This window comes from Engraulis encrasicolus, chromosome 14 (assembly GCF_034702125.1).
Source record: "Engraulis encrasicolus isolate BLACKSEA-1 chromosome 14, IST_EnEncr_1.0, whole genome shotgun sequence".
Classification (NCBI taxonomy): Eukaryota; Metazoa; Chordata; class Actinopteri; order Clupeiformes; family Engraulidae; genus Engraulis; species Engraulis encrasicolus.
Window position 1 is genome coordinate 20575046 of NC_085870.1, and position 132590 is coordinate 20707635.

The following is a 132590-nucleotide window of genomic DNA, read 5'->3' on the forward strand; positions in this document are numbered from 1 at the left end:
CACTGGCCCACGGCAGTTTGGCCTAAACCTGACAGTTGTTCTCAGAGTTAGAATGCCAGAGGAGTTACAACTCGAAATTAATTCAGTTTGCAAAAAAAAAAAAAAAATCAAGCGCGACAACCGCGAGGTTTATTACCGTCTGACATGAGAATATCTCACTGAGTCGCAAATGCGCGAATGCAACACAAACATTCAGCGAGAGTAGATATTGGCAGTTTCAGTTTGACAATCTTCAAAATGCATATCGCACGGAATATTTTGCAATTATGGCACAGGCAAGATTTCTGGAAGTTGTTTATGTGTTCCATGCAATGCGAGAGGAAATGTAGGCTATGTCGGGCTGGTAGGCTACTCACACACAATAATGTCTCTATGCTTCACCTCAAACAATAACATCTCTTTAGTCTACCACTTATGAAAAAGCACTCAAACAACACCTACCACGGCAGAGGGATTACTGTTTTCAGCATGCAAACACTGTTCATATTTAGTAGGTCTGCTGAAGCAACAGGTGGAGAGGAGAAAGCCACTGGAGCGCAGTCTGAAAGCGTCTGTCAATGGAACGCTAGTGATGTGCATACCAAAACCCATATTTTGAGAATAGATTAACGTGCGATATTTTCTTTATCGCGCGACAAGAGTCTCACATTATCGCAGCACGTTAACGCCGATAACGGCCCACCACTAATTACAATGTAATGGCACTACAATATACTTGTAGCATTGTAGGTGAACTGTCATGATGCGTTTCATTTGTAGGAAAGTCTTCACAATCAGGTGAGGCTCCACACCCCAGTGAATTATGGTTTAACATGGGCTGACATAACATCGTACATGACATGTGTCATTTTATAGCCTAATAGTATGTTCCTCCTGATTCTTTTACCTGATGTTTTTTCTTTTCTTTTACATTTGTCATGATCAGGGCTGCTGACAGCTTTGACTGGTTTCAGGAACAAAGTAATCTGAAAGGCCCCCCTCTCAATACATAAAATGTAATGAGGACCCAATTCTGCAAGTATTCTGGGCCCCCTTTCTTCCTGGGCCAGAGACAGCAGACCCCTTTGCCCCCTCTGTCAGCTTCCCTGATCGTGGCTATGTATGCAATGTTTGGTCAGTCAGGGAGAAACAAAAATACGATTGCACAGTTTTAATGCACTTCAGTTGCCTCACAACGGACATGACTGTGCTTGGTAGGCTATCTCATCATTTACAGCAAAGAGAAACTTACATTTCGCCTTGCACACCTTTACTTTCATTTTCTGAGTATTCTATTTTGCCTGACTGTTATCAGCTCAGCTCAGCTAGTCTGAGGTTGACGTTGGCTGTTCCTCTTTTTTGATGTGTTAGCTTGCACCATTTAATGGCTTCAAAACAGAATGCTTCAAACTTTGTTTCAGTCAAAGTCTTAACATTGTTTTCATTAATCACTGTCTTGAGGATAAATGGGGGTGGCGTATACAGACTGAATTTATCATTGCTGATCATATTTTGATTTTCATCACAGATAAATTTACATTACTGAAAATATACAGAGGACATGACTTGTGTCCTCAATGGTAGTTACGGCCATGGCCACACAGTATCTAACCCAATGGTGTAGCAACACTCCTGGAAGGAAACACAAGACATAACCCACAAAACCAGTCATGACAGGCCTACGTGTACAACTGATAACTCATAATGAAACCAACACAAATTACATTTGTAATAATTGCCAAATGTTTGAGACACATATGTATGGTCTTTAAAAGAGGATGTTAGGTAGACTGGGGTGGGCCACAGAGTCATATGCTCTGGCATAAGATTTTAGTTGTAGCCTTCATTCTAACATATAGGTCAACATTAATTGATGTTTATATGGGCACCTTTGCCAGAATGATCTGTAGGCCTATATTTCAATATGCTAGCCTACTTTTGTTCATTGTAATTCTATTGTAGGCTATATTAATTTCCTACCTACCCTCTCATTTTATTTTAGGCCTATGCCCCAAATGGAACAAGATTAAAGAACAACTGTAACATTACCATCTGTTTGTACTTGAAATAATGTCTAATAATAGAAACAGCAATAATATGTTAAGAAAAACTGCAATCTAGTCATATAGGACCTAATGTCATAAACACTATTATTCATAGACAGTTAATCTTGAGGGCTAGGCGTTCACCTTTTGTAGATGCGTTATAGAGATGAGTCACAATTTCGAAACTGTTCATATTCAAAACAATTGCCTGTGCCAATTGCCAAAACAATAAACCTAATTGCAGTTGCGTCCACGCGCTTGGTGAAACCGAGGTTGTTTTCCAACGTCACTCTATATTACCTTATGATAGGGAGCCTAGCCGGGGCTACACTCAGCCGACGGAGATAAGTTTCGTTTTCGCCCTAAACAGAAACATAGGACAGGCGAGGCATCGTTACCAAGGAAGTCATCTGATCAGAGCCCTTTAAATTCTTGTCAAACGTGTGTTGACGACCACAATGCACAGTAGGCTAATTCGAGACCCAGCGACATCAACTCATTTTCATCTGAGGTTAACGCGTTTTCCCAAAGGGGTGAGTAATAACATTCTATGCTTGCGTTGGATCCTATTAATTGGCATTCAGACTAGGTTGCACGCTGCGCATAGGCTGTAGGGTGAACATTATGATTAACATTAAATCACTGTACCTAGTGTCATTGCAGTCTTTATAGCCTACAATTAAATTCGCAAATTAGGCCCTACTGAAGTTATTCACGCAAAATCGCCATTATGGATGTTGCCATATAGTTCTACAGCATCGCCTATTTAGGCACTTCTCGTAAGCATCCTTCAGCCAACAGGTGTAATGTTTCCGTAGTATGCCTAGGCTAGCTCATCTAACAACTTTACTTTAGAAAGTAAAGCAACAAAGTAGGGTATTAGACTGGCCTATAGCCTAAAGAAGTTTAATCTGGTTTTTGTTTGTTTTGTTTCGATTTGTTGTTCTTCTTTAATTGAAGACCTAATCTAGCCCTTGAATAATGCTCAAAAGCCTGCAGAGGATGAGAAAACTGGTGGGTTACTACAGATATAATAGACTCCCATCATTATTATCAACAACGCCATCTTGTGTCCCATAACTGTAATTTCCACAAGATGTTCAAGTGTAGCTCCACAGTGCCACCGTGTGTCACGTTTTTATTATAACACAAGTAGGCCAAGCCCAGTCAATCTAACGTTTGACACGGGACAAATTGCTGTCGGCCTAGTAATCTTTTTTTGTTGTTGTAAACGCTAGGTGAATTTTAGTGACATGTTAAAAATCAGACTTTTTTCAAGGTCAAATTTAGAGATTCCCCGTTCATTTTCCCAAAGGGAGACAAGGGTACTATGTAGGGAGATATCAAACGTTCACAGTTGTTTACTAAGACAAAGATATTTTGTATGGCAAGTTGGCCTATGGTTGTTGTAAATTGTTGTGTTTAGGGAAGAGGGCAGCAATGTGTTCAAAAAGAGGGCCTGCACCTTTCAAGGTGGCTTTAGTTGTGTGGTGGCTTTGGCTTGGAATATAGAGCTTAATACCATATCAGAAAGTCTGGAGGTCGCACTCAAAGGAAGGAAGAGAGCAGCAAACTGTCACAGTAGCTACATGCACAGCAAACACACTTTTTTTAATTGATGCCCTGATGAAGGCCAATATGGCCGCAACGCGTAGGCCCATGTGTTTTTAAACAGAATTGCCATGTTAAATTAAAGGCTTTTTAATATTTTTCTCAAATCTCAGAGTGCCTCTGCTTTTTCCTTTCTTTTTTGGACTTACACTTCACCCGGTACAGATGAGCACCTGAGTAATATTGTTTGCGAAGTCTCCTGAGCGCTTCAAGCCCTTTAGTGTCTTCTCAACACTTTTTTTTTTTTTTAAATGACATGGTTCAACAGTGCCTTTGCCACAGCTCTTCCACTTTTCAACGTGTTTCATGTGCTCTCTAATTTTTACCAACTTTAGTAGTTGACAAGATTGCAATTACACAGGAGGACATTAAGTAAGCAATCAACCAACTAACAATTTGTTTTTGTTCTGCGCACCGTAGGACCCAATGCTGTAACACAATGGCAGCACCAGGAGGGCCATCCAGGCCCGTTGACCTGTCGTCCCTTCTCAGAACTCATGAACTGCATGTGGCCTGTAAGTCGTGCTGCTGGCAAAAAGCAGAGATCACGTTCTGTCTTGCTGCAAACCCACACCAGTGCCGGAGAAACATCTTGCTGGTGAGGACAATAGGTCAAGACAGATGGAGGCCGGTTAACCCACTGCCTGGCTTCTTTCCAAGGCCAGTGAAATATGAACAGTGCTGGCATTTCGTGGAAGGATCTGGTTGCAGGTCCCATGGTAGACACTGTTCGTTTGCACGGAGCTCTGAGGAAGCGGCGGTGTGGAACTTCTTAAAATACTGGACAATAGAGCTCAGTGAGCTCATCAAAAGGCTAGATGGGGTGCCAAAGCATTTGCCCAAGCCTAAGGATTGCGCTGGAGGCACAGACACAATCTTGAGGCAGTATCCTGGTTGTTTCTTGGAACTGTGCGAGACCTGCTTCCATAACTCACCTCAAAGAATATCTGAGTGTCAATATGGCAATTCATCCAAGCGAACGCCATGTTGCACCTCTGAGCATCCCTGGAAACCCATCTTGGTGTTCTCTCAGAGGAGTCAGGAAAAGAATGTGGAATTCCACGAGATCAGGCCGCGGCCCAACAAACCCTACTCACAGTGGCACTACTGCAAGTACGTGATGGGGGGGCAAACCTGCTGGCACGGGCGCCGCCGCTGCTGGTTCGCTCACAGCGCTGTGGAAATGGCCGTCTGGACAGAGGAAAGCAAGGGCCCTTTCGATCGCTCCAGACTTCTGACAAGAAAAGATACACAGGCGTCGCAGCGACCACGGGCGAACTTCATGCCACCGGGGTCAGAGAAGTCAGGGAAGCATGAGGTACACTACTGCAAGGTGTGTCGCCACAAGTTTCGTTCCGAGGAAAACTACATGAACCACTGCTTCACCAGTGAACACAGGAGACACATCTTTGAGGACGAGTTAATGGAGCCGAAATACAGAGAGCCACCCCAGACATACCATTCCTTCCAAATGTGTCCAAGGTACGTAGAAGCATGCTACACCAACACAGTTAAAAGTCAAAGTCAAAACTTCTCATCAAATTGCATGTTAATAGCAGTTTAAGTAATTTTAGATTGCCATTGCTAAAACATAGAATAATGAAAGACTCAATATCAATGAAACATAAAATCTGAATTGCTCACATGATATAAAAAAACTGATCGAAAAGGATCACTGTAACCAAAAATATAACTGTGCCGAAAATAAAAAATAACAATGTTTCCTGCTATGATGACATATGTATACAGGCTGACATAAAATTGGCTTAAAAAAAAAAAAAAAAAGATAGTTGATTGGACTGTTGCTCCACAGAGCTGGCACGTGCGAGCACGGAGACCGCTGCATGCAGGCCCATTCGGCAGAGGAGCTGCAGGAGTGGCGGAGGAGAGCCAAGGCGTCCAGGAGGAAGGCCAAGGTGGCCGAGGAGCAGGAGCTACTGTCCTACCAGGACCGCCTGCTGGAGGAGTACAGGAGCAGCTCCCAACCCCATCACATCGTGAGTGGGTTTTTTTCGACTTTATTTGACAGGACAGTGTGAGAGGTGGACAGGAAGCGAATGGGGAGAGAGACGGGGAGGGGTCGGCAAAGGACCCGGGTCAGCCACATGGCAGGTGAGTGCCCTACCGGTTGGCCATGGCAGGGCCCCCACATTGTGAGTGTTATGTTATCACAGTATGTACGGTGCGGTGTATGTAAGTAAGGCTGCTAGAGGAGAACAGGAGTAGCGCCCAACTCCACCACATAGAGAGTGTTACGTTATGCATTACCATACTTATTACAGTATGTACGTACGGTGTGGTATGAGGAGTACAGGAGTAGCGCCCAACTCCACCACATAGAGAGTGTTATGCATTATTATCATACTTATTACAGTATTAATAGAGAGATAATAGTAGAGATTAAAATCAACTTCTGTATATTTATTCCATCTTCCATCTTCTTCTTTTAGTCACACTGCTTTTTGTATGGCTATTGATATGTACAGTATGTGTGGGCTGTTTAGGTTGAGGTAAGGGGGTTTTCTTTCTGAAAACAAACCATGTAGCTGAGATTTATTGTACTACTGTATATCACTACAGTATTACCAGAGATTCTTTAAGTATAGAGATATGCCAACATAATAGGTTTCTGTGGGCACCTAACATGACCAGGTTCCGGTCTGCCTAAAGGGGCGTGTCATAATGCTCCTAGCATTGAATAGAACAGTCCTCAGGTCTGCCTAGGTCTGCCTAAAGGGGGATTTCCCCCCCAGTAATAGAACCAGGAAACAATGGGTCAATGGAACCTCTCTCTCTACTCTCTCTGGTATTACAGATGTGACTCAACACTGTCTGCAGGAGGTGCAGGGGTCCATTGTCAAATTAATGTAACACTTAGTTTGTTGAGTTATGTCCTACAGGAGCTTCTTAACCCCTTAGCATAGCACTACTGCCCTACAATTTCAGAACGCAGTATAATTCAAAATGGCAAACTGAGAAAAAAGGCTTTAAAGTTTCCTTTCTGGCCATGCAACTGTGTTGGAGGTTAAGTGGTGATGACACTTCCATTTAATACTTTTTTATGGTGGAAATTTATGCACACAAGAAAAAAACAAAAAAAACCAACATTCTCATTACTTTTTAGCTGAAAAATCATTATACTGCGTTCTGTTGTGGTATTACTGTCTACACCAAAACCACGGTGTCAATGGAGAAGTGCAGTATAATGCGCATTATACTGCGTTCTTGGCTAGTACGACGTAACCTCCTAAAACCAAAAAGCGCAGTATAATCAGTTTTTATCATTTTTTTCTGAAACGGGACCAAGTTGGACCAAAAAAATGTAAAGGTATTTTAAAGCCAATTTCCGGTCTAAACCCATTTTCGACCATTTTCAGGATACTGCGTTCTGATATTGTAGGGCAGTATGGCTATCTGTAATGTCATAGCAATGTTGTTATGATGTAGTTAAGCATTCTCAGCAAGTGAAAAGTGTCACCGGCGACCCCAGCTGCAGTAAGAGGCTGGCCATTTACATAAGTGTATAGTGTAATGTAATGTAGTGTAAAGTTGCTAATTATGATGATCTGTATGAGCTGAATATTCAGTAATATTACAGTGCTACCCTGCAGACCTATGATAAAACCCAGAGACTTTGTTGTCTAAAGGGGACCGCTGTCATTTCCCTTTCTGCAGAGAGGAGCCTTAACTTTATGCTGCATCTGCGTGAGCATGTACATATGTGAAGCTATGTTTGGCAGGGGTGGGGAACCTTGAGGCAGTTTTATCCGGAACCGATATAATTTCAATGTTAAGCTTTGCATGAAATGTGACAAATTTTGTAAAGGAATCTTAGAAATTACATTTGCAATACAATTAAACTATATTCAGGGGACCTAGAGAAGGTGGGGCCTGTTTTAAAGGTGATTGCCTTCAATACAGGCCTAAAGTGCAGGGGGAAATCCAGGATAATGTTCATAGTACGGCCCTCGGAGGACTTTTACGGCCCTTGGAGGAATTTGAAGAGGTGTTGAAGCAGCTGGCGGGTAAGAGGGAGCATGAGAAGCAGGTGCTCGTCAAGGCCCAGCAGGGCAACAACAGCTTCAGCCGCAAGACGGAGGAGAAGCTCAACACCAAGATGGAGCAGATCAAGGAGAACCGCAACGCGCACCTCAACGCACTCAAACAACGCCTACGCCAGAAGGTAACACACACGCACGCGCGCACACGCTGCACACACACACGCGCGCAACACACTCAAACAACGCCTACGCCAGAAGGTAACACACACGCGCGTGCGCACGCACACACGCGCACGTGCACGCACACACACACACACGCACGCCCACGCACACACACACGCATGCACACAGACACACACACACACACACACACACTCACACTGTCTGACTCTGGGCCTACGGTTTGAGTGCTACTGCGCACAGACTCAGGTGCACACACGTATGCGATGCCGTGGGCAGGGGGATAGGGAATGTAGGGAGGGAAAGCTGGGCGTTTCCCACTGGGCCCTCCGAGTCCGAACACACACACACACACATGCACTGCAATCACACGCACACGCACACACACACCTGACTGATCACAACAACAATCTGCATCAATCAGTGTCCCTCTACATCAATCATGCTGTGACGTTGCCAATGACCAGCAAAGACCAATCCCTCTTTTTTCAGATGAAATTGTGATCCAAAAAGAAGAAAAATTGTTTTCAACCTGATCAATCGCCAGCCAATTAACATTTCCATTGTGTGTGTGTTTGTGTGTGTTTTTAATGATGAACAGAAGCAGCCCTTGTAGCATGTAGGCTACTGCAATTCAGAGGAAATGATAGAATGAATCAGGCATCAGAGCATGACTGGGCAAGTCACATTATAGGAGTGGAAGGTTTTGAAACTATGCCTGATCCACATCACATCATTGCTTTGTACAGAATACCTATCTTGGCGCTGCCATGATCTCAGCTTTCTATATAATCAATATGTTAGACTACTCTTGGCACTAATCCACTCCACAGCAGCAATGGTGTACATGCAGAGAGTAAGGCCTTGGCAGAGCCAGGCTGCCATGCTACAAGATACAAGATATGTATTGGCATGTACTCATGAATTCAAGAAATCATAAGCAATGGAAAGTTTTGTGCTTAACAAAAAGGAATGTAGATAATGTAGAAAAAGACTCTGCAGTTAAAAAAAAAGCAGGTTGAAAAAAAAAAACGACGAAAAGAGAGGGAGGAGTTCTTGTGTGGTTCTTGTCAGTTAAGCATCCTGATGGCTTGAGGGGAGAAGCTGATCTAACCAGCACTAAAATAATAATATAAATAAATAAATCAATAGTAAATAATTGCCATGATTTCCCTTTTCTTACTTTACTTTACGTTTCTTTTCTTTCCTCTACTCATAGGAGCTTCATGCCGCCGAGGTCCGCAAGAACAAGGAGCAGAACTCAGACCTGTCTGGTTAAACAGCCACTCTGGAGTCCACCCGTCTCTCATCTGTCCAATTTTTTTGTTTTTGTTTTTCTTTGTTCTGTTTGAGGATATGCTGCTTCGAAAGCCACTCTGTCTTAAAAAGGTCATCCGCGATTCCAACTCAGCTGTAGTTATTCTGCACATCATCATCACACAATAACATCATATCAGAAATCACTGACATGACATGTCCTTCACACACACACACACAAGTCTGTAGCCCACACGCGCGCGCCAGCTTCTTCTGCACCAGTTCAATACAGTACAAGGAAGGAAGATGAAAATGAACACAGTTGTGTAACAGTATTCACACTCAGATCTCATCAACCCACCAAGTAAATTACACAGTGTTTGGAAACGATCCTGTTGACTGAAATCTTACAATAAACCACAACAGTATGACATGCAGGTATATTGCACACTCACACAAAAACACCGTACACCACAGTAATGCACAGCAGCGTGCTGTCAACTATACAACTATAGTAATAAGATTCATTTGGTATGTATTGCTTTAAGATTGTGTTAGCTTGTTTTGTTTGATTTGTATTGCAATTCCTTTACGTCACAGACAAGATTACAAGCACCCGATGTGTTATCTGTGTGACAAGTGCCAGACCTGTTTATATCAAGGAATCACACAGGCATTTATTCCAAAAAAATGAAAACATGGTGCATTTTCTTTGGAAAAGAAGATTGATTTTAACATTCTGACTTCCAAGAGATGTGCCAATCAACAGTCATATCCGATATTTTAAAAATATAATGTTGGTGCTTTTAACATATACTTGTTACTGAGGGCTGGCTATTCTCCTTGAAAAAAAAGACCATATGTCCAAGTAACACACCTGTCCTGTGCCAATACATAACAATAACAATGCCAACCTGCAGACTGTTGCTGGGCAAGCAATCAGAATGTAACTAACACGAGACACGTGTGTCAGAACACGCATTTTACAAATTGTCACTTTGAACACAGTGTTCTTGTCAATGTCCACCGGCTGCTTTTCTGAAATTGAGGTTGATGTATGATAATGATAATAATAATAATAAAAAATGGTTGTAATGTATATACCTACAATGTCTACTGTGTGGTGAAATCTTCTGTTGATATTTAGTATTATTGTAGTGTAATATGAAGTGTAGGAATATAGAAATAGATATAGGTAATAGGTAATAGGCGCAATGCGCTAAGCCCCCCACATTTGGGCTTGCATGCCCATGGGCACCCCGGTTCAAGTCCGGCCAGGGTTTCATTTCCCAATCCTCCCCCATCTCTCTCTCCCACTCTCTTCCTGTCAGCATCTCATACTGTCCTGTCAATAAAGGTATAAAAAAGCCCCCAAAAATATAATTTAAAAAAAGAAAGAAATTGGTATAGTTGTTATCCACGAGACACTGTGCAGCAGGAGGAAGTCTTTAGGCCTTTTTAATCCCTCTGTGCCATCATAAATATGTATTACATCTAGGGGTGGGCATAGATTAATTTTTTTAATCTAGATTAATCTCACTGTAATTTTAAAATTAATCTAGATTAATCTAGATTAATCTATATCAAAATGGCTCATTCAGAAATGGCGCGCTAGCGAAATAATGCCGAAAAAACCCTTGGAGTTTCTTAAGACAGATGGCGCATTAGAACAGAGCTCATCTTTTTTTCCAAAATGCATCTCATCTTCAAAAAATGGTCATGTTGATACTTGGTGATGAAAAAAAACGCACTGCAATATGTCATAAGTGTGTCCAATAGGAAGCATTTACAGTTATAAGATACTGAGATTTCAAAATGAACGGCGCTTTAAGTTGTAGAGGCAAATACAGATAAATCTATCAAACATTTAGGCTATTTAAACAAAATGACCTCAACAATTCAGCATTTCTAATGGAGAGAGAGAGAGAGAGAGAGAGAGAGAGCGAGCGAGAGAGAGAGAGAGAGAGAGAGAGAGAGAGAGAGAGAGAGAGAGAGAGAGAGAGAGAGAGAGAATCTGCCACTGACTGTTAAAAAGAGCAGCGGCTCCTTTAAGAGAGGGAGGAGCTCTGCGCACAGTAAACCAAAGAGGCTTGAGACAAGAGGGCTTAAAGGATTTATCCGGAGTTGGAACAAATTTGCCTGTTTTTTTGCATGTTTGGGATGAAATACAGTCACTCTAGAGCAAAATCAAGGCAAAAGGATGCGTTTTGAGAAAGTTTGATAATATCACGTTAGCCTCGTTAGCCATATCAGTTATGCAATATGAAAGATGCGGGCATCGTTTTTCGGCGGTTACACACATTTCAAAAACACAACATTTTAAAGTCTTGCACAGCTCAAAACAATGTCACACTTACCTCGTAATATGTTGAGGGTATCCACACATAAACCGAAGTGTCCAAAGTCCTTCATGTATTCTTGAAAGGTCTGCAGAATGTGTTTTGTGAAGCTACTACCTTGAGAATATCTAAATTACGGTCAAGACAACTATTTGACACTAAAGCCCACCAAGTAGATTGCCGAGTGCGTCGCACCATCAGCTATGATTATTTCCATAGCGAGTAACCACAGCTGATGGTGCGACACACTCGGCAATCTACTTGGTGGGCTTTAGTGTCAAATAGTTGTCTTGACCGTAATTTAGATATTCTCAAGGTAGTAGCTTCACAAAACACATTCTGCAGACCTTTCAAGAATACATGAAGGACTTTGGACACTTCGGTTTATGTGTGGATACCCTCAACATATTACGAGGTAAGTGTGACATTGTTTTGAGCTGTGCAAGACTTTAAAATGTTGTGTTTTTGAAATGTGTGTAACCGCCGAAAAACGATGCCCGCATCTTTCATATTGCATAGCTGATATGGCTAACGAGGCTAACGTGATATTATCAAACTTTCTCAAAACGCATCCTTTTGCCTTGATTTTGCTCTAGAGTGACTGTATTTCATCCCAAACATGCAAAAAACAGGCAAATTTGTTCCAACTCCGGATAAATCCTTTAAGGGCCGTACACACACGTCGCTGCTATTTACTCGCTACTTGCTCACTCGCCTACTTGCCACTCGCTCTGGGTGATTTTGTTTACTGGTTGTCATGGTTCCCGCTGTCCGCGCCAATAACGTCCGTACGAAACAAAATGTAGGCCTACGCTGTTTAACGTTGATCGTGTGCTGTGCACAACCATGCATATGAGCCTTTGATGGTGTACACTGTATGTATTTTCCTCAACACTTTTAACCAAAGTGTGATGGCGTGCAGAAGTTGGGTGGTCAGAACACCACAGGGGCAATGTCACCTGTCAATAATCTGTATTCTGCATTCCAATTGGTTACTCGCTTAACTCGCGTCGCTCGAAGATAAAATAAGTTTATCTCGGAACCCGCCCACATCGCATCGCTTGTACTGTCCTCGCCTACTCGCCAGCGAGACTCGGTGGAACACGTAGACATTCTATTGACTTCATCCGCTGAGCGAGTAACTAGCAGCGACGTGTCTGTACTAGGGGTGGTACGGTTCACAAAAGTCACGATTCGGTCCATATCACGGTTTCAAGGTCACGGTTTTCGGTTTTGTACGGTTCTGTTTTTTTTTTATTTCTTTTTTTATTATTATTTTTTTAATAAAATGTATTATGCACCGTAAATGTCTAAAATAGAAATTAGAATGAAAATGTAAGCTTATCATGGGTATGTTGACTTAATTTAACCTAACAAGGTGAAGTTACTGAAAGAGAAAATATATCTTATCAATGATTTTAACATGCTTCCATTTATTTCACAAAAAGGGAGAACTAAGTCCTAACTTTTAAGTTGACAAATATTCAAATATTACATACTATAACACATTTGACGTGTAAAAATAAAACAGCTACACTCCTGTAGGCAATGAGACCATTAGGTCAGTGCAGTATGACTATTTTGGTTAATGACACACTGAGAACGAATTGGACTTTTATTTTGATACCGCTTTCTGTGAGATTTGCGCTTAGGAATGTTGCTTCCTATCAAGAAACTGCCGGCCGTGAGAAGCATAGAAGTAAAATCAGAAGTCAAATTCAATTTCAAGTGAACAAGTGATAGGGTTAAGTTATGTTAAAATGTGAAAGTTAAGGTAACAAATAATTTAAAAAGATCGTTTTTTTTAGAAGTGTATTCACAAGAATGTTTCACAAAACTCCTGTGAATCTGAGCCTGTTAAAACAGTCATTTTATTTTGGTTATAGCGTTAAACATCCATGTTAACTAGGCAACATTACAAAGTCCCCCTCATTCCATCAGAGTTTAACTGGCTACATGTAATTAGGCCTACAGTTGATTGCAGTTAAGGACAGCGCAGTGAATCTGATGGATATGTTCATATCTCGCATTATGCCGTCCGGAATCCCCATCCAATGCCACGTGGATATAACCTACACTAGGCTACTGTAACGTAAGTCTACTTTGTTCTGCTAATCTGTCATTTTTTGTAAATTCATGTTCATTTAATTTAAATTGGTCAGAATAAAGGCTGGGGGCAGTCACTTGCGCTAACGTGGAGAGAGAGGGGGGAGAGGGAGGCGCTCCTGTCCTGACCGACCTGCGCTTGCTTGTAGGCTACTGTAGCCTACTCAGCTGGTGCATGCTGTTACATTATGCCTTTCATTTGGCTGATATAAATCAGTCTTTCCACACTCAATATCCTACGTAGTCTTTGTGTTTTATGCTTGTAAAAGTAGTAGGATTTTAATTGCCTCGTCCGCCTGTGGTCACTCTCTCTCTTTTTTGGGGGGGGGAAACCGTGGGCACCGTGCGGTTGCGCACTACCCCGTTCCGTGACATGCACACCGTACGGTTTCGGTTTGCGACACAAACCGTACCATGCCTAGTGTGTACGGCCCTAGACTCACGTCATAACAGCGTAGTACGAAATTATGGCGAGGGGAGTACGGAAATGTTATTCACTGTGGAACAGGTCATAGGACTGCGTGAATGTCTGTCAGCTGTCCTTAATTACCCCCAGCAATTACTGCTGACCAACAGCTGCCGTTACTTGGCCACAAATTATCCATCATGGTGTCGCCCCCACTGACCATGTGCAAGGGAGTACGAAAATGGTATCCATCGCACCCACTGACCAATGACCATGCGCAAGGGAGTTCATTTTCCATCCACTCGTGTCCTCAGGCAACGCCCCCGTACTATACCGTGGCCAATGCATTCCCCGCCAAGAGATTGTTCTTTCTCTTGAGTTTCTTTGGTAAACTCAGCAGCTCTCAGCAGAGGCAGGCTACTGGATATGTAGAACCAACAGCACTGGCCCACGGCAGTTTGGCCTAAACCTGACAGTTGTTCTCAGAGTTAGAATGCCAGAGGAGTTACAACTCGAAATTAATTCAGTTTGCAAAAAAAAAAAAAAAAATCAAGCGCGACAACCGCGAGGTTTATTACCGTCTGACATGAGAATATCTCACTGAGTCGCAAATGCGCGAATGCAACACAAACATTCAGCGAGAGTAGATATTGGCAGTTTCAGTTTGACAATCTTCAAAATGCATATCGCACGGAATATTTTGCAATTATGGCACAGGCAAGATTTCTGGAAGTTGTTTATGTGTTCCATGCAATGCGAGAGGAAATGTAGGCTATGTCGGGCTGGTAGGCTACTCACACACAATAATGTCTCTATGCTTCACCTCAAACAATAACATCTCTTTAGTCTACCACTTATGAAAAAGCACTCAAACAACACCTACCACGGCAGAGGGATTACTGTTTTCAGCATGCAAACACTGTTCATATTTAGTAGGTCTGCTGAAGCAACAGGTGGAGAGGAGAAAGCCACTGGAGCGCAGTCTGAAAGCGTCTGTCAATGGAACGCTAGTGATGTGCATACCAAAACCCATATTTTGAGAATAGATTAACGTGCGATATTTTCTTTATCGCGCGACAAGAGTCTCACATTATCGCAGCACGTTAACGCCGATAACGGCCCACCACTAATTACAATGTAATGGCACTACAATATACTTGTAGCATTGTAGGTGAACTGTCATGATGCGTTTCATTTGTAGGAAAGTCTTCACAATCAGGTGAGGCTCCACACCCCAGTGAATTATGGTTTAACATGGGCTGACATAACATCGTACATGACATGTGTCATTTTATAGCCTAATAGTATGTTCCTCCTGATTCTTTTACCTGATGTTTTTTCTTTTCTTTTGCATTTGTCATGATCAGGGCTGCTGACAGCTTTGACTGGTTTCAGGAACAAAGTAATCTGAAAGGCCCCCCTCTCAATACATAAAATGTAATGAGGACCCAATTCTGCAAGTATTCTGGGCCCCCTTTCTTCCTGGGCCAGACAGCAGACCCCTTTGCCCCCTCTGTCAGCTTCCCTGATCGTGGCTATGTATGCAATGTTTGGTCAGTCAGGGAGAAACAAAAATACGATTGCACAGTTTTAATGCACTTCAGTTGCCTCACAACGGACATGACTGTGCTTGGTAGGCTATCTCATCATTTACAGCAAAGAGAAACTTACATTTCGCCTTGCACACCTTTACTTTCATTTTCTGAGTATTCTATTTTGCCTGACTGTTATCAGCTCAGCTCAGCTAGTCTGAGGTTGACGTTGGCTGTTCCTCTTTTTTGATGTGTTAGCTTGCACCATTTAATGGCTTCAAAACAGAATGCTTCAAACTTTGTTTCAGTCAAAGTCTTAACATTGTTTTCATTAATCACTGTCTTGAGGATAAATGGGGGTGGCGTATACAGACTGAATTTATCATTGCTGATCATATTTTGATTTTCATCACAGATAAATTTACATTACTGAAAATATACAGAGGACATGACTTGTGTCCTCAATGGTAGTTACGGCCATGGCCACACAGTATCTAACCCAATGGTGTAGCAACACTCCTGGAAGGAAACACAAGACATAACCCACAAAACCAGTCATGACAGGCCTACGTGTACAACTGATAACTCATAATGAAACCAACACAAATTACATTTGTAATAATTGCCAAATGTTTGAGACACATATGTATGGTCTTTAAAAGAGGATGTTAGGTAGACTGGGGTGGGCCACAGAGTCATATGCTCTGGCATAAGATTTTAGTTGTAGCCTTCATTCTAACATATAGGTCAACATTAATTGATGTTTATATGGGCACCTTTGCCAGAATGATCTGTAGGCCTATATTTCAATATGCTAGCCTACTTTTGTTCATTGTAATTCTATTGTAGGCTATATTAATTTCCTACCTACCCTCTCATTTTATTTTAGGCCTATGCCCCAAATGGAACAAGATTAAAGAACAACTGTAACATTACCATCTGTTTGTACTTGAAATAATGTCTAATAATAGAAACAGCAATAATATGTTAAGAAAAACTGCAATCTAGTCATATAGGACCTAATGTCATAAACACTATTATTCATAGACAGTTAATCTTGAGGGCTAGGCGTTCACCTTTTGTAGATGCGTTATAGAGATGAGTCACAATTTCGAAACTGTTCATATTCAAAACAATTGCCTGTGCCAATTGCCAAAACAATAAACCTAATTGCAGTTGCGTCCACGCGCTTGGTGAAACCGAGGTTGTTTTCCAACGTCACTCTATATTACCTTATGATAGGGAGCCTAGCCGGGGCTACACTCAGCCGACGGAGATAAGTTTCGTTTTCGCCCTAAACAGAAACATAGGACAGGCGAGGCATCGTTACCAAGGAAGTCATCTGATCAGAGCCCTTTAAATTCTTGTCAAACGTGTGTTGACGACCACAATGCACAGTAGGCTAATTCGAGACCCAGCGACATCAACTCATTTTCATCTGAGGTTAACGCGTTTTCCCAAAGGGGTGAGTAATAACATTCTATGCTTGCGTTGGATCCTATTAATTGGCATTCAGACTAGGTTGCACGCTGCGCATAGGCTGCATTAGGGTGAACATTATGATTAACATTAAATCACTGTACCTAGTGTCATTGCAGTCTTTATAGCCTACAATTAAATTCGCAAATTAGGCCCTACTGAAGTTATTCACGCAAAATCGCCATTATGGATGTTGCCATATAGTTCTACAGCATCGCCTATTTAGGCACTTCTCGTAAGCATCCTTCAGCCAACAGGTGTAATGTTTCCGTAGTATGCCTAGGCTAGCTCATCTAACAACTTTACTTTAGAAAGTAAAGCAACAAAGTAGGGTATTAGACTGGCCTATAGCCTAAAGAAGTTTAATCTGGTTTTTGTTTGTTTTGTTTCGATTTGTTGTTCTTCTTTAATTGAAGACCTAATCTAGCCCTTGAATAATGCTCAAAAGCCTGCAGAGGATGAGAAAACTGGTGGGTTACTACAGATATAATAGACTCCCATCATTATTATCAACAACGCCATCTTGTGTCCCATAACTGTAATTTCCACAAGATGTTCAAGTGTAGCTCCACAGTGCCACCGTGTGTCACGTTTTTATTATAACACAAGTAGGCCAAGCCCAGTCAATCTAACGTTTGACACGGGACAAATTGCTGTCGGCCTAGTAATCTTTTTTTGTTGTTGTAAACGCTAGGTGAATTTTAGTGACATGTTAAAAATCAGACTTTTTTCAAGGTCAAATTTAGAGATTCCCCGTTCATTTTCCCAAAGGGAGACAAGGGTACTATGTAGGGAGATATCAAACGTTCACAGTTGTTTACTAAGACAAAGATATTTTGTATGGCAAGTTGGCCTATGGTTGTTGTAAATTGTTGTGTTTAGGGAAGAGGGCAGCAATGTGTTCAAAAAGAGGGCCTGCACCTTTCAAGGTGGCTTTAGTTGTGTGGTGGCTTTGGCTTGGAATATAGAGCTTAATACCATATCAGAAAGTCTGGAGGTCGCACTCAAAGGAAGGAAGAGAGCAGCAAACTGTCACAGTAGCTACATGTACAGCAAACACACTTTTTTATTGATGACCTGATGAAGGCCAGTATGGCCGCAACGCGTAGGCCCATGTGTTTTTACACAGAATTGCCATGTTAAATTAAAGGCTTTTAATATTTTTCTCAAATCTCAGAGTGCCTCTGCTTTTTCCTTTCTTTTTTGGACTTACACTTCACCCGGTACATATGAGCACCTGAGTAATATTGTTTGCAAAGTCTCCTGAGCGCTTCAAGCCCTTTAGTGTCTTCTCAACACTTTTTTTTTTTTTTAAATGACATGGTTCAACAGTGCCTTTGCCACAGCTCTTCCACTTTTCAACGCGTTTCATGTGCTCTCTAATTTTTGCCAACTTTAGTAGTTGACAGGATTGCAATTACACAGGAGGACATTAAGTAAGCAATCAACCAACTAACAATTTGTTTTTGTTCTGCGCACCGTAGGACCCAATGCTGTAACAGAATGGCAGCACCAGGAGGGCCATCCAGGCCCGTTGACCTGTCGTCCCTTCTCAGAACTCACGAACTGCATGTGGCCTGTAAGTCGTGCTGCCGGCAAAAAGCCGAGATCACGTTCTGTCTTGCTGCAAACCCACACCAGTGCCGGAGAAACATCTTGCTGGTGAGGACAATAGGTCAAGACAGATGGAGGCCGGTTAACCCACTGCCTGGCTTCCTTCCAAGGCCAGTGAAATATGTGCAGTGCTGGAATTTCGTGGAAGGATCTGGTTGCAGGTCCCATGGTAGACACTGTTCGTTTGCAAGGAGCTCTGAGGAAGCGGCGGTGTGGAACTTCTTAAAATACTGGACAATAGAGCTCAGTGAGCTCATCAAAAGGCTAGATGGGGTGCCAAAGCATTCGCCCAAGCCTGAAGATTGCGCTGGAGGCACAGACACAATCTTGAGGCAGTATCCTGGTTATTTCTTGGAACTGTGCGAGACCTGCCTCCATAACACACCCCAAAGAATATCCGAGTGTCAATATGGCAATTCATCCAAGCAAACGCCATGTTGCACCTCTGAGCATCCCTGGAAACCCATCCTGGTGTTCTCTCAGAGGAGTCAGGAAAAGAATGTGGAATTCCACGAGATCAGGCCGCGGCCCAACAAACCCTACTCACAGTGGCACTACTGCAAGTACGTGATGGGGGGGCAAACCTGCTGGCACGGGCGCCGCCGCTGCTGGTTCGCTCACAGCGCTGTGGAAATGGCCGTCTGGACAGAGGAAAGCAAGGGCCAGGATCGCTCCAGACTTCTGACAAGAAAAGATACACAGGCGTCGCAGCGACCACGGGCGAACTCCATGCCACCGGGGTCAGAGAAGTCAGGGAAGCATGAGGTACACTACTGCAAGGTGTGTCGCCACAAGTTTCGTTCCGAGGAAGAGTACATGAACCACTGCTTCACCAGTGAACACAGGAGACACATATTTGAGGACGAGTTAATGGAGCCAAAATACAGAGACCCACCCGAGACATACCATTCCTTCCAAATGTGTCCAAGGTACGTAGAAGCATGCTACACCAAGACAGTTAAAAGTCATGTCAAAACATCTAATCAAATTGCATGTTTATAGCAGTTTCAGTCATTTTAGATTGCCATTGCTAAAACATAGAATAAATAATAATGAAAGACTCAATATCAATGAAACATAAAATCTGAATTGCTCACATGATTTAAAAAAAAACTGATCGAAAAGGATCACTGTAACCAAAAATATAACTGTGCCAAAAATAAAAAATAACAATGTTTCCTGCTATGATGACATATGTATACAGGCTGACATAAAATTGGCTTAAAAAAAAAAAAAAAAAGATAGTTGATTGGACTCTTGCTCCACAGAGCTGGCACGTGCGAGCACGGAGACCGCTGCATGCAGGCCCATTCGGCGGAGGAGCTGCAGGAGTGGCGGAGGAGAGCCAAGGCGTCCAGGAGGAAGGCCAAGGTGGCCGAGGAGCAGGAGCTGCTGTCCTACCAGGACCGCCTGCTGGAGGAGTACAGGAGCAGCTCCCAACCCCATCACATCGTGAGTGGGGTTTTTTTCGACTTTATTTGACAGGACAGTGTGAGAGGTGGACAGGAAGCGAATGGGGAGAGAGACGGGGAGGGGTCGGCAAAGGACCCGGGTCAGCCGCATGGCAGGTGAGTGCCCTACCGGTTGGCCATGGCAGGGCCCCCACATTGTGAGTGTTATGTTATGCATACCATTCTTATTATTACAGTATGTACGGTGCGGTGTATGTAAGTAAGGCTGCTAGAGGAGAACAGGAGTAGCGCCCAACTCCACCACATTGTGAGTGTTACGTTATGCATTACCATACTTATTACAGTATGTACGTACGGTGTGGTATGAGGAGTACAGGAGTAGCGCCCAACTCCACCACATAGAGAGTGTTATGCATTATTATCATACTTATTACAGTATTAATAGAGAGATAATAGTAGAGATTAAAATCAACTTCTGTATATTTATTCCATCTTCCATCTTCTTCTTTTAGTCACACTGCTTTTTGTATGTGTGGGCTGTTTAGGTTGAGGTAAGGGGGTTTTCTTTCTGAAAACAAACCATGTAGCTGAGATTTATTGTACTACTGTATATCACTACAGTATTACCAGAGATTCTTTAAGTATAGAGATATGCCAACATAATAGGTTTCTGTGGGCACCTAACATGACCAGGTTCCGGTCTGCCTAAAGGGGCGTGTCATAATGCTCCTAGCATTGAATAGAACAGTCCTCAGGTCTGCCTAGGTCTGCCTAAAGGGGGATTTCCCCCCCAGTAATAGAACCAGGAAACAATGGGTCAATGGAACCTCTCTCTCTACTCTCTCTGGTATTACAGATGTGACTCAACACTGTCTGCAGGAGGTGCAGGGGTCCATTGTCAAATTAATGTAACACTTAGTTTGTTGAGTTATGTCCTACAGGAGCTTCTTAACCCCTTAGCATAGCACTATACTGCCCTACAATTTCAGAACGCAGTATAATTCAAAATGGCAAACTGAGAAATCAGTTTCCTTTCTGGCCACGCAACTGTGTTGGAGGTAAAGCGGTGATGACACTTCCATATAATACTTTTTTATGGTGGAAATTTATGCACACAAGAAAAAAACAAAAAAAAACAACATTCTCATTACTTTTTAGCTGAAAAATCATTATACTGCGTTCTGTTGTGGTATTACTGTCTACACCAAAACCACGGTGTCAATGGAGAAGTGCAGTATAATGCGCATTATACTGCGTTCTTGGCTAGTACGACGTAACCTCCTAAAACCAAAAAGCGCAGTATAATCAGTTTTTAGCGTTTTTTTCTGAAACGGGACCAAGTTGGACCAAAAAAATGTAAAGGTATTTTAAAGCCAATTTCCGGTCTAAACCCATTTTCGACCATTTTCAAGATACTGCGTTCTGATATTGTAGGGCAGTATGGCTCTCTGTAATGTCATAGCAATGTTGTTATGATGTAGTTAAGCATTTTCAGCAAGTGAATAGTGTCGCCGGCGACCGCAGCTGCAGTAAGAGGCTGGCCATTTACATAAGTGAATAGTGTAACATAATGTAGTGTATAGCTGCTAATTATGATGATCTGTATGAGCTGAATATTCAGTAATATTACAGTGCTACCCTGCAGACCTATGATAAAACCCAGAGACTTTGTTGTCTAAAGGGGACCGCTGTCATTTCCCTTTCTGCAGAGAGGAGCCTTAACTTTATGCTGCATCTGCGTGAGCATGTACATATGTGAAGCTATGTTTGGCAGGGGTGGGGAACCTTGAGGCAGTTTTATCCGGAACCGATATAATTTCAATGTTAAGCTTTGCATGAAATGTGACAAATTTTGTAAAGGAATCTTAGAAATTACATTTGCAATACAATTAAACTATATTCAGGGGACCTAGAGAAGGTGGGGCCTGTTTTAAAGGTGATTGCCTTCAATACAGGCCTAAAGTGCAGGGGGAAATCCAGGATAATGTTCATAGTACGGCCCTCGGAGGACTTTTACGGCCCTTGGAGGAATTTGAAGAGGCCCCCCGAAGGAAAAAGGTTCCTCTGCCCCTTATCTAAATGTATTGACCTCTCCTTGATCCCTCCCATAGTAATAGTAAGCACTTGTCTTATTTGGCAGATATCTGAGAAATTCTCTGGTGCTACAGTTACCTGTGATAGCGACCTGTACACATGTGTGAAAGAGAATGTTCCCTTGACGTGGACATTTACTGTTATTTCTGAGGTAAGTTATTACACTTTCATTTCAAAGATATGACAATGTACAGTATACTACGTATTTTGTTATCGCACTTGGGTCAGCCTACAAAGTGAAATTTTGTTCCTTTTCCAGAGAGCTTTAGCTGTGACTGCACTGCTTAAACAGGAGCCTGGTTGTTCATTCACATTAGGTGAAGACAGCAAGGAAAATCTCACCTACTCCAGGGGTGAGTGGTACCTCAGTCATGGCGATCACAACAACAACCCAACATATGAAATGAAGGTGTCCTTCGTATCCCTCCACCCTGGCGTGTTTGAACAGTGGCTAGTGTTTGACTTTGACACTCGGCCAGTTCTCCTGTGCAAACTCCAGGTCAGAGTTGGCCTACCGGAGATCTGTGACGTACATCAAGTCAGAGTTGGCGTGGAACCATCCCCCAGACCCCTACCAGATATCTGTGACGAACACCCAGCCTCAACAAGGTTCTTGCCTCCAGATCGGGTGGAACCGAGACTTTGGAACCGAGGTGACAGGGTCATCGTCCCATGCTTGGACCGCACTGAAGCAGAAGAAATACTTCTGAGCGAGTTTAGGCGCCCTGAAATAAACCGCCATTATGATCAGCTGTTTGATGACCTGGATCCCATTACCAGTGCAAACTACAGGGACCAAATGCACAACTTCCTTTACCAAGAGGAACTTGCTGAAGAAGACATAGTTTGCAGGTATAGTTAGTAGTCTAGAGCCTAGGTTTGTTTTAAAAAATATATATTTTTAATAATAAATAAATAATAATGATGTTTTTGACCAAAATGTTTCCTTAAGTGTCAGCTTTCTCAGTCTGTGTAATTGTGTTTATACAGGCTTAATGTTCGCGGAGCCATAAAATTCTCCAAAACTTTGTGTGACAAGACATTTGGCCTAAAAATAGCTCGAGACGGGGAACTTTTTGGTGCCCTGGAGACCTCTCATGCACTGACTCCAGACACTCCAGAGGGTGTGATGCTGAGGAGACGGGTGGAGTCTGTGCTTGTTGGGGAGATGACCAGCACCGGCGACCAGAGGCGAGCGGTGTACGAAGCTCGCATCCTTCCAGACACAGCCAGTGAGAAAAGCATACACCTGCAGCTGTCAAGCCGGTGCTGCGCCGACCTCGGCCTTGTCAATGATCAGACGCGCGAGATGGAGGTGCAGTTCCAGCTGAATCGCCTCTGGTTCTGTGAGATGCACAAGGCCGTCAATCTTCTCCCAGACTTCCATCACGTACTGCCAGATTTTAGATCCACGTGTGTTCCAGTGTATTCAAACAAACTCCCCAGTGAAAAGCGCCAGCAGTACCTGAAGGACCTCAATGAGAAGCAACAAGCAGCAATGGCCATCATCCTTGGACGCACTGAGGGCAGCAATACCAGTGTGGCGCCACTCTTGATATATGGGCCCTTTGGAACCGGAAAAACACGAACTCTTGCTGCCGCAGCTGTAGAGCTAATGAAGGAAGACCGCAACAGAGTCTTAATCTGCACACACACAAACAGGTACAGTGATGTCCAGCTAGCTTGTTGGCAATTCAGTTTCATCCACAGTCCTCCAGTGCTGCGCCATGTACATAGTATGTGATTAGTGCACACCATTCACTTCGCTGTTCACTGTAATATTGAAGACCCAATCACCACAAAAATTATAACATTACAGGATATTTGACCATTGGCTTTCTAGTACTGTAATACCAAACCTGTAATCAGGGGTTGAAAAAATATATATATAAATAATCCTAAATATGATATTGCACATTAAATTGTCTTAATTTGTTTGCTTTGTCTCCTCTCCAGCTCTGCTGATCTCTATGTGAAGGATCATTTCCACAAATACAGATCGTCTGGAGACCTTAACGTCAAGCCCCTCAGAATAAAAGCACAGGAAGCATCTCCGTGGAGCACCGATCCCATAACAAAGGCCTACTGCCTGCTAACAGACGACCTGCATTCCTTCATACTCCCCAGCAGAGAAACAGTGGATGGCACAAGAATCCTCATCACGACCACTGGTGTGGCTCGCCTTCTCAAGGACCTGAACCTCCCAGAAGACTACTTCAGCCACATCATGATAGACGAGGCCTCCCAGATGCTGGAGTGCGAGGCGCTGATGGCGGTTGGGCTGGCAGGTCCTGCCACGCGAGTAGTCCTGGCTGGAGATCACATGCAGATGGGGCCCAAGCTGTTCTCCGTGGATGACGACAAGCGCTCAGACCACACCCTGCTCAACCGTCTCTTTCATGCCTACCAGTCGGAAAAGAGCGGCAAGGCTGGGCAAAGCAAGATCATTTTTAACGAGAATTACCGCTCCACCAAAGAGATTGTGGACTTTGTGTCTTCTTGCTTCTACGTAAAAGGGGAAACGGTCATCAAGGCCAGAGGAAATGTTGCCGCTCATCCTAAACAGTACCCCTTGATGTTCAGTCATGTTCGTGGCGAGTGTCATCTAGACACAACAACCATGTCTTGGTACAACCCTGAACAGGTTTCAAATGTGGTTGAGATTGTTCTTGAGCTTCTCTGTAACTGGCCTGAGGAGTGGAAAGTTGGAGTGGATGTTTCTGACATCGGCAATTCCTCTCAAGACACTCAACACTTTGCCTCCGACATCTGCATTCTCTCTCAAGGCACTCAGGTATGGCACAAACTTTCAGTAGTTTATCATTTATATTCTTAGACGCATTAACAATAGAATCATATCTTAAAAACAAAAAAAAATGTCAAACAAAAAATCAGCATTCATCTTGTTCTTTTAAATACATAACAGGTGCGCCACCTCAGGTCAGCTTTGAGAAATGTAAACTTGCGCAGTGTCACAGTGGAGAATGCAGAGAACGTTCAAGGTATGTAATTTCTGGGAGATTTCATTTGAGTGTAGAAGTGAATGTTAGCAATGTTAGAAACTAATCAAAGATCCTTTTTCTGTCATAGGTAAACAATATCGAGTGATCATCCTTGTTACAGTCCACACCAAAGATACTATGAAACCTTTCACGTCTAACTGCCTGGAGTTCTTCAATGATGCCCGTGTCCTGAATACGGCCATGACCAGAGCCCAGTCTCAGGTGATAGTAGTAGGAGACGCTGCAGCTCTCTGCTACTTCGGGAAATGCTCCAGAACATGGAGGTGTTATGTAGAACACTGCATCGAGAAGCAGGGTGCCCGACCCGAGTATCTGACCCAGTCTTTTCTGAAGGACGAGATCAGGGAGATCTCGAGATTTGTCCGGGCACAGGAAGAGGATAGCAGCGATACTGATTCGACAATATCAGATACACCTGACGTTATTGACTTTATTCTTCAAGAACTCCTTGACGAAAGTAAAGACGTGAAAGTGAACGTAACGGAGGAAGGCTTGGTGGATATAATCAGAAATGACCATATTGACCAGACGTCTGATGAAAGTGAGGAGAAGCACCACGTGGTCCAACAGGAACCTGCATTCCTCCAGCCGAACGATGAAGAGAACAAGATTCCAACCGGACATGACTACAAACGCTGCAAGATTGTGATGGACAGATACGACTCTGGCCATGCCATACCACTGGATGAACCAACTTCAAGGATCAAAATCAGCGGACGGGAAAATATTCGCGGTTGTTTTCATGGTGATGAGGTGCTCGTGGAGGTGAATGAAGAAAGCTCAGCCGTTGTTGGAAGAGTACATGCAGTGGTGGGATCTTCTTTTTCCAACAGGAAGTATGTGTGCACTATCGAAAAAACTGATTACCAAGTGATGACCCCAATAAATAAGTGTGTCTCCAAAATATACACTCCATTTTGGAAAGACAAACAAAATTATATCGCGATACGAGACCCAGACAGAGGGGTGAATTTTCTGAAAATTAATGAGGAATCAAAGAGAAATTACCTTTTTGTTGTACAAGTACTGCAGTGGCGAAAGGATTGTTTCTATCCTCTAGGCATCGTTGTGAAAGTCATCCCAAGAGTGACATCATTGGAGGCTGGCCTTGAAGTACTAGACCTGGAATATCAGCTGTCAGATCAGAGTCCTTCACTTGATGACAATGAAATGCAAGCACTTCAGGAGCGGCTCTCCCAAGATGGTCGCAAGGATTTCCGCAACATCATAACATTTACCATAGATCCTGCACACTCACAAGACCTTGATGATGCCATTAGTGTTAGAGATCTAGGGCAAGATTACGAAATAGGGATTCACATAGCAGATGTTGCTCACTTTGTGGTCAAAGACAGCAGATTGGATGACTATGCTAAGCAGCAAGGAACCACGTTCTACCGACCTGCTCCTGGTACCACACCAGCGTACATATTTCCAAAAGAGCTGAGTGAAGAATTTTTCAGCCTGCTTCCTGGAAGTGATCGACATGCTGTGTCACTCATGGTAGTCGTTGATAAGATGTCATACCGCATAAAGTCATCCACTTTTCACCTTTCAGTGATTTCCTCAGACAGAAAATTGTCCTATGAAGAAGCAGAGGAAATCCTTCATAATTCAGGGACCAATGGCGCAAGGCGAGACATGTGCTCTGACACCTTGGAAGGCTGCCTGATTATTGCATCCCGCTTCACAGAGGCTCACCGCAAGGACCGAAAAGTGGATGACTGGTGCTACAAGTCCCCAGATGAGGACTCAATAGTTGGCAGCCGTCTTTCTCACAGAGTGGTGGAGGAGCTTATGGTTCTCTTCAACCACAGTGTTGCCCAGATACTGCTGAACAATGAGACGTCTAAGTCCTGTACGCCACTGAGGTGCCAAGAAGGGCCAAAAGCAGATGACCTTCAGCAGTTACGGGCCCAATGCAGCTCATGGATCCCTCTCTCCATTCATCTGTCTCACCTCCTCAGAAATGAGGCTGATATAGTGACCCTCCCTGAAGCTAACAGAAATGCAGTGAACATGATGCAACAAGAACATGAAGGCACCTTTTCGGTACTTACATCACTTCTTGAGAATATTCAAACAGCAGCCAAGGAGAGAGACATCAACAGAATTGTTGATCTGATCACAACCGATGATGTACACCCACAGTTGTTGCCCATTATCCGTGCTTTTCGGAAGCTTGTTCAGAGGAGCTATGTCCTGCGTTCCAACTCATCTCACTCCTCAAGGGTAGGGCACTTTGACCTTGACCTAGACTGCTACAGCTGGGCATCGTCACCAATCCGCCGCTATGTGGACGTCATCGCTCAAAGGGTTCTCCATTCTGTTCTCGAAAACAAAAAGATCCCTTACACACCTATTGAAATTGACCAGGCATGCGTGATCTTCACTCTTAACAATTACAAGCAGTCCAAGTACGACAGAGACTCCCACAGCCTTCACTTTGCTTCTGAATTACAATCAAAGGGCGCAAGAAAGATCGCCTTTGTCACTGATATCCCTCGCAACAGCAGCAGTTTCCGGATATCATTCCCATTGCTGCGACAGTCGATGTATAACGATGTACCCATCATGTACAGAGACCTTCAGTTAGCAGACCAACCAGATGTGCACACAGGCTCTTTGGTTCTCAAATGGAGTCGAAGGGTTTACTCTTTTACCCGTGACGACATTCACTCTGAACTGGAACAACAAGCTCCAGATGTTCTGACTACGCAGGTGTCAGGACAGGGATGGCAGGAGTTGTTGTCTTGCATCCGGACAGAGAACTGGCAGGATTTACTTGAGTATCTCCCACAAATCACCGCCGAAGTACAGATTGGTGGAACGTTTGGCTCCACAGACCTAGCTGGAGACATGGCAAAGTACAGTAAACCAGAAGAAATTCAGAAACATTTTGTCGATTTGGCACTGCATCTCAAGCCCGGTGACACGATTGAAGTGCAACTTGGGACAGACACCGTGAGGGGTCTACTGGTTCCAGCCGTGCAGCTCTTGGTTGTGAATAGTGGTCTTGAGATTTGCCTGGAGCACGGAAAAGACCCAATTGAATGTTTCTCCAAATATGCTCTCCGTGCCTCCAAGAATGCGTACCCCACATACAATGACTACCAAAAAATATGGGGGCCTCTGTGCGAAATGGAATCTGCATGCAGTGCAGTTGCAGAAAACGAAAGCATTGTCTTGGAAGATGTGGAGCTTACATGGAAACGTGCTCAACGAGATCAGGACCTGACTGGATTATTTAAAATACCGGATGAGAAGAGGAAGCAGTGGTGTCTGGACTGTGACTTCAGCAATTGTTTCCTGTGCATCAGAATGAGACGAAATGAGAATGATTTCCTACCAGAGATAAGGAATGAGCTGACTGGATGTAAATATCGAGACCTCACAAGTATGACCAATGTCATCTGGGTTGCCCATGGTGTAACAACGTCCGTCAAAGAGTATGATGATGATGACAAGACCAAGGAGGTCAGATTCCGCATTAATCACTTGACTTCGACCAACAGACCAAATCGAATCTTTGCAGAGAACACAAGATTCACTGTTGAACTGATTCCTAAACTCCTCCCAGATGTGTAAGTTTCGCATGTTCAAAAATTCAAATCACAGAATTCAGTTAATTCCTCTAAATTGTCTGGGTTGACATATTTTTTATTTGCTTGTTTTTGCCTCTTAGGAGAAAGGAGAGTGCTGTGGAAAAGCTTACCAAGGCAAACAATTTGGTGAAGAGTATTGCCATTAATAGAGGCTTACATTTTGATAGTGAGTATACTGTATAACTCATCACAAAACAAAGCTTTAACCCCTTAAGACAAGACATTATAAATTAGCTGTTACCAGGATGGCAATGAACAAGTCATAATGTAATACTAAAGGCCCTGTGCACTGTCATAGTAGTTTAGTACTATAGTAGTTAACTTTCAATGTCTATTACAGCGTGCCAGGAGGTATGGCGTGCATTAAGGGGCTACGTTTGTTTATTGTCAGTGTGTTAAGTACACACTGAGTTCCTGTTAAGTGTATGAAATGTGTTATATAGTACATAAACCTGCTTAGTTCTTTAACCTAGACAGGTAATAAAAAATCACATAGCCAAGTCTAGAATATTAATATCATGTTGGTTTCATGTTGGTTTATTTCACAGACATCAAGACCATCGGAGGACTAAATGGGACTTATGTTATGGAGAACCACCACGCCCTTGGATTTCCACCTTTGAACAGAAGTCAGACAAGAGCCATAAGGGAAACCTTGAGGAACGGCTTTACACTTATACAAGGCCCTCCAGGTAATGGAAACATCACAAACGTGTGTTGGCACAATGGCTTAAGGGAATTTGTTTTTATTTTGCATTAAAGAGAATTAGTTATACTTTAAAGGGGAAATTAGACACATTTTGTAATATTTGGTACATGTTTTATGATTTCCTAAGGGATAATGAAATTGAAGTAGAGGGCTGGGATACTGTGGGAGTTTAGATGAGAATTTGTTTTGTTGTACTGTAGGTGATTTTTGGTTGTTGGGATAATGATGATGGTTATTGTGTTTTTTTCCCCTTTCTTTTTATTATTATGTTTATTTTTGTTTTTGTGTGTGTGCCTTGGGTTTGGGGTGGGTGTGGGTTCGTGATGTTGTGTGTTATATATAAAAATACTTAATAAAGAAATGTTTGAAAAAAAAGGAAACATCACATACATCACAAGATAATGCAAATGCAAAGCCAATAAACATTCTTTTAAAAATGTCTTTGATTGTTCTCCACAGGAACTGGAAAAACTGTTGTGGGAGTCCACGTTGTTTATTGGTTCTTTAAACACAGTCAGAAAACAGCACCAATGAAGCAGAAAACGGAAAGTGACGAGCCATCGAAGAAGAAATGTATTCTGTACTGTGGCCCTTCCAATAAATCTGTTGATGTTGTTGCAGGTAAAAAAAATGCTTTTACTTTGTTTATTTTTTAAAAACCCTAAAATACAATACATTTTGTTGTAGAAATAGTTATCTTTTCTGTTTGATTTTACGCACACTCTATTTCATTGCATTCATTTTTACTTTATAATATTATACTATGTTATTGCATATTACTAAGCTGTCGTTATTGGCAAGAGTTTGATTCACATTCTTGGAAGTAGCATACAGTATTGTTACGGTTTACTTACTCCATCTACTGTATGTCCATAAAGGTCAGCTGGTGAAACTGACTGCTGTGCTCAAACCGCTGAGAGTCTACAGTGAACAGATGGAGATGCTGGAGTACCCATATCCTGGAAGCCTTCTAAAGCTCTCGCGCCACTCACAGAGAGAGGGGAAACCCAACGCTGAGCTCAGGTGAGAGGGTAGCCCTGAGCCTGATTTGTATGGCTAGATTCATGACTAAAAAGCTCTTGGCCTGGTTAAGTTGCGTTTAAATCGAGTTGGCAAATGGTGGACTGAACTTATATCTATAGATATAGATGATGTGAATTTCAAGAGATGTTGTAAGGGCCAGTGAGAGGGCATAGTACTGTATGCATTTCTCAAACAAGACCTTACTGTACAACGTGGCTAGTAAATCCAGCAATAGCTTGACTCAGGGCTTAGGAAACATGTAGCATTGATTCACCTAATGTGTTATCATTTTCTCCCAGTCAGGAAAGTTTAAACCTTCCTCCAAACATACTAGTCCATGGTGCAAAATACAAGCATCCATGGTGCCACATACAAGCATCTTTTGCCTTTTAAGCGTGTGCTACTACCTGTTTGCCTAAAGAGGCAACACCTGTCTACAGAGAAGGTGAACATTATACATTACAGTACATTTCCGTAACGTTGCACTCTTATCTCATATGCTACAGCAGTAGACAACCATGGATCCAGTGAATGGTGATGGAGCATTTAGCTAGTTACAGGTAAATGATTATATTTGCAGTGTGTACTACTTACCTCCATTCTGTTGCTCCCTTTTGTAGGTCCATAACTTTGCATCATGTGATGCGAGGGCCACACAATCCACACTCGGCGAAGATACGAGCCTTTGACCTCCGAATAAAGCAAAAAGACACCCTTGCTGAAGAGGAAATTGAGCTGTAAGGCATTCTTTAGTTTCGGTTCATCTCTTTACTTGTATTAAATGCCAGAGGAGACAACCTTTACCTTAGAGGACATCAATGTTTAAACTAGTTGTTTTCTTAAGAGAGGGAGCCCTGCTGTACTCAGTTGCCAACATCTTATTATATCGATTTAAATTAAAATAGTATATTATCATTGTTTTAGTGTAAATACTGTTTTTTCGTTGTTTTAGTGTGGCATATGGACGATCACTTTCTACAATCACTTCCCTTTTCAAAGTAGCTCTTAGCATAGCTTTGGCTTCTGAAGATCTTCCCTATTTTCTTTTATCACATTACAGCTACAAAAAGACTCTGCAAAAGGCTCGCAAGTATGAGCTGGAAAGGCATGACGTCATCCTGTGTACCTGCACCGCGGCATCGCACCCAAACTTTAAGGTACTCGATCCCCAGCAGATCATCATCGACGAGTGCGCCATGGCAACAGAGCCCGAGGCCTTGATACCGTTGGTCGCTAACCAGCCCGAGCAGGTAGGTTCAGTGTGTGTGTGTGTTTGAGTGTGTACAGTGTGTACAAGCAGCCTGATCCTTAAAAAGGTGGAAGTAGTTTATTTTACACAAGTGCATTCTGCATGTTGGTTCCGATACATTTTGTTGTTACAGTTTGAGACAGTGCTGTTAAAAGTGTACTACAGTGCAGAGGGGGCATTGGCCGGGGACGCAAATTATTGTAGGATCAACGCTGTACCTGAACGCTGAGCAATGCAATTCCACTTAGCCAACATAAGCAACTTGGAATTGGGATGAGAGAGGGCTAACGATAATGATAGGACATAACTGGAAATGCACAACAATACCTCTTCTTATTACATGTTCTATGTATGGCTGCTGTTGCCCAGTCTGCACTTTATATATCTGGAAGGTTTTGTATAGGTACTTTAGGTGTAATGTATGTGTACTGTCTATGTCTAATTGTCTATGTCCATACCTAAAGTCTATGTCTGCATGGGAAAGTAAGAAACGTAATTTCAATTCTTTGTATGACCAGTGCACGTAAAGAAATTGACAATAAAACCGACTTGACTTGACTTGATGAAAATGTTCCCTGTCCCCAGATCGTCCTAATTGGTGACCACAAGCAGCTAAAGCCAGTGGTCAAGTCTGATGTTGTGGAGAGGTTAGGGATGAGCAAATCCATCTTTGAGCGCTACAGGGAGAGAGCCCTGATGCTTGATATGCAGTACAGGATGGTGAGTAGCTTCTCTTTTTTCAGAGATGTTTAGTAGATACTACATAGCTGCTGTATGAGTATTGGTCACCATGATTTTTCGAGCCTAATCTCCTGATAAGGAATTGTCTCCAATTTCTCATGCAAACCATCATCCCAGATGGCGTCTATATTCCAACACTTCCCCTGTTGTCTAGAGCACATAGAAGGCTTCTGATTGGTCTAGCTGTGCCCTTCCCAAAACCATCCCTAAACTTAACCTGTCAGTAATGCAATGAGTTTTACATTTGTGCCCTGACCAAAACTTTCCCTAAACCTAACCTGTCACAGACAGCTGCATGGCCACTGTGCATGTGTGTCAAAGGGAATGCATCCTAATCTGGATGCAATCTCAGTTCTTGGTTTGCGTGAGAAAATAGACGCAATTCCTTCGAGATCATGTAGTTATTCCATGGGTTCCTTTTCCTTATGAAGACTATTAACTATTGTGTGCATTTCTGGAATCATGTGATCATGTGGCTTAAATAAATCTGCTACAATAGCAAATCTAGAATTCAGACTTCTACAACTCACTGGAACATTCTAATGAGTGCGTTAAATATGCAGTTCAGTATCCCGAATATGAGGCATATCCCTGTTATGGTCATATTCGGGATAAGGTGTTTCTGTGAGCGCAGAGCATTATATCCCGGTCTACATTCTTGACCATTATAGAATTCTCCTCAAATGCGTGTAGCCTGGATACCAGCGACAGCGTTCTATGGGAAGCCTCGGTATCTGGGATAAGGGGTTTACATGCGTCAGTATCCCGACTTCTGTTGGAATACTCCACCTAGAATATCCCGATTGCTCAAAGTCCCGACTACGGCCTTATCCTGGATACTGAAGTCAGGAAATGTGCTCAAACTCAAATTCGGGATACTTAATATCCCAATCATATTCGGGATACTGAACTGCATGTAAACGCACCCAATGTTGTAAAATGTAAATGTAAAATGTAAAAGTATTCTCTGCCCTGAAGGGGAGACAGTGTATCCTGACTGCTGATTGGCTGTAGTAATAAAGTCAAAAGCACATAGGCCAGTCGTTTGTCAAAATGTTCAGACCACAGTCATCATGATAAAATTGGCCCAGTACCTTTGGTTTGACTCCCTAACGGCCAGAAGGCCGAAACGTGTCAGAGTTTGGTTTCTGTAACACTTTTATATTTGATAGGCGAGAGTGCCATGGTATTTTGTCTTTTTTTCAGACCCAATATCTTGGTTTGATTCAATATTGTCCAATGTCCAATATCTTTGTTGAAACCAGCCATTAGAGGAGAGCAGAGGAGAGCCAAAGAGCAGCCCTGCTGCAGCAATCCTCCCTCACTGGGGTCAGCCCTATGTTCCCACAGCCCAATAGTCCCACAGCTTATTCCTGATGTTCCAGGTTCCCTCATTTTAAATAAATTATGTAAATATACCAGTAGGCCCTATGTCCCACAACTCAATGTTCTCCACATTTCCGAGTAAACTAAGAGAACGTGCCTTTCTCCCGGCCTTGGAACATAGGACCTAAATTTGAATAAGTTCTTAGAAATGTGGGAACATAAAGCAGCAGGAATATGCTGTGGGACCAATGGGCTGTAGGGCCAACGGGCCTAAAAATGAATGTTAAAAGTCTTGGTGATGTGGGACCGATGGGCTGTGGGAACATAGACACGCTCCCTACTCACCTACACATGCAAATATGATCCCAGCTGCTCAGCTCAATCATAACTGTGTGTACAGCATCAAATCTCGGTTTCTCTAACATCGTTGTCCCTTTGCACTCTTTTCCAGCATGAGGACATCTGTGAGTTTCCCTCTAAAGAGTTTTATGACGGCAACCTGAAGACGGGACCACGGCCCAATGCAAGACCAAGTGTTCTGATGAAGGACCCACAGCATGTAACCTCCATCATATTTGGACATGTAGAAGGGAAGGAGGCTGGCCTGATGGTATCCACTGAGAGGGGGAATGAAAATTCAATGGCAAACCTTCAGGAGGCTGAGCAAGTGGTATGGAAACTACAACACTTAAGCAGCTAACCACAGAAGCTGACTAGCAAATTAACTAGCTGGCCAAAATAATTACCTGCTGTACATTAGTGTATGAATGACTGAATGACTGACTGACTGACTGACTGACTGACTGACTGACTGAATGAATGAATGAATGAATGAATGAATGAATGAATGAATGAATGAATGAATGAATGAATGAATGAAAATATATTACTTACTCAATCGATCAATGTTTGATGGCATTATCAGCCTTTTGCTTCAGATACTTACATAACACTTGCACATAAATAAGATGATGTAATACATTTAATATAATACATACGGTAACAACATGAGTTAGCAGTTGTAGGCTATAACCAACAACAATTCCTTTTGAGTTTAAATCTTGAAATCTTGAGACTTTTATGGTTTGGTGACTGAATTGGAGAAACAAAATCAAGTCTTCACACCTTTATAATAGTCAGTGTTGCCATCGAAAATGTTGAACTATCTTACAAAAAGCACAAAATTATTGTTTGGAGGGCTTTTGGGGAGAAATTGTCGTACATGAACCAAATGGTTGTGGTAAGTCAACTGACTGAAAAATTAAATGATCCTACAATATGTGTTTTTGAACGTAGAGAGGACAAAATTATGGTACGAATACAATAATTATTGGTTACTGATGATAGTAGGCATTCTCTCACTGTGGTCTATTCTACTCCTGCCTTTGGGATGCCTCTGTTGCTCATATATCTTTGTGTTTTTTTGGCAACTTCTACCCTAGGTCCACATTGCATCGATGCTTGTACAGCGGTCCGGAATAGATCCAGGGCACATAGCCATCCTCACACCTTACAACGCACAGGTGGCCAAAATCACTGAGTTGCTGCGGGGTAAAGGCATCCCCAATATCACCAATATCACCGTCAGCACCATCATGAAGAGTCAAGGTAAAAACACTGTAAAAATTTGGCCCAAGTTATTTTTAAAAAATGCAACCTGCTGCAAGACGTTTAGTTTATTCAACTTGTAGGCCATGTACCATATGTAAATGTGTTGTGTGAACTTTTGATTGTAAGTTGAGCACATTTGAAATTCTGTGTGGAGGTTTGAGGTTGCATTGACTTACAAGTCTGTGACAAAATGTTATCACACATTTTTAAGTTGGTTAATCTATAATTAAGCTTAAGATTTTTGGGGGGACTTTTCAAGTCTTTATTAGTTTATACCAGATAGGACAGTGAAGGTAGTGACAGGAAGCGAGTTGGGAGAGGGAGACAGAGAAGGGTTGGCGAACCCGGGTTGGCTGCTTAGTAGACAAGTGTCCTACTGTTAGCGCCCTATTGAACTTTTAATGTGTTTTCTGAACTGTTAAACTTTCTTAAACTAGAAATGCACTCAGAGAGTGCAGACCTCTGCCAAGGAAGCTGTTTGATAGAACAATTGAGTATGTTACACCCTATTCTTTTTTTCAATTCTTTCTGTCTTCTTTTTGTGGAGTTAGAAACGTGAATGTCAAAATTGGCCCTATCCCACAATGGTGAAGAATCTTACATTAAAAAAAAATCCTGATCACGATCCGGATCACCTCCAAAATGTCATCACATGTTCCTTTGTCATTTCCAACAACTTTAAAAAGTTTCATCCAAATCCGTTCAAACTTTTTGCTGACAGACAGACAGACAGAAAAAAAAAACCAGACAAACCAATGCGACCGAAAACACAACCTCCTTGGCGGAGGCAATACATTTCCAACTGTTTCCCATGGTTAACGCAACCCTCTGTGCCCATCATGTGTTTTTTGATGAACAGGAAGTGAGTGGAGGTATGTTCTCCTGTCCACGGTGCGATCGTGTCCGGCTGCCGAGCTGGACACCAAGCCAACCAAGTCGTGGATGATGAAGAGGCTGGGCTTTGTAATGGACCCCAACCAGATTAATGTGGGAATCACCCGTGCCCAAGAGGGCCTCTGCATCATCGGTACGTATCTTTATTCTTTTTTACATGGCGCGTTAATGTCGCATTTATGTTGGGCTGGGTGATATGGAGGGAAAAAAAATCTCGATATATTTTGTCTATATCTCAATATACAATATATATCTCAACATTTTCAATTCCCCCTAAAAGAGACAAAAAAGTACACATGGCATTTATATACGTACATGCTTCGAGCTTGTCTGGTCTGTGTGCAGTCAGAAATTTGACAAATCGAAGTAACGGAGTGGAATCGTGGAGCATTCTCTTTGGTATTTCTATTATTGCTATGGTAACCGAGTCACAGACGGAAGGCAGAAGCATGCGCTGGTGCAAGAGCAGTGCGGAGGAAGAGAATTTGCATCTGGCAATCTCAGAATTTTTAAAGTTTATCACTTATCTCGATAAATTCGCCAAAATCTACTTTGAGATGTTTCTCCTTCTCAATATATCTTAAATCTCGATATATTGCCCACCCCCACTTATTTATTATTTTTTAACTAGTAGTTTCTCATACAGTTGTTGCATGTCTTAATAAAATGAATAGTATTACTAATTTGGTTAGTACATAGTAGTAGTAGTAGTGATACTTTATTGATCCCCAAGGAAACTACGAGCTAGTCAGGCCTGTATGCCTGTAAACCCAGAATTTATTGCTATCTTTTTGTGAAATTATAGTTGTGAAATTATATTAAAATAAAATCTGTCTGGAGCACTGTAGCTTGGTTGGTTATGGCGCCACGCAATATACCTGGGGAACTGAATCCAGCTTGAGGTCACACACCACACACACAGACACACTTGTTTTCTGTCACTCTTTACTGCCTTGTCCGCAATTAACACCCCCCACTCCCAAAAAGAGATAGATAGATAGACAGACAGACAGATACATTTATAAAATAAAACTTGTCATTGCAGGAAACCAGTACCTACTGCGGTGCAGTCACCTGTGGAGGAGGCTGCTGGCTCACTACCAGGACAAGGGCTGTGTGGTGGACGCAAGGAACATCCACGTACAGAGGCCGCAACCAGGGGCAAGCCAGAACAGAGGCGCCAGGAGCCTCCTCAGACACTGAGGGCAAGCCAGAACAGAGGCGCCAGGAGCCTCCTCAGACACTGAGTCTGTGGAGGAGTGCAGTGTACCCATACCATGCTCCGGCTGTACGCCTACAGGGACCCAGGTTCGAGTTCAGCCTGAGTCATTTCCCAACCCTACCCCATCTCTCTCTCTCTCATACCTTATACTGTCCTATCTGATAAAGGCTTTGGAAAGTCTAAAAGGGAGGTGTGTGTGTGTGTGTGTGTGTGTGTGTGTGTGTGTGTGTGTGTGTGTGTGTGTGTGTGTGTGTATGTGGGAGGGGGGGTCCAGGTTCAAGGCTAACCTGGATAATCTCTCTCTCTCTCTCTCTCTCTCTCTCTCTCTCTCTCTCTCTCTCTCTCTCTCTCTCTCTCTCTCTCCCTCCATCCATCCATTACTTTCCTGTCAAAAAGCCCCCCAAAAAAGACAAAAAACAACAAACAAAGAACAGAAAAAAGAAAGGAAAAAAGCCCAATAACTGGCTCTCATGCCAGCTCTGTCCTAATGGTTGGGAACTTTAAACTGAGAGTTCACAGGTTCGGACCTCATACAGGTAGAATCAATGTGAGTGGTCTTTCCTGTACCCTAATCTACGACTGAAATAATCTTGAGCAAAGAGCTTTGCTCCAAGGGATTGTACTGTGTACCTGAAACTGTTAATTGCTTGGGAAGAAAGCAAAGTGTAATGTTATTCTTTCTCTCACAATTTTAAATGAGGTATAATCATGTGGACCATTCATTTATTTTATTGGGTATTTGATCATGTTAAGTAACTAGAGTTTGTTCAAGATGTACAGGATGGATAATATTTTTTATATCTTTTACTTTGTATTATTTCTTATCAATTTTGTATTTGCAATGTCTTTATTAGTCTGAATGCTTGTTTTGTGTTGTGTTCTTCAAGAAACTGATATTTCTGAAACTTTGCACTTTACCTGTAATACCAGTGTCCAGAAACCTTGAGCTTTAGAGGAAGCACTTTACTTAATGTCATAATGGCATCTGTGTTCCATTTTTGCCCCACCAGTCCCTGTCAGCATTCCAGCCTATTTCTCCATGAAATGTCTTATAACTGACGCCGTTTTCCTCTGCGCCATAACTTCAGTTGACATAGTTTGGTGTGATGGCCCTATGTCTGATATCAGGGTTTTTTTTAAAGTGTGGTCCCCAGACCACCCCCACCATCATCATCATTATTGGTTGTCATGTCTTTTCTTAAGGTATTTATGCTATGCACTGTTTAAAGTACATGTTTATCCTCTTCATGCAACTCCAATTGTTGTAGGTCTGTGACACTGTACTGATTCATGACTTCAATTCAATTCTGTATGAAATAGGTATGATGGTATGGTAAGACCAGTATACAATTCTTCTGGTTTAAGGTTGCGAACTGTCATTCAGTCTGAGAATACATTTATCAGAATTGCCATGACCTCCCCTCTCGTATGTGTGGAACCCTGATCCACAAAAGATTTTTCCATCACTGCATCCAGCTTCAATTTGCTAGATGGCTGAAGTCATCTGTCTATTTTGTCTTATATCTGTTATATCTGTTTAGTCATCTGTTTATATTGACTTGGTGTATTATTGATATGCATCATATACAGTACAGCCTGTATCATACAGGGCTCTAAATTAGTATGTCATCACCAGCCAAAATGGCTTGTAGATATTAATCTTACTAGTCAAACCCACTCTCACAAATGGGTCAAAGTGCCTAGTAACGTGGTCTTTTCTACCAGCCAAAATGAAATTTCAGCAGCATTTGGCTGATTGACTGGCGTTAGTTTAGAGCCCTGATCACATACGCAATAAAATATGATTTTGCTATTATGAGTGTGGACTGAATTCCTTCAAGCTGCCTCTCATTTTTTTATATTCTTTTGCTGATATACATATGGACATTATATTTTAGCTTATTGTACAGCTTTAATTTGCTCAGGTTGAAATTCACCAGGGTAAACTGAAATTCACCAGGGTAACACAAATCACACGAAGCAATGAAACGCACAAGATCGTTTTATTAAAGAAAAATATATAGGGGTTCGACAAAATAACAGAAACGTCCTGTCATTTTAGTGTGGAAGCTTCCTCTTGCATCCACAGTTAATCCTGTTAGATCCTTCTTGGTGGTATGCAGACATGACTTGGGATAGAGTGGCTCTTGATACATCACAAAGACTTGCTGTCTCTGTCAAAGATGCAACAGTTACACGCGCACCAAGAAATTCTCCTTTTTGAACTCTGATATGTCACCCATAATGTTGTGTGTATTGCAAAATTTTGAGCAAAACTGTGCTCTTACCAGTGTTAATTTTGTCAGCTTTTTAAATTTAGTCTTAGTCACAATGACGAAAATCAATTTTAGTCTGAGTCATATTTAGTCATTGCCATCCCTATTTAGTCTTAGTTTTAGTCTAAATGACGAAAATCAATTTTAGTCTTAGTCATTTTAGTTAAAAATTTACATAATAGAACTTCTGCACACACTACTTCTCTTTTTAACTAGATCATTGACTGTACAGAATAAACCTTCTCCGCACACTGCTTCTCTTTTTAACATATATCACACTGTACAGAATAAAACTTCTTCACACACGGGTTCTCTTTTTCTGTATTTTATTTACCTGATGGCCAGTTGTACAGAAGGAACAGAAAGTTTCTGATGCAACCTAGGGGAGGAAACAACACACCCATTGACATTGACAATACAAATGCGAGAGACAACACATCAGGACAATGTGACATGGCACTGATTCTTGAGAAAGCGGCTAAAACATGTCTCTGCAATAAACTGCCAATTCTGTTGAAAATTAACTACATTTTCATGAACAAAATGAATCCAGGTAAAGACACAGGAGTCTGTTACATAATTGTACAGTCGTTTGAAATATTTAAGTGTGATTTTATTACTTTTCATGGCTATAAACCTGCCCACACCCTGTAAAAACAGCTGTCCCAAGGACAGACATCATCATTTCAATTGACTTAAAATGTAAAAATCACTGATATTATTGAATAATATCACCATGATGTGAAAGTCCATATTGAAGTGGTTCTGCAGATATGCACATAGTGCGTGTAAAGCAATATTTACTACTATTTTCTGATTGCTCAAAGTGTGTCCAGCATATTAGTCACCACCGTCAGATTTTTAAAAAAAGACAATAAAATCAGGTATGCGCAAGGTCATTGTCATTACTTAGGACCCCTTTTCAAACCTTTAGATCTACTGAGTACTTCACCATCACTGAAGCTCCTGTAAGTTTACTAATTTCTCCTCAATTTGATAATTTGTTTGGACACTGGTACTGTCCCAACCATAAACTGTCAACACCGTCGGGGGTTTTAATAGTATTATTGTTACATTAATGTTAATTATATATACTTTTTCAGAAGCGTCATGAAGCCCCTAAGAAACAGAGCGAAAACGAAGTGGCTAATGTGAGCAAAAAATGCACAATATGTAAAAGAGTGTTTTTTTGTCTCACACCGTCAGATGTCACCACCGTCAGATTTTGTTCCGCTCATCATCTTGTTCCATATTTTACTAAATTGTGCTGGTTAATGAAACATTACCAGACATGTTAGTAATAATTGTGACGCAAACTTATACTCCAGCCTCCACTGAGGTGCATTTGGAGGGTTTTTTGTCACAAAACCTGACGGTGGTGACATCTGATGTAGTTCACAAAAAAGCATGTGTTTTACATGTGTTTGACAAGTTTTAAGAATATGCTTCCAATAAGTATCTACAATTATGTTGAATTGTAAAAGTAATTCACTTAAATACAGTAAATTATTTTTTTACTTCTAATTCTGTCTGACGCTGGTGACAAAACCAGGAAAGAGCCCATTTTATGAAAAATGTAAAACATGGGGAGCTTGGCCAATACATTCACTGCACAGCCAAGACGTTCATCTATGATAATACACCTCTATATTTTGGATTTGAACAACTTAAAACCTGTTTATGCCACATTTTCAATAATGCTACTTCCGAGAGTATCTAACAAATGAAGAAAAAACACATGCACAAACATACTGTGCACACACAAAAATAAAGTGTTTATGCTAGATGTCATTGACTTGAGAGGGCTATTTATTTTGCTAAATGTAGGTAATAATTAGGTCACTTTCACCACCTTCAGATTACTGTCACCACCGTCAGTTCTTAAAGCGATGGTTCGGAGTAGAATCACCCTAATGCCATTTGAACCGTGACACCCATCCACCTTTACACCCGAAGTGTTTTCTGCCGCAGACTTACATCAACAGAGTTGCCGTGTTATTCGATGTTTATTCCGGTTAGCATGACTCAAGCGCATATGGATACTGGGCACCGTCTCCAAACTTTCCCCACAAAAATAACATGTCATTACACCAAACTTCTGCAGTAGCACAAATATGGTCTGTACTCACGAAACGAAGCATTTGGAAGTTTGGAAATAGTCCAGGAGTTTAGTATTATCAACACAAGCTGAATAGCTTCTCTGCTGCTAAAGCGGTGCCAACGTTACTTCCGTCATATGAGACAAGCCCGTAAAAGTCTTCAACAAACTTCCAGACGAGAGTGTTAAAAAAGTTTTCACTGAATTGTGATTAAGGCTTATATTTTCAAGGCAATACTTAAAAGATATTTCAAATCTTACCTACTATCAATTAGACAAGGATTTTCGTTATCAATACTGATGCTGAATTCACTTTTCATTGTGCATATTATGAGCTTCGTTGAGGACTCTTACATGCTTGTCTTAGATGACGGAAGTAACGTTGGCGCAGCTTTAGCAGCAGAGAAGCTATTCGGCTTGTGTTGATAATAATAAACTCCTGGACTATTTCCAAACTTCCAAATGTTTCGTGAGTACAGACCATATTTGTGCTACTGCAGAAGTTTGGTGTCATGACATGTAATTTTTGAGGGGAAAGTTTGGAGACGGTGCCCAGTATCCATATGCGCTTGAGTCAAGCTAACCGGAATAAACATCGAATAACACGGCAACTCTGTTGATGTAAGCCTGCGGCAGAAAAGACTTCGGGTGTAAAGGTGGATGGGTGTCACGGTTCAAATGGCATTAGGGTGATTCTACTCCGAACCATCGCTTTAAGTCATCACCGTAAGAAGGAGTTTTGGACATTTTAAATGAATGTGCTTACAACATTTTCCTTTGTAGTTGTTGAATTATCAAAGTAATAGCAAATGTAAGCCTACACGAATATTTGTGAAATTACAAAAAAATGTTTGATCTATTTAGCCATTAAGTAAGCATTGTCTGACAGCACATAAGCCGTATTAGAAGCCGTATTAAAATAGAATGAAAGTGAATTTTCAACATTTAAAGGCGTATGTGTGAACCAAAAAACACACACAATCACTTAAAAACTCCAGATACATATGCAACCAAATCAATACACTTTTTATTGCTTTTAATTGTGTCTGACGGTGTTGACAAAAAACAAGGTATGATCGGAGAAAAACCTGATTTCTGAAAAAAATGGAAAATGGGGAGATTGGCCTTGTGCATTTCTGAAAAGCCAAGACCTTTGTCTACGAGGATATACCATATTATTTTGTAATTCACTTTGTTTTTTTCTTTCAAGATTACAACCTGTTTTAGCCACTTTCTCAAGAATCAGTGATGGACATACAAAGTGGAACTCCAGGAAAAGTCTGACAGTCACACAGGAATTCAGAGTTCCCAAGCAAGAATTAGGACTGGGCGCATCATATCCATGCCAAGACGGCTCGCTGAGGAATAACATGGAGATGAGACTGAAAAAAAAGAGACAAGACAATGAAAAAGAAAAGACAAGAAAAAAATAAAGGAAAAAATAGGCCTATACAAAGGAAAAAAAAGTTTAAAAAAAAAAAAAAAAAAAAGACAAGAGAAAAAAGAACAAAGAAAAGAGAAAAGAAATGAAAGAAAATTAAATGTGAATTGAAAAAAACATGGAGGAAAATGTTTTTGTTATGAGTTTAATAATGTCAATGTTTTTGTTATGGGTTTAATGTTAATGTTTTTGTTCATTAGATTACTGATAACAAATAACCGGTAAGCATTAAATTCAAGTAAAATGCATTTCTGTTGCAGTTCTGAGCTTTTCAATTATATAGGTTCATAGGCTGGTAGTGATGCTTAATTGTTTATGTCAACAAAAAAGAGAAAGGTAATGACATTCACAAGACTGACATTTACAGATTGACATCAAAGTGCAAGAGAGGACACGTTAGACTGATGGACCAATAACAGTAAAGTGATGAAGTAATAAAAATAGGCTACTGAGGATTTAACATTGGTGAGTGACAGTGATGGACCAGAGATAAACCAGTCACAATAAGGAGCTTGCATCCCAGAGGTTGCCGGTTCGACTCCCGACCCGCCAGGTTGGTGGGGGGAGTAATCAACCAGTGCTCTCCCCCATCCTCCTCCATGACTGAGGTACCCTGAGCATGGTACCGTCCCACCACACTGCTCCCCATGGGGCGCCACTGAGGGCTGCCCCCTTGCACGGGTGAGGCATAAATGCAATTTTGTTGTGTGCAGTGTGCAGTGTTCACTTGTGTGCTGTGGAGTGCTGTTTCACAATGACAATGGGAGTTGGAGTTTCCCAATGGGCTTTCACTCTTCACTTTCCATGTAGCAGGATATTTTGGTTACATTGGTTACATTGATGTTGGCCCTCCATTTCTACAAAGTAGCCTAGATATTTAAAATCCAGATATAAACAGACAGGCTTTAAAAATATCCTATTTAGGGGGCTGAAATGCAGTTGTTATAATGGAGGATTTATTATTATCCACATGTTGCGTTTACGCCCTAAACAGGAGAAAAAAAATACCCTGCTAAAAAAATATCCTGCTACGTGGAAACAGCACCTGTGATGAGAGTAATAAATGTTGAACATTGAACATTGAACATTTAACATATAGGGGAAGTAATAGAAGACATAATAATAACACATTTACCACCTAAAACAAGAAGCTGTGGTTCACAAGAAATCAAGCTGATGATGTGTAAAGACCAAGGTGGTAGCCCATAGAGCAGGGCTATTCAAATGGCGGCCCTGGGGCCAGATGCGGCCCTTGGACGGCAAGGCTTTGGCCCCCCACAAGACCCCTTGAAATACAAAATTGTTTTTCGGAATTTAGAGATAATAGTACTGATTCCGTATTGAGCTGAAACAGGACACGGGACGTAAAAATACAGGAAATTGCATGTAAGAAATTCAAAACTTTCTAGGGGAAAGTTTTCTGGCCCCTTTACTGGGAGGAATATGAAAAACTGGCCCTTGTTGAAATTTAATTGAATACCCCTGCCATAGAGTATTATTAGACTAGAGGTGACCCCGCCCCCCTTTTCATGGCAATCCCCGCCAGCCATTCTTTAGAGGTAGACATGAGAAATGGAAATTAATGGAGAGGGAGGCTCACCTCTGTCAAAAAATGGCTGAAGAATGTGAAAATGTCCATCAACCCACTATAGGCCTACAAGGACAATAGTTGAAATGTGTTGATATCTACATAAATAATAAAGGGCACTAATTTAATTTTCAAATTTCATTGACTTTTCATTGACATTTCAAATATGGTCATTAATGTGTTACTTCATATTCACAGTTTTAGTCCGTTTTTGACAGAGGAGGGCTTGTTCTCCATTGATTTAAAGGTGCCTACACTAGCCTACCTACACAAGATGGTAGGCTGCATGTGCCGTTTACCAGTGCTGTAGCGAATTGCCGTGTCACCTAGTCTAATGTTAGGCTATGTGGTAGCGCAGCCACTCTAATGAGCATGGACAGGCCCTGGGATTCTATGTTGCGAATATCTGTCCAACAGCACCATCTGCTGTTTATAATAAGTAGCCTAAAGCGAATTTGCCTGCAACCCAAAGGTAGGTAGAAACGGGACATTTTTCATGTGAAAAGAAAAGGACATTGTGACATATGCAATGGTGGCACTGTAGTAGGCCTAATAGTCAGCGTCACAATGGTTCCCGCGGTAAAAGAATCTGAGACACTCATGAAATTCATTTTGAGGACTGAGACTTATTGGACAGCTCGCTACAAATAATTTGACAGGCTGCTTCGTCTGATTTCAAGTTTATTTCAGGTAGGCCTATGTAAATGTCTAACGGTGTTTTGGAAAGCCACGACGTTCTCTCTAAACTATACGATGATGAAAAAATAACGGAGATACATTTTGTCCTTCGTCGGGACACTAACTGGATTGATGTCACAGGTTGAAGTTGTTTGGGAATCCTGCAAATTACGCGCTGTGTCAAAGTTTAGCCCTCAAGCGACCGGGCTGTTGCGACTTGCCTAATCTGACCGAGCCGGGTCATTTAGGAGCCCAAGGTGTTTATAGAGGCCTACCAATAGGCAACATAAATTCTTTTTGGGTCATTTAAATGTATCTTTGAGGCTACTTGTCCATCATCTAAACAAAGCAAAAAGAAAATACATTGAATTTCTACATGTTATTGTTTTTCTAAAAGGTAAACAGGTCTACGTGCGCATAATAGGCCTACTAAAGAGAATCAGGCAGTTTAGGCTACATAGGAATATTGTTCACCATCTAGGTAAACATAAGGAAGCCCAAGGGAGGCTTTTGAATAGTCAGAATAGTGCACTTCTCCTTTAAACTTCACATATCATAGGGTTTTCACACCAATCTTAGGCTTACATCTCAATTCAATGCAGGTGCAAGTTTGTTTTTCGTGGGCTTATTTATCCTCCACACTGCAATTGAATTCAATTAAGAAATACACTGGGTAGGCCTACACACTTTGGTCCATTGGTGATCCATAACATTTTGTCAACATCATGTTGGGTAGTGTCACAAAAGAAGGAACTGATGAATAAATTGAGCAGTATATTATTCTGGTGTTGTCTAGCCCTACACAAGGATAATACCTGGGGTTGTTTGGATAAAGTATGCAACATTGTTTGGATAAAGTATGCAACAGTTAGGGCAATCAGTTATGATGAACGGTCGACCAATAGTCAACTGGGAGCTTAATGACCAGGGGTGCGTCTCCCGTTAACGATGGTTTGTGGCCTGAGTTGATGAGTGATTCTAAGAATGTTCTTAGATTTTCTGCAACTCTCTTGTTTCCCAAAGATCATTGCACGTGAGCGCCCGTGCACAGCCTCTACGATTATTCTTAGAGTTGCTCCTAAGGGCCGCTGTCTACATCTGTGGTGCTGAAGTAGGCTACTTGTGTTTGCCTTGGAGTGAAGCGCTCAGTCATTATGTCCAAAACCACTAACAAAATACAAGGCATGTGTTAATGTCATTCTGTCAGACTTTACAGCGGAGCAAACTGTCTGACAGAGCTTAAGGCAGGGCACCCCAATAACCTTTGGCTCCGAGACTACATATAGCGCATAACGTGGTGTGTTCAAAATTAAGAGGATATCTAAAATAATCAAGTGGGCATATTACCAGTTCCAAATAGGGATTCGCAAAGTTACAATCTTCAGCGCGGTTTCAAGGCTTTGCCAACTGTTGGGACCCTTATATGTACTGTGTGATCAGACATTTAGATTCTAACATAAATTTAAAATGCGACATTCAGATACCTTTTTTTCTCTTTAAGGATTTGGAACGACTGAAAGGAGTGGAGTGGAGAAACATGAGAGAAAGAGAGAGAAGAAGAACAGGATAGCAAACAGTGAGAGAGATGCTAGAAGAGGAGAAGGTGGAGATAGAAGAGGAGGAGGAGGGGGAGATAGAAGAGGAGGAGGAGAGGGAGATAGAAGAATGGCTCTCCAGTCTGACAGCCGAAGATGAAGAGCTAGGGAGAAGGATAAGAGCCATGGTGGAGAGAAATAGAGGTTGGGAGAGGAAAAGTGAAGCAAGGCATCACCGGCTTGAGACACTCATGAATAGCGCACAGGAAAACTTGCACAGGAAAACTAAGACAGGCGACTGGCGTAAGGCACAGGCACAAGCACAAGCAGAGGCGGAGGGACACTGGGAGCACAACGCTAACTTGGGCACGGAGACAGGCGATTGGTGTAAGACACCGGCAGAGTCAGAGCACATCGCTAGACTGATGGAGGAGATGGAGCTGAGGCTACAAGAACTAGAAAGGTTGCTCTCAGTAGAGCAGGAATTGATGGAGACACCAGCACAGTGCACAGGCACTCAAATGGCAAGACATCCACATGCACTCAAAGACATAGAGGTAAAAGAAATGGAACAACAGATGCACAACTTGGAGAAAGGATGGTGGGAGTGGAAAGTGCAGGGTAAGGAGCAGAGGATTCGGCAGCTGAAGGCAGAGCTGAATGCTGCTGAGCTGCGGGAAAAGCACATGGCCAAGGTCATCCAAGAGAAAGACAAAGAACTGAGGGAACTGAAACGAAAGCTTTACAAGAAAGAGGTTCGAGAAAAAGAAAAGGGGCTTCAAGATATGGCCAAACCTAACTCCAGTTGTAGCCGTTGTTTAAGCCTTGCCAAGGACTCCAAAGGCACACTGCTTGATAGAGTTAAAGGTAAGACTTACCTCAAAAACACAGACAAACAAAATGCAAACCCAGCACAAACCAAAGTAGCCAAAGGAGAAGGGGGTAGGGTAAAGAGGCAGAAGGAAGACGGACATTGTGAGACCATGACCAATACCTGTGCGAAGAGTGAACGTTTGTCAGACGACTTGGAGAGCTCTGACTCTGAGTCAGAATGTGAGGAACAGCCATTAGCAAGGCAGAATAGCCAGAGAAATTTGAAGAAGGAGAAAGGAGACAAAAAAGAAACTGTTATTGGTAAAACTTGCCCCAGAAACACCGACAAACAGAAAGCAAACCCAGCACAACTGGTGGCAAATAAGACGGACTCTGGCTGTACGGAGAGAGAAAGTTTGAAAGACGGCTCGGAGAGCTCAGACTCGGAGGCAGAGTGTGAAAAACATCCATTGCCAAAACTCATTAGCCAGAAAAACGCAAACAAGCAGAAATTAAATGCAAAAGAAAGACTTTCCGGTAAGACTGGCCTCAAAAACACAGACAAACAGAAAGCAAACCCAGCACAAACCAAAGTGGCCCAATGTGAAGTTATGGTAAAGACGCAGAAAGAAGAAAGTTTGTCAGACCGCTCTGAGGCAGAATGTGAGGAACAGCTGTTAGCAAGGCAGACTAGCCAGAGAAATGTTAACAAGCCAACAGCGAATGGAAAAGAACCAGCTACCGGTAAGACTGGCCTCAGAAGCACAGACAAGCAGAGAGCGAACCCAGCACAAATAGTGGACAAGGAGACTGGCTCAGGAAGTCCAAACTTACAGGAAGCAAACTGGGAACAAACAATATCAAGAGAGATTACCCAAAGCAATCAGGCCGAGCAGAAAGCAAGCAGAACAGAAGACACGGGTGAGACGTGCCCCGTAAGAAATGCGGACAAACATAATGAAAACAGAGGGCAAACGGTGGAAAGCCAGACTGCAAGCACAACAATGCACAAACAGTTTGAAAGTCAAAGTGAGAGCAAGAGCGATAAAAGCACAGGTGAGCCGACAGACATCCACAAGGTGAATCATGTAGTGCAACAAATCCTGGAGCAACAAATGACTGAAGACAACAAGACATATCATATCCACAAGAATGGTAAGACCATGGAGGCCACTGAAAATGCAAAACAATTGAACAACAACCTGCATCCAGTGACAAGGAAGCGATCCAGAGAACTCTTTCACCCTGTCGTTCAAGCCAATGTCGAAGGCAAAAACAAACCTCGGCCGTTTAAGTCTCGTGGTGCTAACGGTGGCAGTGGGATTCACCAAACCCCCAGCACTGCACAGGTGCCACCACCTGCTTGTACACCTTCTGGCTCACTCGCAAGTTCCCAGCAGAAGAGGAATCATGTCATCATTGTTGTGGCGTCTGCTCCGATGGCCAGTGCAGGGACAGGAGTCCATCACTATCAGAATCAGAATCAGAGCCAGAACTGCACGAGATCAGCATCAGAGCAGCATGAGAGGAAGCTGAATTCTAGAATTGACACAGAAGAGCTGGCGGTTCACAGTGGCATCAGCCACTCCAGTGGCCAAGGAAGCACCAATCCCTCCAGTGGCCAAGGATGTACCAATTCCCCCACTGGTCAAGGTGGCATCAATCCCTCCAGGATCCAAGGTAGCATGGATCTGTCCACTGGCAAAGGAGGCACCAATCCCTCCAGGAGACAAGGAGGCACCAATCCCCCCACTGGCCAAGGTGGCATCAATCTGTCCAGTGGCCAAGGAGGCACCAGTCCACCCAGGGACCAGGTTATAGATGGCCATAAGCAGGTAAAGGAGGAGCTGAGGACTAACAACAGGCCACAGGCGAGGAGGAGTGAGGAGCAGGCTAGAGAACAGAGGGCAAACTCCTCTACGGAGCTGGTTGAGGCAGATCAGATCCAGGTCGCTGTACATGCTAAAGCTAAAGTGATGAGCAAAGAGGAACAGACTGACGTTCCAATGGCAAGGCATGTGCTTGAGATGCCCAACGTCGATGGTGTGAGACGTGCACAGCCTGCCTGTGTGAAGCTGGTGAAGGTAGGCCAGCAGGTCATGGCACATACACCACCGAGGAATGAGGAGCAGGAAAAGGTGGAGATTCGGAATCAGCATCAGATTCCAGAATCCCTATCAGATTCAGAATGTTATGCCTGCACAGCCGACTAAGGCGACCAAAGACATGGATAAGGAGGCTAAAGAGGAGGCGAGGGGCAGCAGGGAGCAGGCCAAGGTGCAGATGGTGACGGCGAGGAACGCACAACAGCCGGCCCACGCAGAGAATCTCAAATATGTGCAGCAGCAGCAGCAGATGAAGGTGGAAAAGGGTAAAGAACAGGCCAGGGCCAATACAATGAGGGCCAGGGAGCAGGCTGATGTTCATACACTTAGGACCAACGAACTACCTGAAGCCAATACATTGAGGAGCAGGGAACAACCTAATGATGTGAGAACCAGCAAACAGACTCCGGTGCAGTTGGCAAGTCATGGGCTACCGACAAAGGCAGAGAAGGAGAAGGATGAGCAGAATGCCAAAGCAGAAACGTTGAAAGGTACTATGCTTTGTATACATCCTTTACTTAAAGGTGCACTGTGTAATATTTTAGTAGCTCATTTCCAGTAATCATGCTGCCCATTCAGAAATGTTACCTTTTAAACAAACTCTTAACATCACCATAGAAGTCTAAGTATTAATTATGACTAGGAAAATTGCACTTTACATACACTGTAGGTGAAAAGAGGGATCTTCTCCATGGACCGCCATTTTGTATTTCCAGAAATAGACATTTTTTAGCACTTGCGGCAAAATATGCTGTACTTACATACAGTCATACCAGTAAATATTGGTTTGTTATGGAGTAAATATTCATGAATTGGCAATTGGCAGCACAGTTTCAATGAGGAGCATAATAGCAATAGCCTACACAGTGCACTTTTTATTGTATTTTATTTTAATTCTCCTTCATTATATGTACTGTATCTATATATTTTTACTCGTCTCATAATCCTACTATGGCCTAATCAAATTGTTGCCTAAAGCATTTTGTGACTGTCTTGTCTGTGAAAAGCGTTGAAAAATAAATGTTTCTTTCTTACTTACAGGGCCTACTCCAGCAGAGAAGAGGGAGGACAGAGTGCCTCCTAAACCATATCAAGAGAGAAACAAGGATGGAGCTAATGTGCAAAGGGTGGACCACTATTCCACTCAGATGGGGAAGGCAATCCATGACTATTCCGCTCAGATGGACAAGGTAATCCATGACTATTCTGCTCAGTGTGCCGCTAGTAGCACTAGTGCTAGCGCTGCAACTACTGCTACTGCTCAAGTGGAGAAGGTGAAGGTGCAGGACCCTCGTACAGTGGACTGGGACAGAGTTATGGAGAAGATAAGCTACCTGGAAACGATAGGGCATCGCCCATCTCAAGCTACGGCACAGGGTGAGGCAGTAGCCTCCACAGAGCAGAACGCGTCAGGGACAAGCGACAACGCTCCAAAGAAGGGCAAGGACGTAGTAGATAAGATGTTCTGCTGGGTTAACAAAAAAGTCACCAAGCGCTATCAAGACAAAATCGAGAGGACATATGTCAGAGAGGAGAAGGAAGGACACCATCTTTATGGTAAGAAAACCAGCATTTTAATTGAACTTAAATCTCATTACCAATCACGTCCTTTAAAAGTCATGAAGTGGAGTAACCATACTTATGTTCTTTTGTCCTTCTGTCTGATTAGCGTTGTATGATGGCCCCGTATCACGAGCAGACCGAGAGCAGGAAAAACGCCACAATCTGCAGGTGGGCCTGAGTGACTGGAAGAGAGTAGAAACGTCAATGAATAAATGGGCTGCTTACAAAGAAGCGAAAAAGGTGAAGGCAGAGGAGAAGGCGGCGGCTAAGAAGCAAGAGGATGAGGAAAGGAAAAGGAAAATAGATCAGAGCCTACAGGAACTGGATAAGAAGCTCAAACAGCGCGCTACGTCAAGTAGCAATCAGGTCTGTACTCTCTGTATTGTCTAGATTTGTGTACACTATGACTTAGGTTAATCTTACTCATCTTACTTTTATAGAGCAGCTCCAGCACCAACTTTCAACTTGAGAAAGAATGGTTTTAAAATGAGAAAACAATATTTAGTTGACAGGTTTTGCTGTTAATTGACCAACAATTATGGTTAATTGACCAACAAGTTAAAGTGATAACTAATGATAATGCTGTTTTTTTGTCACTAAGCCAAAACCAATATAACAAAATAATAGACAAACAAGAATATCGTAATGTGACGTTAACAGACCATACCTCTGTCATGGTATGTTCATTCAAATATACATGTACTAGCATGCAAATAGAAATGATTGATTCCTGAATTGATTTATTTATTATTACAGGCCTAAGACTAAACAGGGGATGGGCGGATTAGGAGTTATGAGGAGGAGATTACAGATAAAAAGAGGAGACAAGAGGAGGAGGAAAAGATCAAAGGAGAAAAAAAAAGGGGGGGGGTTGTAACAACGGGACATTGAAGAGAGGGGGAGTAATGTGGAGCAGAAGGTGGAGATGAGCTATGAGGAGCAGCAGTAAGGAGGAGGAGAATGGAGATAAGAAATGGATTAAAGAGGAGGAGACGACTATGATGAGCCGTTTAAAGAGGAGGTGATTGAAGACGAAAAATGGCTTAAAGAGGAGGAGATTGAAGAGGAGAAATGGGTCAAAGAGGAGGCGATTGAAGATGAGAGGTGGTTTAAAGAGGAAGAGATTGAAGATGATGAATGTGTTAAAGAGGAGGAGATCGAAGAGGAGATATGGCTTAAAGAGGACTATGGAGGAGGAGGCGACAATGATGTGTCCTACAGCGAGTCCAGAGGAAGACAAGAGATACTGATGCAAAGTGGTCGAGAGGAAGAGGAAGGGGCGGAGAAGAGGTCTGGGGAGGATGACGGCCAGGGCCGCCGACAGCTTTGGCCGGGCCTGAGACAAAGTCGTATGAAGTGCACACTCATCCAATACATGCAATTTTACTGTGGACCCAGTTCGGGGCCCCCAACTCCCTGGGTCCTGGACAACTGACCCCTTTGGGCTACAATGACCGCAAATGGAAAATCTGGATGAAGCTTAGGAATGACTTGAGGCCATCTTGGAGTTGGCCAGAGAAGACTAAAGAGGAGACGCAGGCTGAGGAGGAGGAGGAGGTGAAGGATGATGAGAGGGAGATGAATGAGGAGGTGAATATTAGGAGCTGGCTGAGGAAAATGAGGATTGTGCTAAAGTGCAGAATATGAAGATGAAATGTAACATTTCTTCTCAGTTTTTCAAGAAAACCCATAAAAAAAGGAAACATGAAATTTACTATAAAGAATGAACTAGAATGGCAAGGCTGAGAGTGCAGGAGATCTGGAGGCTATAACATGGAGAAGACTGAAGCTTAGAAGGTTATGGACTCTTGCAATCTACACAGGGAGAGGGTGTTGCAGAGGGGAGATGATGTCAAGACTAACCAGGTCAGTACTTAATTTATTTGTGTATAATAAATACTCACACTTTCCAACACAATACTCTGTGAAGCGTCCTTGGGTGTTTTGAAAGGCGCTATATAAAACGAAAGTATTATTATTATTATTATTATTTTATAATTTCGCCCCAATCATGGCAAGTGTCGTGGAATGTTCCCTGTACTAAATGAAATGTTTTACTTTTCTTTAGTGAGCAGCCCAAGTCACACCAAGCTGACTAGCGAAGGAGAGGGGTGACTATGAGGAGCTGGCTATAGCGAACATGATGGTTGTGCTGAAGTGGAGAAAATGAATGGCAGGGCGGGAATGGATGTGACGTAGTAGAGGCCTTGAGTATAGGCTATAACGTGGAGAAAACTAGGGCTAAGCAGCAGGTTGAGGAGCCTTGCCATCTACTGTACACAGGGAGAGGGTTTTGCAGAGAGGAGAAGAATATGTAAAGAAGTCTAACCAGGTCTGTACTTTATTTATTTAATTTATTATTATTATTATTATTTTTATTTATTTTTTTATTTCGCCTGTTGTGGAATGTTCCTTTTACTAAATGAAATGATTTTCTTTTCTTTAGTGAGCAGCCCAAGTCACACCAAGCTGACTAGCGAAGGAGAGGGGTGACTATGAGGAGCTGGCTATAGCGAAAATGATGGTTGTGCTAAAGTGGAGTAAACGAAGAATGGTATGGTCTGAATGGATGATACGTACTGTAGTAGACATCTGGAGTATAGGCTATAACGTGGTGAAGACTAGGGCTGAACAGACGGTTATGGAGCCTTGTCATCTACACAGGGAGAGGGGGTTGCAGAGAGGAGAAGAATATGTAAAGAGGACTAACCAGGTCTGTACTGTTTTCATTCATTCATTCATTCATTCATTCATTCATTCATTCATCGTTTATTGCATTTGAGATTCATGTCAAATGTTGTGGGTTGTTTTTCATACTAAATGAAATGTTTTTTTTTTCAACTCAAGTCTCTAGGGCTGCTGACAACTTTGGCCAGGCTGAGGACAAAATCAACAAAGAGGGAGCACGGTTCAATACAGTGTAATAAGGACCAAAGTCTGGGCCCCCTTTTTTCCCCTGGGCCTGGGGCAACTGACCCCTTTGTCAGAATGGCTGGTGTGAGATTTAGACATCTGATTTTCTTACATCTTTTTTCTTTATTCATTAAATCAAAATACAGCATACCTCTTGCATTCTCTTTTTTGCCATTTTAGCATAAAGTATTTGAAGTAACTGACAAATATTTCTACCATGTCAGAAATATTAAACGTTTCAGCTTACAATAAAATGCATAGATTATGAATTTTAAAAAAAGAGGAACTGCTGAGAAATGAAGCTATGAAAAAAAACATGTTATGCCACTTAGAATTTAAAGGTGCACTGTGTAATATTTTTAGTAGTTTATTTCCAGAATTCATGCAGCCCATTCACTAATGTTACCTTTTTCATAAATACTTACCACCACCATCAAATTCTATTTTCGAATTTTGGTCAAACTAGTAAATATTAGTTCATTAATTTGTAAATATTCATGAAAAGATACAATTTGGCAGTATACAGCTCAGTTTCACTGAACATCATAGTGGCAATACCTACTCAGGCCACCAGGGCCGGATTAAGATGGCTTGGGGCCCCTAGGCTACAGGTTGCTGTGGGCCCCCACAGAAGGCAAATTTCGCAACAAATTTACATATATAGTGTGCCACAATTACAAGGTAGGAACTACGGATAACATGTCTACAAACTGTACCCAATATGACATATGATTATGATTAATATATTAATAATATGATTAATTTTCCAGTATTGCGTCTTGCATCACAAATTGTCGCCATTTTTCACGTTTGCTCAATTGGGGGCCCCCAGGCTGCAGCCATATCTAGCCTGTGCATTAATCTGGCCCTGCTGACCACCATCTTACCCAGTGCACCTTTAAAATAAGTGTAAATAATGTAAATACATATACAGTATATAATAAGATGTTATCCCTGGCATCTTGGCCATGGTCAGAGAAATGGGCCTCCAGTGTTGCAGACATGATGGACTATTATTACTTATTACATCATTACAGTAATTATTACTACTACTTTAAAAAACATGCACCATTTAAAAAACATTTACCTGTCCTGCAAGTGTTTCTCTGTCAACAGTTTTACAACAAAAAACAATTGCAACTGTGCTGCTTATTGAAACTGTGCTGCCCATTTCCAAATGTAATCTTGTTTATGAATATTTACTAAATGATAAACTAATATTTACTACTATTACCAAAGTATAGTAAGTTGTGCATCTAAAAATGTCAATTTCTGGAATCTCAAAGTGGCGGACCACGGAGAAGATCCCCCTTTTATGTATGAAAAGTGCGATTCCCAGTCATAATATAATGAATACTTACAATTTGATGGTAGTGGTAAGTATTCGTGGAAAAGGTAACATTTCTGAATGGGCAGCATGAATTCTGGAAATAAAAAATGTCCCATCCTCAAAACAACATACTTCACGATTGCCTCAATAGTCTACTATGTAGGGCTGGCATCATACTTGGACAAGCAGCCAAGAGATTTTCAAATAGCAAGCCCATCCACAAACAATTCAGGTCCATCGTCTCTGACTGGAAGGGGAAATGTCTCCAGCACTTTACACCTTTCGCCAGGAGGGGGCAACAACTCACCACACCAAATCTTAGACCCACTTCTTCTCTTGCAACCAAATGTTTTCTAACCACTGTTTCATCAATTCTTTATTGATTCGACAACAAAAACAATTATATAGCAGATATTCTAAGTGACAACACATTTATGTAAGATCCAAGTAACTTTATTATAGTAGAGAAAACATCACTTTGTCAAAACACATCCGTTGCTTCATATTTTGTACAAAACAAATCCGTTGCTTTATATTTTGTACGAAACAATTGGTTAAAAAACATACATTCAGAAGATACAAAATACAAAAGGTGTAATAATTAACAATTTTTCACAGTTTTAAAAGAATACCCATTTTAAAAAAAATGAAACAGTCATGGAATTCACCTAATTCTGTTGCTCTCTTCGCCAAGTAGCCCCACGCCTGAAATAATGACAGTGTGCAGTCTTCCATAGGAATGGACATATTGGCAAGATTTCAGCAGACCTAAACTGGCTCATATGCTCATACTATATATTCATTATATCATAACACTGGCAATCACGGCCTATTATTTGACCATGTGTGATTGAAAACCAAGGCACTTGACACATTTCATGAAACAACCTGCAAGGATAGTCTAGTTTCCCGGGTTTCACTCTTTTTTTTCTGCTTCTTTTCTCTCATTCTTTTTGTTGTCGTCGTGAAGCCATGAAAGCTGCTGATGCTGACTAGCAGTCTTTTCTTTTCTTGTGGCCACTTGCAACAGTGACATCACGTCACCAGAGGTCCAGTACTGTGCAGTAATGTGCTGTGCTGGACAGGGTGTGGCTGTAGTCTCTGGTCTACTGAGTCAGAGGATGTGTAATCAGGGTAAACAACCACGGAGGGGCCTGGGCAGCTGACTCCAGTGGAATTAGATGATGGGCGTGTGGTGCTGGCCTGGAGTGAGTTTCTCAAAAGAGAAGTTGTTAGCCTGTTAGCAACTTCGGTAGTTGCCAATGGGAAAATGCATTGAAAACAGCAAAGTAGCTAATGTAGTTAGCAACTTTGGTTTTGAGAAATTCACCCCTGGCCAGAGAGGAGGTACTGTATGAAGAAGGGCAAAGGTGCAATACAGAAATCTGTCCAGAGTTAGCCTACTGTCGGTACAAAGACAAGACAGGGCAGGGTAGGTGGACCTGTAAAGTACTTGTAAAGCGGGATAAAATGGTCGGAGGTCCTTCGGCCAGAGGAGACATTTGGTGGTGTAAAACATGAGGGTGTAAAATGGAGATGTGGCGCAAGACAGATGGGGAGGTAGATGAAAGAGAGGAATACGCCCAGATGAGGCAGAGGGAGCGGTAGGACTAAAGCAGCCAGTTGGACACAGGATGGTGATAACTGGACAGAGGCCTGCTGAGTCTGACCGGAGGAGAAAGTAGGGGTTAAAAATGGAGGTTCCCCGGGGACATGTAGGGGGGTAAAATGAATGAGGGCTACTGGTCAGAGGAGGTAAAAGTGAGCTACAATGGGGGGACGGAGGGTAGGTCGACACACCTGGCCAGGTGGGTGCCTGAGCCCAAGGAGCTCAGTTGGATGGTTACAGTAAGGGAGTTAAAATGGCGGAGAGAAGCTGAGTCACAGGTCAAAATGGCTGGAGGTCACAGTGTATGACACACTGTATGGAGGGGGGGGGGGGTAGTAAAATGGTGCAGGTGTGCACTGTATGAGGGGTGAGGGGGTAGTAAAATGGTGGAGGTGTGCACCGCTGGTGGTCTTCAGTCATCCAGTTTCTGGATCAGGTCCTCCATGACTGTCCCAGATAGCAGAACCAGGTCCTGGTGCTTGATCCAGTCCTCTTCTCGTACGCCCCACACGGAGCCCTCCGGCTGTGTGTGTGAGTCAGAGAGGGGTGGAGGGGGTGAGCATAACGACAGGAAAATATTATGCCGAGCAAAAAGCTGTCGCCAAAAGTACACAACATTCACAATAATGGGGTGCATTTCTGGAAAGCGTAGTTGTTATCAGTTAGCAACTTCGGTAGTTGCCAATGGGAAATTGCATTGCAACCAACAAAGTAGCCAACATAGTTAGCAACTACACTTTCCAGAAATGCACCCCCGAGGAGCAGCCAACACTGTAGTCATTATTAAAATAAGTGTGAGTCATGACATCAGGCAGGCATACTGAGGCCAAAGAAAGACATCTTGTGAAATAATCTCATCTTATTATTTTAATAGCATCAAATCCAGTGATAAGATCCCATAAATAACACGTAAACAAACAAAAAAATAATGAACAAACCTTTTCCTCGTAGTCGTAAAAGACGAGGATGATGTCATCTTTGGTGAACAGCAGCATCAGGCCGTCATCTGACGTCTGGGTCTCCAGGGCCTTGGACTGGACACCAGACAAAAATCACACCATTATTACATTATACTATATTATACTGACGCTTTCATTTATTCAAAGCGACTTACAACTATTATTTTTCAGGGTATTGGTTACAGTCACTGGAGCAATGTGGGGTTAGCTGCCTTGCTCGAGGGCACTTCAGCCATGAATGGAGATGTAGGGAGAGGTCAGGGGGGATTCGAACCGGCAAACCCTAGATTGAGAGACCAACTCTCTAACCACTAGGCTACGGCTGCCCCTACAAGATGTTATGATGACCACATAGGTGCCGGAAAGGGGGATGCAGTGGTGCATTGGCATCCCCACTTTTGTGCTCCCTAAATGAGGTTCTCAACTTCTACTGCAGATGCAAATGAGGTGAGAGCAGCAGCAGTAACATTTTTAAGAAATAAAGAATCAAAAAAACACCCCTTGGATGATCACTGTAACACTTAATGCAGGGGTGGGGAACCTGTGTTTCGAGGGCTGTTTACAGCCCTTGAGGCCATCTTATCCGGCCCCTGACATAATTTTAATGTAATGCAGTTTCACACGAAATATGACCTGTGTTGTAAAGGAATCTTGGAAATTACATTTTCAATATAACTATGTTACATTTTTAGGGGACCTAGTGAAGGTGGGGTCTGTTGGAAAAGTGGCCACCTTCAATATACGGCAGGTCGAAAGTGCAGGGGGAAATACTTCTTGCTGGTTCATAGTATGGCCCTTGGAGGACTTTACTGTATACAATTTGAAGTGGCCTTCGAAAAAAAACGGTTCCCCACCCCTGACTTAATGTAAACCACATGAAGGGGGAAAAAAAACACAAGACTTTGTGTCGACTGTGTGTTTGAATTAAAGCCAATGGATGGGCAAAAACAGTGAATGGGGATTTTTTTTCACTTAGATTCATTTTAGTAGTCATGAAAAAGTGATTTCTCAATTAGACTCCAGATGATTATGGGCAGCAATATGGCCAGTCAAAAAGTAATTAAAACTGCAACTGCATCTGTTGCTGCATAACACTTACTGCATAACACAAATGCTTGCATTACATTTCTAATTCAGCTTCAAGATAGAGAGTGCACACAACATCATCACACAAATACCAGCAAGTTTAGATTGAGGACCTGACAACTGTACTGCACACAAGACTTATACTGTGTCTCAGATGGCACACTTGTACACTTCAGGCACTTCAGCATCTCAGGAGTGAATGGAGGGAGCTTACCCTGTAGAGGAAGCCAGGCGGTTTGGTGTAGTCCGCACCCGTGGCTGAGGGCGGGACTGGGGCCTTCTGCTTCTTTGCTTTACACTCGGTTGCGGTTTCTGATGGGGGTTCTATTGCATCCACATTTGACTGTTCCTCCTCCTCCTTCTCCTCCTTCTCCTCCTCCTCCTCACCTCCTTCAGTGAGTGTGGTAGTCTCAGGTGGAGGTGCAGGTGCGGTTGCTGGTGCCGGTGCTGGTGTGGGTGCCGTGCTGTCTGAGGGACTCAGGGAGAGCCGAGGGGCAGGCAGAGGAGGCCGCTTGGGCTTCTCCAAACCCGGTGACTTGGGCGTCTCCTCCACTGCAGGAGGTGCCACCTGTGTTTCAGACACGTCCATCGAGCGTCGCCTCTCATCCTCTTCCTCCTTCTCCCCCTCCTCCTCCTCCTCCTCCTCCTCGCCTTCTTCCTGTTTACTACTCACGCAGGCCTCTGATTGGACCTCGGTGCCCTGGTGTCCGTTCTCATTGGCCACCACAGCCACCGCCGCCGCTGTTGTGGTTTTGTGGATGTCCCCCTCCGATGACATCATGGACAGGCGGTTCGTGGATGGCGATTCGCTGCCGCTGAGGCTGACGGACTCCATGTCGGAGGTGCTGTCCCCGAGGTGGCCCGAGGTGTCACCGCCAGGGGTGGTGGTGGTGGTATCCGTGGCGATGCCGCCGTCCTCTGAGGTGCTGGCCAGCCTGAGTGGGGTGGAGGGGGCGGAGGTGTTGTGGTGGTTGGAGGGGAAGGAGGTGTTGCAGGGGATGGGGGCGGAGATGTTCAGGGACTTCCTCTTCTTGGATTTGGTGGCGCTACTGAGGACAGGAAGGGAAGGGGATGGAACACATGGCAGGCAGGAGGCAGGCAGTTAAAAGTCAAGTCAGCTTTTATTGTTAGTTTCTTCATATGCACAGGTCATACACGGAACTTGAAATTACATTTTCTCTCTGCACCATGAAAAGACAGACATACAGGACTGACATTTACAGACTGACATCAAAGTGCAAGACAGGACAAGTAACAGTGATGTTCCAATACCAGTAAAGTGATGAAGTACTAAATAATACTGAGCATTTCACATTGGTGAGTGACAGTGATGGACCAGTGATAACCAGTGCAATAAGTGATAGAGCCCTGGTTGTTGTCCTATTTTTTGGTTATTTTTCCTACACACCATTGGCTCTGTTAAATTGTTATTTATTACTCTAAGTTAACACCATCCAAATGCTAGTGAAATTTCAGTGGTTGGTAGACAGACCAACTTACTAGGCCACTTTGACCCACTAGTGAGAGTTTGTGTTTAGATAGAGCAGATTAACATCTACTAGCCATTTTGGCTGGTGATAAACCAAGTTCATTTAGAGCCCTGACAACAACCATAAAGTACTGTTAATTCAAAGGACTTGAACTTAAAATTTGCCTTTTTGTAATTGACAATTAACAGTTTACCGTTTGGAATATGGTGGGGTGGGGTGGGGGGTTGTACGCGGTGGGGTCACGAAAATATCCTTCGGACCAAAATGGGGTCGCAGCAAAAAAAGTTTGGTAACCACTCACTTAACAGAACCAACTGCTGCCATTGTGATTCTATACAAGACAGCAGCCAAACATGACACGTTTATTTCAAAACAACTCTGCTATGAAAACCTTGCGCAAGACAGGTCATCCCCGACCCCAGATAATGTTGCAACATGACTTCCTGAGCTCAGCACATTCAGAGATTCAGGACAGACAAAAGCTGCCCACTCTCATCCTCCTCCTCAAAGTCACTTGACACAAAGTGTTCTTGCAGTGAGTGAGTGTGTGGTTATGCTTGTGTTTACATGTAAACAGGCACCATGATATCTAATGGGTAACTGTGGTTGTGGCGGGCGGGCATACCTGTTAAGTCCTTTCACTATAAAGGTGCTGCCTGAATGCTGAGTATCCAGCTTCTTCATTACATTGTAGAGATCATGATTCAGCTTGAGAGAGAGAGAAATAAAAAAACATACAGAAAGCGAGGATGTTTATACATTGATTTACATGGGCTGGAACGGTGTTGTTTTTTTCTGCACTGTTTTTTGGTGGTTACAGCACTTTGATCAGATAAGAATTTGAATTTCACAGAGCATGCTTGCAGACATAGGGCGCAAACTTACCACACTCATCTCCTTGTAGAACACGTCTCTGAGGTTTGAGAGGTTCTGAAAAACCGTCACATAGCACCCGATTCGACTGCAGAAACAAAGACATGGCCGATTATAAAGATCTTCAATACAAAGTTTTACTTATCTCCTTGTCTTTTTAACAAACACATGCGGACTAATGATGATAATGTGTTTCTATGGTCTTGCCACTTCTACATAGCCAAAGCGTTATATAGTATCTACAAACCAGTTTCAGTCAAAGTCAGAGTGAAATTTGGACTGTAAATATGACCTGAATAACAGACGACAGTTACACATTCAGATGTGTAAATATTTACCCCACATCATCTGTGGTACACATCACTGCAAAGCGTTAACATACAGATCACTTGCACACCAACTTGTGCACAAACTTTGCACTTGTCTGCATCCAAATTCCATTGTGTTCCAAGGTCATGCGCAAACCCTTAACTACGTAATAGGATTTCCAAGAATTGTAATCGGCCTAAGGGAAACGTGGCGAAACGCATGCATGAATGGTGAGTGGTGTTATTATGGTGTATGTGTATGTGTGTGTGTGTGCGTGGTGTTTTTTTCCGTCTGCCTTGTGTTGTTTTGGACATGAGTCTGGCAAATAATCTGAATTGAAAAGTTATCATTTTCCATAGTGATCACTTTCCACAGTGATCACTTTCCATTTTCATTCCTTCAGGTTGTTATTCCGAAGAGTTGAGCTGTGAGTGACTGGAGGACGTCTTTCACAGAAGTCCAGTTTTAAAGTAGAAACTTAATTTGCTCACAACTAAACTCACACTGCACTGTGTGTGTATTGGTTAGTACTATTCAGGCCAGTACACTGTGTATTGCTGAGTAGTACGTACCTGAGATTCTTTAAGTATACTGTATATTCTCTCTACTCTCTCTGGTATGTACTATCCAGCCCAATGCACTGTGTATTGGTGAGTACTATCCACAGTAAACTGTCTATTGGTGAATGTTCTTCAGTTCAATGTTCTTCAGTAGTCTTCTAGTAGAGTAGTGTGTATTGGTGAGTACTGACCACACTGCAGTAGCCTACACTGCATATTGGCGAGTGCTCTACAGAGCAGCAGTGTGTGTATCTGTGAGTGAGTGAGTGGTGTGTATACCTCAGGGGCGCCGACAGGGGGGGAAAAGTGGTACTGATTATAACGGCCCAGACCAACACAACGGCCCGTCCGCGGATGGCAATTAATAGCCTAATAAAATATTAGAACTAATATTCTTGCCTTTTAAAAAAAATGTCTATTTACAATGAAATGGTAATTGGAAATGAACGTAGGCCCATTAAACTCACAACTATCGATTTCCATAACGTTTTCGTCAGTTCTTTAGGACCCTCCCCCCCTTAGCTCTTGCGAAATGGTGCGGTCCAATCTGGCGGCGCGCGAGGCGTTGAATCGCACAGCGTCCGAAATGCTGGCAGCAGGAGTACAGAGCGACTTGAGGTCTTATAGAATGTTAGAATGTTAGTAATATAGGCTACAGTAGGCTACAATCTATGTCTTAACCACATGATGGTGAGCTGGTGGTGACAGAGTAATGTAGTCAGGTTGGCAAGAAAAGACGGCAGAAAGAAGAGAGGGTCAGAAGCAGGCAACTGGTCACTCATTTTTTCTCCAAGAAAGGTATGCTCACTCAATGACATTGCGTTTGCAAACGCAATCAAATGATAGGCCTAACTAACAAACGGAAACCTTGGATAAACTTCCAAGAGAGCACGTTAGCATGGCTCCTATTTAAACAATCCACCTTTATTGTCACCGCGAGCAAACGGCAAAAGTGATAAACTATAGCCTCCAAACATAATAGCCTACTTTCCCGACTACCAGCCTACTGCTGAAGCGATTGCAGGGCTGACAGAATCGCTTGCTTCGTGGGTAGGCCTATTAAGTGCCAAAATATATTTTTAAAAAATATAACTAAATGGTTCGGCCATTATCCTGCATAGCAATGGCACAACACTCATGATGGAGGGGTTGTTGTTTTGTCCATATCAAATTTGTAGATTATATCCGCGTTTCGTGATGAATGTTGCACGTCTATCAACTGCCACTGTCAGCGCGATGTGGACCAACAGCGCAAGGGGGGAACACAGCACTCGTTGACCTGCTTTTGTTTGTGTTCGGTTTTGACCCTCTCATCAGTAAAGTTTTGGTTCTCTCTGGTCACCCAACAGCATCAGTTGAAACTTAAGTGAGGGGAATGAAGGCTGATTTGACAACAACTTGTAGCCTAAGTTTTGGATGCTCTCATCAGCCATTTAATTATCATGTTTGCGCAGGAGAGCCGTGCCTTTGACAAGCGGTGGCTATTTTTTTTTACAATCATTCCTCACAACAATGTAACAACACGGAGTAGGCTAACCTAATGGCTAGGGCAAGAGATTTTCTTCTTCTCATGAAGTTACAAAGAGTTTTACCCTTGGCACGAAATAGGCTAAATGCTTATCGGACGTCTAAATTAGACTAATGTCAGCGTGGTGCTGATGGACAGCGCACCACAACCTGTTAGTCACGTTCAGTTTCAGTCCGACGGAAAACTTGGATGCAGAAAATGAACAGCGATTTGACGAGACAGCTGCAGGTTAGATAGGCTATTGACGTCAGTCACCAAATCATTTTGGATAATCTGCGCACACGGCACAGCCTATCTAATACCAGACTGACGCGGACTACCAATAAGCTCTGTGAGTGTAACCCTATGGAATTGCGTCCTAGGCTACCCAGGCGGCTAACCACACGGGGTAGGCGCAAAGAAAGGAAAATTGTCTCTATGTTGAGTAGCTATCTGCGCTATTTTAATTAAGAATTCATGGAAATGATATTGGGAAATCTGTCTTATTTGAATATGGAAAAACAAAAGCCTCAACTTTTCCGACCATAATGCTTTATGTCTTTCAGAATGATTATTTGCCCCCTCTGAAGATTCTTAACAATTCAAATTAGGCCTATATAAATCTATGTGTTGTATTCATGCCCTTCATGCCCCCCTCCGCTCCCCCAAATAACAATAGTAATAATTTAAAAAGAAAAAAAAGAAGAGGGGGGTGGGGTGGGGGGGGTTGGGGGGTAGGCCCAAAATTAGAATCTTTCATAGGGCCCAAAATTCCTGGCGGCGCCCCTGTGTATACCTCAGTACAGTCAGTGTGTATTGGTGAGTACTCTCTACACTGTGGTACACTGTCTATTGGGGAGTACTCTTCAATAAAGTACAGTGTGCATTTGGGAGTCCAGCACAGTGTGTATTGGGGATTGCAGCCCACCAGTACTACTCACCAAATACACAGTGTACTGGAATGATGGTACTCACCAATATACACAGTGTACTGGGCAGAGCAGTAGACTACTCACCAATACACAGTTCACTGGGCAGAGCAGTAGACTACTCACCAATACACAGTGAATTGGGCTGGGGTGTGTTTCTCAAAAGCATAGTTGCTAGCCAGTTAGCAACTTGGGTAGTTTCCAATGGGAAATTGTGTGGCAAACAACAAAGCAGCTAACATAGTTAGCAACTACGGCTTCGAGAAAATGCACCCCAGAGCAGTAGCCTACTCACCAATAGGGTAGACTGAGTACAGTTGGGTACACTTTTATTTTTGTCCCCTTCCACGCAGAAATTAGACTATTAAAAGGTCCTAAAAAGAAAGTTGTTTTGGACAGAACATATTTTCAGGATGTGGGCAAATATATAATCAAGGAATTATATCTCTAGCATGTTTAATGTTTATGTAATTAATCAAACAAAAAAGGTGCACTTTTGTCCAAACTGTACCCTAGCTGAAAAACGGTGGGGTACAGTTGAGACATAGCAGAGTACAGTTGAGACACCATTCTAATCAATGGGATGTAATAGCCATGGGAGCTAATAGCATGGCCGATAGCAAAATACTGTACTCAACTGTACCCGTTAGCATCTTTACATTGGTTTTACATAGTGAAATTAGCATTACAGGCTAGCGTCTAAACTGTCCCCTTCTGGCCAGATCACACATTGATAAAGATTTTAAAATCATTTTAACTGTTAGGCCTATGACGTCAGGAAATATGTCCGCTTTTAGAGCACATATCATGGCTTGCAATCATGTAACTTATATCAAGAGGATAACTACTGGTCATTAGATATTCAATGTTGAAGGACCCTGGTGAAGTAAATCTGACCTGTCGAAAACAACATTTTCCCAATATCTTTGGATCTGCGTTCTGTGCTGGTTTGAAATTTCCCATGATCTAAGAGGACATCGATGCGCATGTCCACAGCAAAAATTAGATCAGAGTTACGTTGTTACCCAGAGATATTTGGTTTGTCTCAACTGTACCCTGTACTCAACTGTACTCAGTCTACCCTACACAGTGAACTGGACTGAATAATACTCACCATTGCCTCATACAGCCCCGTGTGTGTTGGGGAGTGGTGTGTGTTTACCTCTGATAAAGCTGTGGCAGCTCTTCCCTCAGCTCCTTGTTTATGTCTTCAAAGATGCTCTGGGCCGCGTTGAACTCCTCCTCAGCCTGCGGACACAGGAAGGGGTGCGTCATGCAACACATGTTACACGGGCCAAGGCTCCACTTTATTACATACACAGACACACATACAGTACATGAAGACACATAGGCCCTAGGCAGTGTTGCCAGATGTGTGATGAAATCCCGCCCAAAGGGTTTTCAAAAACCGCCAAAATGCGCCAAATTCCACCCAATTTCAACAAATTGCATTGATTTCTATGGGCATAAATGGCCAATTTTTCCCGTTTTTACCCGCAGACGGCCATCCCAAGCAGCCCAATTGGGCGGGTAACCGCCCAATCTGGCAACACTGCACATAGGCAGCATTGCAAGAACATGGTTAAGCGAGACACCTGGCTAAGTTAACCTGCAGGAAGTAAACCTGCTAATAAGGGTTGTGCAATATATCAAATTTATATTGTGATATCAATATTGCTGTCAAACAATATCAAATTTCATAATATTGAGTTGAAAAAAATGTTTTTTTGTCATACATCTTTACTACCAAAAGTTAGTTCATGCTAAGTGCAATACATTCCCCTCCACTTGAGCAATTGCGGGCACAGAGCAGACTTGCTTCCTAACAATCATGCAGAACACCACTGTGTGGTTCTCTATGGCCCTCCACTCACACTGATGAAGGGAGGTAAGATTGTGAATTGTTTAGCAGAATTATTTGTCTTTAAAAGAAACATTGTCTATCGTGATATCAATCGTGATCATGATCATAAATATTGTCTATCGTGATATCAATATTGACTGAAGTAATCTTGAAAAATGAAAAAAGGTCGCACCATGCATAGGTTTCTTTATAACACAGACGCGTTTCGGCGCTCTGCCTTCCTCAGTGTGCCTGAGTGAGGAAGGCAGAGCGCCGAAACGCGTCGGTGTAATAAAGAAACATATGCATGGTGCGACCTTTTTTCATTTTTACAATATTTTGGTCAGCACCCTTAAAAGGAAGACAAAAACTGTTGGGTGACGCCTGCTCCAACCCTTATGAACTGAAATAATCTTGCACCTCATAATGGAGCAGCCCTACTGCTAATAGATGATCTAATGGCGTCATGCAGTTAAGAAAATAATGACTCCCGGCTACTCCCTTAGATGATTTCCCTCAAGGTTAACTTCACCTGGTGTATTACTGAGCCAGGTTCTTAGAGTATCCACACAGAGGTGCATACACACACGTAGGCACGCACACATGCCTTTCAGCATTAAGTGTTATGCTTCACAGGCTTTACAATAGGCTTGTCTCTAACACACACATGCAAAACACAGACACAAAAAAGACACACATGCATGCACATGCAAACACAAACAAACAGTCATCGACACGCACAGATCCAGACATGCACACACCCACCACACACACACACCTTGCAGCATTAATTGTTACGTTTCACAAGCTTTATGCTGACTTCCAACCTGACTGCCAGCCAAACCTCACACACACGTGGACAAACGCGTGCACGCACGCACGCACGCACGCACCTTGCAGTATTAAAAGCCCTGGTAGGCCCTCACCTTGGTTATCTTGGCCTCATCCCTCTTCTTGGCGCTCTGCAGCACCTCCAGCTGGTGACGGGCGGAATCGTAGTCCACCAGCTTCCTGCCTCTTTTGGCAACGCGCTCCTGCCACACAAAGCACAAACAACCACACACCAAGAACGTCAACACCGGAGACTTAAAGTGATGGTTCGGAGTAGATTCACCCTAATGCCAATTGAACCGTGACATCTATCCAGTAGTCCACCTGAAGTGTTTTCAACCTTGGGTGAACATTAGCTGAGTTACCGAGTTATTTCCGAATTGCTTAGTACAAGCGCTAATGGATTTTCGCAGTATCTCCAAACTTACCGTCCTAAAATCACATGCCATGACACCTAACTTCTACAGTAGTACAAATATGGTCTGTACTCACAAAACGATACATTTGGAAGTTTGTACATAGTCCAGGAGTGTATTTTTATCAATACAAGCAGAATGTTTATGGCCTCAAACAGCACTTAACTGACTCTACAGAGGATTAGCTTGTTTCAGTTTAAACACGTACATACGATTATGAGTCTCATTGTTAGGTTATGGCATTGGACTTGAGTGCACTACAGGCAATGGCAACTGACACACACTGGCTCAGAGCTGGTAGAGTGAAACACTTGCGCAATATTTTCACAAGAAACCACTAAGCGTATCCACTGAGGAATGTGTTGTTCATGCACAGAGTCGCACGTTTGACAACCACCACAACCCAACAACCACAGGGGCCCATCACACCAACAGCAGAGTCAGAGTCGTTACAACTCTGTGTGAAGAAGACAGGAAGTGAGGTGGCAGGAAGGGGGGGGGGAGAAAGAGAGAGAGAGAAACAGACAGACAGAGAGAAAGAGAGATGGATAGAAAGAAAGAGACAGACAGACAGACAGACAGACAGACAGACAGAGAGCACAAGATAGAGCTGTTTGTGACAAGTGTTCCACCTACTCTAACATCAGGGAACTGGCTGGGGTTGTTCTCCATGGTACAAGAGAGAGAGAGACAGAGAGAGAGAGAGATGGAGGTAAAGAGGGATGCATAGGGAGAGGAAGAGAGACCCACTTTGACATCAGGGAACTGGCCGGTGTAATTCTCCATGGTACGCATGATCTGGTCATTCAGTTTCTCTTCATAATCGTTCCACAGGAGATCCTCACTCTAACACACACACACACGCGCGCACGCACACGCACACGCACACGCACACGCACACGCACACGCACACACACACACACACACACACACACACACACACACACACAGAGAGAGAGTTGCAATTGACCATGACCATACCATGTTATTTCCAGCAATGAATAAAATGTTGCAAAACTGCTTCACACACAAAAACAAACACACACACACACACACACACACACACACAGCCTTACTTCCATAATGACAGGTATGTCCTCACGGCCTTCCCAGTCTGACTCGTAGACGCTCCCGAGGGTCTGTGAGAGCCTTTTAGACGTCTCGTGCATAACTGTGGGAATTCACACAACCATCACTCCTCAAAAACAAAAACACTGTATACTGTATGCTACAGTTTCATACATGACATTATTAATTTGGTCAATAAACCTAGAACTGGTAAACCTCGATCCTAAATTCCTGAAGATTACATGCAATGCTTGATTTAACCTGGAACACTGAGAAGAGAGTAAACCTGCCAAGGTCATGGGGTCACTGACGCCATAACATCTACACATTGTGGAATCCTATGTCTATAATATAAATGATAAGACTTAACATGTCTTTCTCCCTTGTTTTTGTGGAGCTAGAAACTGAAATGGCAAATGTGACCCTATCCTGCAATGGTGAAGAATCTTTTAAAAAATTCCTGGATCCACATCGCCAACAAAAATTGAATCACGTGTTCCTTGTCCTTTTGTCCACAAAATTCATCAAAATCCATTCATAACAAATGGAGTAATCGTGCTGACAGACAATTAAACAAGCAAGACAACCCAACCAACAGGACCGAAAACACAACCTCCTTGGAAAAGGTAAAAAAGCAAGAAGGAGGAAAGATACTAGAGATATAGGTGTCAGATCAAACATGTGCTGCAGGGTTACTGAGAAGAGGAGACGAAACGACAGTATAGATAGGAAGTGCTATTATTGGGCATTCCCCTTCATGAACAGGCACCAAGTAGGGGAAGCCAAAACATTCAACACACCTGTGGGGTCTAAATACACTGTGTGCAGAATTATTAGGCAAACATGTTTTTTGACTATATTGTCCATTTTATGCGTATTTTCTGCCACCAACCTTTATGAACATGAAAACCTATTGGATTTAAGCATTCCAGATCATGCATATGTGTATAATAAGATGGGGGTGTGATCAAAGGAGCCCAACACCCAATATCCGGTGTGCATAATTATTAGGCAACTTTGCTTTCTCCTGGGAAAATGGGCCACAAAATAGATCTAACAAACTCTGAAAAGTCTATAAACAATTTTGAAGTCTTCCAGAGGGATGTGGCTCTCTTGAAATTGGCAAGACGTTGGTAACGTTAGCACAGAAGTATCAAATGCACCGTTGCAAAGTCATCAGTCTCACATGAAATGTCACTGCCAAAAGTTTGAAGAATTTAAGGTGAAACTACAAGAAAATTATTACCCTGCAGTGCTATCATATTCCAGAATGCAAACTTACATCAGGTGTCCAGAAGAACAGGTTGTTGAGCACTCAGAGACATAGCAAAGGTAAGAAGGGATGACACCAGACAACCATTTAACAAGTTAATTAAGTCAAGACTGGGTCAAGAAATACCCTAGGACAGAGTTTTTAAAGGTATTATGGACTGGTGAAATTGACTATTGAGAGACAGGGTGGATGAGCCCATAGCTGGATCTGTGAGGGAAAAGTTTGCAACTTTCAAGAAGACAATGGTATTTATGCAGTATTCTGCTGGCATTTGAGTAGAACTCAGGAACTCATCTGAGTGTGCACATTACCGATCTAGCCATGGGCTCATCGATCTGGTCCATTAACAGTCACTTTCACAAGTTCATAAAACCATTGACAAAATTGTCTAAAGACCTTTCTTGACCCAGTCTTGACTGCATTTCTTGTTGAGTGGTCTTCAGATTTCAACCTGTTTTACCTTGGTCATGTCTCTGAGTGCTGAATACAATGTTCTTGTGGACACACGATGTAGGTTTCAGTTCTGGGATATAACAGCACTGCAGGGTAATCATTTTCTGATAGTTTGACCTTCAATTCTTCTCAATCCGGCAGTTACTTTGTGAGCACAATGCATGTGACACTGATGACTTTGTGACGGTGCATTAGACGGATATGACCAATATCTGGGCAATTTCAAGACAGCCACATCCCTCTGGAAGACTTCAAAATTGTTTATAGACTTTTCAGAGTTTGTTAGATCTCCTTTGTGGCCTATTTTCCCAGAGGAAAACAAAGTTGCCTAATAATTATGCACACTAATTTTGCCCTGATATAGGGTATTGGGCCCCTCCGATCACACTGTCTCTTATTATACCAATATGCATGACCTGGAATGCTTAAATCCAGTAGGTGTTCATGTCCATAGAGGTTGGTGGCGGAAAATATGCATATAATGGACAATATGGTCAAAAAACATGTTTGCCTAATAATTCTGCACACAGTGTATGCACTGAAACAGAAAGTTGGCAGGAAACGCTTATACATAAAACCACGGACGCTGATTCTTCACGTTAGTCCTATATAAATAGTTAAAAACACGATACTGGAAATTCTCCCAACTCCATGCACAAAAACCCCTTAGCTTGCTGTGGCTGGGGAGATTTTGAAGATTGCCTTTCATGCCTACACAGCAGTCTCCCATTTCTCAGTACAGGGTGTTGTAAGTCTGTGCCTGGAAATCAAACCCAGAAGGAACCAAAGAGCTTTTTTTTGCTGCACTGCATGCTAGCGCTTGATTGGTCAGCGACAGCCTACACCACCTCCGACCCCCAACGGGTAAACAATGGTGGTTTCCTATGTGGCCGTAGGAGTGCTGTGATGGTGAATACCAGTAGAGTAGTACTGAGCATGCACTGTGTATAAGTCCAAGTCTTTATGTTCTACTCGTCCTGTGTGACTGTAAGAAGAGTTTGACGCATTGCTTAGCTGTGCATTACATGGGTGGGCCCCGATGACTTTGGTCAGGGCAGACGGTGCTGTAAAACTCAGCCACACACGCACACACACACACACACACACACACACACAGATGACATTCACTTCTTCCTTTGATTTCTGACAAAATGAGATGAGAAACTAAAATTAGCCTCTGTCCGCGTGGCAGCCATTGATGTGCCATTTCTGACTCTAGTCTGGTCTTTGCAAGTCAGCACTGTAGTCACTAGAGGATTTAACACCAATATGTGACTCATATCCTTTTAAAAATGTATTTTTATGTACTTTTTATGAAACGAATGGGGAGAGGGATGTGGGAAAGGATCGGCATAGAACCGGGGCCAGCATCGAACCCGGGTTGAAGGCGTAGCAGCCCAGTTAGAGCCACGGTAGGGCCATCTGACTCATATCTTAAGCACTACGGGGAAACCTGCTGCTCTGAGACATCCAACACTGAACCTGTTGAACGCACAGGTCTCCAGACCAAAAACACAGCAGCAGAGAATTGGGATGAAATGCCACGTTCCAAAAGTAGCTGCACGTTGAGCATTCAAGTAGACACAATTGGGTCAAAAGTGGTGACCACAAATAAAGCTGAAGGCTTCTGCATGTTCTGCAGTGCATGCAAGGTCTCCTAATTTGATTATGACAACTAAATCAGCGTTCATTTGCAAAAATATACACAGCAACCACACTCAACCACACGCACTCGTGGACACAGGCATGCACGCACTCAGACGCAGGCAGGCAGGCAGGCACGCACGCACACACACGGGCGCAGGCTGACCACTGAGCTGTAGAGATTGGGAAATCAGTGCATACCTTTGACCGCGTTGAAGTAGGCCTTGACGTCCTTGAAAAGCTTAGCTGCATCGGCCTACAGTAGCAACACAGCGGGAAGACAACGCTTAGTACAACACATTATTATACAAGTCAAGTCAAGTCAAGTTTTATTGTCAATTTCTTTACATGCACTGGTCATACAAAGAATTTGAAATTGCGTTTCTTGCTTTCCCATGCAGACATAGACTAATCTAGGTAAGGACATAGACAGTATAGACATAGACAGTACTCATACATGGACATAAGACAGTATGGACATAGACATTGCTCATACAGACATTTAAAGTGCAAGACTGGACAACAGAAGACTTGTAGAGAACATACATTAATTACATACACAATTCCCTATGAAAAGCTGCCACTGTGAACTTACAATAATCCAAGCCATATGTGACAGACTGTAGTAAAATATTATTTGGAGATTGGTGTGGCACATTGTGCCCAACACATCGTACCACAAATGACATGCACACACATTGGGACCCAGGTGTGAATCTGATCTGGGTCATTACATCACCCATCCCTATCCCAGCCCCAGCTATGGTCAGCTCTACCTGACCATTTCTACCTATTCGTGTCCCACTAAAGGTAAAAGCCCATTAAAAAAAACAATTTATAGTTCTCCTTTACTCTGAAGTTGTTAAAAAGCTGATATCACTCACTGACACCACTTTTGTTAAAAACGATGGTAAGATGGTGCGTTGCCACACTTCTCCAATGCATTTATCTACCCTGAACAGCTGGAAGCAGGACGTTGTGTTTATTTTACATTTTGTTTACGACATTATTGGTCTTCATATTTACCGCAGTGCAGTTGTTGTTTTTTTAATGCGGAAAATGCAGCCTCAGTTATTGACTTACATTGGCATCCTACATTTAGAACTAAAATGGACTTTCCTATGAGAAGATCACTGCATGCAACAGCAACAGAGGTGAACCCTCTGTCAACACATCGTCTATGATAATGACCTACTGCAAATGACTGTTACCAGCAGCAGCCATATCAGATTGGTAAACAGGCCTACAGCATCATGAGTCTTTGTCACAATGTTTGACTGGGCCGCTATTCGCCCAGTAAACACACAGACACACACAGACACAGACACAGACACAGACACAGACACAGACACACCAGCTGCACAGTGACTCATGACCCTTGTGAGTCATCGAGCGAGCTTGACCAGGAGATTTGTCTTCTATTACTTTCACTTGGGTATTTTGGTATTCAGAAGAACAAGTTTTCAGAAGAACAAGTTTTTTAGCCATCGTTGTTTGGCTCTAAGGGTTATGTTGTGTGTGTGTACTAGGGGTGGAAAGGTTCACAAAATTCACGGTTCGGTTCATATCACGGTGTCAAGGTCACGGTTTTCGGTTCTCTACGGTTCTTTTTTTTTAGTTCATGATAAATGGTGCACTGGCTAATAGAATCGGACTTATCACTAAATATCCTGCATATGGTCTGTATAGGCTTATAATGTGAAAATGGTGTGATTTTAATTGTGTCATCCTCTGATTTGGTCTTATACGCTAATGTTTTAATCAGAGAGACTGGATAAGATACTCCTAGAATCTGTTCTAGATCTGTCTAGAATATGTTTTACATATTTTTCTGGGCAGTACATGAATTGCTGTTTGCGATGGATTGCACGGTTCGGTTCGGCATGTGTGTGAATTGTACGGTTTTGGTTTTCGGTGCGGTTTGTGCCATCCCTAGTGTGTACTGTATGTAGTATGTGTATGTAGATCTTGAATCTCGAATCCATCCTTGATGATGCACTGTACTACACACCCAATGAGGACTTCAAGGATAATCATATTTGAGTCGAGTTGAATTGAACTAAAAAGAGATGCGTCTGGCTGGGTGCTCTTTGGTTCAAGGTACTTTTTTGTCCAAAGTGAGTTGAAAAGAAAAAAAAATCTTCACCAAGGCACTCCAAGAAGTAAAATTATTAAATTATCTTTATTATAACGACATGTCCACAATCGCCGCTACTCATGTAGTCCTTGGTGGGCATGTCATTATAATAAAGACATTTTATACTTCCTGTCGTGCCTTGGTGAAGAAAGGGTTTCTTCTTTTCAACTAACTTTTGAGTGCAGTTGAGGTTGAAAATGGCTGTCGACACTGTAGCACTCATGAAGTGCAGACAGTGTTACAGCCATCTTCATTGGGTGCAGTCAGTGGACTGAATAAATATGTCAAGCAGAGGAGAATAATCGCAAGTTTGTTGGCTAGAGCAAATGCAAGTACAAGTGAGCAAACTAAAATGTCAAAGGGTGGAGTAACTTCCTGTGATAAAGCGGAGATACATGTGCTTGTCCTGTGTGCAAACAATGTTTCACTTCAGGTGCATGTAAACAAACACAGCCATCAATGTAGGCAAAGGACATTGAACATTCTGAATTATCAAATAAAACTTTACACAAAAAATATCCAAATAGCAGTGTTTCCCACAGAAATTTCGGAAACTATGGGGGCAGCCGGGATTTTTTTTCCGGGGGGAGGGTGTCTTTTCACGTGGGCCTTTGGGGGGGGGGGGGGGGGGGGGGGGGGGGGTGTGTGGAAATTCACGCAGCGTAAATGCAAAACGGCAAAACAATGAGTACAGTATGACATTGGCGCATGGAGAAACTATAGGCCTACATTTCAGCCATTTATATTTTGAGAAATAAGGCTACATAAGATTTTACCCATGACATGTATAATAGTATAGTACATAAAAAAATAAAAATGCAGTACAGTGAATCATTTGTGTTTACAACACAGTTTCATTCGTCCCTCATGCAGGGGTCTATGTAATGAAAAAAATAATAAAACAAAATAGGAGCAAAGGTAAGAATTTAAGAGCACTGTGAAATTGTTAACGCATAGACAAAAAGGGTCTAAGAGGGTAGGCTATGCCTTTTCCCCACACACACACATAGGCGTACACATTCAAGCGACTTTGAGAATCATGAAATTATCATTATTATTACACGAGGGGTGCTGGCAGGGCTGGACTGGGATCTGAAAAGGGCCCGGGCAATTTTTGACTCCTGAGGGCCCAGTGCCTCTATCGGTATATCGGTATCGGTATATGATGATATTGTCTCGGCGTATATATACAGAACATATAATGTATGTATAATGTATAGGCCTTTATATGGTGGTCATGTTTTTGTTACACAGAAGATATTCTTGCCCACTGGACCTGGGCTGAAAGGAAGAAAAAAAGCTGCTGTGCACCATGTTCCCTTCATACTGCTTCTGAAGTTCTGAGTAGCCTATGTTTGAGGGTAGGAGATAGAGAGAGGAGGACAACTAACTTTATTTTCCTGATTATGAGCCCTGACCAGTGAATCTCAATATAAAAAAGTATCCATACCATTTTTCTAAAGCAAAAACTGAAAATGGGTCCCACAGACCCAAACACATTAAGAGTGGAGTGTCACAATGGGAGTTTCCCAGGTGGGCTTTCAAAGCAATATACGGTATAAGCAATATAATACACCAAATCTAATAATGATAATAAAATCTCGTAAAAATAATAATTGCCTTGGTTGAATGTCAAATTGCTCCAGTTCATACAGTCAGTGAGCCTGCTTACTAAATGGCATGTTAACAACACGCCCCCCTTTACCAACGCGCCCCAAAACCAAAAGTTGTTATCTAGGCATGAACTGTAATGCCGCTTGAGACTCATCAAAAGAGGCTCGGATTGTCAACGTCTGACAAGTGGGGTTTTTTTCGGAAACTCGCCATTTTTCACCACAGCAAACCAAGTCGTATCGCTTAGACTTCCAACATAGCTTACACACTGCAATGCCAACAACAACACAAATAGCTAAAGTGTTCACAACAGGTCATGTGAGCGCGTGTAGCGATTCCCTAACAATGGGAACGGCTGGTCGGCGTCTTACTTATCCATCTAAGAGGTAGATAATACTCAGATGTCTTGATCATGACGTGACATGACATATAGGGGAAAAATACAAAAATGCATTTTGTATAAAATCGTAGTTGCACAAAACTGCGACAAGCAGAAGAGTTAAAAAAAAAAAAAAGATATTGTAGGGTTTGGGAAAGGGCGGGGATGTGCCATTGCGACGTAATTAACATGCTATTACAAGACACAGTACACATGTCGTCCGTGTGACAGCCGACACATTAAAAGAAATGGCTACAAGAAGTTCATGAAAATAAATCTACATATTTGTTACTGATTTGAGCGAGTGAAGAGGGACGACAACTGAAGTTTCATGCGGAAAAACGCCGAAGCCAGCTTGATCTAGAGTAGAGGAGGACAGGGCACGACGCATAACTAGGCCTACACAGCACACATCACGGCCTTGTGACAAGACAAATTAAAGATTTCTATGCTGGCATTACACCATTACAAGAGAAGGGCAGGGAAAGGCATCAAAATGAGTACATGTTTGCGAGTGATTTGATGAAGTCAGGATGACAACTTGGTCCCAGGCAAGAGAAACGAAACAAGCAGCGCATAGTTATCACCAGACGGTAGGCCTATGGGTAATAGAGGTAACCAAACTTGGCTACACTGCATTAGCTAGAGGGTGTGCTGGGGTGAAGACTAACCTCAATATCCCTGAGTCACGTCTCGTCTCCCGTCTCCTCATCTTTTCTTCCCCTGCTCGAACCCTCTCCTACACCTACACCACCTCCTCCTCCTCTTCATTATCCAGCACCACCTGTCCGCTCGCGGCCCCAGTGTCCCAACCTATCGAGCCGTCCAGCAGTGGTTCCTCAATCCCCACCTCCGACGGGCCGAACCACAATAGCTCGACCTTATGTTTTTAGTTTTAAACAACTTGTCAGTGATTTTAGCACATTTGCCGCGTCCAATTTAGGGTATGCGTTATCTTTTGCGCTTGTCATGTAGCCACTCGTCTTTCTCAATTTTGCGTCCTATCGTCCACCAGAGTTTTAAGCCAGGTGGTCGTCAACTACTATTGAGGTGATGATTAGTTTTGTCAAGTGGAGGTCTATAGGGGCGGGCCTTAGAGAACCGAAGTGTTTCATTGGACTAGCCCAATGTGCATAAGAAGAAGCATCCAATGGGCGAAGGAAATCGTAATTCATTAACAAAAACGGAAATCGTAAAAAAAAAAAAAAAATTTTTTTTTTTTTTTTTTTTTTTACATTTTCGGAAACTATGGCGGCCAAATTTAAACTATGGCGGGCCGCCATAGTTTCCTCAATGTATGGGAAACACTGAAATAGAGAAAACTAATAAATAAATAATACATTGTAAACTGATGGAAAATGTGTTGCACCTCCCAATAAGCAAACTGTTGCACCCTTTCGTTAGATAGACAACATGGATATCACAAGAAGATAACTTTGCAATAATAACCACATTGAAGGCCAAGACTGAATAAAAAACAGCTTGTCTTCTGGACAGCCAGTTAAGGAGCCTAGTGCTAGCAGGGCAGGATTATCCTTAAGGGCCAATGGCACAGTGCCCAGGGGCACCAACCATTTTTGACCAGTGAGGGGGTACCACAGGACACAAACTTAGCAAAAAATGTTTGTAAAGGGGGCACCAGTACGTTTTAGTGCCCGGGGCCACCACATTGTCTTAATACGGTCCTGAGTGCTAGCTAGAGTCTTTCTGATGATAACGGCCAGGCCATTATCCTAATTTAAGAGGTATTCCGCCCTGCTGCTAGTCCCTCTGTTTACCAAACACAGGAGCTCCCTAGGTGCCCAGGGATTGGTTGCCATACAGTTACAGTCTTCCTCCTGACAACACCCCCTCCACCACCCCCACCCCCTTGGTCCCAGGCTAAGCACATTTGGTGAGGAGTGTGGGAGTGTGGTGTGCTCCTAAGCCTGGCACTTGCTGCACCATGGCAGCCTGATTTCCTTGATGCAGTTTTCCTTCTCCTTTTTTGGCTTAGACCCTCCTGTGTTTCAGTTTTGTTTTGCGTTGTGCTGTCCTCCTCTGTGGTGTGTGCAGTTCTCAATGAATGCTATGCAGGCCGCTGACAGCTTGGGCCAGGCCTGGGACGAATGAAGCCATCTGAAACAACCCCCCAGATCCACAACATTCAATGTAATGGGGACCCAATTTTGAGCCCCCTCTCTCCCTGAGCCCGGGACAACTGACCGCTTTGTCCCCCGTTGTTGGCTTCCCTGTTCTGATGTATCCAGGGCCCACGACTGGGGACAATCATGAAAGCTGTGAGCGGGACTCCACTCTGTGGGGCCTCCCTGTCAACTGAATAAAATGAGGTTTGTTTGGGTGCACTAACTGGATCTTGTCTGTGCTGCTTAATGGCTGTCCGTGTTTGTGATGGACCGAAAACGATCAAATGGATGACCTGCACATGCGCGCATGATCCATTTCTAGTCAGAATGCATTGCGATTTGTCAGTGTGCACAGCATGTGCTCTGCTTCAATTTGATTGGATTTCCTCGTCTGTTTTAGTAGGACTTCCAGACCATTCAGGAAAACAAATATGACTTGCATGATCATGCCCTGTTTTGGATCATGGCCTAATGGTTAGGGAGGTGGTCTTTGGATCAGAAGGTTGAAGGTTCAAATCCTACCCTCACCAGTTGGACTAATGCGTGTCCCTACACCATCATCCATGGATGAATTAGCCCTGAGCAACTCCAAACGGCTACAGTGACGGGAACATACCGTAGGCGTAGAGGCATTGCCTTCATACCTGCTGTTTGTTGAGGTTGAGAGAACACTCTTCAAACTGTACGTCTCTGGTCTCGATGCTCTTGCCCAGCTTCTGCCACACCTGTCATGGTCACACAACAAGAATCACAAGATTTAAAATCACATTCAACATCAACTTATCCACATCTTTTTAATAATGTTTTTTTGGGGCTTTTATGCCTTTAATGTAGAAAGGACAGTGAAGAGATGACAGGAGGGAAGCAGGAGAGGGAGACAGATGGGGTAGGGTCAGGAAATGACCCAGGCTGGACTCGAACCCGGGTTGCCCACGTATAGTAGGGTGTCTTAGCGCACTGCACTACAGCGCCCTGACATTTCACCTCTAACAGAAGACGGGTAACTTGGGGGAAACAGGAACTCCTCCTCCACATTGTACTTTCCACAAGCAAGATTCATTATGTCAAACAATGTATTATGCATATTATGCATCAACTGAGTATAACTTGTGTAGTTTAACAGTCACATGCAGAATGTGCCTAGCCTGGTCCTGACCATCCCATAATACTACCATTTCATTTTGTATTTATGGTCTGGCATTTGTTTGCTCTGAAGCAATTGTTGGAAGCAGGAAGCTTGCATTCAGTTATGGTTTAAAATTATTGGACACCTCTCACCCAATCGCTGGCAGTGACTCAACAATAACATAGCACAGACCAATGGCTCTGGCGCAGATGTGTACGTCATTGTCACGAGCGTCCTCCCCCTTTCGCCCCCACGTGGGGGGCGTATTCGATTATTGGCTGTTTTCTGGGGGGGCGTTGCGATCAAAATTCTACTGCTCCAGGCACTCCACAGAGAAGCACGGCCAGACTACAGTAGTGGAGCCAATCCTTTGGCGGAAGTACGTAGGATGGCTCGCGAGGCTAGAATGTGCCCACATTAACTACCTATGTCCTTTACAATAACTACATATCGGTTCAGGTATATAGGTCTGTGAGCCACCATAATGTTGTTGTCCACTTATACAACATGGGTCGCCGCCATGTCATTTGATTCAATTTTGGCAGGCAGGTCAGGCAGTGTATGGGGAACTGTTTCACTTTCACGTGCTGGCCTGGCTGGCCCCCCAAACCGGGTCAAACTCAGCAAGCCACCGAGCAAGTTAGTAACAGTAGCTAAGCAGGACTGCAGGAGGGGAAGTCAAGAGAGAGGCAGGAAGTGGCAAAGCTTTGTGTCCACACACAGCTGCAATGAATACTCTGCAGCAGCCTGCACAACACAGCACAGCACAGCAGTCACCAGTATATATATGGTGGATATATGTGCCATGTTATGTGTGATGTCTTTGTGTCTTCTTCTGTATTTATGTAAGCCTACATGCTACTTGACACCTTAATTTCCCTCGGGATCAATAAATTAGGATACTACTCTACTCTCTACTCTAGGCAACTTGCCCACCAAACTGCTAAAAAATCATCTTCAGGCAACTTTGTCCAATTCCTGATGTAAACAAAAATGTAAGTTAAATTGGCATGTGTTTTTTTTTTCTTGTGATTTCTTTAAGACCTCTCTGCATTGACATTCCTATTTCAGAAGTGAACCATGTCAAGAATTACTTCCTTCTCACAACAAACACACCACACTTTGAGGTGACAGAATAATCCAGAATAGCCTAATCGATGTCAAAATGACACCACGAAAAGAAAGCAAGTCACTGTACAAGAGAAGACAATTCAGACGTTGCTTTTATAACGCAGCTCATTTAACATGTGTGCTTTCCCCACCCATCTCGAGCATGCCCTGTCTGCCACCACTTCTCCAACTTGAGTCGAGACGGTCTGCTTGTGTTAACGGTTTATATAAAACATGAAAGCAAGACCAAATCCTCCTATCTGGAAGACTGCCTCACGAAGAAATGGCTTTTGTTTTCGGTCAGTCAGACGTCTCATTCTAAACCCATCACATGTCACTTTTCACACTTACCTTCTCTTGCGCTCTGCTGAAAGATTTCTGAACGCGTTTGGCAAATATTCCAGCTCCAGCTCCTAAATTGCCCCCGAGATTGCCAGCAGTTTTATTATCTGCCATTTTGTCTCCTCTTTTCTCACTTTGTCTCTTGCTGAGTTTCCTGCAGCTGATAGTTCTCCGCGATCTTAGGGCTTCCTTGAAAGTTAAAAAAAAATGCAGAGGGCGGGGAGGAATTGGAGAAGGTTGTCACTGACTCATACCGCGGTCCATATGCACCATTGTAACTAGTACAAATCTGACTGTCAGTGGCTAGAACTATTCAGCTTTTTCTGTGTGGGCACTGTAACACTACACCCCAACCTGGCTTGCTTCACTCCCATGCCTGTCAAAGTCATATTGCTTGTCTCAGCGTGCACAAAACGTAGCATACGTTAGTGAGGGATGGGTTGAGACAAGCAAATGAGGAGAAGTGCATTGTTTCAAAGTTGCCTTTGGCTAATAGAGTAAAAAAAAGGCAAGACCGTACATGAACTTCTCTCTCATTTGCCAATATTAGCCTTCAGATTAGGACATATGGGCACGGAGCCAGTAGAGCACTTGTCTGATAATTTTGTTTGGCTAGAAAAAAAAAAAAAAACATTTTAAATTGTGCACGTTATATTTAACTTACCAAGTTAAACTTTGAGTTCATTTTGAGAGTTTTCTAGCCAGCCTAGCTGACTCCCAACTGAAGGCAAGAGTCACAAACACACTATCCGAGTTAATTGAATATCTGAGAAATGCGCATTGCGCACCTTGCACGCACAGCTGACACCTGTTCCAATGATGGGTGTTCACGTTCACGTTACGTCAACCACCAAAACAAAAAGCCAGTTCAAGTAGGCCTAGAGCTATCAGGTACATGTCGATAAATTCTGCTTCGTATCTGTTAAGATATTGATTTATGGAGCAGACACACAACACGGTTTTCAGGTTTCAACCTTTACTCAACTCTCAAATTATCATCCAACACTGCCACCTTGAGGCGTATAGGCTGTACTACTATATCAAGATGTCCTTCATGTATAGAGAGAGAAACGTAATTTCAATTTCCTTGTATGACCTGTGCATCAGGGCTTGACACTGGCGCCTGCCAACCGGCCAAATGCTGGTAAAACTTGGCTGTGGCTGGTAACAATTTCAGTGTCACTAGCCAATTTGGCAGGTAGCTTATTCTATGGTATGACATATCTGAATAGCGTATATTCTGCATTTTGCCCCTTGAGTATCAATTGCTTGTATTTAGGTTCAAGAAAAAGCTCTAGTTTCTATCTGTTTGTTTTATTTCCATGTAGGAAACCATGCACTCATCTTCTAGCTTTAACCCTCCTGTTATCCTTGGGGTCTATTTGACCCCATTCAATGTTTGACCTCTGAAAAATAGATGAAGTACATAATTATTTGGCTTCATCTTTGATGACTTTTCCTAAATATATGGGGTCAATGTGAAAAAAGTGAAATTTTCACAAAAATGTTTTCCCTAAGTGCTGTACATGTTTTGGTTAGGCCTACATCTGTGTTCCTTGAGGTCAATTTGACCCCAAATTATTTTAAGTGTATTAAACATAAATGGAACATTCATATTTTGCTAATACATGTTCCAATCTGTCTAGATTATGTAAAATACATGAACATAAGTTATTTAGAACAGAACATTTAGCTTTATTTAGGGCTCTGATAACTAACAATATGTATGATGTGGACGAGGGCCAAAACTAATTCAAGGCAACCTTTGGGCAGTTGTTGCACATTCTAGTCATGGATTACTTTTTTTGGTGTGTGGGCTGTGTGTGGGGGTGCTAGAACTTATCTAAAAGGCTTTTTATGTCCCCAACAGAGCAACAGTAAATATCCGAGGCATAAACCGGTGCAAAAGTTTTTGCTTCTACTGATTTTGTAGACATTTAAGTGGCTGGGGTCAAAATGACCCCAAGGATCACGGATGTAACCTAAATCTGAGGATAACAGGAGGGTTAAGCACATTATCTTCTGAGGTTAGATGTACAGCGTCATGATTAAAAAACTTGACTTGACTGACTTGACCTAAGACATGGCCCCTGTAATGTAGGCTACCAGGAAGCCAATGATGAGCAAGTGGTTACATTTAGAAAATATATGTAAAAATTAACTTATTGGATGCTTAACACCCTCTTTTTGAGTGTGATATAGGCCTAGATCATTATTTATTTTGGATATTACTTGGCCCCCTACCCTACCTTTGGGTGCAGGCAAATTTGCTTTACTTAAACAGCAGATGGTGCTGTTGGACAAATAGCCACAACATAGTTTTATAGGGCCAAGGCCTACTGTAGAACCCCAGGGCCTGTCCATAGGCGCTTACCCATTAGGGTTCCGCGGAACTGTTCTTACACAACTAGGCGTCATAAATATTCATGAAAGTTGACGGGAAGTCGATGGTGCTGTCTGGCACGCATTTCGATACAACAAGGACTAGAATTGGGCCAGGTACAGTATGATCAGCTGCTGCACGTAGCCGCAACAACACCGTGCTTTCACGGCATGGTGGATAGCAGAAGCGAAAGAGTCCTAATTCTAAACGATAACAGTTATACTCATTACTCACTTGGCAAGTTGTCTTGTGAATTCAATTAAATGAACATTAGTCCCGTACCCCACCGTAAAGTGCATTCGCAAACCATGAAGCAAATAAATGGATAGCAGACATCCTGACGTCTTAAACTACGTTCTGTGAGATGTTTACCTTCACAGCGTGCACACTAATCCGCTATGAAATCTGTCCTGTCGCGTCCCGTCCTGTCCTGTCTATGGTCGTGTTTCCCTTCTTTCTTTAAAAAAAAACAAAAAAGGCCTACATATTTTTAAATCGGTCGATAGCCGAATGCCGTCAGCACAAGAAACAATTCCTTGGCAACTCCTTGGCCAAGGACTGGAGTTACTTTAAAGAACATGATAATTGCTTGACCAATTTTCTATGTCTAGTCTACTGTAAAAACTGCCAACAGAAAAGCCATGTTGATTTTTGTGTGCGTGGGTGGGGATAGATGTTTGCACATGCTGGTAAATCCTAACACAGGTCAACATCTAGGCTAGTGGAACTAGGCTCCGCACGTTTAGAACCACGTCTGTGGCGATTCTATAATCGCCCCTGTTTCGGTCCTGTTTCAGCTGATGATGGGAGCATATGGGTGGAGTAAATGCAAAAAAACAGAAACCACGCCCCAGCAGTGCGGAGCCCCGTTCTAACAGGCCTAGTAGAAAAGGGCTACATGCTCATTCCAGTGCTGCACATAGGCTACCATTGTCTTTACCAACCCATATGTTTAGTCAGCTTGATGTCCTGGAACCCACAGCTTCTTGTTTTGCAGTGGGCTAATGAAATGAAAAGAGAATAGCCTATAGCCTATCTGTCCACCAGAACTTGAAGCGACTGCCCTTTCACACTTGAGGTGGTATATGGGTTAAGACATGGCCCCAGTTAGGTACCAAGATGGCAATGATGACCAAGTGGGTACATTTAGAAAATATATGTAAAAATTAACTTATTGAATGCTCAACACCCTCTTTTTGAGTGTGAACGCTTTCACTTGCACATATAGATCATTATTCATTTTGGATGTACTACGAGATCATAATTCCTCCATTTTGCATTTAATGTTCAATAATGCAGTTAAAACCTGTTTTTCGGGTAATATCTTACTTTTCAAGTAAGAAAAAAAGAGTGCTCCATTAAATGCCCATTGTGGTATGAAATATACATTTTCCCTATGGCAAAATGCATTGTATGGCAAATTCCCATTAAACTTTGATGCATCAAATTATCAAATCAAATTGCAACTATCACTTTAACATCATGCATCTGCAACATGGTGTAAAAATATTAACTCCCTGACTAATTACACAAAGTAAGTGTTCATATTAAAGTATTCACACAAATATTTAAGAAATGTGTATACCAACCCTTTTCAACTTGGTGATCTTTCTGCTCCAATCATGGAGGTGTCAACATGTAGGCCAACTGTGACTACTGAAGCAAATCATGATCCTGTCTATGGGGGTTTAATAGGCCTACCTGTAGGGATGTAGCCTACTCACATTTTCACCAGAATAATTTCACAAAAATGGAAACATATGCCATTTAAGTTGTAACTTACTATTGACCTTACTTTTCGGTCGTAAACTCAACAGATGTTGTATTAAACTTAATGTGTATAGCCTACCAACACAATCATGATCCTGTCTATGGGGGATTAACATAGGGGTGTAGCCTACTCACTTTTTCACCAGCATAATTTCACAAAAATTGAAAATTATGTCATTTAAGTTATACTATTGACCTTCCTTTTCTGTTGTAAACTCATCAGATGTTGTATTAAACTTAATCTATATCATTTTGGAAATAACTCGTGCTCCTCTTGAAATCAGGGCTTGAAAACAAAATTATTTTTCAATCATTCCATTCTGAACGGTACAGGCGTTCTTGGGCCATGCCACCAACATTCCGTTCCTGAACCGATTCGGAACGTAAAATAGCGTTCATTCTTATCGTTCTGGAAGTGTTATTAACCGGTTTTGTGGATTTCAGAATAACGTTTCTGTTCCGGAACAGTTGAAGACCATTTCGTTTCCATTTCCGTTTCTGTTCCTCGTAAAATTCTGTTCGTTTTCGGTTTTCGTTCCTTGAACTGCTTTGGAGCCCTGGTTGAAATAGCCTATTGGTCAAAATGTTACTTTTCAACAGGGGTGTTATGATAGATCTAGATGAAGATGGATATGAAAGACCAACAGCATATATTCCTTTAATTTCTTAATTCATCCCTGTGACAGAATCTGTATGACAAAAAGTCATAAAGTCAAGCTTTCATTCAAAACGTTTTATTCAGACTTCTTCCCAATACAATTGAATGGCATTTTAGTACCAAGAATCCATGATACGCCTCATGCTCATGAATCTCATGTTGTGGCATCCCATGTTCATCCAGTTTCTGTACTCTCCAGGAGGGAAGTACCACATCTTGCCTCTGTACTGGGGCTGCTCATACATGAGCCAGTGGCCATCCATCACATGGCAAGACATGCACTGGTTCATACGGTAGCGATCCATGATGGAGTCACAGTCATCCATACACTCGTGCATCTGACCACCGAAGCTCTCCCTCTCGTAGATTCTCATTCTGTAGTTTCCTCTGTACTGTAAGTGCAAGTAGACATCAGACATGATTAGAAAGGAATCCCACACTCATAATAGCAGTTTTGCTTTATAACCATAAGTGTTATTAAAAAAACGTTTTATACTCAACACAAATACTAAAAGTCAAGCATAAGTCAGAGAACAATTTCATAAAATGTACTCCTACAGTATTAGCCATGTATTTACCATGGGGATGAAGCGGCAGGATCTGATGGAGTTGTTCCAACCCCACATGCTCATGTAGTCAGGGTACTCGCCCCTCCTCATGAAGTACTGGTTTCCCATGTAGTTGGGCTGGTCGTACATCATCCAGCAACCACTGTGCACCCTGAAGGATCCGCAGCGGCTGAGGTGGGAGGAGAAATCAGCATAGTCTCCATTGCAGTCCCAGGAACGGCCCCCATAGTTCCTCTCCTCGTAGAAGGTCACCTACAGAGACAATCATTTTTTTGTTATTATTTAGATTATTCAATTGTGTATTCACTTTAAAGTGTCCATTTTGGAACCAAACTTAGTAGTTTTGACCCTGCTATTACATTGGTCCCCAGATTACTATTTATTCATTTATTTTTCCAGAAAAAGCTACTGGCCCGGTGACAAACTTTGCACCCTCTTAGGTACAGAGTGATACTTTAATTTCTCTGAGTGTGGTTAATCTTAAATGGATAGCCTATTTTGTGAATTGCCCTAATCTATGTCATTGTTGACATAGCTGTTTTGAAAAATGAGAAAGGGTTGTACCATTAATAGATTCTATATAATAAAGAATCTATGCATGGTGCGACCTTTTCTCATTTTTCAGTTTTACAATATTTTGGTCAACACTCTCAAAAGAAGAAAAACTTGTTCGGTGAAGCCTGCTCCAATCTTTATGACATTGGTGTTTTACAATTAACCAAGAAATTAAAACTTGTCAAGCTATCGAATAAGGCATAGTACTATACAAGATAGCATAGACGAGCCATTTACCTATGTAATTTCATACTGCTTCAATGATTTGAAGTCATATAAATGATTTGATCATACAGAGAAATGGAAGTAGTCTTATCTGGACACCTTAGTCTGTATGAACTTGTTACTTTTGCAAAGCAATTGTGTATTCATTTTAAAGTGTCCTTCAAAATATTTTACCTTCAGGTAGGCCTATAATTTCACTTTTATGAAAGGTCTGTCTCATAACCAATTTGGAACCAAACATAGTAGTTTTGACCCTGCTATTATATTGGTCCCCAAATTACTATTTATTCTATTTACAGGTAAAGACCACTTAAAAACATTAAAGGTAATTTCCTGATGCCATTACCACAGCACACATTTCCCTTGAAAAATTGGTAACAAATGACAAAATAAATGTTACTGTTATCTTCACTAGAAGCACAGTATCTTACCCTGCCCATCATGTTTGCAGCTGTTGAGTCTGACCTGGTTTGCCAGTTCATTCACATGTGGCAGCTTTTATACTGGCCATTGGTTCCCACCATTTGTTGTGGCCTACCTTTGTTTCAAAGCCCTGAGTCAGTTTCGCAAAAAGTCTTTGTTGTAAGAGCGCTTCCTGGACTCAAAAAGGTGCTCTTTGAGGTGCTCTTTGGATGGTCAAATGTAGAAGTTGAAAAAGAAAAAATACCAAGGCACTCTCTTCTATCAAAAGTAAAAAGCCTTTATTCCATGGCTTGGTTACAATAAACCAAAAAAATCCAGCATGTTACGGGCGTCCGGCCTTCCTCAGGGAGTAAAAAAAAAACCTTTTCAACCCCTGAGTCAGTTTGTTTGTTTTTCATGATTCCATATCTTTTTCCTCTGTGTTGAGTGATTCCATATTTTGTTCTCTATGCATGCTCTAAAAAGTAACAATTACTTACTAACAAAATTGATTTTCTTGATTTATTTTGGTGTTTCTTAAAGTCGGATAGTTGCCCTTTGAAATTACTTCAGTGTTGTTTCGCATCTGTGATCCATCTTTTTGTTTTATAAAATTAAAACGAATTAAATGAAAATTAAATCCTCCATGGCAGGTGATTCCATACTTTCTTCCAGGGGTACTTAGAATTTGATGGTGGTGGTAAGTATTCATGAAAAAGGTAATGTTAGTGTATGGTCCGCATGAATTCTGGAATACTAAAAAGTGGCATAAAATGTTTGTTTTTTTCATAGCTTAGTTTCTCAGAAGTTCCTCTTTTTCATAATCATAATCTATGCGGTTTACTGTAAGATGAAATGTTTAATATTTCTGACATTGAAGAAATATTTGTCAGTCACTTCAAATACTTTCTGCTAAAATGTATCTCCCTTTAGCAAAAAAGAGTTGGTGTGCTGTATTTTGATTTAATGAATAAACAAAAAAAGAGATAAGAAAATCGGATGTCTAAAGCGCACCCATCATTCTGACAAAGGGGTCAGTGTCCCGGGCCCGGAGGGGAAAAGGGGGCCCAGACTTGGGTCCTTATTATACTGTATCAGATCGGGGTCCCTCTTTGTTGATTGTCAGCAGCCCTGGTGACTTGGGCTGATCACTGACAGAAGGAAAACATTTCATTTAAAATGAAAAACAACATGAATCTCAAATGCAATAAACGGTGAATGAATGAATGAATGAATGAATGAATGAATGAATGAATGAATGAATGAATGAAAACAGTACAGACCTAGTTAATCCTCTTTACATATTCTTCTCCTCTCTGCAACACCCTCTCCCTGCGTAGACGGCAAGACTCCTCAACCGTCTGCTCATCCCTGGTCTTCTCCACGTTATAGCCTATACTCCAGATGTCTACTACGGTACGTATCGCCCATTCCCGCCCTGCCATTCTTCATTTTCTCCACTTTAACACAGCCCTCATTTTCGTTATAGCCAGCTCCACATAGTCACCCCTCTCCTTCGCTAGTCAGCTTGGTGTGACTTGGTCTGCTCACTAAAGAAAAGAACCTCCAAAACCGTCTGCTCATCCCTAGTCTTCTCCACGTTATAGCCTATACTCCAGATGTCTACTACGGTACGTATCGCCGATTCCCGCCCTGCCATTCTTCATTTTCTCCACTTTAGCACAACCCTCATTTTTGGTATAGCCAGCTCCTCATAGTCACCCCTATCCTTCGCTAGTAGGCTGCTCTCTAAAGAAAAGAAAATCATTTCATTTAGTACAGGGAACATTCCACAGCACTTGCCTTGATTCGGGCGAAATTAAAAAATATATACAAATAAATTCAGTGCATACCTCGTTAGTCTTCTTTACATATTCTTCTCATCCCAGCAACACACCTCTCCATGTGTAGATGGCAAGAGTCCATAACCTTCTAAGCTTCAGTCTTCTCCATGTTCTAATCTACTCCAGATCCCCTTCACTCTCAGCCTTGCCACTCTAGTTCATTCTTTATAGTAAATTGCATGTTTCATTTTTTATGGGTTTACTTGAAAAATGAGAAAGCTTGTGTTACACTTCATCTTCATTTTCTGCACTTTAGCACAATCCTCGTTTTCCTCAGCCAGCTCCTAATATTCACTTCCTCATTCCTCAGCCAGCTCCTAATATTCACCTCCTCATTCATCTCCCTCTCATCATCCTTCACCTCCTCCTCCTCCTCAGCCTGCGTCTCCTCTTTAGTCTTCTCTGGCCAATTCCAAGATTCCAAGGATGGCCTCAAGTCATTCCAAAACTCATACCTGCAAACTCAGGAGGGTTGAAAAAGGTGACAAACTAATCGCGGCGTCGCGGCAAAAGCACCCCCAAAAAAAAGAACAGGGAAAAAGACAATTTACTAGGCCTACACTATTAGAAATCAGACTTCTGAATTAATTGTATTCATCACCAACCAATATATGTCTTACAAGCCAAACATACACTCACCCAGAGGCAATTCTAGGTTGAGTAGGGACGCCAAGCGAAAATTCAACAACTAGCCTACTGTATAGTCTTAGCTGTTCACCATCTAGTTTGGGGCCCCCAAGCGGCTGCCTATCTAGCCAGGTGACAAGAAGCGCCTCTGCACTCACCACCTGTCAAAATTTAAGTTGTCCTATTTACCAGTCAAAGTGAGGGAGCACATGGTCACTTGAGGTTGTCTTAACTTTGAGCCCCACTGCAATTGACTATGAAATTAAAGCATTTACTGTTTTTGGCTTAAGTGGGTAAATAATAGGGAAATGTATAATACAAATTAGCTATATGAAATAGTACCAAGTCATTTTAGCGAATTTATGAATGAATGATGGTCAAATTTCCGCATTTCCCCAATAAAATTATGTTGTACTATGAAGAAGCATTAGATTGTAGAATAAGACAACAGATGTCATCTAGGTTAATAGGCTATTTTTATTAATAATATTATGTCCTTGGTGGCTAACATTAAAATCATGACTGCACACGAGGAGGGGCGGGGGCACGACAAATAGCCATTGCTATGCATTCCTCTGACGTCTATGAAGGTTTCATCGAGTGTGTGGAGAGGGCTCTCACTATTGTCGGTTAGGCCTAAATGATCAGACATAAGGGAACCAAATTTACCGGTAGTTATCTGCTAATCTGCCACTTTATAGCGCAGTTGGGTCCTGCCTACCGTCATTCTAACTAACACATTTTCTCACTCTCAAGTATCCAATACCGTTTTGGTCAAGTATCTAAACAAGCCTCAAGATATTGTCGTCGATTCAAATAAAGCATCCGTGTTAGGACCGCAGACCTGCTGCCGTTGGGCTATTTATTTTCACAAGTGGACGTAGCTAATGAAGCATTCACAATTCCCAAACCCTGCTCAAATCCCGTTTACCTTTGAAACAGTGATTTGGACAGCAGTCATTTGTAAAAGGAAAGCGATAGTACCAAAGGTAGAAGATAATGACAGGGGGATATGTGTGTTTCGCAGGACCGTTTCATCAGCTGTTCACTCCGACTGGTGCCTCGAAGTTTTGCCGCTAGTAGAACTAGCCTCTGAATTAGCGCTCTGATTGGTCAATGTTTCCCCCGACACACGTTGCCGGCCAATGGGAACGACAGGTAGAGGCAGGCCAACAAAAGATCAATAGAATGTCGCTCTGTAGAACTAGCAGATTCTATGAGTACCTTATCCAGTCTATCTGTCTCTGTCTCCATCTGGCTATCCCCCCCCCAAAAAACCTCCTCGGATCTACACGATTCACGTAAGTGACCTATTTTGAGATCAAAACGGCGAAATTCCGCCGAAAGGTGACAAGTTTGCAGGTATGAAAACTTCATCAAGATGTTCCATTTGCTGTCATTGTCTCCAAAGGGGTCAGTTGTCCCAGGCCTAGGTAGTGGGAGGCCCCGATTTGGGTCCTCAGTATATTGCATGTATTGGATGAGTGGGCACTTCAGACGACTCTATCCCAGGCCCGGCCAAAGCTGTCGGCGGCCCTGGCCGTCATCCTCCCTAGACCTCCTCTCCGCCCCTTCCTCTTCCTCCCGACCTCTTTGCATCAGTACCTCTTGTCTTCCTCTGGACTCGCTGTAGGACACATCATTGTCACCTCCTCCTCCATAGTCCTATTTAAGCCATCTCTCCTCTTCAATCTCCTCCTCTTTAACACATTCATCATCTTCAATCTCCTCTTTAAACCACCTCTCTTCTTCAATCGCCTCCTCTTTGACCCATTTCTCCTCTTCGATCTCCTCCTCTTTGAGCCGTTTCTCATCTCCAGTCTCCTCCTCCTTACTGCCAATTAGCCAATTAGCAGTGTTGTAATTCTCCACCTCCTCCTCCAGTCGTCTCCTCATCCTCTAGTCTGCTCCTCTTAAGTCTGTTCCACACAGTTCACCTCCATCTTCACCTGCTCTGTATTGCTCCTCATTTTTTCAATCTCTCCTCATCACTCCCCCCTTCTTTAGTCTCTTCCTCCTCCTCCTCTATCTCTCATCTTCAATCTCCTCCTCTTTACCCCATGTATAATTTTCAATAGCCTCCTCTTTCATTGACTCATCATAGTTGTCTCCTCATCTTTAAGATGTTTCTCATCTTCTTTCTCCTCCTCCTTACTGCCAATTAGCAGTGTCGTAATTCTCCACCTCGTCCTCCACAGTCGTCTCCTCATCCTCTAGTCTGCTCCTCCACATTGCTCCTCCTCTCTTCCTCCCTCCTCATTGCGTCCCCTCCCCTCCTTCAGTCTGCTCCTCTCATTGTTCAACTCCTCCTGAACAAGCTTGTCATTACCCCCCCCCTCTCTTCATCTGTAATGTCCTCCTCTTCAGACTGCTCCTCATAGTTCATCTCCACCTTCTGCTCCACATTACTCCCCCTCTCTTCCATCTCCCCTTGTTACACCCCCCCCCTTTTTTTTTCTTTAGTCTTTTTCTCCTCCTCTCGTCTCCTCTTTTTATCTGTAATCTCCTCCTCATACCTCCTAATCCTCCCATCCCCTGTTTAGTCTTAGGCCTGTAATAATAAATAAATCAATTCAGGAATCAATCATTTGTATTTGCATGCTTGTACATGTATGTATCCCACATCCCATGACAGTTGTGTGGTCTCTTAACGTCACATTACGATATTCTTGTTTGTCTATTATTTTGTTATATTGGTTTTGGCTTAGTGACAAAACAAAAATCAGTATTATCATTAGTTATCACTTTAACTTGTTGATCAACTAATTGTCCAGCAAAATCTGTTAACTAAACATTGTTTTCTCATTTTAAAACCACTCTTTCTGAAGTTGAATGTTTGTTCTTGAGCTGCCCTCTATAAAAGAAAGATGAGTAAGATTAACCTAAGTCAACAGTTGACACAAATCTAAACAATGCAAAGAGTACAGACCTGATTGCTACTTGATGTAGCGCGTTGTTTGAGCTACTTATCCAGTTCCTGTAGGCTCTGTTCTATTTTCCTTTTCCTTTCCTCATCCTCTTGCTTCTTAGCCGCTGCCTTCTCCTCTGCCTTCACCTTTTCCGCTTCTTTGTAAGCAGCTCATTTATTCATAAAATACAATAAAATGTAAGCAAAGTTAAAGGTGCACTGTGTAATTGTAAATGATGAATGATGTTTACTCCATAATAAACCAATAGTGAAAGAAAGTGGAAGCCCATTGGGAAACTCCAACTCCCATTAGGTACACAGCACTCCACAGCACACAAGTGAACACTGCACACTGCACACAACGCAATTGCATTCATGCCTCACCCGTGCAAGGGGGCAGCCCTCAGTGGCGCCCCGCATGGGGAGCAGTGCGGTGGGACGGTACCATGCTCAGGGTACCTCAGTCATGGAGGAGGATGGGGGAGAGCACTGGTTGATTACTCCCCCCACCAACCTGGCGGGTCGGGAGTCGAACCAGCAACCTCTGGGATGCAAGTCTGACGCCCTAACCGCTCACCCATGACTGCCCATATTTACTGGTATGACCGTATGCCGCCAAAAAATTGTTTTTCTGTAAATGGAGTCTGTTTGCTGGTTCTCACATCATCAGGTTGTTCCTTGCTCCTCCTTGTATTGGCTTCAGGTAGTTCATTGGTCTTAAAGGGGCAATCCACCGATGGAGACATGAATATTTTTTGAAAGTGGGTCATATATGTACACTCGCCTCCAAAAGAGTTGTCGCCTATCCATCTGTTTGGAATAACAGCTAATAACCTGACTTTCAATTAATCACTTGGCTTCAGAAGTCACTCATATGAAAGCTACAACCCTCCCGAATGAAAATGTATGCACAAAAATAAATTTCATGCACCAAAGACAGATTGACCCTTTATTGAACACAGACAGGGCAGATTTTCACAAGACAAAAGTTTTGTCGCCTATGGAACATAATGTGAAAATGAGCAGATAAGTCACTTCAAAACACTTCAAATACGCAGATTGGGTGTCATACTTAATCACTGAATCACTCTCACCTCTCCAGAAAATCGACTTTGGCCTTAGGTGTATGTTTAAGGTCATTGTAATCATGGAAAGCAACACAATGAAAATCAATGGAGTTCAATGAGAGATGGTGACATATTCGCTATTCGTAGAGCAATACATGTTTAACTTCATGATTTAATCAATGACAAAAGCCCTCAAACACCTGTGGCATGCATGCAGCTCCTCATAAGCGCTGTATCTGTACCATGTTTCACTTTATGCACCATTTCTCTTTTTTCATATTCTCCATCTCCAACACCATATAGTTCTGATGCTATCAGTTCTAAAATGGTTGATCTTGGGATCTTGATTTCAGAGTATGAGTCCCATTAGCCTTCATTTTTGTCAGAATTAGGCCTGGCATACTCTTGGCTGGCTTTTTTGAGACAGGACAGTGGGAGAGACTTCTTTGGTGTTAAAGGTGAAGAATTTGGAAAAAAAATACATGGTGCCTAAAGTCAAACATGGGAGGGATACAGCTCTTATATGGAGCTGCATGCATGCTGCTGGTGTGTGAGGGCTTTTATCATTGATTACATCATGAAGTTAAAAATGTATTGCTCTACGAATAGCAAATATGTCACCATCTCTCATTGAACTCCATTGATTTTCATTGTGTTGCTTTCCATGATTACAATGACCCTAAACATACACCTAAGGCCAAAGTTGATTTTCTGGAGAGGTGTGAGTGAACCAGTGATTAAGTATGACACCCGATCTGCGTATTTGAAGTGTTTTGACTTATCTGCTCATTTTCACATTATGTTCGATAGGCTACAAAACTTTTGTCTTGTCAAAATCTGCCCTGTCTGTGTTCATTAAAGGGTCAATCTTTCTTTGGTGCATGAAATTTATTTTTGTACATACATTTTCATTCGAGAGGGTTGTAGCTTTCATATGAGTGACTTCTGAAGCCAAGTGATTAATTGAAAGTCAGGTTATTAGCTGTTATTCCAAACAGATGGGTATGCGACAACTCTTTTGGAGGCAAGGGTAGTAGAATAGTAGCATACATTTCTAATTTGGTGCCTTCTTGGCTGAGAAAAGGCAGAAAATGACTTTGTAGTGCTTGTGGATTTGTGACAACAATCCCCATAATGCATTGCAATGCTCAAGTTCCACAGGCAGCTCTGCCAGTGACTAAGCCCATACGACTTTGTTGCTGTCGACCAACGTTGACGGAAGCACGTGAGCGAGAACTTGTTGTCACGATGTGGGTGTTATTAAATACAACGCATTTAAAGTCGGCCACAAATATGAACGAGACGATGAGCTCGCACAGGTTTGCTCTACTAACACACCACGTGTGAGGAGTGGGGGGACAGGCAGTGAGGAGGAGCTGAAGTGGGGACCTGCGCAAACTTGTGTAGAGGTGTGAGACAAGACCCATATACACACGTGAGTGAGTTGTTGACCAACCAGTTCATGGGCGCGTGACCTCGGAGGCAGTCCGCCGACGAGCGTTGAAGGGGATAAGCAACTGCAGAGGTTGCAAGATCTGACTGCAGCCGCATTCATCCCGCGATAGTTTTACACCATGTGACATGTCACCTCGTCAACGCAACGTCGACGAAATTTCGAAGTTTGACAGGAAATCTAACCGTCATGCAGCATTTTCCATCCAGGGTGCATTGCTGTCTAAATGCGCATGCATGCGTTGACACATATCGAATGCACCTACTGACTTACTGGAGCCTCAATGCCAGTGATTTCAAAAGCACTGGCACACTGATCTGTGATAGGTCTGTTAGTGCATTAGGTCCAACCCCCTATGGGGTTGAAAGGGTGGGGAAAGGGCTTGTAGTCTCAACAGAAATCCACCTCTTTTACACTTCCTCCTACAATGATGCAAAATTACGATTTTTACATCATTGTAGGAGGAAGTGTTAGGAGGTGAATACGGATTTCTCCTGTCTCAGGGGGAATTGAGAGAGTGTTGCACGACCATTCAAAAGTATGACTGGGTGTCTGGCAATGGAAAGCCTAATGCAAATGGGTGGAGTGTCCCTTTAAGTGTATGAACATCAGCCTGCTCCCTGGCTCTCATTGTATTGGCCCTGACCTGTTCCTTACCATTTGCCTTTTCCAACTTCATCTGCTGCTGCTGCTGCACATATTTGAGATTCTCTGCGTGGGCCGGCTGTTGTGCGTTCCTCGCCGTCACCATCTGCACCTTGGCCTGCTCCCTGCTGCCCCTCGCCTCCTCTTTAGCCTCCTTATCCATGTCTTTGGTCGCCTTAGTCGGCTGTGCAGGCATAACATTCTGAATCTGATAGGGATTCTGATTCTGATGATTCCGATTTTGATTCTGATGAAGCTTCTGAGTCTCCACCTTGCCCTGATGAAGATCCCTATTCTGATTCTGATGTTGATTCTGAGTCTTCACCTTTTCCTGCTCCTCATTCCTCTGTGGTGTATCTGCTGAGGCCTGCTTGGTACCTCCTTGGCCACTGAACAGATTGGCACTTCCTTGCCCCCTGGTGGAATTGGTACCTTCCTGGCCCCTGGAGGGATTGGCGCTTCCTTGCCCCCTGGAGGGATTGATGCCTCCTTGGCCACAGGAGAGATCGATGCCTCCTTGGCCACTGAAGCGATTGATGCCACCTTGAACAGTGGGGGAATTGGTACCTCTTTGGCCACTGAACAGATTGGTGCTACCTTGGCCCCTGGTGGGATTGGTACCTTCCTGGCCACTGGTGGAATTGGTGCTTCCTTGGCCACTGGTTGGATTGGTTCCTCCTTGGCCAGTGGGGGAATTGGTGCTTCTGTGAACTGCCAGCCCTTCTGTGTCCATTCTAGAGTTCAGCTTCCTCTCATGCTGCTCTGCTGCTGATCTGGTGCAGTTCTGGCTCTGATTCTGATTCTGATAGTGATGGACTCCTGTCCCTGCACTGGCCGCCGGAGCAGACACCACAACAGTGATGACATGGTTCCTCTTCTGCTGGGAACTTGCGATTGAGCCAGAAGGTGTACAAGCAGATGGTGGCACCTGTGCAGTGCTGGGGGTTTGATGAATCCCACCGCCACTGTTAGCACCACGAGACTTAAACGGCCGAGGTTTCTTGCCTTCGACATTGGCTTGAATGGCAGGGTGAAAGAGTTCTCGGGATAGGTTCCTTGTCACTGGATGCAGGTTGTTGTTCAATTGTTTTGCATTTTCAGTGTCCTCCTTGTGCTTACCATTCTTGTGGATGGGATGAGTATTGTTGTCTTCAGTCCTTTGTTGCTCCAGTGTTTGTTGCACTACATGATTCTGCATGAACTTGTGCATGTCTGTCAGCTCATCTGTGCTTTTATCGCTCTTGCTCTCACTTTGCCTTTCAAACTGTTTGTGCATTTTTGTTCTTGCAGTCTGGCATTCCACCATCTCTGTTTTCATTCTGTTTGTCCGCATTTCTTAGGGGGCACCTCTCACTTGTGTCTTCTTTTCTGCTTGCTTTCTCCTTGGCCTGATTGCTTTGGGTGATCTCTCTTGATATTGTTTGTTCCCTGTTTGCTTCCTTTAAGTGCGGACTTCCTGAGCCAGTCTCCTTGTCCACTGTTTGTGCTGGGTTCGCTCTCTGCTTGTCTGTGCTTCTGAGGCCAGTCTTACCTGTAGCTGGTTCTTTTTCTTTCGCTTACAGTTTGTTAAAAGTTTTCTGGCTAGTCTGCCTTGCTAACAGCTGTTCCTCACATTCTGCCTCAGAGTCTGAGTTCTCTGAAGTAAGGCTTACTGGTAACTCTTTCTTTTGCATTTGATTTCTGCTTGTCTGCGTTTCTCTGGCTAATGAGCTTTGGCAATGGCTGTTTTTCACACTCTGCCTCTGAATCTAAGCTATCCGAACCGTCTGTCAAACGTTCACTCTCCGTACAGCCAGAGCCAGTCTTCTTTGCCACCAGTTGTGCTGGGTTTGCCTTCTGTTTGTTGGTGTTTCTGGGGCAGGTTTTACCAATAACAGTTTATTTTTTGTCGTCTGCTTTCTGCTTTTTCAAATGTATCTGGCTAGACTTCCTTGCTAACAAGAGAGATTCCCTGCGCAAAATAAGGACTTAAAAAAAATGCCTGTTTCACTCAGCGTTCCTTCCCCACGAGAGGAGAGTGGTGCGGTGTAGCGTTTATCAGTTGAGGCAGTAGCAAGAGTAGATATAAGGGATATTTTCTGAACAATAACTAAGGAAGCGCAGTGGAAAGTTTCCTATGAGAGGAGAGCAGACTGACGAGGTGCCTGTTTTGATTAAGTTAATGGCGAGGCGAGGCATTTAGAATTTCGGCAAGATGCACAGGGATATTTTTTAATCTAGTGAGATCTGTAAATCTGTAGGAATCATGCCAACTGCAGCATAATCTAGTGGGCAAGAAGTCAGACGCGCCTATATCGGACGTGTAGAACATTGGGGTGACTGACTTGACAACCAAATGCGATAGAATTAACGACTGGCTCTTGACTTGACAACCGAATGCGATAGAACTAACGACGATGTCTTGGCCCTAGCAATCTTAAATTTAGAATTAGTAACGGCAGTTCGCCAGAAAGTTATGAAAAGAAGCTTCTTGTAGCGGAAGGAAGTACTTCTACAGAAAATCTTTGTTTCAGCCATTAAAGCCTCGAAATAATGCCTAAAATAACTTTCAGACAGTGTAGCAACCGTGGTATAAGCAGGATAATTGCCTTTACCACCTAGGTATGCATTATTTTTCCTGTTAGACGCACACCGTGTTGTCAATTATCCCTTATGTGTATGTAGGCCTAGTGTAGGCACCTGTAGTCAATGCAACTCAATGGAGAACACGCCCTCCTCTGTCAAAAACCGGCTAAGCCCCCGACATTTGGGCTTACATTGCCCACGGGGACCCCGGTTCGAGTGCAGCTGGGGTCATTTTCGGACCCTGCCCCGTCTGTCTCTCCCAGTCATTAAGGGCGTTCTTGACGGCGTCTTTTCGACGAGGTTGAACATTTGCTAGGCAGCGAGCATGCTCAGTGTGTCCGCGTGAAGCCTCCTGGTTAGAATTTGCCGTTCACGACGCAGTTGAAGGGAGTGACCTCTGCGCGGCAGTCTTGTCACATGGCGTTGAACCATCGCGGGAACAAAGGTTTTGTCAAGCAGCCACGCAGTAACAAAAACCTACTTCGCTGGGCAGAAGACCTCCTCCATGATGTGAGGAATCTGCCGTGATTGGTGTTCATAGCTCATGTGATTCATGTGTGTGTAGTTGAACATGCTTCATTTTCTACATGCTGAAATGCATTTCATGCTCAAATGCAGCATACTCAGAGTGGTATCATCCATGTATGGTCGCACAACCCACTTACAACAGTAAAAATGAGAAACAAACCACCCTGTCGTCAGATGCTCCATCTTCGCCACGTTAGGAGTGTATGCCGTAGGTTACAAAACTAGTACTATTCCGCGGGCCGCCGGCTCGGCGGTTAGAGTAGTGGTTGCGCGCCTGACTTCCAATCGTGAGGTCCCCGGTTCGAAATTGCATCGAAACACAGGAAGTCTTAGTTGCTGATGGTTAATGTGGAAACAGACCCGTTGCGAGAGACTAATCTTGTCTTTTATGTATGAAAGTGCACGAAACAGAGTGGCCTTTATGGTTGGCGCGCCATGGTAAAGCTACATATTGAACACCTGGGTTCAATCCTCGCAGGATGGGTTGGCGCTGTTAAGTAATTTTAAAACGGTCCTATCTGAATGACGACTTTGGTCCCAAAACACAAAATGAATAGCCTAAAGTGAGTACTAATTAACTGAATTATTACATGGAAGTGAAGCCAAATCATCACAAATGTATCTAAGACTTGTACCATGATTCACTGAGTGGTAACCTGTATCTCTACCACAAGACCACCCGATTTCTCTCCGAGACGCAGAGAGAGTCTCGCATTTCACAAGCATGTGCCGACGATGGTAAGCGCGTCATGGAATTAGCGCCATGATTATTTAATTCCATGAGAGGGCGCCCTGGTACACCCACTGTCAAAATAGGTAGATCCACCCACAGACCTATAGATCCACCTTCTTTGCCGCTGTTGAAATCTCGTCGTCCTGATGTGTCCAGCTCGGTTGCGACGCAGTTATCCCCTCCTTTTTATGACCAAGCAAATCACGTTTTGATCAAATCTTTTGCTGCGTGGTTGCAAACGAGCCTATTACCTGTCTGCTCTCACACTGTCTGTCCTATAATAATAAAGGCCAAAAAAAACCCCAAAATACTTAAAAAGCTATTGTCCTGTGTGTTGATGGACATTTTTACATTATTAAGCCATTTTTTGACAAAGGTGAGCCTTTCATTTCCATTTCTCATGTCTACCTCTAAAGAATGGCTGCCACGGATTGCCGTGAAAAGGGGGGCGGGGTCACCTCTAGTCTAATAATACTCTATGGGCTACCACCTTGGTCTTTACCAAGGAGAGTAGAGACAGGAGGGCTAACTGACGTCATAACAGCGTAGTACGAAATTATGGCGAGGGGAGTACGGACATTTTATTCTTCTTCTGCGGTCAGTATTGGAAGCATCAGGGAAGCATGCAATGCCACTTCCGCGAGGGTCAGAGTGTGGAACAGGTCATAGGACAGCGTGAATGTTTGTCAGCTGTCCTTAATTACACCCAGCAATTACTGCTGACCAACAACTGCAGTTAATTTGGCCACAAATTATCCATCATGGTGTCGCCCCCACTGACCACGCGCAAGGGAGTACGGAAATTGTATCCATCGCACCCACTGACCAATGACCATGCGCAAGGGAGTTAATTTTCCATCCACTCGTGTCCTCAGGCAACGCCCCCGTACTACACCGTGGCCAATGCATTTCCCCCCGAGAGATTGTTCTTCTGTTGAGTTTCTTTGGTAGCCTACTCACTTTTTCACCAGCATAATTTCACAAAAATGGAAAAATATGTCATTTAAGTTATACTGTTGAACTTCCTTTTCTGTTGTAAACTCAACAGATGTTGTTTTAAACTTAATCTATATCATTTTGGAAATAACTTGTGTTCCTCTTGAAATCAGGGCTTGAAAACAAAATTATGTTTCAATCATTCCGTTCTGAACGGTTCAGGTGTTCTTGGGCCCCGCCACCAACATTTCATTCCTGAACCGGTTCGGAACGTAAAATAGCATTCATTGATATTGTTCTGGAAGTATTTGTCGGGCATATCAAGTCTATTTTTGTTTGGGCAGCGAACCGTTATTAACCGGTTTTGTGGATTTCAGAAGAACGTTTCTGTTCCGGAACAGTTGAAGACCATTTTGTTTTCTGTTCCTCGTAAAATTCCATTCGTTTTCGGTTTTCGTTCCTGGTTCGGAGCCCTGGTTGAAATAGCCTATTGGTCAAAATGTTACTTTTCAACAGGGATGTGCTCATTATGATAGATATAGATGTAGATAGATATGACAGACCAACATCATATATTCCTTTAATTTCTTAATTAATCCCTGTGACAGAATCTGTATGACAAAAAGTCATGAAGTCAAGCTTTCATTCAAAACATTTTATTCAAACTTCTTCCCAATACAATTGAATGGCATTTTAGTACCAAGAATCCATGATACGCCTCATGCTCATGAATCTCATGTTGTGGTATCCCATGTTCTGGAAGTTTCTGTACTCTCCAGGAGGGAAGTACCACATCTTGCCTCTGTACTGGGGCTGCTCATACATGAGCCAGTGGCCATCCATCACATGGCAAGACATGCACTGGTTCATACGGTAGCGATCCATGATGGAGTTACAGTCATCCATACACTCGTGCATCTGACCACCGAAGTTCTCCCTCTCGTAGATTCTCATTCTGTAGTTTCCTCTGTACTGTAAGTACAAGTACATGCAGACATGATTAGAAAGGAATCCCACACTCATAATAGCAGTTTTGCTTCATAATCATAAGTGTTATTAAAAAATGTTTTATACTCAACACAAATTTCAAAAGTCAAGCATAAGTCAGAGAAACAATTTCATAAAATGTACTCCTACAGTATTAGCCATGTATTTACCATGGGGATGAAGCGGCAGGATCTGATGGAGTTGTTCCAACCCCACATGCTCATGTAGTCAGGGTACTCGCCCCTCCTCATGAAGTACTGGTTTCCCATGTAGTTGGGCTGGTCGTACATCATCCAGCAACCAGTGTGCACCCTGAAGGAGCCGCAGCGGCTGAGATGGGAGGAGAAATCAGCATAGTCTCCATTGCAGTCCCAGGAACGGCCCCCATAGTTCCTCTCCTCGTAGAAGGTCACCTACAGAAACAATCATCTTTTTGTTATTATTCAGACCAGAGTCGTTGACAATGAATTGCCCTAATCTACGTCATTGTTGACATTGGTGTTTTGAAAAATGAGAAAAGGTTGTACCATTAATAGATTCTATATAATAAAGAATCTATGCATGGTGCGACATTTTCTCATTTCTCAGTTTTACAATATTTTGGTCAACACTCTCAAAAGAAGAAAAACTTGTTCGGTGAAGCCTGCTCCAATCTTTATGGCATTGGTGTTTTACAATTGACAAAGAAATTAAAACTTGTCAAGCTATCGAATAAGGCATAGTACTATACAAGATAGCATAGACGAGCCATTTACCTATGTAATTTCATACTGCTTCAATGATTTGAAGTCATGTAAATGATTTGATCATACAGAGAAATGGAAGTAGTCTTATCTGGAAACCTTAGTCTGTATGAACTTGTTACTTTTGCAAAGCAATTGTGTATTCATTTTAAAGTGTCCTTTAAAATATTGTACCTTCAGGTAGGCCTATAATTTCACTTTTACAAAAGGTCTGTCTCATAACCATTTTGGAACCAAACTTAGTAGTTTTGACCCTGCTATTATATTGGTCCCCAAATTACTATTTATTCATTTATTTTTCCAGAAAAGGTACCGGCCCGGTGACAAACTTTGCACCCTCTTAGGTACACAGTGATACTTTCATTTCTCTAATTGTAATTAACCTAAAATGGATAGGCCTATTTTGTCTTCTGATTTTGTATGTAGCATTTGTGTTACAGGTAAATACTACTTTAAAACATTAAAGGTAATTTCCTGATGCCATTACCACAGCACACATTTACTTCCAAGAAAAATTGGTAGCAAATGACAAAATTAATGTTACTGTTATCTTCACTAGAATCACAGTATCTTACCCTGCCCATCATATTTGCAGCTGTTGAGTCTGACCTGGTTTGCCAGTTCATTCACATGTGGCAGCTTTTATACTGGCCATTGGTTCCCACCATTTGTTGTAGCCTACCTTTGTTTCAAAGCCCTGAGTCAGTTTCGCAAAAAGTCTTTGTTGCAAGAACGCTTCCTGGACTCAAAAAGGTGCTCTTTGAGGTGCTCTTTGGATGGGCAAATGTAGAAGTTGAAAAAGAAAAAATACCAAGGCACTCTCTTCTGTCAAAAGTAAAAAGCCTTTATTCCATGGCTTGGTTACAATAAACCTTTAAAAAAAATTCCAGCATGTTACGGCCGTCCGGCCTTCCTCAGGGAGTTTAAAAAAAAAAAACCCTTTTCAACCCCTGAGTCAGTTTGTTTGTTTTTCATGATTCCATATCTTTTTCCTCTGAGTTGAGTGAGTCCATATTTTTTTCTCTATGCATGCTCTAAAAAGTAACACTTAATAACAAAATTGATTTTCTTGATTTCTTTTGGTGTTTCTTAAAGCCAGATACAGGTAGTTGCCCTTTGAAATTACTTCAGTGTTGTGTCGTGTCTGTGATCCATCTTTTTGTTCTATAAAATGTAAACGACTGAATGAACATCCTCCATGACAGGTGATTCCATACTTTTTGCCAGGTGGTTTGATGGTGGTGGTAAGTATTCATGAAAACGGTAACGTTAGTGTATGAGCCGCATGAATGCTGGAAATAAACTACTAAAAATATTACACAGTGCACCTTTAAATTCTAAGTGGCATAAAAAGTAACACTTAAAGGGACACTGTGTGAGATTTGTAGTTGTTTATTTCCAGAATTCATGCTGCCCATTCACTAATGTTACATTTTTCATGAATACTTACCACCACCATCAAATTCTAAGTATTCATTATGACTGGAAAAAATGCACTTTTCATACATGACAAGGGGTTTCTTCTCCATGGTCCGCCATTTTGAATTTCCAAAAATAGCCATTTTTAGCCGCAAAAACGACTGTACTTGGACCATACTAGAAAATATTTGTTTATTACTTAGTAAACTTTCAAGTAAAGATCAAATTTGGCAATAGACAGCCCAGTTTCAATGAGCAACATAGTTGCAGTAACTTTTTTGACAATTTCCTGCACAGTGTCCTTTTAATAACAAAATTGATTTTCTTGATTTCTTTTGGTGTTTCTTAAAGCCAGATAGTTGCCCTTTGACATTACTTCAGTGTTGTGTCGCGTCTGTGATCCATCTTTTTGTTCTATAAAATTAAAACGACTGAATTAACATCCTCCATGACAGGCGATTCCATACTTTTTGCCAGGGGTTGTACTTAGAATTTGATGGTGGTGGTAAGTATTCATGAAAAAGGTAACGTTAGTGAATGGGCCGCATGAATTCTGGAAATAAACTACTAAAAATATTACACAGTGCACCTTTAAATTCTAAGTGGCATAAAATGTTTTTTTTTCATAGCTTCATTTCTCAGAAGTTCCTCTTTTTCATAATCATAATCTATGCGGTTTACTGTAAGTTGAAATGTTTAATATTTCTGACATTGTAGAAATATTTGTCAGTCACTTCAAATACTTTCTGCTAAAATGTATCTCCCTTTAGGCAAAAAGGGGAATGCAACAGGTGTGCTGTATTTTGATTTAATGAATAAACAAAAAAAGAGATAAGAAAATCGGATGTCTAAAGCGCACCCATCATTCTGACAAAGGGGTCAGTGTCCCGGGCCCGGAGGGGAAAAGGGGGCCCAGACTTGGGTCCTTATTATACTGTATCAGATCGGGTCCCTCTTTGTTGATTTTGTCCCCAGCCCTGGAGACTTGGGCTGATCACTGACAGAAGGAAAACATTTCATTTAATATGAAAAACAACATGAATCTCAAATGCAATAAACTGTGAATGAATGAATGAATGAATGAATGAATGAATGAATGAATGAATGAATGAATGAATGAATGAATGGATGAATGGATGAATGAATGAAACCAGTACAGATCTGGTTAGTCCTCTTTACATACAGTAGTCTTCTCCTCTCTGCAACCCCCTCTCCCTGTGTAGATGACAAGGCTCCTCAACAGTCTGCTCAGCCCTAGTCTTCTCCACGTTATAGCCTATACTCCAGATGTCTACTACGGTACGTATCACCCATTCCTGCCCTGCCATTCTTCATTTTCTCCACTTTAGCACAACCCTCATTTTCGCTATAGCCAGCTCCTCATAGTCACCCCTCTCCTTCGCTAGTCAGCTTGGTGTGACTTGGACTGCTCAGTAAAGAAAAGAAAATAATTTCATTTAGTACAGGGAACATTCCACAGCACTTGCCATGATTCGGGCGAAATTAAATAATATATACAAATAAATTCAGTACATACCTGGTTAGTCTTCTTTACATATTCTTCTCATCCCTGCAACACCCTCTCCCTGTGTAGATTGCAAGAGTCCATAACCTTCTAAGCTTCGGTCCCCTCAGACCTCTTCTTCTCCCCTTCCTCTTCCACCCTACCTCTTTGCATCAGTACCTCTTGTCTTCCTCTGGACTCGCTGTAGGACACATCATTGTCGCCTCCTCCTCCACAGTCCTCTTTAAGCCATCTCTCCTCTTCAATCTCCTTCTCTTTAACACATTCATCATCTTCAATCTCCTCTCATCTTCAATCGCCTCCTCTTTGACCCATTTCTCCTCTTCGATCTCCTCCTCTTTGAGCCGATTCTCATCTCCAGTCTCCTCCTCCTTACTGCCAATTAGCCAATTAACAGTGTCGTAATTCTCCACCTCCTCCTCCAGTCGTCTCATCCTCATCCTCTAGTCTGCTCCTCTTAAGTCTGTTCCGCACAGTTCACCTCCATCTTAACCTGCTCTGTATTGCTCCTCCTTTTTCAATTTCTCCTCATCACTCCCCCCTTTAGTCTCTTCCTCCTCCTCTATCTCTCATCTTCAATCTCCTCCTCTTTACCCCATTTATCATTTTTAATAGCCTCCTCTTTCATTGACTCATCCTAGTTGACTCCTCATCTTTGAGACGTTTCTCATCTTCTATCTCCTCCTCCTTACTGCCAATTAGCAGTGTCGTAATTCTCCACCTCCTCCTCCACAGTCATCTCCTCATCCTCTAGTCTGCTCCTCCACATTACTCCTCCTCTCTTCCTCCCTCCACATTGCGCCCCCCCCTCCTTCAGTCTGCTCCTCTCATTGTTCAACTCCTCCTTAACAAGCTCATCATTACCCCCCCTCCTCATCTGTAATGTCCTCCTCTTCAGACTGCTCCTCATAATTCATCTCCACCTTCTGCTCCACATTACTCCCCCTCTCTTCAATCTCCCCTTGTTACACCCCCCCCCTCTTTTTTTTCTTTAGTCTTTTTCTCCTCCTCTCGTCTCCTCTTTTTTATATCTGTAATCTCCTCCTCATACCTCCTAATCCCCCCATCCTCTGTTTAGTCTTAGGCCTGTAATAATAAATAAATCAATTCAGGAATCAATCATTTGTATTTGCATGCTTGTACATGTATGTATCCCACATCCCATGACAGTTGTGTGGTCTCTTAACGTCACATTACGATATTCTTGTTTGTCTATTATTTTGTTATATTGGTTTTGGCTTAGTGACAAAACAAAAATCAGTATTATCATTAGTTATCACTTTAACTTGTTGATCAACTAATTGTCCAGCAAAATCTGTTAACTAAACATTGTTTTCTCATTTTAAAACCAATCTTTCTGAAGTTGAATGTTTGTTCTTGAGCTGCCCTCTATAAAAGAAAGATGAGTAAGATTAACCTAAGTCAACAGTTGACACAAATCTAAACAATGCAAAGAGTACAGACCTGATTGCTACTTGACGTAGCGCATTGTTTGAGCTACTTATCCAGTTCCTGTAGGCTCTGTTCTATTTTCCTTTTCCTTTCCTCATCCTCTTGCTTCTTAGCCGCTGCCTTCTCCTCTGCCTTCACCTTTTCCGCTTCTTTGTAAGCAGCTCATTTATTCATAAAATACAATAAAATGTAAGCAAAGTTAAAGGTGCACTGTGTAATTGTAAATGATGAATGATGTTTACTCCATAATAAACCAATAGTGAAAGAAAGTGGAAGCCCATTGGGAAACTCCAACTCCCATTGTCATTGTGACACAGCACTCCACAGCACACAAGTGAACACTGCACACTGCACACAACGCAATTGCATTTATGCCTCACCCGTGCAAGGGGGCAGCCCTCAGTGGCGCCCCATGGGGAGCAGTGCGGTGGGACGGTACCATGCTCAGGGTACCTCAGTCATGGAGGAGGATGGGGGAGAGCACTGGTTGATTACTCCCCCCACCAACCTGGCGGGTCTGGAGTCGAACCGGCAACCTCTGGGATGCAAGTCTGACGCCCTAACCGCTCACCCATGACTGCCCATATTTACTGGTATAACCGTATGCCCCCAAAAATTTCTTTTTCTGTAAATGGAGTCTGTTTGCTGGTTCTCACATCATCAGGTTGTTCCCTGCTCCTCGTTGTATTGGCTTCAGGTAGTTCGTTGGTCTTAAAGGGGCAATCCACCGATGGAGACATGAATATTTTTTGAAAGTGGGTCATATATGTAGTAGAATAGTAGCATACATTTCTAATTTGGTGCCTTCTTGGCTGAGAAAAGCCAGAAAATGACTTTGTAGTGCTTGTGGATTTGTGACAACAATCCCCATAATGCATTGCAATGCTCAAGTTCCACAGGCCACACCCAGGCAGCTCTGCCAGTGACTTACTGGAGCCTCAATGCCAGTGATTTCAAAAGTACTGGCACACTGATCTGTGATAGGTCTGTTATTGCATTAGGTCCAACCCCCTATGGGGTTGAAAGGGTGGGGAAAAGGCTTGTAGTCTCAACAGAAATCCACCTCTTTTACACTTCCTCCTACAATGATGCAAAATTACGATTTTTACATCATTGTAGGAGGAGTGTTAGGAGGTGAATACGGATTTCTCCTGTCTCAGGGGGAATTGAGAGAGTGTTGCATGACCATTCAAAAGTATGACTGGGTGTCTGGCAATGGAAAGCCTAATGCAAATGGGTGGACTGTCCCTTTAAGTGTATGAACATCAGCCTGCTCCCTGGCTCTCATTGTATTGGCCCTGACCTGTTCCTTACCATTTGCCTTTTCCAACTTCATCTGCTGCTGCTGCTGCACATATTTGAGATTCTCTGCGTGGGCCGGCTGTTGTGCGTTCCTCGCCGTCACCATCTGCACCTTGGCCTACTCCCTGCTGCCCCTCGCCTCCTCTTTAGCCTCCTTATCCATGTCTTTGGTCGCCTTAGTCGGCTGTGCAGGCGTAACATTCTGAATCTGATAGGGATTCTGATTCTGATGATTCCGATTCTGATTCTGATGAAGCTTCTGAGTCTCCACCTTTCCCTGATGAAGATCCCTATTCTGATTCTGATGTTGATTCTGAGTCTTCACCTTTTCCTGCTCCTCATTCCTCTGTGGTGTATCTGCTGAGGCCTGCTTGGTACCTCCTTGGCCACTGAACAGATTGGCACTTCCTTGCCCCCTGGTGGAATTGGTACCTTCCTGGCCCCTGGAGGGATTGGCGCTTCCTTGCCCCCTGGAGGGATTGATGCCTCCTTGGCCACTGGAGAGATCGATGCTACCTTGGCCACTGAAGCGATTGATGCCACCTTGGCCAGTGGGGGAATTGGTACCTCCTTGGCCACTGAACAGATTGGTGCTACCTTGGCCCCTGGTGGGATTGGTACCTTCTTGGCCCCTGGTGGAATTGGTGCTTCCATGGCTACTGGTTGGATTGGTACCTCCTTGGCCAGTGGGGGAATTGGTGCTTCTGTGAACTGCCAGCCCTTCTGTGTCCATTCTAGAGTTCAGCTTCCTCTCATGCTGCTCTGATGCTGATCTGGTGCAGTTCTGGCTCTGATTCTGATTCTGATAGTGATGGACTCCTGTCCCTGCACTGGCCGCCGGAGCAGACACCACAACAGTGATGACATGGTTCCTCTTCTGCTGGGAACTTGCGATTGAGCCAGAAGGTGTACAAGCAGATGGTGGCACCTGTGCAGTGCTGGGGGTTTGATGAATCCCACCGCCACTGTTAGCACCACGAGACTTAAACGGCCGAGGTTTGTATTTGCCTTCGACATTGGCTTGAATGGCAGGGTGAAAGAGTTCTCGGGATAGGTTCCTTGTCACTGGATGCAGGTTGTTGTTCAATTGTTTTGCATTTTCAGTGTCCTCCTTGTGCTTACCATTCTTGTGGATGGGATGAGTATTGTTGTCTTCAGTCCTTTGTTGCTCCAGGGTTTGTTGCACTACATGATTCTACATGAACTTGTGCATGTCTGTCAGCTCATCTGTGCTTTTATCGCTCTTGCTCTCACTTTGCCTTTCAAACTGTTTGTGCATTTTTGTGCTTGCAGTCTGGCATTCCACCATCTCTGTTTTCATTCTGTTTGTCTGCATTTCTTAGGGGGCACCTCTCACTTGTGTCTTCTTTTCTGCTTGCTTTCTCCTTGGCCTGATTGCTTTGGGTGATCTCTCTTGATATTGTTTGTTCCCTGTTTGCTTCCTGTAAGTGCGGACTTCCTGAGCCAGTCTCCTTGTCCACTGTTTGTGCTGGGTTCGCTCTCTGCTTGTCTGTGCTTCTGAGGCCAGTCTTACCTGTAGCTGGTTCTTTTTCTTTCGCTTTCAGTTTGTTAAAAGTTCCCTGGCTAGTCTGCCTTGCTAACAGCTGTTCCTCACATTCTGCCTCAGAGTCTGAGTTCTCTGAAGTAAGGCTTACTGGTAACTCTTTCTTTTGCATTTGATTTCTGCTTGTCTGCGTTTCTCTGGCTAATGAGCTTTGGCAATGGCTGTTTTTCACACTCTGCCTCTGAGTCTAAGCTATCCGAGCCGTCTGTCAAACGTTCACTCTCCCTACAGCCAGAGCCAGTCTTCTTTGCCACCAGTTGTGCTGGGTTTGCCTTCTGTTTGTTGGTGTTTCTGGGGCAGGTTTTACCAATAACAGTTTCTTTTTTGTCTGCTTTCTGCTTTTTCAAATGTATCTGGCTAGACTTCCTTGCTAACAAGAGAGATTCCCTGCGCAAAATAAGGACTTAAAAAAATGCCCGTTTCACTCAGCGTTCCTTCCCCACGAGAGGAGAGTGGTGCGGTGTAGCGTTAATCAGTTGAGACAGTAGCAAGAGTAGATATAAGGGAAATTTTCGGAACAATAACTAAGGAAGTGCTGTGGAAAGTTTCCCATGGGAGGAGAGCAGACTGACGAGGTGCCTGTTTTGATTAAGTTAATGGCGAGGCATTTAGAATTTCGGCAAGATGCACAGGGATATTTTTTAATCTAGTGAGATCTGTAAATCTGTAGGAATCATCATGCCAACTGCAGCATAATCTAGTGGGCAAGAAGTCAGACGCGCCTATATCGGACGTGTAGAACATTGGGGTGACTGACTTGACAACCAAATGCGATAGAATTCGCCTTTGGCTAAGCCCCGCCCTCATTAGTTACAGTTGCTAGGTCAGACAGATAAACTTTCAATGCTGAGATATCAACGTGATTTATGCAGTGACTGCAAATCGCAGCAGTTATTCACTCATAATAAATAAAAAACGCATTCATAGTATTGTGAATATAAGTATTTATTTTCTGAACGGTCATGCGATGCATCACAGCTGTTATGGGCTCTTCTATGGGTAGCGATAGGCATTGTAACCAGCACCATGGTAAGCTGAGCTCGCATACTTTTGAGCCTTGACTCAAACTTGCAAGACGAAAACGAAATCACACAACTTAATGGCTGTAGTCATCTTCAAAGCTACCATAGCAATGTGTAACATTAACGTTTGGCGTTTATATCTTCAGTAGCTTAACAAAGTCACGTCCATCAGCTGCTAGTCAAAACACTCCTGCCGTGACCGATAGTTAACTTTGCTAGCGGTGTTTCTTCATTAATTAGGTCAGAAATCCAAAATCCTACTCTGAAACAGGTTCGTGGTTTGCTTATGTAGTGGGCGAGACCGTTACAGGAAGTAGTTCGACTACGCCACCCCCGGGGGTGGAGCCCCCGGAGGAAATGAATTAGGGGTAGTTACAGATACCCCGGACCAACACACAATGTACCCGCACAATAGATTACCAGGCAAACACAGGTTCGTGCACAATGGAGGCCGAGACAGTGGTGACAATTAATAATTCAAATCTTTATTATTATTTTCAGTATAAAAATATGTTTGTCACTCTGTAATAAATATAAAAAGGTACTCACAATTCACAAAGTGCAGTGGGGTGGGTGTGCTGTCGCAATCACCCGCAGATAGATAAACACTTGCCCCAAAGTATGTTCACGGTAACAGTAAAGTGCAGGGGTGGGTGTGCTGCCACCACACCCGCGGATCTGTAAACACCGGCCCCAAAGTATGTTCACTAATTCACAATAAGCAACACACCTGGTAGGCCTAAGGCCTTAGAACCTACATTAGGTTGTCAGACTTTGTCACTAGGGGCTGGCACGGCTAACACAATAGGGCGAATGGCACACCTCAGGATTAACCAAAAGAAAAAAGTAAAGAAATAGTTCACAACAAACAGAAATAGTTCACGGCAAACAGAAACAACAAGAAATCAGCAAACCATGCAAAATCCAGTAAATACATGCAGTTAAATAAGAAATTAGATAATTGGATGAAATAATGAAAAAAAAGGAAATTAGGCACAGCAAACGAAAGTAAACGAAAATCAAAACATGAGGTAAACCAACCCCAGAGGCTCAGCTCAGTGCAGTCCCCTAGGTATCCCCACACTCACTCGTCACTCACACACACACACGCACACACACACTGTGGAATGGCTCACACACTAGCTCACACCGAGCCGAGCGCCCACACGCATACACACACACACACACACACACACTGAACTAAAGCGCGCCAACGCACACACACGCACGAATGTCCAATTTCCCGAGGCCGGAGCAGCAGCCGAGATACGGGTTCCCGGCTTCCAGAGGCACCACACAACCGGGGCTAAAAGTCGCTGCTCGTGCACCTAAACGCGTGGTGTGTCTGACCACGGCCACACGGATACAACCTGCGAGGGAGGAGGAGAGCGTTAGCCAAGCTAGCAGGACACCCACTATGACACGATTCTGCTGCCGAGAGGTTACCTTACCCGGAGATGAGGGTGCACCGATGCGCGATTCTCACAGTCGGAGTGCCAATACAGAGGTACACGGCCGAGGCGCCGGTAGCGACCACGCGCTGAAACCATAATAATGGCCGTCGTTAGCAACCATGGTACGAAAACAAACAGTCAGGGCTGGGTAAAGGCACAAGCTAACCCACTATAATACATACCGGCGTGCAGGAGACGGGAAAAGCGCAAGGTAACCGTTGGTATTGTCCACCGAAGCCCTTGCCAGTGGAGAAGCAAGAGATCACTCTAGCCAAGTAAGAGACGCCAAGTTGGAATCACAACCTATAGAACAGCAGACGCGAAGTTAGCCACTAGCCGCTGGCTAGCACATAAACAGCGACAAAAGATGGTCCACATACTCACGAGGACAAGAAATGGTCCACATCTCCCAGATCTGAACTGGACACCGCACTCCTCTCGACGGCGAGGGGAGAAGCAACCACAGCATTCGCCGGTGGCGATGAAACGCGCAAAGGGGAACTTTGCAGGCTTACCGAATACTAGCCACTGGCAGTGTTTATGAAGAGACTTCCCATAAGCCTCTACGAGCGGCGTGGTGACGTGTGCCGCAGCGTCAGACTTTCCCTTAAAGGAGCAGCGCTCCACTACAATCTACCCCCCACATGTTGAATCGTCGGCCCGACGATGCAGGGACGCTTTCCCCCCCACACCCAGATCCAAAATTCCATCAAGAGTTTGAAGTCGCCCCACCAGGCAGCCGATGGGGATTAGAGTGTTGTCCCGCGTTAGACCGGAAAGTCCGGCGTGGGGGCACCTCGCTGCTGCTAGTGCCACGACCGGGTGGCTGAGCGGCCGAACTGCCGGGGGAAGCCTGCGAAGTCCGACGCTGCCCTTCGTTTCCTCCTGAGGTGCCACCCTGGGGTGCATGGGGCTCTGCTGGGACACCCAAGCCAGCATCGCCCACCTGCTCCCCAAGAAGGATATCTTCTTCGCTCGATAGCTCCCCTGAGTCGACAGGGGTAGGTTCGCCTGGTCGGCCCGACCCCGGGGGGGTGTCGGGGGCCAGGGGGCCCACCACTCCTTTCAGCATGCTGCGGTGAACGTGCTTCAGCTTCGTTGGATCGTTGACGGGGGCGATCGTGTACACAGCTCCGGTCTCCGAAGGGGTACGCACCACCATGTGTACCTGGGAGTTCCACACATCTTGGATTTTATTTCGACCTCGCACGCCGAGGTTGCGTACATATACCCGTTGCCCTACTTCTAAAACAGCAGTCTTCACCCGTGCATCATGTCTGTCCTTGCGATATTCCGCCGCTGCGGCCAAACGCTCCCGAGCCCCATCAAATGCCACTTGAAGCCGGGCCTGATGCTCCTGTATCCAGTCGCACACTCGACCATGGACCGGTGGCCGAACTCGGCCCAGGAGGAAGTCTACGGGTAGCTGTGGCTCTTGGCCGAACATAAGGAAGTGTGGCGATTCTCCTGTCGCTTGATGCGGGGTGGTGTTATAACAGAAGGTTACGTGCGGCAGGCAAGTTGCCCAGTCGCGCTTCCGAGAGGCCGGTAGGGTACGCAGGAGGTTGTGTAGAGTGCGGTTAAATCGCTCACATTGGCCGTTCCCAGCCGGGTGATACGGGGTGGTTCGGGACTTCTGGACCCCGTACAGCCCGCAAAGCTGCTGAATCAGGGTGCCCTCGAAACAGCGCCCCTGGTCGGAGTGGAGCCGACCAGGAATTCCGAACCGGTAGAACCATTCCACAAGCAAGACCTGGGCGACCGTCGAGGCCCGCTGATCCCGGGTGGGGACGGCGATGGAATACTTGCTGAAGACGTCCGTGATGACTAAAACGTTCTCCACCCCCCCCGACGTGGGCTCCAAAAGCGTGAAATCCACAGCTACCACTTCGTTGGGCCGAGATGCCAGTAGGTGGCCCATATGCGCGGCGGCTAGAGGAGGCTCCCCTTTGGACTCTTGGCACCTAAGGCACTTTTCACACCATCGGCGCACCTCCGCAAACATGCGGGGCCAGTAACACCGTTGCCCAACCAACTCCAGTGTTCGATTAATCCCCTGGTGGCCATGGTGCTCGTGGAGCTGGTTTAGGACCTCTGATTGCAGGGCAGCCGGCAAAACCAGCTGGAGGCACTCATCACGGCCACTGGGGTGTAGCACTCTCCGGTAAAGGACTCCATCGTTCTCCACAAACCGTTTCCACTGCCGCAACAGGATCAAGGCCAAGGGTGACAGAGCTTCCCGTTCCTCACGAGTAGGCCGCCGACGCGCCTTCCAGAAGGCCAGAATCGGCTGGATAACAGGGTCTGCTTCTTGCAGAGCGCACAGGTCCGGCAAAGGGTGGGAGGGCAGCACCGAAACAACCAACTGAGAGGCGGTGATGCTACCCCCCGGGACAGCGGCCGGTTGCAGCTGACCACCGGGGTCGCTTGCTTGCAGAGTGCGCAGAACCGGCAAAGCGTGGGGGAACAACCCCGAGACACTGGACTGAAAGGCTGTGCCGCCATCTCCCTGAGTTGCTACCTGTTGCAGCAATCTAGGGACCGCTGTACCCGGAACCAGGTCACTCACGTCTTCTTGGTCTGGCTGATTCTGCCGCGACAGGCCGTCCGCATTACCGTTAGATTTACCCGAGCGGTACTTTAATTCAAAATCAAATGATGCAAGCTGTGCGGCCCACCGGTGTTCGACCGCCCCGAGTTTGGAAGTAGTGAGGTGACTCAGGGGGTTATTATCAGTGTACACGACACACTTCTGGCCCAAGAGATATTCGCGAAACTTCTCGGTGACGGCCCATTTTAGGGCGAGGAACTCGAGCTTCATAGAACTGTAATTGTTCATATTCCGCTCTGTAGGTCTTAAAGTTCTACTGGCGTATGCCACCGGTCGGACTTTGCCGTCCACCTCCTGCGAGAGGACCGCGCCCAGTCCGCAATGGCTGGCGTCGACCTCAAGAATAAATGGGCGGCTAAAGTCCGCGTACGCCAGTACCGGCGCCGACACGAGTCTCCCCTTGAGTTCCTCAAAACTTCTTTCGCAATCCTGCCGACTACGCCAAAATGTAGTGGGCGAGACCGTTACAGGAAGTAGTTCGACTACGCCACCCCCGGGGGTGGAGCCCCCGGAGGAAATGAATTAGGGGTAGTTACAGATACCCCGGACCAACACACAATGTACCCGCACAATAGATTACCAGGCAAACACAGGTTCGTGCACAATGGAGGCAGAGACAGTGGTGACAATTAATAATTCAAATCTTTATTATTATTTTCAGTATAAAAATATGTTTGTCACTCTGTAATAAATATAAAAAGGTACTCACAATTCACAAAGTGCAGTGGGGTGGGTGTGCGGTCGCAATCACCCGCAGATAGATAAACACTTGCCCCAAAGTATGTTCACGGTAACAGTAAAGTGCAGGGGTGGGTGTGCTGCCACCACACCCGCGGATCTGTAAACACCGGCCCCAAAGTATGTTCACTAATTCACAATAGACAACACACCTGGTAGGCCTAAGGCCTTAGAACCTACATTAGGTTGTCAGACTTTGTCACTAGGGGCTGGCACGGCTAACACAATAGGGCGAATGGCACACCTCAGGATTAACCAAAAGAAAAAGTAAAGAAATAGTTCACAACAAACAGAAATAATTCACGGCAAACAGAAACAACAAGAAATCAGCAAACCATGCAAAATAAATCAAAATCCAGTAAATACATGCAGTTAAATAAGAAATTAGATAATTGGATGAAATAATGAAAAAAAAGGAAATTAGGCACAGCAAACGAAAGTAAACGAAAATCAAAACATGAGGTAAACCAACCCCAGAGGCTCAGCTCAGTGCAGTCCCCTAGGTATCCCCACACTCACTCGTCACTCACACACACACACACACACACACACACTGTGGAATGGCTCACACACTAGCTCACACCGAGCCGAGCGCCCACACGCATACACACACACACACACACACACACACTGAACTAAAGCGCGCCAACGCACACACACGCACGAATGTCCAATTTCCCGAGGCCGGAGCAGCAGCCGAGATACGGGTTCCCGGCTTCCAGAGGCACCACACAACCGGGGCTAAAAGTCGCTGCTCGTGCACCTAAACGCGTGGTGTGTCTGACCACGGCCACACGGATACAACCTGCGAGGGAGGAGGAGAGCGTTAGCCAAGCTAGCAGGACACCCACTATGACACGATTCTGCTGCCGAGAGGTTACCTTACCCGGAGATGAGGGTGCACCGATGCGCGATTCTCACAGTCGGAGTGCCAATACAGAGGTACACGGCCGAGGCGCCGGTAGCGACCACACGCTGAAACCATAATAATGGCCGTCGTTAGCAACCATGGTACGAAAACAAACAGTCAGGGCTGGGTAAAGGCACAAGCTAACCCACTATAATACATACCGGCGTGCAGGAGACGGGAAATGCGCAAGGTAACCGTTGGTATTGTCCACCGAAGCCCTTGCCAGTGGAGAAGCAAGAGATCACTCTAGCCAAGTAAGAGGCGCCAAGTTGGAATCACAACCTATTCTCGCCTGCCACGCGGGAGGTCCGGGTTCGATTCCCGGCCAATGCACCAAAGTGCACCCACGGTTTCGAGTTATTGTTTGCAGTGCAAAGACTTACAGATTGAATCACTTGCTTGTGGTGTAATGACTTACTGATTGAATCACTTGCTTGCAGTGTAATGACTTACTGATTGAATCACTTGCTTGACGTGTGAGCCTATGCGCATGTGTAACCATAGGCATCTTAGCTACTGCAGACACTGGTTACTTGCCCTGACGGCTTGGTGTAGGCCTACTGTAAGACTGTTTGTGACGGCCAACTCCGATCCCCCCCCTCATGGAATTCCTTTCCCTTTTTGTTTGAGGCGGTGCAGGAGTTTTTAATGTATGTTTACTTTCTAATTTTAAGTCACCTATGTATAAATAAAGAAATATTTTATTTGAAAACAAGAAGTACACGTCTCTGTCAAAGTCTATCCGAACCTGTTGTGCCTTGGTTTTTATCACTGGTCTATCAAGGTTTACTCTGGGTGGCGAAATTCCCCCAGTGGCGTAGTCGTGCAATTACAATTATCAATATTGATGATTATTAATTTAGGAAAATAAACATCTAAAGTTCCACTTGGTTACATTTGGCCTATAGTCGGCAGAGATAGCGTGCAGAGACGTGTGTTTTTGTTTGGGTTAGGTTTTTTTTTCATTGGTTCATTTGATTGAAAGGCATAGGTAGAAGGGCAAAACAGCAGTGGGCACGGCGGGGGGCCCCAATCTCTACAACATCCCACTGAGTCTTGGGGTGCCTGTGCCTGTGAGTGGTGTCCGTCCCCGCACAGGATGGAGGAAGACTATGAGGGACTGTTGGAGCTGAAGGACATGGCAAGGCGGCAGGGGGAACAGATCCGTCTCCTGTCGCAGTGGGTGGAGCTGCTGCAGCGGCCTCAAGGAGGGTCGCCTGGGAGCCCCAGGGTGTGTTGGCGGTGCCGTCAGCCCGGCCACCTGGCCCGGAACTGTGATGGGCAACGGGTCCCTGCTCCGCTGCAGCCCTCACCGGCAGCCCAATCGGGGCGTAATGGGAGGCCCTCCCCTCGTCGGCCAACAGTAGGTCCGCCGTCCCCTCGTCGGCCAACAGTAGGTCCGCCGTCCCCTGGACTGAGTAGTGGCCGTGCCAGCGGAGCGCTGCCGGGCTCAAGGGACATGTCCATGCCTCTCCAACCACCAACCTCCGCCCTCTTGCACTGTGTGTGTGTATGCACGATGATGTTGTTGAATTTCCTTGTTGCATTGTAGGGTGTGTGTGCGCGCCGGAGTGACTGTGTGCCTGTCTGCCTGTAGGTGCGCGACTGCCCGTGTGCACGGTTGTGGGGGAGCATACCTGCCTGCCTGACTGTGAGAGTACCAGCGTGTGAGTGTGACTGCTTGCTGTAATTGCATGCTTGTGTGAGAGTCTGCCTGTGTGCATAGGCCTACTGTGACCTGAGTCCTGGTTGTGGAAGGTTGCCCATCGTCGGGGCGACGATCTAAAAAGCTGGGAGAAAATGTAACAGGGTAGACCTGTTTACAAGATTTGTCCCTTGCCAGTTACCGTACTACTGCTACGTCACAGACTCGGCTAGCTGCTGAGTGGCTCCGCGGTAAGTGGCGGCTAGCCTATTGTTTTATAAAAACAGCCGAAAGCGGGGAGTTTGCTGGAGCTCTCCCGGTGTTAGGGCATTCTGTGCTGGCGTAGCCTACTCTGCGCTCTTAGATCCGGTGATGCCATCCCCAGCTTACCGGCTGTATGTCAGTCCATGTTGAGGTATGTGTGCTTTGTGTTAATCTTTATAATGTGTGTTTCCATCCAACTGTGTCCGAATGGTGTACTTATGACTCTCCTGTTGCTCATCAGGTGAGCCAGAGACCCTCCCCAGGTGCTGGGATCATACCAACCTGTATGTAACACTGTTAACCTGTGTCAAGGTATGTAATGTGTAGTCTACCTATGTGTTGCATTCTTGTATGTATTTAATCGTGGGCTGTCACTCACTGTTTGCCATTTGCCTGACTCCTCAGAGTGTCCCGTCGAGGGTTGGGGGCACAGAGGTAGCTCACTGCTGTTTTGCCCTGTTGTAGTTTTGCCTTCTGTTATTTGTTTTCTGTTTGTTAGTTTATTTACTTTTGTCCGGCCGCCTTTCCACCCCCCTCCCCCCTCCTCCGGTTGTGACTGTCTAATAGTTAAGGTGGGCTACGGTGTTCACCAGTTATCTCCGCCTAGCTGTAGGGCAGGCTCTCGTGCCTCTCAGTACACACTTAATATTAAAGTGGTGAAGTGCACCCACGGTTTCGAGTTATTGTTTGCAGTGCAAAGACTTACAGATTGAATCACTTGCTTGTGGTGTAATGACTTACTGATTGAATCACTTGCTTGCAGTGTAATGACTTACTGATTGAATCACTTGCTTGACGTGTGAGCCTATGCGCATGTGTAACCATAGGCATCTTAGCTACTGCAGACACTGGTTACTTGCCCTGACGGCTTGGTGTAGGCCTACTGTAAGACTGTTTGTGACGGCCAACTCAGATTCCCCCCCCTCATGAAATTCCTTTCCCTTTTTGTTTGAGGCGGTGCAGGAGTTTTTAATGTATGTTTACTTTCTAATTTTAAGTCACCTTTGTATAAATAAAGAAATATTTTATTTGAAAACAAGAAGTACACGTCTCTGTCAAAGTCTATCCGAACCTGTTGTGCCTTGGTTTTTATCACTGGTCTATCAAGGTTTACTCTGGGTGGCGAAATTCCCCCAGTGGCGTAGTCGTGCAATTACAATTATCAATATTGATGATTATTAATTTAGGAAAATAAACATCTAAAGGTCCACTTGGTTACACTTACAACCTTACTGAAAAGGGACATGAATGAGATGGTGTCATGATCGGAGCACACAAAGTATGTTTTTGATCCGTGTGCTTTCTAGTCGAGTGTGAGGCTGCCGAGACCCTTCAAGGCAGACTATCCAGCTGCTAGTAGCCTAATATTAGTCCGGTTTTAGGTAAAGAGGAAAGTGATTACCACCTGTTACATCGCGGGGCGACTTGCACATTTGTCACAAATACCCCAGGCACAGTTTCCAATCATATTTTAATAATAATACGACCGTATCTCGCTAACTACTTGAAAACATGCGATTTCAGCATTGAGTTCAATGGAGCGCTGTCAAAACTGTCCGAGGTTGTCCTTTTGCTGCGCTGTGATTGGTCAAAAAGCACTTTAGGGCGGGCCTTAGCCAAAGGTGAATTAACGACTGGCTCTTGACTTGACAACCGAATGCGATAGAACTAACGACGATGTCTTGGCCATAGCAATCTTAAATTTAGAATTAGTAACGGCAGTTCGCCAGAAAGTTATGAAAAGAAGCTTCTTGTGGCGGAAGGATGTACTTCTACAGAAAATCTTTGTTTTAGCCATTAAAGCCTCGAAATAATGCCTAAAATAACTTTCAGACAGTGTAGCAACCATGGTATAAGCGGGATAATTCCCTTTACGGTGTGCGTCTAACTGGAATTTTTTTTTACATTTTTACATTATTAAGCCATTTTTTGACAAAGGTGAGCCATTCATTTCCATTTCTCATGTCTACCTCTAAAGAATGGCTGCCACGGATTGCCGTGAAAAGGGGGGCGGGGTCACCTCTAGTCTAATAATACTCTATGGGCTACCACCTTGGTCTTTACCAAGGAGAGTAGAGACAGGAGGGCTAACTGACGTCATAACAGCGTAGTACGAAATGATGGCGAGGGGAGTACGGACATTTTATTCTTCTTCTGCAGTCAGTATTGGAAGCATCAGGGAAGCATGCAATGCCACTTCCGCGAGGGTCAGAGTGTGGAACAGGTCATAGGACAGCGTGAATGTTTGTCAGCTGTCCTTAATTACCCCCAGCAATTACTGCTGACCAACAATTGCAGTTAATTTGGCCACAAATTATCCATCATGGTGTCGCCCCCACTGACCATGCGCAAGGGAGTACGGAAATTGTATCCATCGCACCCACTGACCCAGTGATGTAGTCTACTTTTTTATGGTGGGTATACTGTATATTTGAATTTTTTTTGAAGTGGGTATACTTTATGTATTTGTGCTATTCAAAACAATGGATCAATCAATATTAAGTGGGTATACTGAAATCCCTGACATTTAGAAGTGGGTATACTCCAGGCACGTGCACTCCAATACGGCAGGGGAGGCACGGCCTCACCAGCCAGACCTGAGAATGATGAGCTGCAGTAAATGTGAATAATAGTAACAATAACAGCTATTGTTTTCGAGCATCTGCACCATAACTACCATTTGAGCAGTATTTAAACAGTTTCACTAATTGTCAATCATTTCCGTGGCCAAAATCATAATATTTGCCCATTTCATGTCAAATTGCTCCGAATACGGTGAATTTGGGGCAACTCTGAACTGGCCTCACCCCGGATTGCGCAATCCCTCGTTAACAAGCTTCAGCGCATGCGCCATTTTGCTCGTTCTGTGAATGCAACCTGGTAATATTGTATTAAACGTTTTTATACACTTAATAGAAGTATGTATGGTGTGCCCTCAATTCCTGATAATGTTCTACTATTTTCTACTTGTGATTATCATTTCTTTACTCTGAACGCTTTGGCATAACGCCCACTGAAATATACAGTGGTGAGGCCAGCAGTAGCCTGGCCGCAGACTCCTTCTGGCATTGAGAGTATTGCTGGCCAGTTACGTCATAGCGAATCTGAAGTTCACAATACAGTCAGTCGGTGTTGTTGGCTAGCTTGTTCACTTTGTCTGCTACAAGTGGATTTCATAACGAAACTAAGAGCATTCTCAAAGTTGGATTTCCAAGAGGAAAATATGTGATAAAGAATGGAGGACCGACAGAGCTGAAGGGTTTGCTACTGCAGGTGACGGTCAGAAGGTTATAACTACCCGATCATTTCAAAGTGAGTGGTACAACAGAAACTATTTTTTGTTTCCCCTGTGTCTTGTTTGCAACCGGCGAGAATGTGTGGAAGACCATTCGCATGGAATTGTACGACTTAACAATTTACTAAGGACTAAGGAGCCTCACGAAACACAAATCCTCGCGGCTACTCATATTCATATTCAATGCCAAATTGCTTTGGACGTTTGGGGCGTCTCGAATAGATGTGGCTTTGGATGGACAGCACCGGCTAAAGTAACGTTAGCATGCGCAACGCCAAAGTGAAGGAAAAGAGCGGCGCATGGACCTGATGTACGAGGTTAAGGTAAGATCAGTGTTTCCTATGTGTGTGAAGCCTGTGTTTGAGAATCCGCCGTGATTCTGTCTGGTGTGGTGGTAGCTTTTGTGATCTGAACAGGATTCTCATGTGCCCTGTAACTGTTTGTAAAGTTGAGTAGGCTACAGGGTGCCGTTGAGGTAAATCAAATATACCCGTGTAACTACAAGACTCTGATCTAATTCCAAAGTGTAGGCATAACATAAAGGACAGTCCCAAAATATTTGGTGACCATATCGAAGCTTGTGTAGTAATCTCTGTTTAAATGTTGACATTCGCTTCCTGCCACACCTTTGTCCCACATCGTTTGCCGTAGCCTCGTACAAGTAGATGTAGGCCTACATTTGCACGAGAATCCGGTGCTCATCACAAAAGCTATCACACCAGTTTGTTCGCCGTGGTGCTCAGCGGACTATATGACACCATGTTTTGAATCCTGTGTGTGTGTCTTCCATTGAGCATCCGCCGTGATGTGGTTTAGGCTATGTGAGACCACTGTTTGAATCCTGTGTGTGTGAGAGCAGTGGGCTGTGAAGGAGCGTACACTCTTCACTACTCTCCTCTCCTCTCCTCTCCTCTCCTCTCCTCTCCTCTCCTCTCCTCTTCCCTCTAATCCTCTCCTCTTCTCCTCTCCTATCCTCTTCTCTCTTCTCCTCTCCTCTCCTCTCCTCTCTCTTCTCCTCCCCTCCTCTCTCATCTCCTCTTCTCTCCTCCTCTTCTCTCCCCTCCCCTTCTCTCCTCTCCTCTCCTCTCCTCTCCACTACTCTCCTCTCCTCTGCTCTGCTGTCCACATTGGTGCTGAGTGTTTTATGTGAGACCACTGTTTGAATCCTGTGTGTGTGTGTGTGTGTGTGTGTGTGTGTGTGTGTGTGTGTGTGTGTGTGTGTGTGTGTGTGTGTGTGTGTGTGAGGGAGAGAGAGAGATCTAATAGCATTTTCTCTGCGGAAATGCAGTATGTCAAAATATGTAGGCCTACCTTATGTTAAGAAAGCTGCTACGACATATGGAACTTGTCGGTAGGCCTATTTGGCAATTATTTATTTGAAAATCTGATATTGAAAAAGTTGCCTCACCAGCCATAAATCCCAGCGCACGTCACTGGTATACTCCGTATACCCGCGTTCTACGTAGACTACACCACTGCACTGACCAATGACCATGCGCAAGGGAGTTAATTTTCCATCCACTCGTGTCCTCAGGCAACGCCCCCATACTACACCGTGGCCAATGCATTTCCCCCCGAGAGATTGTTCTTCTGTTGAGTTTCTTTGGTAGCCTATTCACTTTTTCACCAGCATAATTTCACAAAAATGGAAAAATATGTCATTTAAGTTATACTATTGAACTTCCTTTTCTGTAGTAAACTCAACAGATGTTGTATTAAACTTAATCTATATCATTTTGGAAATAACTTGTGTTCCTCTTGAAATCAGGGCTTGAAAACAAAATTATGTTTCAATCATTCCGTTCTGAACGGTTCAGGTGTTCTTGGGCCCCGCCACCAACATTTCATTCCTGAACCGGTTCGGAACGTAAAATAGCGTTCATCGATATTGTTCTGGAAGTATTTGTCGGGCATATCAAGTCTATTTTTGTTTGGGCAGCGAACAGTTACCGGTTTTGTGGATTTCAGAAGAACGTTTCTGTTCCGGAACAGTTGAAGACCATTTTGTTTTCTGTTCCTCATAAAATTCCATTCGTTTTCGGTTTTCGTTCCTGGTTCGGAGCCCTGGTTGAAATAGCCTATTGGTCAAAATGTTACTTTTCAACAGGGATGTACTCATTATGATAGATATAGATGTAGATAGATATGACAGACCAACATCATATATTCCTTTAATTTCTTAATTAATCCCTGTGACAGAATCTGTATGACAAAAAGTCATGAAGTCAAGCTTTCATTCAAAACATTTTATTCAAACTTCTTCCCAATACAATTGAATGGCATTTTAGTACCAAGAATCCATGATACGCCTCATGCTCATGAATCTCATGTTGTGGTATCCCATGTTCATAAAGTTTCTGTACTCTCCAGGAGGGAAGTACCACATCTTGCCTCTGTACTGGGGCTGCTCATACATGAGCCAGTGGCCATCCATCACATGGCAAGACATGCAGTGGTTCATACGGTAGCGATCCATGATGGAGTTACAGTCATCCATACACTCGTGCATCTGACCACCGAAGTTCTCCCTCTCGTAGATTCTCATTCTGTAGTTTCCTCTGTACTGTAAGTACAAGTACATGCAGATTAGAAAGGAATCCCACACTCATAATAGCAGTTTTGCTTTATAATCATAAGTGTTATTAAAAAAATGTTTTATACTCAACACAAATTTCAAAAGTCAAGCATAAGTCAGAGAAACAATTTCATAAAATGTACTCCTACAGTATTAGCCATGTATTTACCATGGGGATGAAGCGGCAGGATCTGATGGAGTTGTTCCAACCCCACATGCTCATGTAGTCAGGGTACTCGCCCCTCCTCATGAAGTACTGGTTTCCCATGTAGTTGGGCTGGTCGTACATCATCCAGCAACCAGTGTGCACCCTGAAGGAGCCGCAGCGGCTGAGGTGGGAGGAGAAATCAGCATAGTCTCCATTGCAGTCCCAGGAACGGCCCCCATAGTTCCTCTCCTCGTAGAAGGTCACCTACAGAAACAATCATCTTTTTGTTATTATTCAGACCAGAGTCGTTGACAATGAATTGCCCTAATCTACGTCATTGTTGACATTGGTGTTTTGAAAAATGAGAAAAGGTTGTACCATTAATAGATTCTATATAATAAAGAATCTATGCATGGTGCGACATTTTCTCATTTCTCAGTTTTACAATATTTTGGTCAACACTCTCAAAACAAGAAAAACTTGTTCGGTGAAGCCTGCTCCAATCTTTATGACATTGGTGTTTTATAATTGACCAAGAAATTGAAACTTCTCAAGCTATCGAATGAGGCATAGTACTATGTAATTTCATACTGCTTCAATGATTTGAAGCCATATAAATGATTTGATCATACAGAGAAATGGAAGTAGTCTTACCTGGACACCTTAGTCTGTATAAACTCGTTACTTTTGCAAAGCAATTGTGTATTCATTTTAAAGTGTCCTTTAAAATATTGTACCTTCAGGTAGGCCTATAATTTTACTTTTACAAAAGGTCTGTCTCATAACCATTTTGGAACCAAACGTAGCAGTTTTGACCCTGCTATTAAATTGGTCCCCAAATTACTATTTATTCATTTACTTTTCCAGAAAAGGTACCGGCCCGGTGACAAACTTTGCACCCTCTTAGGTACACAGTGATGCTTTCATTTCTCTAATTGTAATTAACCTAAAATGGATATTTTGTCTTCTGATTTTGTATGCAGCATTTGTGTTACAGGTGAAGACCACTTAAAAACATTAAAGTTAATTTCCTGATGCCATTACCACAGCACACATTTACTTCCAAGAAAAAATGGTAGCAAATGACAAAATAAATGTCACTGTAATCTTCACTAGAACCACAGTATCTTACCCTGCCCATCATGTTTGCAGCTGTTGAGTCTGACCTGGTTTGCCAGTTCATTCACATGTGGCAGCTTTTATACTGGCCATTGGTTCCCACCATTTGTTGTAGCCTACCTTTGTTTTAAAGCCCTGAGTCAGTTTCACAAAAAGTCTTTGTTGTAAGAGCGCTTCCTGGACTCAAAAAGGTGCTCTTTGAGGTGCTCTTTGGATGGGCAAATGTAGAAGTTGAAAAAGAACAAATACCAAGGCACTCTCTTCTATCAAAAGTAAAAAGCCTTTATTCCATGGCTTGGTTACAATAAACCTTTAAAAAAATTCCAGCATGTTACGGCCGTCCGGCCTTCCTCAGGGAGTAAATAAAAAAACCTTTTCAACCCCTGAGTCAGTTTTTTTGTTTTTCATGATTCCATATCTTTTTCCTCTGAGTTGAGTGACTCCATATTTTTTTCTCTATGCATGCTCTAAAAAGTAACAATTACTTACTAACAAAATTGATTTTCTTGATTCCTTTTGGTGTTTCTTAAAGCCAGATAGTTGCCCTTTTAAAATACTTCAGTGTTGTGTCGCGTCTGTGATCCATCTTTTTGTTGTATAAAATTAAAACGACTGAATGAACATCCTCCATGACAGGTGATTCCATACTTTTTGCCAGGGGTTGTACTTAGAATTTGATGGCGGTGGTAAGTATTCATGAAAAAGGTAACGTTAGTGTATGGGCCGCATGAACTCTGGAAATAAACTACTAAAAATATTACACAATGCACCTTTAAATTCTAAGTGGCATAAAATGTTTTTTTCATAGCTTCATTTCTCAGCAGTTCCTCTTTTTCATAATCATAATCTAGGCAGTTTACTGTAAGCTGAAATGTTTAATACTTCTGACATGTAGAAATATTCCAAGAATGGCCTCAAGTCATTCCAAAGCTTCATCCAGATGTTCCATTTGCTGTCATTGTCCCCAAAGGGGTCAGCTGTCCCAGGCCCAGGGAGTGGGAGGCCCCGATTTGGGTCCTCAGTATATTGCATGTATTGGATGTGTGGGCACTTCAGATGACCTTATCCCAGGCCAGGCCAAAACTGTCGGGGGCCCTGGCCGTCATCCCCCTCAGACCTCTTCTCCTCCCCTTCCTCTTCCTCCCGACCTCTTTGCATCAGTACCTCTTGTCTTCCTCTGGACTCGCTGTAGGACACATCATTGTCGCCTCTTTAAGCCATCTCTCCTCTTCAATCTCCTCCTCTTTAACACATTCATCATCTTCAATCTCCTCTTTAAACCACCTCTCATCTTCAATCGCCTCCTCTTTGACCCATTTCTCCTCTTCGATCTCCTCCTCTTTGAGCCGTTTTTCATCTCCAGTCTCCTCCTTCTTACTGCCAATTAGCCAATTGGCAGTATCGTAATTCTCCACCTCCTCCTCCAGTTGTCTTCTCATCCTCTAGTCTGCTCCTCTTTAAGTCTGTTCCGCAGAGTTCACCTTCATCTTCACCTGCTCTGTATTGCTCCTCCTTTTTTCAATCTCTCCTCATCACTCCCCCTTCTTTAGTCTCTTCATCCTCCTCCTCTTTCTCTCATCTTCAATCTCCTCCTCTTTACCCCATTTATCATTTTCAATAGCCTCCTCTTTCATTGACTCATCATAGTTGTCTCCTCATCTTTAATACGTTTCTCATCTTCTATCTCCTCCTCCTTACTGCCAATTAGCAGTGTCGTAATTCTCCACCTCCTCCTCCACAGTCATCTCCTCCTCATCCTCTAGTTTGCTCCTCTTTAAGTTTGTTCCACACAGTTCACCTCCATCTTAACCTGCTCCACATTACTCCTCCTCTCTTCCTCCCTCCTCATCAGTCTGCTCCTCTCATTGTTCAACTCCTCCTTAACAAGCTCGTCAATACCCCCCCCCTCTCTCTTCATCTGTAATGTCCTCCTCTTCAGACTGCTCCTCATAGCTCATCTCCACCTTCTGCTCCACACTACTCCCCCTCTCTTCAATCTCCCGTCGTTACACCCCCCCCCTTTTTTTCTTTAGTCTTTTTCTCGTCTCCTCTTGTTTTATCTGAAATTTTACCTAATCCCCCCATCCCCTGTTTAGTCATAGGCCTGTAATAATTAATAAATCAATTCATGAATCAATAATTTCTATCTGGATGCTTGTACTTGTATGTTTGAATGAACATCCCATGACAGTGGTGTGGTCTCTTAACATCACATTACGATATTCTTGTTTGTCTATTATTTTGTTATATTGGTTTTGGCTTACAACAACAAAAAATCAGTATCATCATTAGTTATCACTTTAACTTGTTGGTCAACTAATTATCTAGCAAAATCCATTAACTAAACATTGTTTTCTCATTTTAAAACCACTCTTTCTCAAGTTGAATGTTGGTGCTTGAGCTGCTCTCTATAAAAGGAAGATGAGTAAAAGTAACCCAAGTCAACAGTTGACACAAATCTAAACAATGCAAAGAGTACAGACCTGATTGCTACTTGACGTAGCGAGTTGTTTGAGCTTCTTATCCAGTTCCTGTAGGCTCTGTTCTATTTTCCTTGTCCTTTCCTCATCCTCTTGCTTTTTAGCCGCCGCCTTCTCCTCTGCCTTCACCTTTTTCGCTTCTTAGGCAGCCCATTTATTCATGGACATTTCTACTCTTTTCCAGTCCCTCAGGCCCACCTGCAGATTGTGACGTTTTTCCTGCTCTCTGTCTGCTCATGATACGGGGCCATCATACAGCGCTAATCAGACAGAAGGACAAAAGAACATCAGTATGGTTACTCCACTTCTCCACCTCATGGCTTTTAAAGGACGTGATTGGTAATGAGATTGAAGTTCAATGAAAATGCTGGTTTTCTTACCATAAAGATGGTGTCCTTCCTTCTCCTCTCTGACATACTGTATGTCCTGTTGATTTTGTCTTGATAGTGCTTGGTGACATTTTTGTTAACCCAGCAGAACACCCTATCTATTACATCCTTGCCCTCCTTTGGAGCGTTGTCGCTTGTCCCTGACGGGTTCTGCTCTGTGGAGGCTGCTGCCTCACCCTGTGCCGTAGATTGAGATGGGCGATGCCCTATCGTCTCCAGGTAGCTTATCTTCTCCATAATTCTGTCCCAGTCCACTGTACGAGGGTCTTGCACGTTCACCTTCTCCACTTGAGCAGTAGCAGTAGTTGCAGCGCTACTAGCTCGTAACTCCTTGGCCACTGAACAGATTGGTGCTACCTTGCCCCCTGGTGGAATTGGTACCTTCCTGGCCCCCTGGAGGGATTGATGCCTCCTTGGCCACTGGAGAGATCGATGCTACCTTGGCCACTGAAGCGATTGATGCCACCTTGGCTAGTGGGGGAATTGGTACCTCCTTGGCCACTTAACAGATTGGTGCTACATTGGCCCCTGGTGGGATTGGTACCTTCTTGGCCCCTGGTGGAATTGGTGCTTCCTTGGCCATCCTTGGTGGCACCTGTGCAGTGCTGGGGGTTTGGTGAATCCCACTGCCACCGTTAGCACCACGAGACTTAAACGTCCGAGGTCTGTTTTTGCCTTCGACATTGGCTTGAACGACAGGGTGAAAGAGTTCTTGCTTTCTTTCTGCTCGGCCTGATTGCTTTGGGTAATCTCTCTTGATATTGTTTGTTCCCTGTTTGCTTCCTGTAAGTGCAGACTTCCTGAGACAGTCTCCTTGTCCACTATTTGTGCTGGGTTCGCTCTCTGCTTGTCTGTGCTTCTGAGGCCAGTCTTACCTGTAGCTGGTTCTTTTCCATTCACTGTCGGTTTGTTAACATTTCTCTGCATTGCTAACAGCTGTTCCTCACATTCTGCCTCTGAGTCTAAGTTCTCTGAGGTAAGGCTTACCGGTAACTCTTTCTTTTGCATTTGATTTCTGCTTGTTTGCGTTTCTCTGGCTAATGAGCTTTGGCAATGGCTGTTTTTCACACTCTGCCTCTGAGTCTGAGCTCTCCGAACCGTCTGTCAAACGATCACTCTCCGTACAGCCAGAGCCAGTCTTCTTTGCCACCAGTTGTGCTGGATTTGCCTTCTGTTTGTTGGTGTTTCTGGGGCAGGTTTTACCAATAACAATTTCTTTTTTTCTGCTTTCTTCTTCAAATTTATCTGGCTAGACTTCCTTGCTAACAAGAGAGATTCCCTGCGCAAAATAAGGACTTAAAAAAATGCCCGTTTCACTCTGTGTTCCTTCCCCACGAGAGGAGAGTGGTGCGGTGTAGCGTTTATCAGTTGAGACAGTAGAAAGTGTAGATATAAGGGATATTTTCAGAACAATAACTAAGGAAGCGCAGTGGAAAGTTTCCCATGGGAGGAGAGCAGACTGACGAGGTGCCTGTTTTGATTAAGTTAATGGCGAGGCGAGGCATTTAGAATTTCGACAAGATGCACAGGGATTTTTTAGAATCTAGTGAGATCTGTAAATCTGTAGGAATCATCATGCCAACTGCAGCATAATCTAGTGGGCAAGAAGTCAGACGCGCCTATATCGGACGTGTAGAACATTGGGGCGACTGACTTGACAACCAAATGCGATAGAATTAACGACTGGCTCTGGACTTGAAAACCGAATGCGATAGAACTAACCACGTGTCTTTTTAGCAACCTTAAATTTAGATTTAGTAATGGCAGTTCGCCAGAAAGTTATGAAAAGAAGCTTCTTGTGGCGGAAGGAAGTTAGCCTAGCGCAGCCACACCCGTACAGCAAAAAGCTGTACCAGGGTCTAGGAGGGCTGGGCGGCAGTGTGGGCGGGATAAACGGTTGCTTCAGCACTCAACGTCACGCAATAGGATGGTGGAACAACCAATCCCCACACACTTCTGTGTAACGTCACAGCTGTCTTTCACAACGTGCACGCGACACGCCCCTTTGTAGGTGCAGCGGCAACTTCGAGCCGTCGTAGCAGTGAATTCGTGTGATGACCACAGCCACAAACAAGTTTCCTAATAAATCGTGTTTTCACTTATACAGTTCAAAAATGCATCGTTTTCAACCACATGGCCCACCTTGATCAATCAGCGAAATGTCGAGCAATGTGGGTCTTGTTAAATGGTTATATTTATGATTGTTGTCAACATGGCATGTTCGGTGTTAGCTAGCTAGCTGTATACCCATAACTAATACATGGCTAGCCGCTAGCTCGGTAGACCAGGTAGCACTAGGTGTCATTCCCATCTACTTAGTAAGCGACTGACAGACTTTCAAAGCTCCCAAATGTCTCGTTTTTAATGACATGGATCTTATTAGAATTTGGGGCAGGCATATAATACAAGGCTGGATACCTAGCTCTGTTATTGACGACAGGTTAACTAGCCACTAGCGAGGGCCTCTTTGTAGGTGAAGCGGCAACTTCCAGCCGTCGTAGCAGTGAAAGCGTGTGATGACCACAGCCACAAACAAGTTTCCTAATAAATCGTGTTTTCACTTATACAGTTCAAAAATGCCTCGTTTTCAACCACATGGCCCTCTTTGATCAATCAGCGAAATGTCGCAATTTGTGGCTTGTTAAATGGTTATATTTATGATTGTTGTCAACATGGCATGTTCGGTGTTAGCTAGCTAGCTGTATACCCATAACTTTCCCTGATTGTCGCTCCCAACGCAGGACGCTCCCCGGTCAGCTCGCTCCCACTAGCCAGACTATCGATCCCATCTATTTAGTAAGCTACTCAAAGACTTTCAAAACTCCCAAATGTCTCGTTTTTAATGGCATGTGTCTTATTAGAAATTGGGGCCGCAATTTCATTCTACACCTACAGTAGTGGTCTGATAATAGCGTGTGACTATCTGGTTCTGTAAAATGCTCAACTTAGCTTACCGAGCTAGTTTAAAACATCGAATGATCAAATGGTAATGTGTTGAGATCTATTTGTGTCCGATAAGTTCATGGTGTATTATTACATCAATTCATGTCAGCCACGAAATGTATTATCATCCAGGCTTTTTAAATTAAGTAAACACTTTCGTGCAGTACGTAGCACGGACGGACAACATGCTTCTTCTTAGAAAGTTTCCTGTTTACTAGGTAGCCCGGCCCCCCTCGCGATTTGATTGGCCCTGTCATCGGATAACTTTCAGCCTCGCAAAACGACCGGGGTCCGCTAGACTGCCCCCGGGAGCAAATTCAATTTGCGGTCGCTAGGGGCGTCTAGATTTCTAGGCTAGAAGGAAGTAGTTCTACAGAAAACCTTTGTTTTAGCCATTAAAGCATCGAAATAATGCCTAAAAAACTTTCAGACAGTGTAGCAACCGTGGTATGTAAGGGTTAACGTTCGGCGAGAAGGTCGCTACCGTGGAATAGCAGCACGACAGAGAGAATCTTTAGACCCCGACGCGGAGCGGCGTTCTCTCTGAAGTGCTGCTATTCCACAAAGCGACCAACTCGCCGAAAGTTAACCCGCTTATTATATGGATATACTTAAATGATTCACACATGGCGGGGACATTTCTTTAGGCCTATTT

At 43.4% G+C, this 132590-nt stretch overlaps 9 protein-coding genes and 2 long non-coding RNA genes across 11 annotated transcripts; 7 read left to right on the forward strand and 4 right to left on the reverse strand.

The window, feature by feature from the left end:
- Window positions 1–4550: 4550 nt before the first annotated feature.
- LOC134462241 (3'-5' exoribonuclease HELZ2-like) lies at window positions 4551–5689 on the forward strand. The gene is made up of 2 exons (XM_063215166.1): window positions 4551–5117; window positions 5449–5689. The coding sequence occupies exons 1-2, from the start codon at window positions 4756–4758 to the stop codon at window positions 5672–5674; spliced, it is 588 nt and encodes a 195-aa protein (XP_063071236.1). The 5' UTR covers window positions 4551–4755; the 3' UTR covers window positions 5675–5689.
- Window positions 5690–5810: 121 nt separating this feature from the next.
- LOC134462996 (stathmin-3-like) lies at window positions 5811–10180 on the forward strand. Its single transcript, XM_063216256.1, has 3 exons — window positions 5811–5828; window positions 7630–7818; window positions 9036–10180. Exons 1-3 carry the CDS (start codon window positions 5811–5813, stop codon window positions 9093–9095), a joined length of 267 nt encoding a protein of 88 aa, XP_063072326.1. The 3' UTR covers window positions 9096–10180.
- Window positions 10181–16780: 6600 nt separating this feature from the next.
- On the forward strand, window positions 16781–39250 carry helz2a (helicase with zinc finger 2a). The gene is made up of 20 exons (XM_063215165.1): window positions 16781–16921; window positions 18420–19478; window positions 19818–20001; window positions 22102–22206; window positions 22315–22907; window positions 23046–23717; window positions 24012–24849; window positions 24982–25057; window positions 25146–28662; window positions 28764–28849; window positions 29232–29375; window positions 29852–30013; window positions 30271–30415; window positions 31036–31152; window positions 31476–31665; window positions 32250–32384; window positions 34183–34401; window positions 35174–35339; window positions 36202–36369; window positions 37282–39250. Exons 2-20 carry the CDS (start codon window positions 18439–18441, stop codon window positions 37437–37439), a joined length of 8715 nt encoding a protein of 2904 aa, XP_063071235.1. The 5' UTR covers window positions 16781–16921; window positions 18420–18438; the 3' UTR covers window positions 37440–39250.
- A 6221-nt stretch (window positions 39251–45471) lies between these two features.
- On the forward strand, window positions 45472–50100 carry LOC134462997 (golgin subfamily A member 6-like protein 24). The gene is made up of 2 exons (XM_063216257.1): window positions 45472–45551; window positions 47041–50100. Exon 2 carries the CDS (start codon window positions 47125–47127, stop codon window positions 50098–50100), a length of 2976 nt encoding a protein of 991 aa, XP_063072327.1. The 5' UTR covers window positions 45472–45551; window positions 47041–47124.
- A 961-nt stretch (window positions 50101–51061) lies between these two features.
- LOC134463154 (uncharacterized) lies at window positions 51062–52492 on the forward strand. The gene is made up of 3 exons (XM_063216389.1): window positions 51062–51549; window positions 51662–51921; window positions 52312–52492. The coding sequence occupies exons 1-3, from the start codon at window positions 51141–51143 to the stop codon at window positions 52315–52317; spliced, it is 675 nt and encodes a 224-aa protein (XP_063072459.1). The 5' UTR covers window positions 51062–51140; the 3' UTR covers window positions 52318–52492.
- Window positions 52493–52503: 11 nt separating this feature from the next.
- On the forward strand, window positions 52504–54120 carry LOC134463156 (uncharacterized). Its single transcript, XR_010037657.1, has 3 exons — window positions 52504–53421; window positions 53624–53887; window positions 54002–54120. It is a non-coding gene; the product is annotated as an uncharacterized LOC134463156 (long non-coding RNA).
- A 5-nt stretch (window positions 54121–54125) lies between these two features.
- On the forward strand, window positions 54126–54618 carry LOC134463155 (uncharacterized). Its single transcript, XR_010037656.1, has 2 exons — window positions 54126–54268; window positions 54403–54618. It is a non-coding gene; the product is annotated as an uncharacterized LOC134463155 (long non-coding RNA).
- A 1611-nt stretch (window positions 54619–56229) lies between these two features.
- Window positions 56230–82238, reverse strand: bin2b (bridging integrator 2b). Its single transcript, XM_063215168.1, has 13 exons — window positions 82147–82238; window positions 81492–81671; window positions 79549–79629; window positions 72850–72904; window positions 69287–69381; window positions 68961–69056; window positions 67890–67997; window positions 66283–66368; window positions 61828–61903; window positions 61568–61650; window positions 59667–60501; window positions 58346–58441; window positions 56230–57930 (listed from the first exon to the last, which is right to left on the reverse strand). The coding sequence occupies exons 1-13, from the start codon at window positions 82165–82167 to the stop codon at window positions 57820–57822; spliced, it is 1923 nt and encodes a 640-aa protein (XP_063071238.1). The 5' UTR covers window positions 82168–82238; the 3' UTR covers window positions 56230–57819.
- Window positions 82239–86394: 4156 nt separating this feature from the next.
- Window positions 86395–88085, reverse strand: LOC134462245 (gamma-crystallin M2-like). Its single transcript, XM_063215169.1, has 3 exons — window positions 88074–88085; window positions 86872–87114; window positions 86395–86685 (listed from the first exon to the last, which is right to left on the reverse strand). Exons 1-3 carry the CDS (start codon window positions 88083–88085, stop codon window positions 86407–86409), a joined length of 534 nt encoding a protein of 177 aa, XP_063071239.1. The 3' UTR covers window positions 86395–86406.
- Window positions 88086–102043: 13958 nt separating this feature from the next.
- On the reverse strand, window positions 102044–103667 carry LOC134462246 (gamma-crystallin M2-like). Its single transcript, XM_063215171.1, has 3 exons — window positions 103656–103667; window positions 102508–102750; window positions 102044–102322 (listed from the first exon to the last, which is right to left on the reverse strand). The coding sequence occupies exons 1-3, from the start codon at window positions 103665–103667 to the stop codon at window positions 102044–102046; spliced, it is 534 nt and encodes a 177-aa protein (XP_063071241.1).
- A 20898-nt stretch (window positions 103668–124565) lies between these two features.
- Window positions 124566–126171, reverse strand: LOC134462247 (gamma-crystallin M2-like). The gene is made up of 3 exons (XM_063215172.1): window positions 126137–126171; window positions 125026–125268; window positions 124566–124844 (listed from the first exon to the last, which is right to left on the reverse strand). The coding sequence occupies exons 1-3, from the start codon at window positions 126146–126148 to the stop codon at window positions 124566–124568; spliced, it is 534 nt and encodes a 177-aa protein (XP_063071242.1). The 5' UTR covers window positions 126149–126171.
- Window positions 126172–132590: the final 6419 nt, after the last annotated feature.

Bases quoted from the DNA above. Each gene is read 5' to 3' on its own strand.
- LOC134462241 (XM_063215166.1), top strand. From the start codon at position 4,756: ATGGGGGGGCAAACCTGCTGGCACGGGCGCCGCCGCTGCTGGTTCGCT. The intron at 5,118-5,448 runs GTACGTAGAAGC...GTTGCTCCACAG, and splicing joins TCCTTCCAAATGTGTCCAAG to AGCTGGCACGTGCGAGCACG.
- LOC134462996 (XM_063216256.1), top strand. The intron at 7,819-9,035 runs GTAACACACACG...CTCTACTCATAG, and splicing joins AACAACGCCTACGCCAGAAG to GAGCTTCATGCCGCCGAGGT.
- helz2a (XM_063215165.1), top strand. From the start codon at position 18,439: ATGGCAGCACCAGGAGGGCCATCCAGGCCCGTTGACCTGTCGTCCCTT. The intron at 19,479-19,817 runs GTACGTAGAAGC...CTTGCTCCACAG, and splicing joins TCCTTCCAAATGTGTCCAAG to AGCTGGCACGTGCGAGCACG. The intron at 34,402-35,173 runs GTATGGAAACTA...CTTCTACCCTAG, and splicing joins TTCAGGAGGCTGAGCAAGTG to GTCCACATTGCATCGATGCT.
- LOC134462997 (XM_063216257.1), top strand. From the start codon at position 47,125: ATGCTAGAAGAGGAGAAGGTGGAGATAGAAGAGGAGGAGGAGGGGGAG.
- LOC134463154 (XM_063216389.1), top strand. From the start codon at position 51,141: ATGGGGAAGGCAATCCATGACTATTCCGCTCAGATGGACAAGGTAATC. The intron at 51,550-51,661 runs GTAAGAAAACCA...CTGTCTGATTAG, and splicing joins GGAAGGACACCATCTTTATG to CGTTGTATGATGGCCCCGTA.
- bin2b (XM_063215168.1), bottom strand. From the start codon at position 82,167: ATGAACTCAAAGTTTAACTTG. The intron at 67,998-68,960 runs GTGGGTCTCTCT...TTTGTGTGGCAG, and splicing joins GCCAGTTCCCTGATGTCAAA to GAGCGCGTTGCCAAAAGAGG. The intron at 58,442-59,666 runs GTAAGCTCCCTC...TCTGGTGTCCAG, and splicing joins CGCCTGGCTTCCTCTACAGG to TCCAAGGCCCTGGAGACCCA.
- LOC134462245 (XM_063215169.1), bottom strand. The intron at 86,686-86,871 runs GTAAATACATGG...TTGCACTTACAG, and splicing joins CCTGCCGCTTCATCCCCATG to TACAGAGGAAACTACAGAAT.
- LOC134462246 (XM_063215171.1), bottom strand. The intron at 102,323-102,507 runs GTAAATACATGG...TTGTACTTACAG, and splicing joins CCTGCCGCTTCATCCCCATG to TACAGAGGAAACTACAGAAT.
- LOC134462247 (XM_063215172.1), bottom strand. The intron at 124,845-125,025 runs GTAAATACATGG...TTGTACTTACAG, and splicing joins CCTGCCGCTTCATCCCCATG to TACAGAGGAAACTACAGAAT.